Source organism: Juglans microcarpa x Juglans regia, chromosome 5S, assembly GCF_004785595.1.
Source record: "Juglans microcarpa x Juglans regia isolate MS1-56 chromosome 5S, Jm3101_v1.0, whole genome shotgun sequence".
Taxonomy (NCBI): Eukaryota; Viridiplantae; Streptophyta; class Magnoliopsida; order Fagales; family Juglandaceae; genus Juglans; species Juglans microcarpa x Juglans regia.
This window is the reverse complement of record NC_054603.1, coordinates 5801842-5946020: the sequence shown is the minus strand read 5'-3', so window position 1 is coordinate 5946020 and position 144179 is coordinate 5801842. Positions and strand designations below refer to the sequence as shown.

General features: G+C 35.2%; 8 protein-coding genes across 27 annotated transcripts in view; 4 read left to right on the top strand and 4 right to left on the bottom strand.

Moving 5' to 3' along the window:
• LOC121267739 overlaps positions 1 to 3848 on the bottom strand; it is an 8743-nt gene extending 4895 nt beyond the window's left edge. Inside the window, exons 1-2 of one of the 3 annotated variants that reach the window (XM_041171765.1) lie at positions 3667 to 3848; positions 1 to 1881 (exon numbers count right to left, since the gene is read on the bottom strand). The exon at positions 1 to 1881 is cut by the window's left edge and continues 1250 nt beyond it. In XM_041171765.1, the coding sequence (XP_041027699.1) occupies positions 1 to 1759 (1759 nt within the window). In that variant the 5' untranslated portion in view covers positions 1760 to 1881; positions 3667 to 3848. Of the gene's footprint in view, positions 2003 to 3666 lie in introns of all 3 variants that reach the window. The other 2 variants (XM_041171764.1, XM_041171763.1) reach the window with 2 other exon arrangements.
• Positions 3849 to 23213: 19365 nt separating this feature from the next.
• On the top strand, positions 23214 to 42770 carry LOC121268473 (protein CHROMATIN REMODELING 4-like). Of its 9 annotated transcripts, none has more exons than XM_041172774.1 (12): positions 23214 to 23638; positions 24457 to 24769; positions 25037 to 25069; positions 25754 to 25855; positions 25988 to 26743; positions 27534 to 27638; positions 27771 to 30548; positions 36000 to 36157; positions 38224 to 38338; positions 39244 to 39329; positions 39708 to 40368; positions 40503 to 42770. In XM_041172774.1, exons 2-12 carry the CDS (start codon positions 24551 to 24553, stop codon positions 42564 to 42566), a joined length of 7077 nt encoding a protein of 2358 aa, XP_041028708.1. In that variant the 5' UTR covers positions 23214 to 23638; positions 24457 to 24550; the 3' UTR covers positions 42567 to 42770. The 9 variants fall into 9 exon arrangements, with proteins under 9 accessions (XP_041028708.1, XP_041028710.1, XP_041028705.1 ...); XM_041172776.1 differs by having other exon boundaries at positions 23214 to 23838; positions 27546 to 27638; XM_041172771.1 differs by having other exon boundaries at positions 23214 to 23838.
• Positions 42771 to 56847: 14077 nt separating this feature from the next.
• Positions 56848 to 62682, top strand: LOC121267820 (protein FAR-RED IMPAIRED RESPONSE 1-like). 9 transcript variants are annotated; one of them, XM_041171892.1, is made up of 11 exons: positions 56849 to 57036; positions 58125 to 58211; positions 58504 to 60830; positions 60934 to 60990; positions 61077 to 61145; positions 61271 to 61339; positions 61504 to 61572; positions 61669 to 61737; positions 61954 to 62022; positions 62103 to 62208; positions 62506 to 62682. In XM_041171892.1, exons 3-10 carry the CDS (start codon positions 58557 to 58559, stop codon positions 62178 to 62180), a joined length of 2754 nt encoding a protein of 917 aa, XP_041027826.1. In that variant the 5' UTR covers positions 56849 to 57036; positions 58125 to 58211; positions 58504 to 58556; the 3' UTR covers positions 62181 to 62208; positions 62506 to 62682. The 9 variants fall into 9 exon arrangements, with proteins under 9 accessions (XP_041027831.1, XP_041027833.1, XP_041027826.1 ...); XM_041171895.1 differs by having other exon boundaries at positions 58485 to 60830; XM_041171897.1 differs by lacking the exon at positions 58125 to 58211 and having other exon boundaries at positions 56848 to 57036; positions 61960 to 62022.
• A 2273-nt stretch (positions 62683 to 64955) lies between these two features.
• On the top strand, positions 64956 to 73193 carry LOC121267734 (bifunctional purine biosynthesis protein PurH). Its single transcript, XM_041171758.1, has 12 exons — positions 64956 to 65211; positions 65345 to 65468; positions 65967 to 66042; positions 66700 to 66796; positions 67705 to 67807; positions 67945 to 68078; positions 68793 to 68979; positions 71042 to 71196; positions 71297 to 71506; positions 71902 to 72249; positions 72333 to 72459; positions 72817 to 73193. Exons 1-12 carry the CDS (start codon positions 65086 to 65088, stop codon positions 72966 to 72968), a joined length of 1839 nt encoding a protein of 612 aa, XP_041027692.1. The 5' UTR covers positions 64956 to 65085; the 3' UTR covers positions 72969 to 73193.
• A 227-nt stretch (positions 73194 to 73420) lies between these two features.
• Positions 73421 to 76724, bottom strand: LOC121267733 (50S ribosomal protein L7/L12-like). The gene is given in 3 exon segments (XM_041171757.1): positions 73421 to 73699; positions 73702 to 74326; positions 76552 to 76724. Coding segments are annotated over 2 exon segments (627 nt in total). The 5' UTR covers positions 74249 to 74326; positions 76552 to 76724; the 3' UTR covers positions 73421 to 73619.
• Positions 76725 to 83595: 6871 nt separating this feature from the next.
• Positions 83596 to 86887, top strand: LOC121266865 (protein RGF1 INDUCIBLE TRANSCRIPTION FACTOR 1-like). Of its 2 annotated transcripts, XM_041170707.1 has the most exons (4): positions 83598 to 84167; positions 85553 to 85627; positions 85773 to 85913; positions 86254 to 86886. In XM_041170707.1, exons 1-4 carry the CDS (start codon positions 83937 to 83939, stop codon positions 86593 to 86595), a joined length of 789 nt encoding a protein of 262 aa, XP_041026641.1. In that variant the 5' UTR covers positions 83598 to 83936; the 3' UTR covers positions 86596 to 86886. The 2 variants fall into 2 exon arrangements, with proteins under 2 accessions (XP_041026642.1, XP_041026641.1); XM_041170708.1 differs by lacking the exon at positions 85553 to 85627 and having other exon boundaries at positions 83596 to 84167; positions 86254 to 86887.
• Positions 86888 to 124752: 37865 nt separating this feature from the next.
• On the bottom strand, positions 124753 to 126820 carry LOC121268090 (cysteine synthase-like). Its single transcript, XM_041172216.1, has 4 exons — positions 126625 to 126820; positions 125703 to 125764; positions 125466 to 125550; positions 124753 to 124838 (listed from the first exon to the last, which is right to left on the bottom strand). Exons 1-4 carry the CDS (start codon positions 126734 to 126736, stop codon positions 124753 to 124755), a joined length of 345 nt encoding a protein of 114 aa, XP_041028150.1. The 5' UTR covers positions 126737 to 126820.
• A 10289-nt stretch (positions 126821 to 137109) lies between these two features.
• LOC121266716 (cysteine synthase-like) lies at positions 137110 to 139166 on the bottom strand. The gene is made up of 4 exons (XM_041170516.1): positions 138978 to 139166; positions 138063 to 138124; positions 137827 to 137913; positions 137110 to 137209 (listed from the first exon to the last, which is right to left on the bottom strand). Exons 1-4 carry the CDS (start codon positions 139087 to 139089, stop codon positions 137120 to 137122), a joined length of 351 nt encoding a protein of 116 aa, XP_041026450.1. The 5' UTR covers positions 139090 to 139166; the 3' UTR covers positions 137110 to 137119.
• Positions 139167 to 144179: the final 5013 nt, after the last annotated feature.

Here is a 144179-nt window from a genome sequence, read left to right as displayed (position 1 = left end):
GCATTTTATTCTGTATGTGTTCCTGGAGCCTTTTATTACTTCTCACAGACACCAGGGGTGATCCTGTATCCACTGCTGAGCTAGTAACCAATACCTCTTCCCTAGAAGTATAATTCGGAATAGAACAATCACTTGGATGAGAAGAAACAGCATACTCATGGTCAAATGTTTGATCTTTATTTGGCTCATTTACTTTTTGGAGCAAGATGTCCCTATTCATTTTCACCTCCTTTGATGATGCTTCCTTTGCCAGAAATTGGATGTTCTCAGGTTCATTTAGCTTCTGGGCTGAGCTATCTCTTCTCAATTTCATCTCTTTTACGGATACTTCGGGATCTTGTGCATGAAAGCCACTATACTGCTGCTCAGTCAAGCCTCCCTGCAGAGTCAGATGGCCATGGACGGGTATTGGAGCTAAATTCTCTCCAGCTGCAGCATAGTTAGAATGGTCAGAACCGTAACCATACTGCAATGAGACAGACAAGGGAACAGCAGTCTTGTCATCTTTCTTGGGGAAGCTCTCCAAAGGTTGGAAAGGAGATAATAAATGATGTCCAGCTTCGCCATGATGATTCCTCTGTCCCGTATAAGGATATGAATTGGACTCATAAGCACTAGACGAGCTTGGTGGCAGCGGTTGAAAAGATTGACCAGTCAATGAAGGTGTATCAACTGCCAAAGGTGCATTGCTGGCAGTGCCTAGTTCTGCTGCAGCACAACCACTCTCCCCTTCCACATTTAGGCTGAGTAACTCATCCAATTTGTTTCCTGAAGAACTACCCAAAGCAATTGAATTCTTTCTTGAACCTAGGTCCATACCATTCACAGCAACTACATACTGAATCTCAGAATCACCCTCAGAGCTTCCGAGACCAAACTGAGCATCCTCCAAATCACCATTAGAAAACAGGAACATTCTAGGTTTCTGTGATCCCCCGTCTTGCAGTATATTACATTCCTCCATCATGTTTTGCAGATCCTCATCAGATGATACAGACACCAGTGCATCAAGATCCTCACCAGGAAGCTGATATTTAACTGAATTAGTTTGGTTGTAAATAGTCAACATTTTCTGTACAAGATCCTGCCAAGAAATATCCTTCCTAATCTGGATAATACGTGTTTCACCACCAACATATCTAAGTTTGCCATCGCTGGGACGAGGCAAAATCTTACCACCAAAGCTGCAGCGGAACTTCACCTTTGTTGATGAACTATCAGGAACCCCTGAAGAGACATAAACTTGAGATCCTTGACTGATGTCATCCCTGGACGAGGTTCGGGGCACTGACCGCAATGAATCATAGTAAACTTTGTCCTCATGCGTGGAAGGTCCCTTTCTCTCAAAATCCTGAACGAGAGCCTTTTCTACAGAGTTAAGTTTTGCGATATCAGACCCACTTTCTGAACCCGTGTTGCTAACTCCCAGCACACCTTTCTGCTCCATATACCCAGTTGCAGTGCGAGGCTCACCATAAGCACTTGGAACAAATTGCTGTTTAGGATTCACCCTTTCCCGCATAAATTCAAGAGCAAACTCCTCACCAGTTTGAATGGAGAAATTCATTACAGGTCTTGCTTCCACTGACATATTGTAATCTGGAGGTCGCAAATTGGTGTTGATATTACTTGAAGGATCCTGGAAAAATCTTTGATTTGCAGACCCAAGTCCATCATTTCTAGTTTCATCATTGTTGTATTGAATATGTTCATAGTTTTTATGTTGGTCCACCATACCCCTTCCAAGATTTCTCTCCATTTCCAACTTCAGGAGGATATACACCCAACACAAGATGCCATGAATATCAGCACAAACTAAAGCGAACTTGCAGAGACCCCTCTTTAAATGGAGATAAGAACTTCAGATACCCAACCAGGAACCTGAGAGTAGACAAGCTTTCAGCAACTGTCACTCAGACACAGAACTCTCCTAGACTAAGCAATCTCTAAGACACAATTCTCCCAGGCAAAGCAACTTTAAGACAAATTAGCAATATTTTATCTGATAAGGAAAAGCTTATAGCATTTTAGTCATAAACAATAAATAAAAAGGCTGACCAGATTTTAGAGGCAAAAAACAATTCAATTTCATGCTGTCTCTTGATAATCTATGTCTATAAACAAAAACAAAAAAACTAAATACAAGAACTTTTGTATAGATAAAAGGCTTCTGATAATAGGCTAAATACAAGAACCATGACACTTAACACAATAAGCTCAAAGTCTAGGAGAATTAGGCTGCATATTCAAACCCACGTACATCTAAAATAAAACAAATTAAGTAGTTTGTCACTAAACTTAGAACAAGGTTAACTCCTTGTAAACAACAATAACCATCTTAGGCTCATTCCAATGATGTGAGATTTCAATTACCCCAAGCCCCAGATAATGGCAAAACCAAAGCTTAAAAGTATCATTTCCTTCTCTCTCTTTTTTCCTTCATTTTCTCAGCAATCAAACAGCTGACAAAGCACAAGCCCAGGGCCAATGGCCCATCTAAATTCAGTAATTAAAAAACAATGAAAATTAGTTTATCCTAGAATATAACTACAGATGATTTAAACCCTTGGAATAATTTTATGGCTGTGCAAACCAAAGAGAATGATGACCTTGGATTGCACCAAGTCCAAAACCAAGTGGATTCGGTTAGCATATTTTTAGTCTTACTGTACAAGTATGTTACAGGAGTACATCCTAGAGCTCTAATTAAATCATAAAAGAAACAAACACGCCTACGCACTTTTTTATTTGGTGATTTGGAACTTCACCAAGGCAGGGCCCTCCAAACTCATTCCTGAGGTGCAAACCTCGGATTCATGACCCCACCCGCCATAATCGTATATCAGGTAATCCATGGAACTCCTAATACGCAATTGAACCCAGGACATCTGACTCTGCACCACATCCTAAGCCCTCCCTTTGACCATCAGGCTGCACCCCCATAGGAACACACAATTGTAACTCACGATTAATGGATTAATGGTGCTAACAAGTTGACCATTCACCGACAAATAAGCACAACAAATAGACCCAAAGAATGACTAGAACCGGTATTGGCTAAGAAGATGTAGAGGAATAATGCTAGACTAAATGCCATTAATACACGATTATCTGAAATCGGTTCAGAATTAACCGAATTGGTACGTCACTGAGAAGTAAGCAGTATAGCCGAAGAATCGACTATAACTGAAAAATTTGTAAAGTGAACCGCACTCCGGTAAACTACCTGGAGAGAATATGCTACAGACAAGTGATTTATTGTTATGGAGGAGTGAATAAACGTTACTTACGAGTAATCACGCACCATGCAGACCCAGAAAACACCATTTAATAAGGAATTGGCCTCGAAAGTTTTAATCTTAAGGTTCCCAAAGCCCTGATTAGCACCAAATAAAAAGCTAACAAACAGACCCAAGTTCCAAAATTCCAAAGCCACAAAAATTACACCTAAATCTCCCTCATGTCAAACACCCACTAGAACACATTCAAAATCAAGTCCAAATTTAACATCAAATCCAAATCACCGAAGCAAAACGCAATCACAACAAAACAAAAACAGAATAAAACAAAAAAAAAAGGAAAAGAAAAGGTTAAATTTGTGAGAGATCGAACACAAATTGCGTCAGTAGTATACAGGGATCAGAAACTCAAAAGTCGTATATTCACCTGAGAAACAAAACGATCAACTAAACGAAAAGCACTGAAATAGATACTCTGAGCTTTGCTTGCCAATCACACTAATCAGGTCGGCTCGAGCAATTTTCACGTCTCTCTCTTACAGAGCTCGAGCCTCAAAGACTCTCTCTCTCTCTCTCTCTGTCTCCTCTCAATTCTTCATTTCTTAAACGACTTTATTTGGAATATTTTGGATTAGTCTAAAAAATTCTCCCTCTCACTCACTAATTTTACGACTTTTTTGGTAACGGTAATAATGTGTTCCTGTTTTTTCACCTTTCTTTTTCTCTGTTTTATCTGCAAAACGTCGGTATTTCCGAATTTTTATGAAATACCACGCGCTTTTACCAGCGCGTTTAAGATATTGCCCAATTGGTGGGTGTGCTCTCTTGACTGGTAGGTGGGAATGAGGTGGGTGAGGGCCCCAGTAGACGGCAGTGCTTGCGTATTTGGGATGATACTATACGGCTCTTCTCATTCTCCTTATCATGCACTCTTGCTTAATCATCGCTCATCACATGGATCAAACCTGCTTTTTTTTTTTTTTTTGAGTTAAGAGTATATTTGGGAATCAAAATCTTTTCATTTCAATGAAAATAATTTTTTATTTTATATATTTAATTGGCATTCAAATTATTTAGGGTACGTTTGGTTATTAAATATCTCTCAACTCATCTAAACTTATCATTATAACTTTTTAAAATTTTAACACAAAATATAATAAACAATTCAACTTTTTCAAATCTCAAAATAATAATAATATTAAAAAATAATATTCTAACAATATTTTATCATCTCAACTCAACTCACTTCAACATCCAAACGCAACCTTATAATCCAAAATATCCCAAATCATCGTGTCGTGTCGCTATTTTTTCTTCTAATTTGATAATTATTCAAAATTAAAATTTGCTTATAATTTAAATGATGATTATCAAGTTCTAAATAATCAATCTTCACGAATGTAGATATGTTATTAAGATAATCAATGAGATGGGTAAGTCAAGATTAGGAGAGGTAGGATGGTGTGCTTAGAGTTACCAAAAGGAGAGAAAGGAAGGTCGAGCAAAATTGCAAGGCAGTGAGGGTGGATGTATTCCATAGGATAAAAAGTTGGCAAGAGGCAAGAAAATTGCATCGGCAAAGCAAATGCAAGACCATAAGGTGGAATGGCGTCATTGACAACTTATCAAAGGTAAATAATGGGTCAATCTACAAAGATCAACAAGACGCGAGGAGAAAAAAATCCTCTTGATAAAAAGCCTTTAAAAAGTTATAGAATTGTTAGATACTAATTTGATTCGGTCTTTAATTCTCAAAATCATAACATTCTAACATTCTTCTGAATCCAACGTGTCTACGACGACTCACTCTATCGACACTGAGATCCAGTAGTAGCCTGTGAAGGGAGAAAGTCTCTTGGATTGGGCTAAAAGTAAGACCCAAGTTAGAACCCAGATGCAAGGTCTAGGCTGGGTCGAGCTGGAGGCAAGGCCCGTATTAGAGCTCAGGTACAAAATATGGACTGGGTCAAATAGTAGCGTCTGTGTCAAAACCTGGGTATAAGACCTAGGTAAGGTCATTCTTATGTCAGGAAATAAGATAGAACATGCAAAAGAGGCTTACGAAGGAAGGAATATAGCATTCAATGCCGGACGAGAAAACATGTTGCAGATCACACCAAGCATTAATGAGATGGAAAGAGCCCAAGATAGAAAATACACCGCATTCAATGCAGCTTAAAGCCCGAACAACACTCAGTAACATTAAGCACTTCAAGGCTTGGCGAACTGACATCACAAAGATAGCTCGACGAATAGACAGTGTGAATATGTGATCTCTTACTATGCAACACTCCACTGCCGTGGAGACCAGGTCGGCAAGTATAAATAAACACTGCATGCATGACACAAGTAAGTAACCTAATACTCTCATCTTCAATATAACTTATCTTCATCCTCAATACCATACTGACTTAAACATCGAAAAATCAATGGACCATGAGGTCTCCTTTGTTACTGTGCAGGTGATCGCACGAGCTCTGTCCGAGCGGAATTGCCTAGGTCCGCGAAACACGACATCAACAGTGGCGCCGGCTGTGGGATCTTTGTTATCCCATAACTAGCGTGTGCTTCGTATGCCGGCAACTACCTGCTCTTAGCATTCGCAGCGTGAAACAGCACAGTTCGAAGCGATGGAAGTAAGGCTCAATGAACAAACTGAAGCAATACAAAAACTCTTGGAGGATTTGGAGACACTTCGACAAGAAAATGCTGCCTTACGAAGGGGTGATGTAGAACCAGAAGCAGATCGACAGAGTCATCACTCTGAGGCCCATCCTGATCCCAATACAACTGTTGTAGATAAGAACGACGTAGGGTCAACATGCATATCCAGATAGAAGTAGCTAAACAGATGGGTCAGCCCTCCACGATAGATCAACTTCTCACCAATGCTGAACTACCATACAGTGCTGAGATTATGGCAGTACCTATACCTCCAAAATTCAAAATTCCTAGGATGGAAGCATATGATGGATTAAAAGACCTGTTGGAACACCTGTAGACTTTTAAGGCACATATGACCCTTCATGGTTTCCTCAATGAGGTAGCATGCAGAGCTTTTCCCCTTACTCTGAAAGGGGAGGCACGATCATGGTTTGGTTCCTTACGGCCTGGAATCGTGGGCAACTTCAACGAGCTGGCACGTCTCTTTTTAACACAGTTCATGGCCAGCCGAACAAGAAGGAGACCAACGGCTTATCTTCTGACCATTAAACAAAGGGATGATGAAAGTCTCAAGTCATACCTATTCCGGTTTAATAAAGAACGAATGATGGCAGGTGACCAAGACGAAAAAATCACCCTGGCTGCACTATTAGGAGGGGTCTGGCCTCGTAACCCTTTCATGATGGAAATTGCTCGGAAAATCCCGACTACTCTAAGGGAGTTTATGGACTGCGCAGACGGTTTCATAAACGTGGAAAATACACTCCAAGCACTAATTGCCCCCAGGAAGAATGACTTGGAGAATAGGTCTGACAGGGAAAATCTAATCCTCATATACATTCTAACCTAACTGTGGAAGTTTAGGAAGACCCAAATTTACAAAAAGAGCAAAGACAGGGTTCATCACGCCCCAGATATTGTTCCTTTCATAAGAGTGGCGGACATAATACGGAAGATTGCTATACGAGGAAAAAAGGTGGAAGACCTAGGAGTTCGAGCTGATCATTATGAAAACGAGAGGAACAGACCACAACGTGACTACCATCCCTACTCTTAGAGAGACCGAAATTGGAGCCTTGTTCGGAGAAACCAAAGTCCTACTCGCAGGAATCACAACCCAATTCATAGGGATCAAGACTTTGCTCGAAGAAATGGTACCCGAAAGAAGTTAAAGTCCTATCAAGAGCAATAAAAGCCTTGATAGAAGAAGAACCACAAATCCACGCGGAGAGAGTCTGCATCAAAGAAACTTGGATAGAGAATAATCTCTGAGAGGTGAAATTAGCACCATAGTTGGAGGATACACTAGAGGGGGGACAACCTCCTTGGCACGGAAGGCCTATGCAAGGAAGGCTAGATATGAAGATGTATTCTCCACATACAAACCATCCCTTAACAACAGGGACCAGACCAGGGAATATCTTATAACTTTCAGTGAAAAAGATGGAGAAGGATTGTCACGCCCCCATGATGACGCTCTGGTAGTAACGGCACAAATTGTTAACTATCAGACCAGAAGAGTATTGATTGACAACGGCAGTTCTGCTGACATCTTCTTATGGGAAGCATTCACTAAAATGAGGATCGCTTCTGATCAATTGCAACCTGCACCTACGCCCCTTAAAGGCTTCACAGGGGATACAATCCAGCCGATTGGAGCAATCACTTTATCCGTATTAGCTGGAACTGCCCCCAAAATGACGTCTCTTATGATAGATTTCCTCGTGGTGAAAGCCTCATCCTCATATAATGCAATTCTTGGACGTCCATCCTTAAATCAGATGAAGTCTATAACCTCCACGTATCATCTAAAGGTAAAATTCTCGACTGCATCGGGAGTAGGTGAAATACGTGGCTTACAACGGACTGGAAGAGATTGTTATATCCGAGAAATGAAGTCTAAAATGACAGTTGTACAAGCTCTTGAGGAAGACCATGAGAGAACGGTCTTACCCCCACCTCCAGCACTGACAACACTAGATAGAGAAGTGAGAGACGAAGAGGCATTGAGGCAAGCAGAGCCCAACGAGCCATTAGTTTTGATACCAGTGGATCCCGAGAAACCAGAATGAACTGTGCGAATGGGATCTAAGATGCCTATCAAACTGTGCCAGTCCATGAGGCAACTACTCATTGAACATCGAGATGTGTTCACTTTGAGTCATGAAGAAATGCTTGGCATCGACGCATCAGTAATTAAGCACCGTCTTAGTGTAAATCTTGAGGCAAAAAAGATCAAGCAAAAGAGTCGCAGCTTCAGTATAGAGAAGTATGCAACCATCGCCGAGGAAGTAGATCACCTTTTGGCTACGGGGTTCATTCGAGAAGTTCATTATTCCGAATGGCTTTCCAACGTCGTATTGGTAAAAAATGCAAGTGGAAAAGTGGAGAATGTGAGTAAATTTCACCGATCTGAACAAAGCCTATCCTAAAACAGCTTCCCCCTCCCAAGGATAGACTTAATAGTGGACTCAACGGATGGTCACACCCTACTTAGTTTTATGGATGCATACTCTAGTTACAATCAAATCAGGATAAGCTCCAATGATTAGAAAAAAATTGCATTTATCACATATCGAGGCCTCTACTGCTATAGAGTAATGTCATTTGGTCTAAAAAATGCAGGAGCAATGTACCAACAATTGGTCAACCGAATGTTCAAAAATCAAATTAGGTGAAACATGGAAGTCTATGTATATGACCTTTTGGTTAAAAGTAAGAAATTGGAACAGCATCTTGATGATCTCCAAGAAGCTTTTGTGGCATTTAGAAAATATAAAATGAAGCTCAACCCACGTAAATGTGTTTTCGGAGTTGAGTCAGGGAAATTCTTAGGATTCATGGTCTTTGAGCGTGGAATCGAGGCTAATCCCGAAAAAGTCAAGGCAATTGTGGTTATGCCGCCCCCTCAAACAATTAATGAGATTCAAAGACTCGCGGGAAGAATAGCTGCCTTGAGTCGATTCATTGCAAAATCAATCGACCAGTGCCTTCCTTTCTTCAAAGTCTTGCAAAAGGCGCAAGAGTGGGATGAACAGTGCAGAAAGGCCTTCGGCGAGTTAAAAGAATACTTGGCTCATCCACTTTTGTTCAGTCAAACCACACCAGGGGAAGATTTGACTACCTACCTGGCAGTATCACTCAATGCAGTGTCCGCCGTATTGACTCGAAAAAAAAGAAGGAATTCAACGGCCCGTTTATTATGTAAGCAGAGCCTTTAGAGGTGCAGAGATCAGATATCCCCGAATGAAAATGCTAGCATTCGTATTAGTAATCATCGTCAGACGATTAAGGCCTTATTTTCAAGCTCACCCAATAAAAGTGCAAATTGTTGTCCCACTGAGAAAAATATTATAAAAACCTGATACATCTGGTCTATTGACTAACTGGGCTGTCAAATTAAGCGAGTTTAAGATTGAGTACCTTCCAAGTACCGCAATTAAGGGCCAGGTACTGACGGATTTTATAGTTTAATTCTCAAACTTTTCAAAGGAGATAGTCATTATGCCCTAGGGCAAGCGTTGGCAGATTTACGTCGATGGCTCATCCTGCCGGACCAGAGAAGGAGTGGGGGTGCATATAATAACTGACTCAGGAGAAAAGCTTGACTACACACTCAAGCTTGGGTTCAAGGTCACCAATAATCGAAATACAAGTCAGTCCCTAGATTGGACTTGTTGATCTTCAAGGGGTACAAGCCCGGTCCCTAGATCGGCCACGAAGTATTAGCATAGGATCAGAGCCATGAGCTCTACCCTGATAACAGTTTTTCAGAATGCAAGTCCCGATGACTTGTCGAGCTTCGTGCGAGGTTGCTGTCTGCGATACATTGGCTATGGAGCAAGGCCATTGGGCTCTGCCTACCTACAAGAGCCAGTCAGAATACAAGCCAGTCCCTAGATTGGACTTGCCGGCCTTCACAGGGTACAAACCAGTCCTTTGGCTGGCCGCAAAGGAAGCATAAGAAAGGATAGCAAAAATGGAATGCAGCAAGGAGAATGCATAAATCCTATAAAGAGTTTAAATCGAACAAGTCTGGTCCCTAGATCGGCCACAAAGTATTAGCACAGGACCAAAGTCATGAGCTCTGCCCTGATAACAGATATTCAGAATGCAAGTCCCAATGAATTGTCAAGTTTCATGCAAAATTGTTGTCTGTGATACATTGGCGAGGGAACAATGTCATATGCAAGAAAAGTGCAGCTCGGTAAAGCACCATGTGCATGGACTCTTCATAGCTCGGACTCAAGAGCCAGTCGAAATATAAGCCAGTCCCTAGATTGAACTTGCCAGCCTTCGGGGGGTACGATTCCGGTCCCTAGATCGGCTGCGAAAGAAGCAAGAGGGAAGATGGAAAAAAGTGAATACAACACGGAATCTTACAAACATGTATATAAAAGTGTAATAAAGTCATTTTATTGTCTGAACATGATTTCAAAGAACCAAAGAACAACACAGAATCTTACAAACAAGATTACAAGAGGAATATTACATCATCAAAGATTACAAGGAACATAAAGAAAAGTCTCGTCCAGACGAAAGTAGAATGATCAAGCGGTGCAGTATCAAGGGATGCCTAGTGGAGCCCATTTTGTCCAGGCAGAAACAAGAGGATCGATAGTATGGTTTCTCCCTTAAGAAGGTGGGCGCCTAGTAGATCCGGGTTCGTTTGAGCAAAAATAGAGCATTGAGCAGTGCAGTACCATCCCCACGCAGCACCGAGCAGGACGCTCAACATTGTTGTATCTTCCTCCTCAGGAAGAGGGGATTTCAGTGGAACCCCACCCAAATTCAAAGGAGGGCAAACTGGGTTTGGGGTCAATTGAGGTGCACGACGTGGAGAATAGATAGATGTTGAAATGACAAATGAAATCAACTCCAAAGATTTGATTTCCACCTTGAATTGTCTGCTTCTGCCCTCCTCAGTCTCCACCATCATGCCACTGCCATGTTCTTGGTCTGCCTAGAACTCACACACAGTGAGTTCAATAGCTTCTGGAGTCGACCCCCTTAAGCAAAGGGGCAAGAACAAGCGAGGCACTATAAGCAAAAGGGCAAGAACAAGAAGTATGGGCGATTTATTTCCTTTTTGATATTCAAACCGCCATAACCAATGACAGCCTGAGCACCATAAAAGAAGTTGTCGCCCTTTATGATGTAAAGTATAAGAGAATAAAGGCACGAGAATTGGGAAGTCACCAAACCCAGAAATAATGGATAAAGGGTAGAATATGATGAATTCCTCAAAAAAGAAAAGCCCTCTTTTATAGGCAAGAATGGCGTTTGGCATCCCAGGGCACCATAACTCTTGAGATCTCCCTGAGGGGCCACGTGTCTCCAAGACCTCCCCGATTATCCACGTGTCACTCATGGGAAATCGTAGTCCCTTAAGATTCAAAAAACGTAGAAATGGCAACCGACGTGCTACACTAAGTTCGTGGATAAGTTAATGACAGAGTTAAATGCATGACTAATAGGGAATTAATAGCCGGAATAGTTGCACTGACGAAATTAAGTAGCATTCAAAACAAACAGGGATTGAAAGGACGTCAATAAAGAAAGCCTCAGGACCAACGTGGAATCAGTAGAAGATCAAAACACTCACGTGCATAAAAAGTACATGAATGATCAGCATACATTCAAACAAATATGAGATTTGACAAGAATCTTGCTCGGCATCCATCATTCTAAAAGAGTCTTACACAATGAACATCCTTCTAAAAGAGTCTTGCTTGGCATCCATCAATCTAAAAGATTCTAACTCGGTAAAGGGGTGCCGCTTGGTAAATATTCAGTAAAATGGTGCCACTCGGTAAACTCTCAGTAAAAGGGTGCCACTCGGTAAACCCTCAGTAAAGGGGTGTCTCTCGGTAACTCAGTAAACTCTCAGTAAATGTGTGCCACTTGGTAAACACTCAATGAAAGGTGCCACTCGATAAACACTTAGTAAAGGGGTGACAGTCAGTAAACTTCTAGCAAAGGAACTCAGTTCAGATTTTGGTTTCTGCCCATAACAAATCAAAACGCACAGGTTCAACAATGGAAAACCAACGAATGTAACAGGTAGAAAAAGCATAAAAGAATAAAGAATAAAAGGTTTCAATCAGCCAAGTTCGAACAAACCAAAGTACATTCATTTGTATAAAAATTATCAAAATTACATCAAAGACCGTTGCAGGTCTGGAAATAAAAAATAAATGGGGGACAACTAAAGGCTAAGGAAGAGCATCGCGGAAGGCTAGAGGCATGTCATCTACACCCCATGTCAACATTTCGCCATAAGCAAACTTATTCGAAGAGATTTCTCGAAGATTTAGAGTATGAAGATTGATCTTGGAATTCTCAATTAGCACCTCCCGGAGACGTTCGAGACCTTCCCTATACCTATAAATTCAGGCTTTATCGCGCAGGGCGGGAGCTTTTTTGAGTTGGGATTCAATAAGGTCCTCGCGGAGACAAGCTGCATTTAGAGAAGACTCTAGATTCGAAACCTTGAGTTGGAGTCGCCAAGCAGAAGCCCTTATCTTATCTCCTTAATTGGCGATCCCCATTACTTGTGGAACATTCGGCAGTGAACTTCAATAGCGCGCCTTTTTTCATTCACCAATGTCTTGATGGCTTCTTTACATTGCTTCAACACTTCCTGGAGGGGCTCTAACTCACACTCAAGCCTCTGCACTTCGACTTGGGCACTTTCCCTTTCAATAAAAAGAAGCTCAGAGTGGACTTGGAGATCCTCAATCTCTTTCTGGGTAGATTCCAACTCTTGGACCTTAGAAGCAATCTCCGTATTGCTTTCCTCAATCTCCAGGTCCTTCAACCAAATCTCCTTATCTTTAAGCTCGATTTCCAGAGCCATTATTTCAACCTTATGCTCCATTGACTTCATCTTCCGCTCCATCACCTCAATCTCATTCCGTTGAGCACGAGTTTTTTGATGACGGGTCTCGTTGTCGTCCCTTAAAGAATTATTCTCCATGGTTAAATCGTGGAGGTCATTGCTCATTTTCATCCCTTGCAGGTGCATAAGATTGTTTAACGCCTTCTGAGCTCTAAACTCCTCTTCAAGAGCCTCATGCTCTTTGGAAACCATCTCAGCGAGTTGGTCTGCGACCTGAAAGAACATGAAAAGATAAACTTTATAGGCAAAAAGCAAAAAGTGAAAGTCAATTTTCAAAGAGGAAACTATTATATTAGCAAACAGGGGCCTGAACTTTCGGGCCTGCGCTTCAAAAGATTCCGTCCATGCCTTCTTAAAACAGGCTCGAGCACCTATGAATTTCCTTTCCTAGAAGAGAAAGAAGGCTCTACGCGTACCAACTGGGGGTGTAAATTTAAACCAGGAAACCGAAAAATCGGTAGAATTACGCAAACTGGTTGGAATCGGTCCAGTTCCGGTTCTAGGATTTCTGAGACCGGACTGAACCGAACTAGACCGGTTGGGGAAAAAATAAAAATTAATATTTTATATATACGTTTTATACAAAATTAATATTATACAAAATATTTTATATATATAAGTTTTATATATAATATATATAATTATATATCATATATAAATTATTTCATAGTATAATTTATAAAATAAAAGTTTAATCTTAAAGATGAAAATTTAATTGATCTTATGCTTTAAACATAAAATATATAGACTAAATTATATTATATATAGTCTAATACATTATATAACTATACTAATATATAAGTTTATAACTAATACTAATATATAACTATACTAATAGTATAATATTAATACTATTATATAGTCTAATATATTATATAGCTATATTAATATATAAGTTTATAACTAATACTAATAGTATAATATACAATGTAGTTATACTTATACTAATATATAACTAATACTAATTACTATAACTAAATCACTATATTCTATTAAATATATTACAGATTTTGTAATAGGAACAAAATTTTAGAACAGATTTTTTGAAGCAGTTTTTTTTTTATTAATAGATTTTTATTTTTTAATGACAAACTTACATTTTAAAAAACTTAAAAATCGGACCAGACCGGAAATCGGTAAAACCGGAGATACCGGTTTATGAGGATAACCGGTGCGTAATCGGTTTTTCGGTCCTAAATTTTTTCCAAAACCGGACCGGACCGGTTACACCGATAATACCAACAACATAATAGCTTTAGCAGGCATGGGAGGCAGACTAGATTCCTCCTCGCGTTGAAGGGAACTTCAACTTGGGGAGCCTGAGGGAAGACAGATGGAGAGCTTGGTCATTCCTCTACCTGAGCCGAACTCTCGCCCTAAGTAGCCCCAAAACGGGGAGGACCGTTTCCAGATAAAAGGGAAGTGGATGGAGAACTGTCCTCCACCAGAGTAACGTCTTCATGAACCAGAGGAGTAGTCTCGGCTTAAGGGATTATGTCTGGAGTCGATTCCGACATTGATGAGGAGACCGAAACATCAGAAGGAGTTGGTTCCATAACTTCCTTGTAATATGGTTCTGCAATCTCTAGAGGAGTTGGCTCCTTGTCTCCAATAAGTGTAACCTCCATAGCCATTCCCAAGGGCGAAGTTGGAGGTGTAATGAAAATTGTCGAGATGGGGACCGTAGGAAAAATGGGGGAGTTAGAATTGAGAGCTCCGAAGGCGAAATAGGGGAGTTAGTTAAGCACTTGCCGAATGAAGCTTCAACCTCGACAAGTCTTTCCTCAAAAGGAGTTGGCGACTTGCGTTGTGAAACCCCCTCTGACTAAGAACCTCCTCAAATGAAGGGAAAGCTCCCGTCGCTGGAACAGAATCTCGAGATGCTGGGCAATCAAATGCCGAGGAAAAGATAAAGGCAATGGCAATGTTAGCCTCATCTCCCTTAGCGTGGCCTTAAAAAGAAGGCAAAATTTTATTATCTTTTGTTTAATGAATGCAGCAAAAAGGAGGAGAGGTCTTAGAAATCTCAAGAAATTACCTCTTAGTGGGTTATTTGCTGGGACTCGATGAGAACTGCTCTCAGGAGCGGCTTTGTGAGAACTGGTCTTTGGAGCCGTTTGGTGGGAACTCCACTTCTCTTTACAAGGAACTCTTAGTGGAGGGGAACGTGAAGGTTTCGTAGGGCACCCTGGGTAGACGCAGATTGAACAGGCACATAAACACCTTCTTCTATGTGAAGCCTCTTTTCGTGATTACCTTTAGGCGGAGAAGCCACGTAGCGCTTCTCCCTTGGAGGAGAGGGGGGAACCATTAAGAACTCCTGACCTATCACATGCGAGCGATTGGGAAGTACAATGTAACGGTAAATGTTTTCATCGCTTAGCAACGAATCAGACTGAACAAGGGTTGGATAAGCTTCTGCCCAGGACATTACAAAAGCAATCATGAATTCTTCTCTCTCCGATAACTTGATGGAGAGGGATTTGGAAGTTGAAACCTTACCCCAGACAGATCGGACAGGAAACTCCTTATAACGCTCTTCTTCCGGAAACTCCCAATCCAGGCCTCTTATAAAAAAGAATCGTCGGTGCCAATATTTTATTGAAGAATAACGCCTCTCTAGAGTAGTGAACCATTTCTCAGAGGATTGGGACTGGAAACTACAAATGTTCCCAGTAAGCTGGTTGATGCGGTACACCGACAGAAACTCCCGAGCGGTTAGATCTGGTAATCTTCTGAACCACCCAGAACGATTCGAAAGGCAACACAACTAGCCATTATGAAACACCAAACATTGGGGTTAAGTTGCACCGGGGCTAGTTGTAGGAAATCTAAGATATCACACACCGGATAGTAGAACGTCAAGCATAGTCCATTGGCAAACATATAGGGATAGAGAGTCACCTTTGTCGCTAGGCCATCCGCATCCACCATCGGAATACGAGAATTAGGGATTTCAAGAATGGTCTCAGGAGGGATAGGGTACTATCTGTAAAATGTACGAAAGTCATTGCCAGTCATGACCGACGTCCACCGCTTCCCAACAAAATAGCTGAAGTGGGGATCGTTCTCACCTCGTTTGGTCATGGTGAAAGTAGGCGGAAAGTTTAGAATATTTTTTGAATTTCAGGGAAACGAAGAATGAGGGCGAGACGAAAATGGCAAAGAGGAAAGAAAGGAAGAAATGAGGGGGAAGAAATGAATAAAAACAGAACGATGGAACGGCTAGGGGTATGAAACGGTGGCACGAAGCACGAAGGGATACATTCGCCATAGAAAAATAGAATGACATTTACGTGCCACACGTGTGCGTGAAACGAACCAATCCCGAGCAACGTTGAAGTTCACACCAAGGAGCAACTTCAATTAATGAAGACAGAGTTAATGATTATTCATTAATGACAGAGATCGGTTCGCATCCCATTAGATATGGGAAGAAAGAACGGATAAGTACACACAAACTCGTTCACCTTCCATGCTCTCGCCCAGGTTAGAAATCTTCATAGGGACTCGCCCACCAAAAAATACTTCTTATAATTTCTAGCCTACAATGTGCTAAAAATTCGCAGAGTACTATGAAGGGAGAAAATCCCTTGGATGGGCTAAAGGCAAGGCCCAGGTTAGAACCCAGATACAAGGTCTAGGCTAGGAGCTGGAGGCAAGGCCCGTATTAGAGCCCAGGTACAAAATATGGATTGGATCAAACAGTAGCGTCTGGGTCAAAACTTGGGTATAAGACCCGGGTCGGGTCATGCTTACATTAGGAAATAAGACAATAAATGCAGGAGAGGCTTACGAAGGAAGGAATATAGCATTCAATGCCAGACGAGAAAACATGCGGCGGATCACACCCAATATTAATGAGATGGAAAGGGCTCAAGACAGAAAATATGTTGCATTCAATGCAGCCCAAAGCTCGAACACCACTCAGTAACACTAAGCACTTCATAACTCAGCGAACTCATAGCACAAGATAGCTCAGCGAATAGACAGTGTGAATATATGATCTCCTACTATGCAACACTCCACTACTGTGGAAACTAGGTCGGCAAGTATAAATAAACACTACATGCAGCACGCAGGGAAGTAAACTAACACTCTCATCTTCAATATAACTCATCTTCATCCTCAACACCATACTGACTTAAGCATCGGAGAATCAACCAACCCCGAGATCCACCTTGTTACTGTGCAGGTAATCGCACGAGCTCTGTCCGAGCAGAATTGCCCGGGTTTGCTAAACATGACATCAACATAGCCATTTCTCTTTTGACGGCTTCACTCATAGGTCGCTCCTTCATCGACTTGAACTCTTGACGTGGTCTTTGTTTTGATACCAATTATTAATGACCCAACCATTGATCCAAAAATCCTAAGATTATTTGATACTAATTTTGTTAAGTCTTTAACCCTCGGGAGTATACCACCTCTGTATAAAAATTTCTCATTTTGAGATTAAAAAAAAATCTCCTATTAAAGATCTCCATGTTGTTATGGAAACTGTACATTTTTTAGATTTACGTGCTTCTTCATCTTCAACGCCCATCATACTCTCTCTCTCTCTCTCTCTGCGTGTTGCAAGGTTTGAAAAATCGAAATTCAGTAATAACCAATTCAATGAATCAGGCGATTCACGACAATTTTGAATAAGTTATTTCGATGTTAATAAAAAGTATTTAAAATAATATATAATGCAATTCAATTGTTTTATATCATGTACAAAAAAGTATATTATATATATTCATTGACTAGTTTTAATAAACATATGATATGAATCTAAATAGTGTTGATAAATATGTAATTTATGTATGTAAACTCAATTGTCCACATTTGTTTTGCCTTGTATACAAAGAAGATAAAGATCATTAAGTTATAAAATACATAACAAATATAGTATTTTATATACAATCACAAATTTAATGTAAAATACTCATTTATCTCATAATTGTTTTGTTCAAATAAAGAAAATAAAGAACTACATGTTTATCTTTAAATTATTTTGTGATTCTTACTGAATAGAACGATGAAAAAATTTATATATTTTTAGTTCTATCATATTTTTGTACAATAAATTAAAAAAAAAACTCAGTTGTTAGAAAATATAAAAATAAATACAGTTTTAAATCGGTTAGAATCAGTTTAAATCAGTATAAAATCTGCTAGAATTGGCCTGAATCGATCGATTAAAGTGATTCGATGAACAATTAAAAAACTAACTAAAATTAATTCGATTTCTTACTAATTCAATTCAATCGGTTCAATTTTGATTGAATTGAATCATTTTTTCGAACCTCAATGTGTTGTGTTGTTTAGAAAAGAGAAAAAAAAAACACAAGATCTTTTGATAGATTTGATGTTACGTTGTTTTAATGTGATTTTATAACAGGTTAGTTCTACTAAGATAAATCTGCTCTAAAAAACCGGCTAAAGAGAAGCTCCGCACATATTGTTGCTCATTTTTATGAAATTAGTCAGCGCATACACACGACAGATCTCAAGCTAACTGCACTCATTGTTGCTCACAATCTCTTCTACAACACTTCAGTCATCAACCATCGAAGCAACATCTTCAATCATAGATTGGTATAGTTTTTGCATCAAACTATCATCGATGGACATGGACTCTCTTATCAGAGCTAAATATAATAGTAGCCAAGGAAACACTCAAGCATTTCAACAAACAGACAGTGGGCAATGTGAAGAAATAGAGCTAATGAAAAATTTCAATCCAACGACAGTGTCTTACAACAAATTCAACAAAGGGAAACAAGCAAGTTTTGCGAGTAAACAAAATGAAATCAATGAAATCACACTGAGAGGCCAGCAAAATCTTTCAAGTGGTCATTTCAAGACTATCTCTGCCACTAAACCAGAATTGCTGTATTTCTTTCGTCTCCATCAAATTCCCAGAAGCTAGGCTAAAACTCCATTTGAATAGCTCCTACAAGCTCCCAAACACTGTTCAGCTATAATGACCCAAGCTCATTTAATTTTCCACCAAGAAGAGTAAATATATTCATTGTTGAGCCAACAACTGAATCTAGCAACCTTACCTCATTCTGCAACTAGATCTAAATTCTTTCTTCTAGTCCAGATGCACAAGTAGTAAAAGGAATAAAGTCATCGATGTAGAGCTCTCAAGATATCACATCACTGATCGAGGCAGCTAGAAAACACACTCCATGGAAGTCTCAATGGAGACAGATTTATTTGGCAATGCAAGGTTATAAGACAACATAAAAAATACAGAACTGGACTCCATCAGGCCTATCAAGGTGAGCCCATTATTAATTCTTTATCCCCAATTGAGACAAAGCCTCTGTTTATGGACCCTCAGGATTTTCATACTAATAGGCCCATTATCACATGTCCAACCCTATCTCATCTGTACCCATCTAGAAAAAGGGCTAAAATCATCCACAAGCCCATACAAACCTTAGCTGGCCCAAAGCAACATGCAACATAATTCTTAGTTGAGTGTAGCCCTTTACTGGTCCAGGATAGCAATTCATCTGAGTCACTTACTCTAGGAAGTTCATCTGTATTGCTTGCTCCAAGCCCACCACCTTTTAACATCACAAAATGGACTCAACCTCAGTTGACCATCCAACTGCTCAAAGAATCAAGTCCTCGGCGTGAGATCAGTCCTATGCAAGTAGAGCAAACAAAAGCACCAACTGAACCCATAAAAGCATCACAAAGCACTTCAAGTGAAATCAACTCTAGTTTGATTCCAACGACACATATTACACAAATGCATCAACCGCCTCAAGAAATTCTTCCTTCTAAGAGGTAAAAGGATGTAAAGCTTCTTGAAGCTCCAGAAAGGAAATCCCAACGTCTTATAAAAAGTGGAGTAAAAAGAGTACAATGAATGTACAACTAAAGAGCCACAATCAGAGGAATCATCACTGGCTCTTACTCTCTTGAAAATGCATTCAAACACAATGAGCAAGGAAAAGAAATCAAAAGGGAAAGCAAAATTAAATCCCTATAGTAGGCCACCTTTATACTCCCAATGCAAGTCCAAATCAGCTAGTGAAACAAGTTTTAGAATGCCTTCATCAGCCAAATGAAGACACTATCATAGAATTGTAGGGGTCTAGCCCAACCCAAAGCAATTAGAAACTTAAGGGCTAATATTAGGAAGTATAAACCGAATGTAGTCTTTTTGTCAGAAACCTTGGTGACAGATGATCACACCATATCTATTGTAAATAGCATATGTTTCTACTATTTTGTTAATTATCTAGCTGTTTGTAAAAAAAGGAGCCTGTTACTTTTATGGCGACCGGGTGTAAAAATAGAACCTGCTCATATAAATATTAATGCTATCTCAGTTTTAGTCTATTATGATCATTTACACCAATCATAGTTAATTACTTATGTTTATGCATAGGCTTAATGGAATAACAAAGCTAACTTTTGGATTCACTTGGACTCGTTATATCAAGCTTTCTCGAGGTCCTGTGTATGTATGGGAGATTTCAACGACCTCATTTATTAGTCTGAAAAATTTGGAGGACGACCTATCTTTTATAACCTGAATAAGGGTCTCAAGGCCCTTATGGATATGAATGACCTAATCGACATTGGTTACATGGGTCCAAAATTCACATGGAATAATAACAAACATGGGAAATTGCTCATAAGAGAAACATTAGACCGAGTCATAGCAAAGAAGAAGAATGGAACCCTCCACCCTTAAACTATTAAAGCTTCTCTTTTAATGTAGCAGGGCGTGATCAATTCTCAATAGCATCAACGATATGAACGAACCACAGGGGAGACATACTAGCAATAAAAACAAAAAAGCTACAAACCGCAATGCCTTTAGTTGTAGAAGCTAAAGTAGCGCTGTTAGCTTCCAATATGACCAATTCTCAAAATCTAGCGATAATAGAAAGGGATGCCCAATTGGTTTTACAGCCATTGAGAGCCAAGACTCCATTCCTTTCTGGACCGTTTCTGCTATCATTGAGAACATTTAACGTATCTTTTATCATCAACAAGGATGAAAATTTGCTAAAATCCATCGATCTCAAAATCGATGTGCGCACTTAGTTGCGGAATGGACAACTACCAATCAAGTTCTTGGAAGCTTACCTTTAGATAAAATCTCTAGTTGCTTCTTGTATATTGATAGTGAAAATGATCCACCTTAAACTCTTACATTTTCTTTATTTTTATGTAAAAATGCTTGATTAGAAAATAAATAAATAAATAAAAAAAATAGTTCTACACATATAAATGAGCAAAGGGGAGATGAATATACCGAACTTAAAGGCCCAACGATGACCAAAAAAAAAAATCTTGAAATTTGACATATCACGTCACCACTCCCTCTTATAAAATTAAATTAAATTAAAAAAATATCTAATCTATAAATAAATTATAAAATGCTGCTATATAAGTTGACTTGATTTAATGACAAATCATACAAAAAGTCACGATGATTCTTTACTTTATTTTTTTTATATAATTTTATTATAGATTTAGCATTTTAAAAAAAAAACGCGGATTATTTAAATTTCAACCATTTGTCTTCATTGATTAACTTTAGGTTATTTTTCTATACAAGCAATACAACAAATAAAAAAGCTAAGATGATGCCTTCAATATTGATAAAAACATCACAATAGCTATTATTATTAGACGGTGTCACTATTGTCTTCCTTCGAACTTAAATAAATCACATTGGATGCCAATCCAATGATCACTTCCCGAAGTCCATGGAATCCATATTATGCCTCCAATTTAATATGGATTGCATGCTTTGATGACCTTAATGGTACTGTTTAGATTCATTCAAGTATGCTTACATTCATTCAAATTAGAAAAAAAAACTACATTAAACAGATAATTCATTAAAAGATAAATAATATTTGTAGTTTTAAGATGTACAAATCTCGCGCACTCGTTTTGAAAAAAAGGACAAATTTGAGATCTATATGAAAATATTATTTTTTAATAGTAGATGCTAATTTTTTCAAATTAGGGAGTGCATAGAATTTACATACCTTAAAATTGCGTTTAACATTACTTTCATTAACAGCACGTTGGCTCATTTCCTTCTCAATTCTATTTTTACTATTAGAATCTTCAAATATTTATTCTGAACTTTAAAATTTTGAGAAAAAATAGATATGAGGTGAGTTTTATAGTATTTATTATTGGGCAGATTTGGGGCTTAGATAAGACACAAAATTCTTATCTGATCTCATCTCATCTCATCCCATTTTATTCCTAAATATAAAAATTTTCAAACCAATTATTACAATTTTTTCAAACTAATAATTATAACTTTTTCAAATTTTCAAGTAAAAAATAAAAAACAATTCTAACTTTTTCAAATCTCCAAACAAAAATAATATTATAAAACTATATTATTACAATATTTAATTTTATAATATTTTTTATTCAACTTTTTATCTCTCATTTTCTAAAACCCAAAAAATATTCAACTCAAACTATATCACTACTATTCACAAAATTCTCATCCTATTTCACTTTCTAAACAAGCCCTTAGTCATGAGAGTTTTTCGTATAAATGTTGTAATACGTAGGTCTATCCTTATCTTATTGATCCTTTTTAATCTAATCCAAACCATTTTTTGAGCATAAATACAAAAAAATTATATAAACTGCCAAAAGGATTAAATAATGACAATTGGATATATGATCGTGTGGCTATAAGACTATAGGTTTGAATTCCAAAATTTCAAGAGAGATTTGGTGGTTTCATCGATTTGGGTTAAATGATGACCACAGTTACATAAATAAAGAAAAATGATATTTACAGTTTTAGAATGAACAACTCTCACATATTCTTTTTTTAAAAAAATGAGTAAATTTGCAACTCAAACTTTTATCAAATGGAGAATGCAGGAAGTGCATACTACAAGACTACACATAATAACATTATACATAAATAAATATCCATTACCCATAATAAGCCTCTCAAATTTCCAAGTGTTGGTAACCTCAATCAGAAAGTGTGCATGTGTATATAAAAACCCCATTAAATGAAAAGCAGTACGCTTTAGCCCTTCACTGACGCCTTGCATTGCTCTTTCTATATCTGTTTCACTTGGCAAGATCTAATGCAACTTTCCTAAAAAGCATACAGATGTACGTATTTAGTCATTTTTAGTCAGTCCTGCATTCCTCATACTCAGTAACAGTGTCTCTAATCATGCATGTTAATCTATTTCCAGCTTTTATTGAAGAATAGAAAAAAGAAGGGCCTCAACGCTAACTATGGCCACAATGCAGAGTCGCCCAGCTGGGATTTTTTTGTCAGCAGTGACTGTGAATGGGTAAGCCATCGAAATGGAAATTAAACAATGTCTGATAAATGAAAGAAAAGGGGAGAGAGAGAGAGCTAAAGAAGGCTGCAGATGAAAAAGTTTAATAGAAAATAAAATGCAGCACTCCCAGCAAATATGATGGCGGCTATTATGAGAAAAGAAAGAAAGAAGGAAAGCGAGAGCGGAGGATACTCTCTCTCTTTCCCTCTGTGGTAGTATAAGGAGACATGGGGAAGAGAGAAAAGCAGACAAAAGAGAGAATGAGGAAAAGGAAAAGGAAAACGGGGATGATGGGGCTAGGCAGCAAGAAGAGAGAGAGAGAAGGGGGGAGCAAGAGAGAGTCTCCGTTGTGCCACGTGGCGAGGTATGAGTGGTTGAGTGCTTTGGGCTTCAACAACATACAGCAACGCCATCAACATCAACAACACCAACACACAGACTCTATCTCTCTCTCTCTCTCTCTCTCCCCCTCTGCTGCCATGTCAGAGCGTAACCCCGTCCTACGACCCGGCGATTCCGTATTTGTATGCTTCTCTCCCTCAAATAAAACTCTCTCTCTCTCTCTCTATTCGTTTATCTTCTGTTCACTCTCTTTCTTTCTTTCTCGTATTTCTCATCTATCTCCGAGTATCTATACCCTAACCTATTTCCTTCTCCTTCTCGCGCTGTCTCTCAACCTGAGACTGTCTTCTCTATATCATTCTTTGATCCATTCATTTGATAGGTAAGCTTCTGAATTCATATGGGTACTTTGATTTTATGTATTATTTGTTCATTTCTTGGTCGGACCTATTGTGGCTATATGTTTGTTTTGTGCAATTTCAGTTGACCCATGTCTGCATTCATGCTCATTTTGGTGTGAATTTTGATTGATTTTTGAGATATTGGGTTTATGGGTTGTGATTTTTGGTGCAAAAGTTGGTGTCTTGGGACTGGTAAATTGGGTTTTGTCATAGGTTGTGTAATTAGTGGTTACTCAAATGGGCTTCTGGGTTTAATATGAGTTGAATGTGTGTGCATGCTAAAGTTGATGTGATTGGATTGTTTAATTTCAGCATTATCATTTCTTTTGGTGTGTATGTAGGCATTTGACGAAGTATGTTTTGAACTAAATGGTTAACTTGATTCAACAATTGGATTTGTTGTACCTTTTGCTTTTTTTTTTGTTTTTTTTTTTTAGGGGGGGGGGGGGGGGGTTTAACTCTGATCCTCTTGTTTAGTTATTGTGCATTTTCTTTTCTGTGTTTCCATGTTTGTTACTTGTTTATCTTGATCTTTCTGCCTTTTGCTTCTAAATCTGCATAATTAAATACAGGAACATAACATCTTGGTCTTGCAGCAGAATGCTGTCCAGAAGCTTTGACCTTTCAACCATATAAGCAACTAAAAATGTACTTCTGTAACATTTGACCGCCATGTACAATCTGGGTTGAGAGATGAAGGAAAACGGTTCATCGAATAGTAAAATGATCAACAGAAACTGGGTCTTGAAGCGCAAACGGAGAAAACTCCCTTGTGGTCCAGTTATATCCAATGGTAAAGAAGTTAGTTCTGTGGCATCAGAAACTCCAAAGAATACTTCTTCGGCCAAACGCAGGCTGAAGAGTGAAACTAAATCTGAGCGTTTTTCTTCCAAGAAGAAAGGGAATGATGGGGTGAGCTTTTGCGCTTTTTGCATTTCCTCTCTTGTTTATTTCTGGTCACTGTCATCAAATTTTTATTTGTGGCAGCAGCTTATTAATCTAGCTATGAAAAAGCTGGGTGATTGATTGCTTTTGTCAATCATTCTTGTGAATATTTTCAAGATTTTACTCCTTTTTCTCCGTTGATCATGTATTGAAAAGCTTTTCTCTTACAAACATTTGAGTTCAATTGCTGGAAGTCCTACACTAAATCACTTGTAATGAATTTTAACATGACAGCGTGTACCCCTTTCTCCTGAATCGAAGCACTTGGTAAGAACCGCTGTTCTTGGAGTTACTTGATCATTGTGTGATGACATCTTTCTTAGGTGGATTGTTGTATAGTTCCAGTGTACTGGAACACCCTTTTTCATCTTAATAAGATTTTTATCTCACTTATCAAAACAAATTTAAGTGATGGCTTTAATATTTTTATGTGGAGTCCTTTCTTTGTTTATTACTCCTTTGAAAGTCTTAAATTCGTCTCTCCTGATAAAATTTATGTTTAATTTTTACTGTGAATTAAAACTATTCAGCTTGTTTCCTCTAATTGAAAACAAGGTTCCATGCTGTTAAGATTTTGATTTGATTCCAAGGTTTGTATTTGTATATGTTAAGTTTTTTGGGGGAAGGGGTGATCGACTGAAAGAAGAGAAATCAACACGTCACAATTCTAATGTTTTTGATAACAGAGATGGAGGCAAACGTGTTAACCTCACCTTGAAAAAAAAATTTAGTTTAGTTCACTACTATTCACTCTCTTTAGTCATTCTTTTATGTAATTTGAGCAAGTTTTATTATTATTGTAACCAGATGAGACAATTCAATACCATCTGAGATAATATCCTTTTTAATGGTAACTTCTTTTGCTTTCTTGTTCCCGTGAAATATTGGCAGTTTTTAAGCATTCACTAACTAGTTCCTGCTTTTTCTATACTTAATTTATTTGTCTTCCAGTATTACTTTGAATGCGTGATCTGTGATCTTGGCGGTAACTTGTTATGTTGTGATAGTTGTCCCCGGACCTATCATCTCGAGTGCCTTAATCCTCCTCTGAAGGTATATTTCATCAGCTTTGAGCTAGACTTGTGTGCTATCCAATTTATTAATATTTTATTTTTAGTCAGAGATGCCAAAACTCAGTAATTGTCTTTCACTAGTTTGTTTACATAATTATTTTTTTGTATGAAGCGCATACCAATGGGGAAGTGGCAATGCCCTAACTGCTGTCAGAAAGGTGATCCGTTAAAACCAATGAGCCAACTTGATACCATTTCAAAACGGGCAAGAACAAAGATAGTCACTGGAAAATCAAAAATTGGAATTCAGTCATCTGACATGGACAAAGTATCACGGATTTTTGGAAGCTCTATTATTGCAAAGAAAAGGTCCTCCAGCAAAGGAAAATCTGTCAAATTCCTTGAACAGAAACCCGTCCCTTCCCAAATAGATGTATCCTGTAGCACCAAGCCTAGTCATCAATCCCTTGCACTGCTTGAAGATAATTCATTCTGTGTGAGTGTTGATGATGAGAAGAAATCTAATATATCTCCCGCAGACTCTCCTGCAGACAGGAAATCAAACTCTCCTGCTGAGGAAATTTCATCCCATTCTGAAGTTAAAAATTCAGAGACAGCTAATGAAGCTCCTGAGGGGAAGCCTGCTTCACTTAGAAACAATGTATCTACTGGGAAAACACTTGTTCTTGCAATCAGTGCTGCCACCATGGAACATAGAAAAAGGAAACAGAAAGTCAATGATGATAACAGCCAAAAGAAGCATAGGACCAATGAAGGAAAGTTTAGAGTTAGTACTTCTAAGAAACGTGGATCCAAAGCAAATAGTAAGTCACATAAGAAGCGCAAGTCTATTCACCGTGGGGTTTCCACCGCTTTGTCAAAGGAGGATATAGGAATGACAATTTTAGATGTGCAGAGAAAAGATGAGGTATCATTATTTTATCTGCCTGTGTATGTTCTTTGTTTATCTATGCCTTTTCATCATATGCGTGTATAAATCACCTCAAAACTTGAAAGCATGGAGAATAAAAATGGTAGTCACTGAATGCTATATTAACATGCCAAATATGATATGCTGCAGAACCTTAGCATCATGTTGCACTTCTTACCCCCCATCAATCTAATCTCTGATATCTGAGATTCTCTTGGTGGTTATCATACAAATATGAACCATTTGTTTGTTTTGCTTTGTTTCTTTACCTACTTACCTGATGTTTATTACTTATAAGTGCATCAAGTAAAAAATACTTATGATTAATCCTGATTCCTCTGTCTCTAAAGGCGGTTTGTGTGTGAACGGGCACTCAACAAGTACTGCTTAGTAATAAATTATGGCACAATAGCTTAAGATTTTGTTGACAGAATTGATCATTTCTTGATTCACTATGTTGGACCTTTTTAGTAATTTTTGTAATTTCTATTAAATAGATTCTCATATTCTGCTTAACAATAAGAATGTACCATAAAACTGTCATTTTTTTGCACTTCGATTACCATTTACTTGTTTCCTGTGTATCCAATATTTTATATCAATGTGATACTGTTTAACTTTTGCCATATACACACATTACATTTTCTTGCTGTGTTCGCCGAAACTCACCCGTTTCGACAATTTGTAATTTGTGATAGAGGTCATTATCACTTTTACTAGTGTTTTTATTATCATCATTGTTGTTTTTGTTTTGAGTGTGATAGTAAATAAATTCGATTTGATGCAGAAACTTCTGCAGGAAGCAACAAGCCTGTCACATGAGTTGAATAAAGCAGATAACATGGATGAAGCAGTAATCTGTGGAGAAGGCATCCCTGTTGAACCTCTGCAGGTAAATGAATCCTTCAGCACACAATTTGTTATATTGCTTGTTTTAATGTCTTAAATATGGACTTCATGCTGTGTGCAGTTTAAATGTGAACTTCATGATGTATTTTTGAATTTCATATACATCTATGTGCAGGTTGATCGGATTCTTGGGTGTCGAATTCAAGGTGATTACGTGGCCTCTTCACGCCACTTACCTGTGTCTGTTACTGTTGACCTACGTTCTGATGACTTACTAATTTCAGAAAATCAAAACATACTATCAGAAGAAAACTCAGCTTGTGATACTGATATAGATGTTGTGGCTGGTGAAAATCTTAATGAGGGTTGTCAGAATATTGTTAAGACTTGTGATAGGGAAGAAAGCATGGTGAATGAAATGAAAGTCGATAAAATGCATGTATACAGAAGATCTGCATCCAGAGAATGCAAAAGAGGAAACACCATGGTTTGTTTACATGAAGAAATCAAGGAGTCAGATTCGAGTACCGTAAATGGCAAAGATCAAGATGAATCTGCTACAATTACAGAAGATTTGGAAAAAACAAATGAAAAGTTGGTTACAGAGAAGAATACTAATGTTAGTTTGAGAGATCATGGTAACAATGAAGTTCCAAAAATATGGGAAACACATGTCTCTAATGGAACCAAAGATGACAAAGAATCAGATTTAGGAATGGAAATGAGAACCTCTGCAGACAAGAAAAATCACAAGGCCACCCCGGCTGAATCTGCTTGTGTTGACAGAGAGACAGTGTTGTATGAGTTTTTAATTAAGTGGGTAGGTAAGTCTCATATTCATAATAGCTGGATTTCTGAATCTCAGCTAAAAGTTCTGGCAAAGAGAAAGCTAGAAAATTACAAGGCAAAATATGGGACAGCTGTAATAAACATCTGTGAAGAGCAGTGGAAGCAGCCCCAGCGGGTGATTGCTCGCCGTAATCTCAAAGATAGGAGAGCTGAAGCTTTTGTAAAATGGACAGGTCTCCCTTATGATGAATGCACTTGGGAAAAATTAGATGAATCTGTTCTTCAAAATTCTTTGCACCTGATTGATCTTTTTAATCAATTTGAATGCCAAACATTGGAGAAAGACTCTTCCAAGGATGCCTTAACAAGGAAGGGTGACTGTCAGCAAAATGAGATAGTAACTCTCACAGAGCAACCTAAGGAACTAAAAGGAGGTTCATTATTTCCCCATCAGCTTGAAGCTCTTAATTGGTTGCGTAAATGCTGGCATAAATCCAAGAATGTGATACTTGCTGATGAAATGGGTCTTGGAAAAACAGTTTCTGCATGTGCTTTTCTCTCATCTCTGTATTTTGAGTTTAAAGCTACTCTGCCCTGTCTAGTGTTGGTTCCACTTTCCACAATGCCTAACTGGCTGGCTGAGTTTTCATTATGGGCTCCGAACTTGAATGTTGTGGAGTATCATGGTTGTGCAAAAGCAAGATCCATGATTCGCCAATATGAGTGGCATGCCAGTGATCCAAGTGACTTGAATAAGAAAACAGCGGCCTATAAATTTAATGTTCTTTTAACTACATATGAAATGGTACTTGCTGATTCCTCTCATTTGCGTGGAGTTCCTTGGGAAGTTCTTGTGGTTGATGAAGGTCACCGCCTGAAAAATTCTGGAAGTAAGCTTTTTAGCTTGCTCAATTCGTTCTCCTTTCAACATCGTGTACTGTTGACTGGTACACCTCTTCAAAACAATATCGGTGAGATGTATAACTTGCTTAACTTCTTGCAGCCAGCTTCATTTCCTTCACTCTCTTCATTTGAAGAGAAGTTTAATGATCTTACAACTGCTGAAAAAGTGGAAGAATTGAAGAAACTTGTTGCTCCGCATATGCTTCGAAGACTTAAAAAGGATGCAATGCAAAATATTCCCCCTAAGACTGAAAGAATGGTTCCTGTAGAGTTGTCATCCATCCAAGCAGAATACTATCGTGCAATGCTAACAAAGAACTATCAAATATTGCGGAATATTGGGAAGGGGGTTGTCCAGCAATCAATGCTAAATATTGTGATGCAGTTAAGAAAAGTTTGCAATCACCCATATCTCATACCTGGTACTGAACCTGATTCTGGATCGGTAGAATTCCTTCATGAAATGCGGATAAAAGCCTCCGCCAAGTTGACTTTGTTGCATTCTATGCTTAAGATTCTATACAAGGAAGGTCATAGAATCCTTATTTTCTCACAGATGACCAAGCTTCTTGATATCCTTGAAGATTATATGAATATAGAATTTGGGCCTAAAACATATGAGAGAGTGGATGGCTCTGTCTCAGTGGCTGATCGACAAACAGCAATTGCACGCTTTAACCAAGACAAAAGTCGCTTTGTCTTCTTGTTATCAACACGGTCTTGTGGTCTTGGGATCAATTTGGCAACTGCTGACACTGTCATTATATATGATTCTGATTTCAATCCGCATGCTGATATCCAAGCTATGAATCGTGCACATCGAATTGGACAGTCAAATAGACTTTTGGTATATCGACTTGTAGTTCGTGCTAGTGTTGAAGAGCGGATCTTGCAGCTTGCAAAGAAGAAACTGATGCTTGATCAGCTTTTTGTGAATAAGTCTGGATCACAGCAAGAAGTGGAAGATATTTTGAAATGGGGAACAGAAGAACTTTTTAACGATTCTCCTAGTACAAATTTGAAAGATACAGGTGAATGTAGTATTAACAAAGACGAGGCAGTAGTGGATACAGACAATAAGCATAGGAAGAGAGCTGGTAGTCTAGGGGATGTGTACCAGGACAAATGTACAGATAGCAGCAGCAGGATCATGTGGGATGAAAATGCTATTTTGAAACTGCTTGACCGTTCAAATCTTCAGTCTGGATCAAGTGATAATGCTGAAGGGGATTTGGAAAGTGATGTGCTTGGCTCAGTGAAGGTAAACATTTAATCTTTCTTTTCTTTTTTTGTTTTTTGTTTTATTCTTTTTCGGGGGTGGGGGGTGGAGAGGTAAACAGTTAAATCTCACATCCGGAAAATTGCTACCTTTTTTTGTAATGTTGAAAGCAAAAGTCTTTCAACAGCTTTCAAAAAAAGCTTTTGTCACTAATTAAAAAAAATGTTGAAAGCTTCTGTCAGTTGTGTTTCATTGAGACAAAAACTATATGAATTTTGTGGTGTAATGCATTTATTTTCTGAAAGACATTGTGGAGATATATTTGCATTGCCCACACACTACCCCCCCCCCCCCCCCCCCCCCCCCCCCCCGCGCGGGGAACTGCCCACTGATGGGACTCGTTTTGCTTTCTTAGAATGCTGCTTCTCCTAAGTGTAGGGACATTTATTTAAATTCTTTTCATTGTAGTTGTTTATGCTTTGCGATTGCTTGGAGATTAACATTCTTTTTTTTCCTTTATATTTTTTAATTTTTAGAGGAAGTTGTTTCTATGTGCATATTGACAAGCAATGTGCTGAATTTGATATCCTTCTTACTGTTAATTATAATCTTAACATGTAAGAGAAGTGATGAATATGTGGAGCATTTATTACTTCATTGAGGTGGCTAGGGCTAGGGACGAAGCTATAAATCTAAAATTTAGGGGGGGGGGGGGGGAAGGCACATGTAAAAATTTGTATAAAAAATATGACATAACTCCATATATATAATTAAAAAAATACATGTTGTCTAAAGTACAAGTTTGAATGCTTAAAAAAAGTAAAATATAATCAGTTATGCTTGGGGGTGAATTCAGTCCAGTCCGGTCGGTCCATAGGGGTTTTTTGGGAACGGACCCATTAGGTCCAGGATTTTCCCACCTTGGACCGGACCGGTCCCTTTCGGTCCGGCCTAGTACCAAATGGGCCAATCTTAATATCCTGTGCTTCTCGGCCCAATAGTGAAAATTCTAGTTAGTTTTCGGCCCACTAACATTATATCCAATTTTAAGCCAAAAAATACCAAAAAAGAACTTGAAAGGAAAATAAAAATAATCATAAAAGGAAAATTGTCTATATAAATAAATTTGAATAAAAGGTTTTACTAAAAAAAAAATAAAAAATTGTCTATATCCATCCAAACAACTTATACAAGGTTATCAATCATAGTAATAAAATTTAAAAAAAGAATAAATCTTCTCATCAACCACTGTGCCAAACCTCACACCTTACACCCTACAGGTGAACTAGGTTCACTAACAAGTGAACCGGTTCTACCCTAAACGGCCCTAACTCCCCCCATCTCAGTCCCATGACCTTTCTTCTGTAGTTCCCCCTCCCTTCACCCAAAATCTTCATGCCCCCTCAATCCTGCGACGGTGTGAGTCCAGACCGTGGTAATGATCCCGGGATGGTGTTGTGAAGTCGAGAAAACATGGTGAATAAGAGAAACAGAGAAATGACGAAAGGAAGAGGACGGATCTCGGCGTGGGTTTACCGGAATGGCGGAAGGTGGCTGATCGGTGTTCTCTGTGACTGTCCAAGCACTTTCCTATGGCGATTGATGGTGGGTGGTGTCAGTTTTTCATTTCTTCTGCTTCTGAAATCAATGCCGCTGTTGCTGCATAGTGGTGGTGTGAATGGGAGAAACTAAGAGGTGTTTCACGGTGCTATTGAGGTGATTCCCTATGGTGGTGCACGATGGAGGAGGGCTAAGACCGGTGCAAGAAAACTTACTCTGTTTTGACTTCCTAAAATAGAGGCTCTCGGGTTGCACGTGGCGACAGTGCAATGGTTTTGGCAATGGCTCTGTCTCTCTCTCTCTGTCTCTGTCTCTGTCTCTCTCTCTCTCTCTCTGTGTCGGCCCTTTTCCTCAGCAGCCCCAGATGGTGGGGTGAGATTGACGGAGGGGAGAACGCAGGGGAGGGGCAAAAATTTCAAATGCAAAATGTGAGAGGCAAACACGTGTTTTGAAGAGCAAGACATGTTAGAAAGTGTGCGGTGTGCTATGAACAGTAGGCAGATGTATAGCAAATCTCTTAAAAAAATAGAGATAAAGAAATTTAAAAAAATCCCTAATCAGTAATCATCCAAATTTCAAACTACGAATAAAAAAAGAAAAAATAAATAAAGGCACCTAGCTATAAGTTATAACACAAACTCCAAGTCTCCAACTCCAAATCCACAACTCCAACTCCAAGAGTCCAAATAAAAGAAAAAAAATAGTAAAAAAACCCAAAAAAGTAAAGTAAATGATACAAAATTATTACAATTTACAATCCATGCATCTAGCCTTCTAGCCATAACCCACCTACTAATAAAGTGATATAACAAATTATAAATGACTGAGTTACAAGTGATTTTGAACCAACAGGGGGCATGGAACACAGCATGATCTCCTCCCCATTTCTCCTCGAATAGGTTAGACCATAGATAATAGATTTTTGTCCACAGCTAGGACCTTCCACTTCTGACAAACTTTACAAGAGCAAATTCCCACGTTCAATAATTCAAGCTGTGAATCAATAAGAAAAAGAAAAAGGCAGCAAACAAGGGGGAAACCTTTAACATCTTAACATTTTTCAGATAAGGAATACATACCAGATGGAAAAGTTGGTGGAAATGAAACTTAAATCATGCTTCCAACAAATGTGGAATATCGACAGTTAATTTGAAGTGCCAACAAAAATAGATCATCATTAATGAAAAATAAAAAGATATAAGCAGAGAAAAATAACACTGAAAAATAAGAGCAATAGCTGTCCAGCAAAAATTATAACAAAATTACAAAACAAATCAATGAGACCAATGCATAAATATGGGATTCAGAGAAAATCTTACAAATTCAATAATGATTGAATAATGATATTCACACAAATAGAATTCCCCAATGAGAAAAAGTTAAAAAGTCCCTAGAAAATCAATAGAATAATTTTATTTCACAGGACATCCAAACGTCCAAAGAATTGCCTACATATTATGAATTTACGACAATAAAAGTGATCTAGACAACAAGTTGAACCAGTCTTGTCTTATATACCACTGCTGATACAAAGAAAATAAAGACAAAATAAGGTATTTGTATTTGGGTTACACGCTATTGTAAAATCGACATAACCTAAGAATATAAAACTCACAAAAGAAAACCTTACAAACCATCAAAGACATAAGAATCTGAAGAATCAACTGTACCTTAGGGGAAGGGGATGGAGACTCGGAGAGGGCCGGGCAGGGGCTGTGACGGAGGGGCTGGAGACTCGGAGAGGGGATGCGACGAATTGGCTGGAGAGGGGAGGGGATGCGAGTTTGCGGCGGAGGGGCTGCTAGGGTTTTCGTGAGAAGAGAAGAGAAAGTCTGAAAGTGAGAAGTGAAAATGGGAATCGAGATTCGGGCGCGGGGGGCGGGGGGGGGGGGGGGTTGAAAAGGCACCGTTTGGATTGAAAATAATCCTAAACGGCACCGTTTCAAGTTTTCAACTTTCAACAGATGGGTTATAACTTATTTTAAACGGCACCGATTCTTGAGTGAGTAAGAGGCACTCTTGTGCTTCTTTTATCTTTTTGGCACATAAATTAATAAAAAAATTATTTAAATTAGTAAAATTAAAATTAAGAAAACTATTTAATGTGGATTATTTAATTAACTTATTAAAAAAATAATTAATTATAATTATATTTATGATGTTAATTGCTAATTTGTTACTAACTTAGAGTATGTCAATATATTATGATAATTGTCAATATATTAAACTTTTTTGTTTTTACATTTTGTATATGATTAATAAATAATTGTCATTGACCATAGGTATTTTACATTTTATATTTAGTTGCAACTTATGTAGTTTACAAAAAATTTAGGAACTTTAATTAGATCATAGATGTAGATTTTTTTTTTTTTTGATAAGTAGATCATAGATGTAGATGTTAGTAATTAGTTAATGGTGAATTGGTGGTAGGTTAGTTAATTGCTATTCATATCATACATTAGTTAATTACATTAATATTTGTAATTGCTTTATACTCACTTGCAAGTTGCAACTTAGGAATTTTACAAAAAATTTTATATTGTAAATAGTGATAGGTTAGATGAAAATTACATAATTAATTATACAATTATTATATAAATAATATATAAAAAATATATTTAATATTTACCTATAAAAAAATATAAAATATATTTAATATATTTATTTTCCTATTCGGTCGGTTCGGTCCGGTCTCGGGGTGGGGTTTTCCCCACCCCGAGACCGGACCGAAAACCAAAATTTCTATATTCCATGGATTGAGACCTATCTATCTTAGTCTCGGTCCGATCGGTTTTTCTGGTCCAGACCGACCACCTTACAGCCCTGGTTAGGCTAATTGGACTCGTCGCTCTTTCATTAAATAAAATTAATCAATTATGGCATCCATGCTAAATCTTTCAGCAACCTCTTTCTCAATATAGACTACCAAATAATCTCTAAGAAAGTCATCCTCTATTTTGTTTCGAAGCTTTGTTTTAACGATGTTCATAGCCAAAAAAGCCCGCTCAGTAGTTGCCGTTGAAACTGGAAGTGTCAAGACAAGTTGAATCAATCTATCAACCAGATAATAATCCCTGGCCTTTTGAGTAGTATTCAATACCTGACATAAATTAGAAATTGTGGACAAGTCTTGTAGATCTGGATGATAAGGCACATCATGCTTGTAATGTTGCACAATGTGATTTGCTTTATCGAATTTGGGGCAAGGCAACTGACAATCAAATTTGAGGGGGCCAACTTTTATCGAGTTTTTAACTTACCTAATAATCCCATAATTTGTTTTTCGAAATTTTTGGGGGGCGGCCCCCGGCCCCCTCCTACATTCGTGCTTGCTAGGCTAGGGCAATATGGGATGATATATTCAGGCAGGATTGGACTTGCATGAGTAATGCTTGGGACAATGGATCTCCTTGCCAGCTGGAGAGGTCTTCAGGGTAATCCCCGAGTCGCAACAGTTTGGAAGATGGTTCCATCTAATGTGATGGATTTGGATGGAGCGAAATGACCAGAGTTTTGAAGATAGGGAATACTCTTTAGAAGAACTCAGAAGATTTCTTTACGATACTTTATTCTTATGGGTTGTATACTTCCTATGTACACGGGCTATGCCTATTCATTCATATCAATAATATTTATCTCTTACTTGTAAAAAAATAAAATAAAATAAAATAAAAAAACTTTATTCTTATGGGCATCTTTTATTGATTTCAATGGAGCTAGTTTTTATGATTTTCTTATTTCCATTTCTAGCACCTAATGCTTAATTGGGTGTTTTCTCTTTTATGCTTTCTGTGTACTTGGGCTATGTCTATTAATCAGATTCAATAACATTTTATTTGCCTATAAAAAAATTGTAATGTTACTTGTTTCAATAAAATTTTATTTTACTTATAAAAAAATTGTAATGTTTCTGATTGTTCTTTTAATCAGGCACTTGAATGGAATGATGAACCTACAGAAGAACAAGGGGGAGCTGAATCTCCTCCCATTCTTACTGATGATATCTGTGCTCAAAATCCTGAAAGGAAAGAGGATAATGCGGTGATTGGTACGGAAGAAAATGAATGGGATAGACTTTTACGTGTGAGGTAAGGAGTTTCTTCTTGTCACCAGTTAGTTCCAGAGTTTGCATCACTAAATAACTGCTAATATTTGAAACAAGTGTCGACATGAAGAATAGCATGCCTATGGAGCTAGATTTTTAACTTGATAAATTCTAGAGAGTGAGAGAGAGAATGATTTAAACACAGTACAAGAGGGAAATTTAAAAAAAATGTAATGGCAGTTCCTTTTCATAACTTGCTCTGACAATTCTTTTTCTCTTTCAATGAAAATGTTCTAAGACAAAGAGAGATCTATGGCAGAATTAAAAACGTTATTTTTTAGGACTCTTTGTACTTGGGCCATTGCTGTGGACTTTAATGGCATGGATTTTCATGATTTCTTAGTTTCTAATGCCCCTTCATAAATAGGGCATTTTTGACTTTGTAATTGACAGTTGATTGGATGAATAAATACTTATTTTACTTATAAAAAAAAAAAAGTTCTAATACCACTCCATATACCCACTAAGGGTATGTAGGACCTACTCCGGCCAAATCCATCTCACTCCTATATAAGAATGGAGCCCAGATCCATACCACTCCTATACACTAATTATGATAGCATTGGCAGATCCAATTATGACTTTATAGTCATGCTTTAATAAATATATATCTACAAAAGGGCAGCAGGTTAGGTTTTGGGCATATCAATTTATAGCTACAATGGGCAATTGATTGTGTTTGGGATAGTCCAAAATTGCCTCGAACTTGTCACCTGTTTAAATGTTCAAGCTTTTTAAAACCCTCTTGAACATTATTAATATCAAGAGTCAATTAAAATTCATAATATTTGACCTATCTGGAAAATATTTTTTTTGGTTGTGTATCTAGAAAATTAAAAACAAGAAACATCTGAAGTTTATCATATGACATTTGATATGCCTGGGGTTGGGGGTAAGATGAGAAAGAAAGTAAGAAAGTAAGAAAATGCTGGGTAAAGGTTATTGAAGACCTAGGATCTTCTTAATTTTCATCCTAGAAATATGTTAGTTATTGAACTATGTAATTGGATTGGGTTCCAAGTCTAAATGCCTAAAACCTAAACATGTCAAAATTGTATCAATTTTAAAATTTAAGCCCAAACTTGTGTCAAACACATGTAAACTTTCCCAAACACATCTTATTAGAGTTCAGTCAGGTCTTGAAACCTGCTAAACCCATCCCACTGCCATCCTTATATATATAAACATACAAATAAACGTCTTGATCAATTTGGGAGCTTTGGATGCGCTGCTGCTAACAAACCGAGCCAAACTGAGTAGAATGTTTAGGCTTGGCTAGTGCAATTCGGCCAGTGTTCAAGCTCTTGACTTTTCTTTCAAGCGTGGCCGAGACCGTAAATGAGCCAGCTTCATTTTGGTTTTGCTGACCCTAGTTAGGTGATATTGTGCTGAAAGCATTAGACAAGTCCATTCCACACATGTATATGGGCTGAATTTGACAAATCTGTGACTCAAGTTTATTAGCAGTTGTCTTCTTTTGCATTCTAGCGTGGATATTTCGAATTGATATAAATATCATTACTCATTTCACATCCAGCATATGCACATGTTATTACTTGCATTAACCAAGCAAGCATGAACTGAATTAACTTAGTTGAGCCCGAGTTATGTATTGATTTGTGTGCAGCCAGCATATGAGGTCCTACAATTGTAATTGACTTTAATTGATGAGAGCTAGACCACATTTGATCTCGGATCTGAACAAAACAAATGAACATGCCCACTTGTAAGAAGAAAATGAAAAGCTGATCATCTGAAACTAAATTTTGTTTATAAGTAATCAGAAACTTTTTTGTAGAAGATTTACCTTTTTGTAAAAAAACGTAAAAAGAAAAAGTAATAGTAGAAAGAAATCAAAGCAGAGGATGTTTCATAGCTGGTTACTCTATGAACTGGAAAAGTTTCTCAACGTGAAGAGTGCACCATTGATTTCTAATTCATCTACTACTCGGCTTCTATTCTTGGAGAGCGTTGATATTTGCAAATAGGGACTAAAAGTTTTGGAACTGTTATATAGAATCTCCTTATATGTTTTTATGTACTTTGTAGATGGGAGAAGTATCAAGTGGAGGAGGAAGCAGCTCTTGGTCGAGGGAAGCGCCTGCGGAAAGCTGTTTCTTATAGGGAAGCATATACTCCACACCCAAGTGGAACAATGAGTGAGGTATTTTGATGTGCTGTCTGCTTCTAAGCATGAAAGTTTCCCAATTCTCCTAAATATTTCAAATTGTCGGTGATATTCTTAATGAAGATGTGACTAGAATTAGAAAGGTTGTTTTCGGTATTGATACATGCGAACTCCTTGCGATAAGTTGTTCTTACCTTATTATTGGAAGAGACTATCTAGTCTATAGACAAAGATATTCCAACAGTTGCTCAATCTTTATCTACGATAATCCCATTTAACAAGTTGGAATCTATAATCCCATTTCTTCTTCCTAGATATGTGTTACATCTTGTGTACTTGGGCTATGCCTATTCCTATTAATACAATCGTTTACTTATAAATATATATATATATATATCCTAGCATCTTTATGAGCAATTGTGCTTTTCACACTATTGCCTATTCCTTAAAAGAACTAAAACCTAGGATTGAGGATACCTGTCAAATCTACAAAAGAAGGAATAGTCTGTCAAGAGCAGGAGAGCAGGCTAGCACATGCGTAATGTCGAGCTTGATTAACCCATATATCTGAATCACATCGCTCACATGTACAGCAGCAAAAGAAGTAACTTATTTGCATATAACTCTTTTTAAAGCCATTTCCAATGATGAATCTGTGGGAGTCATATCTTTCCTCCAGACCTCCACTTGCTTTGTTTTGGTTGGCCTCCCATTTGAATTGGATCATCTTTTCTGTAGTTTTTCATTCCGAATCAGGCCATCTGAAGAATGGTGCAGAGTAATTTCTGTCTCAGATTAAAACATCTGAACCATCCGGGTGCTAATTGTGTGTTTTCTCATTGATTTTATGAGAACTAAAAATATCCCCATTCTTGCACCAGCAGCAAAGTTGCTTCTCTTTCTTGCTTATGTACAGTGCTATTATTGTATGTTTGTTAAAGCAGAGTGGTGGTGAAGAGGAACGAGAGCCAGAACCAGAACCCGAGCGGGAATATACGCCAGCAGGACGTGCTCTAAAAGCAAAGTTGTATGTTCAAATTCTTTTCTACTGTGATTTGATTTTTGTTAAGAAGCCCAAAAGTGAGAGTTTTGATTTGAATAAAAATGGCTAAATGATTTACTTCAAGCAGTTTATTACATGATATTTTCAAAAGGGAATAAAATCTCAATCAATTTGATAGGCAAAAGTGGAGAATGGCAGGCGGGAAAGAAGCTTATTCTTTTCTCATTATGAAATTGTTAGAACAACTTGGCAATGAGTATATTAAAAATGGTTTTTTATATTTGTGGTGTGGATTGCATTTTTTTCTTTGCCCTTAGCTAGATCAGTCAAGTGTATTTATGGAATTTTAATATTTTGCCATCATGGATTATGCAATTTACTATCTATTTTTCATTGAGACAGTGCTAAACTCCGTGCCAGACAAAAGGAACGGCTTGCTCAGAGGAATGCATTTCAGGAGTCTTGTCCTGGTGAGGGAATGCCTGGACCTAATTCGGTCCCTCAATGCCCTTCCACTGATCCCAAAGAAGGGGAGGAGACCAAATTACATCAAACTATCAGAGAGAATATTTCAGTAATTGACTTAGAGGATGACAAATTAGTTCAGCCAGTAGTTAGTCCAAAGAATAAGGCTGACTCGCCTTTAAGGCTGGGCAGAATATCAAAGTACAAAATGAGTAGTCATCTGGATTTTCCTGTTAATCCACTTGGTCACCCATCTCCTGACATTTTCCTTCCAAGTCATCATCTTCAAAGCACGAACTACACAAGCTCAGTGCTAACCAGTAACTTGTTACCAGTTCTTGGACTTTGTGCTCCCCATACTAATCAGGCAGAGTTGTTGTATCAGAGCTTGTCAAGATCAAATGGCAGACAAAGTAAGCTGGGAACTGGACCGGAGTTTCCATTCAGTCTAGCTCCTTGCTCCAGGACTTCAATTGAGACAGATGTAAAAAATCAGGACTCTACCTTAGACAAAGCAGAGAAACCAGATGCATCTGCAGAAGGCTTGCAACAGCGTTTTAAAACCAGCATCCTGGATAACTGTCCCTTATATTTTCCAGTACTCTCTCTCTCTCTCTCCCTCTCTATATATATATATATATATGTATGTATATACCCTGTTCAGGGTTTGTGAACACTGTCTAGTAATTCACATTATATTTGCATGTTAACCGCCATGCCTTCTCTTTGCAGTGTCCTCCAGCTGTCCAAGGAAAAGCTTCTGAACGTTTAGAAAGTTCTGGTCCTACTTTCTCTAATTTTCAAGAAAAGATGGCATTGCCGAGCTTGCCATTTAATGAAAAAATGCGGTCTAGATTCCCACTTTCAGCAAAGACCATGCCGAGTCCACATCTTGACTACTTACCTAGCTTATCATTAGGTAACAGACCTGAAGCTGTTAATGGCTTTATGCAGGACCTCCCAACAATACCATTGCTGCCCAACTTAAAATTGCCGGCACAGGATGCAGTGAGATATCATCAGCAGGAGGAGGCACCGCCCAAATTGGATCTGGGAAAGAGGCCAACCACATTTTCCTCGTTTCCTGAAAACCATAGGAAGGTGCTTGAAAGCATAATGATGAGGACAGGGTCGGGATCAAGCAACATTTTTGGAAAGAAATCAAAAATAGAAAGCTGGTCTGAAGATGAACTCGATTTTTTGTGGATTGGTGTTCGTAGACATGGGCGGAGAAATTGGGAGTCTGTGCTTAGAGACCCCAGGTTAAAATTTTCCAGGTATAAAACGTCAGAAGATTTGTCAGCAAGGTGGGAGGAGGAACAACTCAAGCTCTTCGATGGGTCAACTTTTTCAGTGCCAACATCAACCAAACCAACAAAGTCTACCAAATCCTCAATGTTTCCTGGCATCTCTGATGGAATGATGGCTCGGGCCTTGCAAGGTAGTAGACTTGCTACACCCCCTAAGTTTCAGACCCATCTGACAGACATGAAATTGGGTTTTGGTGATCTTGCATCCAGTGTGCCACATCTTGAAACATCTGATCGATTTGGTTTGCAAAATGACCAATTTGTACCTATACCAACTTGGAATCTTGACAAGCATTGGATAAACCTTCCTGGGGAGTCTTCTTCTGGACCTTTTGAACGGTCAGGAACTTCTTCTTTAAATGTACCCATTGACAAGCCGTTTCTGCTCAATTCATATGGAGCCAGTTGTCTGGGTTCTTTAGGCTTGAATTCCTCGAGCAGCCTTGATGTTCAGAGAAAAGATGAAGAACGGTGTCCCGATAAGTATGGGAAGTTGCCTAGTCTCTTAGATAAATCGCTAAATGTTTTGCATGATTCCCATCACAATTTAGGAGGTGGCGAATCTGTTGATACAGTATTGCTGCCTGATCCCAGTAAAAGGCTGAATGTTTCACATTTGAAGGGCGAAGAAGCAGCTGGAAGTAGTTCTTCAAAGGACAAGCTACCCCATTGGCTGCGAGAAGCTGTGAGTGTACCTGCAAAACCTCCAGATCCCGACCTGCCCCCCACTGTATCAGCAATTGCACATTCCGTTCGATTGCTATACGGAGAAGAGAAGCCAGCCATCCCCCCATTTGTGATTCCGGGTCCACCTCCTTCCATACCAAAGGATCCAAGGTGGAGTCTAAAGAAGAAAAGGAAATGGAGGTCACATTTGTTTAGGCGGGTCCCACCAGACATTGCTGGAAGGAGTCAGGATTTCCAAAGAAACCTTCATGATGAAAATGCTGCTTCAAGCTTAATTCAATTGGCTCCACCGTTTTCACTACATCCACAATCTACCATGGGAACTGCAGGGTTTCCACAGATCGAATCAGATCTGAACTTGCCTGCTCTCAATTTAAACATGATGAACCCATCATCCTCTTCCACACATTTACACCAACGGAGGAGAAAAGACATGGGATTGTCCCCGTCTCCTGAAGTGCTTCAGCTGGTAGCATCATGCGTTGCTCCGGGCCCACATTTGTCATCTGCTTCTGGCATGACAAGCTCAAGCTTCGTTGAAAGCAAGCTTGAAGTGTCAAAATCTGTTGACCTAGTTGGATTCCCGGACCCAAAACATGCATTTTCAAAAAAGAAGGCTGAGCAGAGCGTACCTTTTAACGTATGGGGCTCAACTCCAGGGGATAAAGTAGACCATACCGAAAGTGGAGATTCTAGCAAAACTCAATCAGACCCCCCTGGGACCGAACAGCCTGATGTCAAGGATGTATCATCTGAGGGCACTGTCTCAGATCATCCTGTGAGTGACCACGAATCATAGAGCTATAATATGAGACTGAAAAACTGAACATAGCTGTTCTTTCATGCTGCCGAAGTTTCAGGCTCTTCAGCGATGTGCTCAAATTTTTGTAGGCATGATGAAATGAGTGATGAACTATCAAATATAGGTTCATTAGGAATTCTAATGTAAATGTTTATGTAAGAAGAAAATGAAATATAGTGCTGCTTGATTGGTATTGCTTAATCCATTGCCTTGGTCCAATCCACGAGCCATCTTTTGTCCTTGTAATGTCTGACCATTATCTGCTTTAGGATTGTCGGATCCTCGTTTAAACAGAGCTGGTGCCACCGAGCCGGACCTAGAAAAATTCCTTTCGATCGGTTGTAAAACAAGATATTGAAATGCGTACTCCGGGTGCTGAATACGGCTGCAGTAAAGCGCAAACAAGTTCTGGGTCCCTGAAAAGCAAATTTCTTCGATGGTTGGCAGAGAAAAAATTGTCAAATAGAAACGTTATCTATCTTTTGTGAGCAATTTTTTTTGTTAGTCCTGTGCATGGTACGGGATTCCGTTAGTACCGCTAATTTGTCTAGGGACAAAAGACATCAACAATTATTTTTCTCTTTGTTGTCTCTCTTGTTACAATTTGTAATCCCTTGAATACAGGAAATTCTTGTAAAATTTTACCAAGAGAAATTCTATTTGCAGTTCCTACTTGGGGACTGTATGTGTAGACCTTTTATTAAATGAGAAAAAACATCATTTTAGGAGGGATATTTTTGTAATTTTAAAGATAAAATTGTCTAAGCTTACATTGCAGTTCTTAAATGGAGACTGTATTTAACATTGCTCTTTTAAATTCTACCCTCTTTCATGATAAATAAAAGGTGAGCCTAATCGTTCTCATTAACCCATTATTTAAAAACAACACACAAATAACTGAGGTGGCGGTAGGCTTTATGGGGTGGGTTAGTGATCTTCGCTCTAGCAATCATTCATCCTTGTATAGGGGTTTGGGAGTGAGGAGATCAAGAAATGATGAAACAAAGAAGTTTTAAAAGGAATAGAGAATGTATAGCGTGTATTCGATAAAATGCCTCAAAAACAGCACAAGCTTTCATTTCCATTTTTCTGTATTTGTACTCCACTCTGCAAAACCTTTTCTCAACATATTTATACAAACTTTAGAAAGAGAAAACAAATCACAATACTTTGATCACACGGTTCACATCATCCATTTGGTTATGCAAGAATATTCTAGAGCTAGGACAGATGTAATGTTATGATTTGTGTTTGCAGGACTCTTTTCTAGAAGCTTCAAATCTTGGTATCTCCTCTAGTTGTTGCACCATCTTCTGTGAGCTTACATTACAGTTCTCAAATGGAGACTGTACGTAACATTGCTCTTTTAAATCCTACCCTCTCTTTCATGATAAATAAAAGGTGAGGCCTAATCCTTCTCATTAACCCATTATTTAAAAACAACACACAAATAACTGAGGTGGCGGTAGGCTTTATGGGGTGGGTTAGTGATCTTCGCTTTAGCAATCATTCATCCTTGTATAGGGGTTTGGGAGTGAGGAGATCAAGAAATGATGAAACAAAGAAGTTTTAAAAGGAATAGAGAATGTACAGCGTGTATTCGATAAAATGCCTTAAAAACAGCACAAGCTTTCATTTCCATTTTTCTGTATTTGTACTCCACTCTGCAAAACCTTTTCTCAACATATTTATACAAACTTTAGAAAGAGAAAACAAATCACAATACTTTGATCACACGGTTCACATCATCCATTTGGTTATGCAAGAATATTCTAGAGCTAGGACAGATGTAATGCTATGATTTGTGTTTGCATGACTCTTTTCTAGAAGCTTCAAATTTTGGTATCTCTTATAGTTGTTGCACCATCTTCTGTGAGCATTCTTTTGGCATAACTTCTACTTGAGGAATGGCTGCCTTAATAGCCCCCATGAGTCAAGCGGCACCGAAAAGATGGTGAGGCTTGATCGAAGTAAATTAAAGCAAGCAGTAGAGAGAGGCTTTGTAAATATGTCAGCGAGTTGATCTTTGCTTAACACAAATGAAACTCTAAGAGCTTTTGCAGCCACATGATCTCGCACAAAATGATAGTTAAGTTCAACATGTTTGGTACGAGAATGTAAAATAGGGTTTACAGATAAGTAAGTTGCAGTAAAATTATCACACCAAAGTGTAGGTGGATCAAGCAAAAAAATACCAAGTTCACCAAGTAATGATTGTAACCAAAGTAATTCACATGTGGTGTTAGCAACTGCCTTGTACTCAACTTTAGTGGAAGATCTAGCAATCGTGGGTTGCTTCTTAGACCCTCAAGAGACAAGATGTGATCCAAAATAAACACAGAATCCGCCAGTGGATTTGCGATCATCAGTGCAACCAGCCCAGTCAACATCAAAGAAGACAGACAGAGAGAAAGAAGAAGAAATAGAAAAATGAAGATCAAAGTGCGAAATGAGCTGCAAGTACCATAGAATACGCTTAACAGCTTGCCAATGAGGAATTCGAGGACAATGCATAATTGACAATCTTTATTGACAACAAAGGATATGTCTGGTCGTGTAAAATCAAGATATTGCAAACTCCCGACAATGCTATGGTAAAGTTGAGGATCCTCAAACGAGGAACCATCCAAAGCAGTGAGCTTGGCAGATGATGACATGAGAGTGGAAACTAACTTAGAGTTATGCATGTTAGTGCGTTTAAGTAAATCATATATGTATTTAGACTGAGACATGAACAAACCATGAGAGTTTCTATGAATTTCAATCCCTAAAAAGTAGTGTAACGAGCCTAAATCCTTAACTAGAAATGAAACACGAAGAGCAGCAAGAAAATCATATATAAATGAAGGACTAGAACTGGTAACTATAATGTCGTATACATAGATCAAAATATTGATAGAATCAGTGGATTTACAAAAAATAAACAGAGATGAATCAGACTTAGAAGCATGAAAACCAAGGGACAAAAGTTTATTGCTTAATTTAGAGAACCAAGCTCGAGGGGCTTGTTTAAGGCCATAGATCAATTTACGCAACTTACAGACATGTGTAGGGTAATCGGGATTTGCAAACCCTGGTGGCTGATGCATGTAGACATCCTCCTCCAAGTCATCGTGTAGGAAAGTATTCTGAACGTCCAACTGATGTAGCGGCCAACCAGAGGAGACAACAATGGAAAGAAGGAGTCGAATTTTAACAAGTTTAACAATGAGGCCATAGGTTTTAGTGAAATCAACTCCAGCTTGCTGATGAAACCCTTTGGCGACAAGGTGGGCCTTGTGACGCTCAAGGGAACCATCAACACACCGCTTGGTCTAGAGGACCCACTTGGACTTGAGAATGTTAAGTTTAGAGGAGTATGGAATCAAATCCCAGATCTAGTTATGGAGAAGGTCTTTGAATTCGAAAGCCGTGGCAGCTCTCCATTTGAGATATTTGGAAGCCTTAGTGAAAGAAATGGATTCTTTTGGTATGGAGGATGAAATTGAAGTAGTACAATGGAGAGATGGTTTTGGTGGTGGCCAAGGGACAGTTCCATCAGAGCGGAAAAGAAGACGATGGATATTGTGTTTGAAACATGTAACCATAGGATGGATGGGAGGTTGTTGAGGTTGTAGAGAGGAGATGGATGAAAGGGTGGGTTGCGGCGCAAGAGGGTTATCGTGTGAGGAAGATGATCTAGCAAAAGAGGTTATTTGAGTTGGGTTGGGTGAGGAATGTTGCTGTAGTTGGGCCGAATTTGTGGATGCGTGAGATAAAGTGGGTTGGAGTGCGGAGAGAAGCCCAGGAGAAGAATTTGCGGGAGTAGGGTCCAGACGAAAGATGGAGGTGGGATTTAAGGGAGAGTTAGAGTGCGGAAGTAAGGGAAAAGGCCCATGGGCTTGTGGTTTTAAAGGAGCCGGGTTAGTGGATTGAGAGGATAAGACTATAGAGAATGGGAAAACAGTTTCTTGAAATTGTACATCATGTGAGACACAAGTCCATTCCATAGGAAGATGAAGACAAAGGTACCCGTTATGATTTGGGCTATAGCCCATGAAGACACATGGTTTAGGCTGAAAATCCAACTTGTGACGATTGAATGGTCGCAAATTGGGCCAACATTGGCATCTAAAGGTATGAAGAAATTTGTAATCTGGAGGATGAAGAAAAAATGTTTGAAAATGGGACTTGTGATTAAGAACTGGTGTAGGCATTCAGTTTTAAGAAAGACGGAAGTCAAAAAGGCCTCGGCCCAATATTTTTGTGGGACAAAAGCATGGGCTAAGAGAGAAAGCCCCGTCTCCATAATATGTAGATGTCGTCGTTCAATGGTGTCATTTTGGGCATGTGAGTAAGGACATGTCACACGGTGATTAATACCAATGGATTGAAAAATTTTATAGAGTGGTCGAAATTCCCTACCCCAGTCGGTTTGAACCGAAGCAACATTGAAAGAGAAAAAATTATGAACAAATTTTAGAAATGCATAATAGAAACATCTGATTTGGATTGAAGGGGAAACAACCAAATATACTTAGAAAAATCATCAACTATAGATAAGTAAAAACGACAATCATTGAAGGAAAGCACAGGCGCCGGTCCCTAAACATCAAGAAATAAAAGATTAAAAAGCTTGCTTGACTGAGATGAAGAAAAGGGATGAGGTAGAGAGTGGGACTTTGCTTGAGGACATGTAGAGCAAGGAGAAATGTAGCCACTGTTTGTTACAGGAAGCTGAAATTTATTGATTGTAAAGGTAGTGGTGCGAGTATTTGGATGACCAAGGCAGAAGTGCCAAATTTGTATGGATGTATGTTCATTGATCAAAGCTTGAGGTGAAGACCTAGAAACCACAGGAGTCGGCACAACTGAAACATCAGTTGACAATTCATAAAACTCATTCCTAATGTTGCCCCGAATAAGAGTTGCCCGAGTGTGCAAATCCTTCACAAAGAAAAAATTGGAGTGAAATTCAAAGAAAACGAAATTATCAATACATAACTGACTGACAGAAAGTAAATTGCGAGTAATGGAAGGAACATGAAGGAGTTTATGAAGAACAGATTTGCTAGGGGGAGAGTGCAATTGTGCAGATCCAATGTTTTGTATAGGGAGAGTTGATCTATCTCCAATACTAACTTGGTCGGATCCCTGATAAGAAGCATAATCCAAATTAAAATTTACAAAATTAGTGATGAAATAGTTTGTTGTATCTGTGTCCGGGAACCAAGCAATGAAATTAGAACCAATGGATGGCACATGTGTGTATTGAGTCGCGAGAGAAAGAGGTGTTGGGGCTTGATAAGCCTGATTAAATCTATGATAGCAAGCATAGCAAGCTATGGTCGTGTGACCAGGTTTTTGACAAACCTGGCACACTAGTCGACTAGCTAGCTGATTGGAAAATTAAAGGAGCCTCCTCTGCTAGCTCCACGACCTCGTCTGCCACGATAGAAAGTGTCCTTGCCTCTGCCCGAAGGAGGACTTGGAATGGCTTGCCGAGTAGTAGTATGTGCTGCAAGTTGGCTACCTAAAAGAAGAGTGTTAGTTTAATGTGCAAGTCTAGACTCATGATTTAGGAGATAACTAAACAATTGTGGTGTTGAAAGAGAGTTGGGCCGAGTGGTTATAGAAGTGACTAGGGATTCATAGTCATTGCCAAGGCCATCAAGTAAGTAAATGATGAATTCAGAGGATGAAAGGGGTTGGCCAACAACTCCAAGAGTCGCAACGAGGGAGGTGGCTTTATGGAAATATTCGGTGATTGAGTCAGACCCATTCTTCAAGGTAGCTAATTGGAATTGTGTTTGCATGATATGGGTAGAGCTTTGAGTGGAAAATAGACTTTGTAGGGTGGCCCAAACCTCATGAGAGGTGGAGCAATTCAGAACCTTAGCAAGGACAGTATTGGAGAGGGAGGCATTTATAGCTTAGATAAAAAGCTTATCTTGCAGGACCCAGTGAGTGTAATCGGGATTCGGTGGGAGGAGGCATTTTAATAGAGCCATCGACAAAGCCAAACAACCAGTGACCTTTAAGAAATGGTACGATCTGTGTTTTCCTCAAGAGGTAATTGTCAATTGTGAGTTTAATAGTGATGAAATATGTAGAAGAATTGATGATAGTTCGGTTGATGGTGGGTGGGTGAGAAGAAGTGGAAATTTCTGAAGATTTTGGGTTGGCCATAGTATTTTGTGGTGAGGAAGATGGATGTTAGTCTTGTAGTAGCTCTGGTACCATGATGAAACAAAGGAGTTTTAAAAGGAATAGAGAATGCACACCGGGGTATTTAATAAAATACCTCAAAACAGCACAAGCTTTCATTTCTATTTTTCTGTATTTGTACTCCACTCTGCACAACATTTTCTCAACATATTTATACAGACTTTAGAAAGAGAAAAAAAATCACAATACTTTAATCACACGGTTCACATCATCCATTCAGTTATGCAAGAATATTCTAGAGCTAGGACAAATGTAATGCTATGATTTGTGCTTGCAAGATTATTTTCTAGAAGTTTCAAATTCTGGTATCTCCTCTGATTGTTGCATATCTTCTGTGAGCATTCTTTTGGCGTAACTTCTACTTGAGGAATGGTTGCCTTAATAAGAAGAAGCTGGCAATTACAGGTCTTCTTTCGTGGGTGGGCTATTCTGGCGATGCTATCTTTGTATGTAACATGTTGGTATCAAGCTATGTAAGGGTGGTTTTCACATTGGGATGGGTGTGTGTGCATGTTGTAAAGCTCTTCCAATCTATTTAATTCGTTAGATTTTAAAATATTGGGCAAACATAAATCTAACGAATTAAATAGATTGGAAGAGTCTTATGTATATAGTCTTACTATAGAAAAAGCTGGCATACTCTATGATTTAAATCTATATAGTCTTATCATTTTCTAATATTAAATATGTGAGTATATGAATTTTTTAAATAATATTAACTAAATGTCACTTTTTATGAATCCTAATCCAAAATTGATCATCTATTGTGTTATAAATTTCTTGCTCATTACTATTATCATGGTATTGTTAGCTGTAAAAAGTTACACATCTATCCCAATGGGTCAACGCCCAAACGCAACAAATGGGAAATTCAGTTCCACATATTTCTCGGGATTTGAAATATCGATTGTTTAAATTTTATTTTTTAATATCTATCCCGTACAATTAATATTTGAAATTATTTTTCCTTTTTATTTTTTTTCAGAAGAAAAGCTGTCTCACTGCAAAAATATTTGCCTGTCACGATATTTACGGAATTTGTCTACCATAATAAATAAATATATATATATATATATCTACGATTCTACAGTACTTTCCAATAATTTTCTTGGGGATGGTCTCTCCCGCTTGTACTTGCACATGGCTGATGGCTGTCAACTTTCCAAACATCTCTCTCTCTCCACTTGCAAACATGTCACGAGGAGCAATTGCTGAAAAGCATCTCCCATTCTCTGAGGCCAGCATTTGAACGGGACACATGTATTTGATTCCCCTTTTTAACTCATGATTTCACTAGCTAGCATGCACGAGCTGAAACATGGCGTTCTTACCATTTTTAGAGCCTAGTAGCTTTCACCAGATGGCTATCTTTTTGTTCTGATCCTATTCTGTCCAATTGTATCCATGACCTGAACATTAGTGATCATTGTCGAACATCTGAACTACCCAAAACATGAAAATAAAAAACTCAACCAAAACTACAAGGAAGAAGAAATAGAAAGGCTTCTAAAACGTCATCCTTTATGAATTTATATGTAAATATATATATATTAACCTTTCGAACCAACGAAAAGAAGGAAAAGAAATCCATAAAAAACAACAGAAGAAAAGCATGCAAAACAGGTAACTTTTAATTAATTAATTAGCTGGTACTGGGCAGCACTAGTCTTGGACAAGGGGTACTTGTTCTTGGGTTGACCACAAACCTCGAAGAGAAGGAGCAAAAGCGATGGTAATCTTCATCCAAAAAGCAGCTCCCACTCCCGCTGGTGTCAAAGTTAAGAGAATAGCTCAATGGATCGTACCGGCACTGAAATGAACTCAGACGTCTCGTGGAACGTAGACTTCTGCGCCTATGTCTCCTTAGTTTCCTTACCAGTTTGGTAAGGCAGTAACAATGCGACGGCGGCGAGACATCGCTGCTAGCTTGGCAAGTAGTTGGCACCGCGGCGTTGTTGGTGGAGGCGGTGGCGCAGCCGGTTTCGCTTCCACTTTTTGCGGCGGCATTGCTCTTTGGCCACCAAAGGAGCCACATTATTTGTGTCAGATGTATGCTGGTGTAAGTAATTTCTCAAAAGGAGTGGGACAATTTGCGAGTGTGTTTCGAGTTTCTTTGAGGGTACTTTTATAGGAAAGGAGAAGTACTCTTATTTAAACACTTTTTCATTAACTAGATTTTTAATTCAAATGAAGTAGTCTTATGGATTAAAAGATGTATACAAAAAATATATAATATATGAGAAGTGCTATGATCATAAAGAGATATCACAAAAATAAACTCACAAACTGACATGATTTTATATGATACGTTAGATTTAATTTACAATAAAAGTAGTTTTACAATCTAACGTATCAGATTAAACCACGTCAATTTGTGAATTTACTTTTATGAAATTTCTTTGTGACTAAAACATGTTGCACTACATCTCAAGCCTATTGAGATCCTTTTAAAATGAGTAATGATATTTACAATCTTAAAGTGTGCAAGTGTTAGGCAATCACTTTGAAAAATAATGGGATCTACGATTAAAAAAATAATTTTTTTCATATGGATTCTATTTTTGTTTACTTTTTTAAAGAGATTACGCGGCACTTACGCACTTCACGATTGAAAATACATTTCTTTATAATGTACCCTGCTTTCATTATTTTTGTACTAATACTCTAGCATATTTCCCTAATAGAATGCTTGCTTAGAAAAACAAACGAACAACAAATTAAAGATTTAATGGGTAAAAAAGTTACATGCAAATAATGCCCTCTGCATGTGGATAGATAGCCGGGGGTATAACATTCTAAGTGGAATATTGTTTGGATTTTAACCTTTGACATGTTTATTTGCGTAAGGATTAAATTTTGAGAATATGAGATTTATCATATGCTCAATCTCCAATACGTGAAATTACCATTTATTTTAAAAATTTAAACTGATGAAAAGATGTAGATTTAATCATTTATATATGTCTTAACATTGATTCCTTCATGTCTGGGCCCGATTCTACCTCAATGAGTGAGCCTAACGCGTGAAATATTTAATTAAATGTGATAAAATGAGAGTTAGGCCGATTCAAATTCAAGATATCTATTCTGGTACATGTATTTCACATGATATTCTAAGTTAATGCACGGCTCCCAAATTGAAACCAAGCGTCGACCCCCTTGACCTTGGATAAGGTGCATTGCATGGACTTAGTTGTAATAAGATGCAAAGATCTCCCTCCTTTGAAAAAACAGAAAGAAAATTCATCAAGCGCAAGTGCATAAAATGTTTGGTTGATTTTTTTTATATATAATTTAAAAAAAATTAAATAATTAATTCAAATATTAGTTTATAATCAATCTTTTATTAACTATTACATATAGCCTATAGTATAGACACCGGAATAAACAGTACTGAAATCTCAGAGTTATAGATTTCGGGCCATGACTTGGATGCCCAATAAGTATAGGCCTAGGATTAGGGTTGTAATCGAGCTGAGCCGAGCCATTCTTTGGCTTTGCTAAGCTCGGCTCGACTCAAAATATTCGAGCTCAATTGTTTATTTTTTAAATAAAATTTAATAATTAATAAATTGATAAAGAATATTAAATTTAATATTAAATTTGTACAAGTAACAAGTAGAACCTCTATTGAATTATAAGATTTTAAAAATTCATATATAATTAATATCTAACTAGTTGATATTAATTTATCTATAATAACAATATATTATATGCCACAAAAATTATTAATATATACACATAATATGATAACATATATCTATTTCATATATGGTTCCCACATACTAGTATATGAAATTATTAAATCTTATCGACTAATTATTGTACAAATTATAAAATATAACTATGAAGTATATTCAATATATAGATATAAGTAATTAGGTTACATATTATATATTTAATTACAAAAGTGTTATGCTTATATTATTAGCTAATACATATATATATATATATACATAAGTGTATGTATATATTTATCAATATATGAATGAGTTTTAATTGAGTCGAGTTTTATCGGGTATGTGTCATTTACTAATTGAGCGGGTATCTCCTTTCGCGAATGAGTTTTTTTTCACGAGTCAAGTTCGATTCAAGTTTAACCGGGCCAGTATCGAGCTGGCTATCGAACAAACTAGTTCATTTACAGTCCTACTTGGATGAAAACGATGAAAGCCGGTGGACTTATCCCAGGCATGGGAAGAAAATATTGATATTATTCTATTTTTTATGAGAAATTATAGTTGCAGTCGTGAGTGTACAAGCGCCGCACAATCAGTTTGAAAAAAAATGAATGAATACGGGATCCACATGAAAAAAAAAATTAATTTTTTAATAGTGGACTTCACTCTTCTTCAAAGCGACTGCACGATGCTTGTACACTTCACGATTGTATGTAGCATTGTTCATCTTTTATATATATAGATTTTCTGCATTGAAAACCGTAACAAAAAAATATTAAATGATTTTTTTAAAAAAAATTAATGGAATGCATGAAACTTTAAAAATATTATCCCTTAATATTACATGAACATACAAAAATAATTGTTAGACATGAATGAAAATATGTTGATAATTCAAGATTCACTGAGGGGAAATTTTATATATTAATCTATCTAAGATAAATAATATTTAAAGTTCTAAGATGTGAAAGTCTCACATACTTCATTTGAAGATGATGGATAAATATGAGACACCACATGAAATGGTGGACCCACTTTTTTCAAGGGAGTAAGCAAAACTTGCTAATCCAAAAACTGAATCTAGCATTATTCTTTTATCTCAACTAATCTATGGAATTATAATTAAGTTATGAGAACATATCTAAATAGTCTATTAAATGGTATAGTTAGTTTGTTTTATATATTGGATGGATGCATATTAATTATATGATTCCAATCATTGACTATTATTTTCAATATATAGTACATGATCAGATCAACTAAGCAATATATATATATATATATATATATATATAAACTTCAGAGAATCTCGTTATTCTTTATTTATAAAAATAATAATTAATACACAATTAATTTCCAAAGAGTTTATATCGTTGATTTCTGATTTATTTTATATATAGTTTCTCTTTCTTCTTGACAGAAAGAAAATGAAAAAACAAAACGCATATACTTCAATTTTTAGAACGTGAGTACTCGTGATGAGGATTAATCATGCAGATATATATATATATAATCTTTATTTTTATTTTTCTGGAGGTGGTGCTGAGGATATGATCCATACATATCGAGGAAACAAAAAAGTTGCAGGCCAGGATTGAAGGAGACAGAAATGGCATGCAGGTCAATCCTGTGTGGGAGACAATTAAAGATACGTTTACTGAGCTATCACGTGGTGGCCAGAGCTATCTATGTTCTGCAGAAGAAAAAAGAGAAACTGTTGCAAGGTCGTATAGCACATGCAATGCATGGTTGAAGGGGAGCTAGCTACCTCTGTGATCTGCATGCATGTATCAGTGATTCAGAGAAGACCTCTGGGGTGTGTGTGTGGGTGTGTGTAAATGCAAGCCTGCAAGCAAGGTACATTCACTTGCAGACATGAAATCAGTCGTTTACTTTTATTCCTTTTTCAGATCATGTCGTATTGCTATATTTTTAGGTCATTAGTCTCGACTCTTCACCCATATATTTTTGTGTCAAACTGTAACCATGATATAGATCTACTTTACAATAACATTTACCGAAGAATCCTCACTGAACAAGTAAATGTTTTTTTTCAAACATTTTTTAAAAAAAAAAATTCATATCGGTGAAAATTTTCAATGAATTCTCAGTGGCTTAAGCATTATTTTAAAAATAATTTTACAAACTAACGTATTACATCAAGTCATATCATTTTGTAAATTTTTCTTTTTTATATAATCATTTTGTGGCAAATATTTCTCCACTTGTGATCGTTAATGCATGGAATACATGAGGGTTCTGAAAAATGCACACTGGAGCGTCCTATCCATACCCATAGTTTTAGCACTTTTTTAACCTTTGTCGGAATTTTTTTTTTTGGGTCAGGTCAATTTGATATTGGGGACTTGATGTTGGCATACTGTTATTTTTGTTGTCGGTTTACTGGTTTGACTGTTCAGCATCAGTACACCCTCTGATTAATCAAGACAAGATTTTAATTGATAAGGTAGGACATACGTACTATAAGGTAGGACGTATGTAGTTACCTTAGGAATTCAATTGTCTAAGTATATTGGTCGTAGCAATCATATCATCATCATTTTTCTTTCTGTACTCAATATGAAATAATACAATTTCTACGGCTTAAAATTTTAGAAAAATTTTAATGCCTTCTCTAGACTATTTCCGAAAGAAAATGTTCTCGTTATAAACAGATTTCATAGAAGTAAATTTATAAATTTATGCAACTTCATATAATAATATTTTTATAAAATCACGTCAATTTATAAATTTATTTTTATAAATTTTCTTTGTAATCTCCACACTTCTCTATTTCAATTACGACTCTTTAAAATCATTATAAAGATTCAACGAACAATTCTATATGTTACAACTTTTATGAATTCTATTAAAAACACTGTAACCATCGTTATCTCAACCTATATGTAAATAAATAAAAACCATTGAATTCTTTTTTAAATTGGAAAAAAAACAATTTCCAGTAACATTAATTCTAGAGAAGAAATATCAATCCACAATTTCCATTAGGGGTGAAAATCGATGGGATCGGCATGGTTTCGGTGCCAAACTGACGCCGCACTGAAGTCATTGAGTGATACTCAAAACCGGTCGATTAGGGGAGAGAAAATCGATAATGTCGGTCTCGACGTGCATCGGTTCGATTCTTCAGTCTGTCATTGGCGTCTTTGTGACGGAGGAGGGAAGTCGCGTTGTCGTCTGCCATGAGTCTAGGAAGAAGAGTTGCAGAGGAGAAAACAGAGGAGTGAGGAAGAAGAAGATGGGAAAGAAGAAGAAATGGGGGGTGTTTATTAATCCCATTTTGAAACGGCGCCGTTCTATTTTTTTTTTTCTTCCAAACCCTAAAATGAGGTCGTTTTTGGTATAAAAAAATTTTAAAAAAAATTAAAAAAAAAACCGATGTTGGCCGATTCAGTAGTTTATCCCTGGTTCAAAAAGGCGTTGAATCAGTCGACGTTAGTTTTGATAAAATACTATCGCCCGCCGATCAGTTTCCTGCCGGTTTCCATCCTTTCCTTGATTCAGCGGCCAGTCTGAGTCGAGCCGGCCTGTTTCGGCAATTTTTGTACAACCCTAATTTCCATTATATGAATGTATCCCAAATTACCACTCTATTATGGTATGGTATATGGGTGATAATATATAATACGATTCGAAAATTTAACACGAACATTATACGAAATTAGCGGGTTTGAATTTGATATTAATGGATTCGGGTCAAAATCGGTTAACCCGTTAAGACACGATTTATAAACGATCAACCTGTTTTGATCCGTTTAAATTTTATTTCAAAATCATAATTTTATTATTGTTAAATTGTAATATTGGTATTTCTCAGTATATTTATGTTTTTATTGTTGGGATTGTAAATATGGACTTATAATCATATTTTTTATTGTAAGATTTGTAATATTGGTTTTATTATATATTAAAATTTGAAAAATATTAATATTTTTTGTTATTAGGTAGTCTTATTTTTTTGAAGATATCGTGGCTACTAACAAATATATGTTTTAATTTTTATATGAAATTATGCTAATCAGGTTAAATGATTTATGCATGTTAATTCAACTCATTTACATGAAATGCGTTTAAATGAGTAGTATTGTGTTGTTTTATTTCTAATTAATTATTAAACGAGTTAAAACAGGTGACATGACACGACCTGTTAAATAAAATGAGTTGGATTATAATTTGAAAGTTTGACACAATTAACTTATAAATCATGTAATTGAATGTTAATGATTTACAACACAGTCCGAAAACACAAATGACTGCCCATAATCTGATATTTTTCCGACCCCGAGATAAACTGGGCTCGATCTTCGGGCTATGGTTCGGGTTTCAAGTTTTCAACAAAAGAAGGAGCCACGTGGAGACCGGGGGGCGAGTATAGGCGAGTAAGGTAGATGCAGAATGCGAGTACGTGTATGGTTTCCGAAGCCCTAAGATTGAAATCGAAGAACAAAAACTTGGTTACTCGCCATCTCCCAAAACTTCCAGCTCTCCCTCCCAATCAGTACGATCAGATGATTCAGATTGCTCGCTGAAAATTCCTCTTTTATCCTCCTAATACACCCGTAATTCTCTCATTCCCTCTCTTAACTCTTCTCAAATTTTTTAGTTCTAATTATAGAGATATTTTTTTGCAAGAAAACAAAATTTCATGCACACTTTTCTCTTCTGTTGTTACTTGTTAGCTCTGCCTCTATTCTGAAGTGACTGTAATTTTTGTTATAGATACCGTTCTGAGTCTTTCTTTTCTTATATGTTTTTGGTTAATTAGTTCTGAGAAGGGGGGATTTTTCCTTTTCTGGGCATTCCTCTTCAATTGTCATCTTCTTTTGGCAATTACATGTTGCTTTGTGTGTTCTTATTTGAGGAAGTTATCATTTCTCGATTATTGTCTGAGAAGTGGGTATTTGGCATTTTAATTATCTGGATATTCTTAGTTGTCTGCTAATTTTCACTAGTAGTCTTGGTATTGAACTTTATGGAAGTAAATGGAATCTCCATTGTTGTGTTTACTGCCAAAGTTACTTGTTTTACATGGTGTTAGAAATTTATATACAATATGGTATTCTTTTTTGACGAGGGCTATTGGGTATTCATTCTTTCCTTCTTGGAGTGCAGATTTTTTTAGTTTAAATTATATCATTTTCCTTACTGTTTTATATCTTCTCCCTGTAATATCCTTACCGTTGAGGATTCTCCTCTCTTTGTCGGAGTTCTTTGATTTTTGTAACTTAAGGCCCCGTTTGGATTGAGAAGTGATCTTAATTCATCCCATCTCATCATTACAACTTTTCCAAATTTCTACATAAAATATAATAAACAATTCAAATTTTTTCAAATTTCAAAACAATAATAATATTAAAAAATAATATTCTAACAATATTTTATTCAATTCATCTAAAACCATCTCATATCATCTCATCTCTCAATCCAAAGGGGGCCTAAATTATAGCATTTTCTTTACCTCCCCCTCCCCCCCTCTCTCTGTAGTATCCTTAACGTGTACTAGGGCTTACATCCTTTCTGATATTATAATACAATGTTTTACTTAATTATTTATAAAAGTAGTTTCCTTTTTGGTTTATTCTTTTAGGCAATAAATATCTTTGATTTTCAGATATATTCAGATTTTTGGTGGATCTTTTTGGTGCAGTGACCTCATTGTAGTGCTGTGATGCATATTTAGATGTCGTTGTTTGTGATAAAATTTGATACTTCGAAGTTCAAGTATTTTTATCAGGTTAGCACATCTGGTGCTGATTCTCTCCCTCTCTGGCTGGCTCTTTATATTTCCTAATTGATTGTGAAAAAATTATTTTTCATTCTTTACCCATATTTAGTTAATATTTTAATGGTGCTAGAAAAAAGAGATTCCTACTTTATATGATAGTTCTCATATTTGATTGTTTACATGTAAATTGTATTTACCTATAAAAAAAAAACATGTAAATTGTATTTGGGATTTTTAGGTCCCTTTGGTTTGCTCTCTAATGTACTTCTAACAGGTACACAGTTTCTTCTCTGCTTCTCAGGCACATATTTGAATGGTTGATTTCCAAAAGAAACTAGGAATAAACATTTCTCAATGGGGATAGATCTTGAGCAGCCTTCGGGAGAATTACACAAGGAAGACAATAGGCCTAACGTGAATGTTAGTATGGTAGATGGTAGAAATGAAGGCTATGACAGAGATTGTTCAATCACTCCTAATGTTGCTGGAAATGATAAGGAAAATACAGGACCAAATGTAAATGGAAGAATATCAGATAGTAGAAAGAAGGGGCATGCTGGAGAGGGAATAAACTCGGATTCTTTCAAAATTTTAGAGCCTCATGATGCAATGGAATTTGAATCAAAGGAGGAAGCTTTTTCATTCTATAAAGACTATGCGAAGTCTGTGGGATTTGCTGCTATAATAAAGGCCAGCCGTCGATCCAGGATATCTGGAAAATTTATTGATGCAAAGTTTGCATGTACTAGATATGGAAGCAAGCGAGAACGTAAAACAGACGAAAGTGTGGAACCTGTTTTAAATGTGGACAGCACAATAAGCGTTCCTGGGAAAAGAAGACGAGGTAGGATTAATCTATCTTGGACAAAAACAGATTGCAAGGCCTGCATGCATGTTAAGAGAAGGCAAGATGGTAGATGGATTATATGCAGTATCATAAAGGAGCATAACCATGAAATTTTCCCAGACCAAGCCTATTACTTTCGGGGTCATAGGAATTTAGATCTAGATTGTGGTAATGTTGATGCATTGCATGCTATCCGGGCGAGAACAAAAAAGATGTATGTTACAAAGTCGAGAGAATCTGGTGGCTATAAGAAAATTGACAAGCAGAAAGGTGGCGTCACCAAGCAATTAGATAGCGGAAAGCATTTGGCTTTAGAAGAAGGAGATGCCAAACTTATGCTCGACCATTTCATGAATATGCAAGATGAGAATCCTAACTTTTTTTATGCAATAGATCTAAATGAAGAGCAGCGTCTAAGAAATGTTTTTTGGGTTGATGCCAAAAGCAGGCTTGATTATGGCAGTTTTGGTGATGTAGTCTTTTTTGACACCACACATATTAAGAATGAGAATAAATTGCCGCTGGCTCCCTTTATTGGTGTGAATCATCATTTTCAGTTTCTATTGCTTGGATCTGCATTATTGTCTGAAGAAACTAAATCAACATATGTTTGGTTAATGCATGTTTGGCTTAGATCAATGGGTGGACATGCTCCTAGAGTGATACTGACTGACCAAGACAAAGCTCTGAAAGAAGCTATTGCAGAGGTCTTTCCTGATACTCGTCATTGTTATTGTTTATGGCACATACTTAACAAAATTCATGAGAAGCTCAGTTATGTAATTAGGCAACATGAGAATTTTATGTCTAAATTTAACAAATGCATTTTTAAGTCCTGGACTAACGAACAGTTTGAAAGGAGATGGGAAAAAATGGTTGAGAGATTCAATTTAAGAAATGACATATGGTTCCGGCAACTGTATGAAGATCGTCAACAGTGGGTACCTACATATATGAAGGACGTTTTTTTGGCTGGGATGTCTACAGCCCAACGTTTGGAAAGTATAAACTTTTTCTTTGACAAATACATGCCAAGGAAAACTACATTGAAGGAGTTCTTAGAACAGTATAAAGCAATTCTAAGAGAGAAGTGTGAAGAGGAAGCAAAAGCAGATTTTGAAACTTGGCATAAACAGCCAGGGTTGAAATCTCCATCGCCTTTTGGAAAACAGTTGGCAACTTTGTACACACATGCGATATTTAAGAAGTTCCAAAATGAGGTTTTGGGAGTAGTTGCTTGTCATCCAAGAAAAGAAAGTGAAGATGGAGCAACCAAAACTTTTAGGGTTCAAGATTTTGAAGAGAATCAAGATTTTATTGTGGTGTGGAATGAAATAACTTCAGATGTTTCTTGTTTATGCCACTTGTTTGAATTCAACGGTTTCCTTTGTAGGCATATAATGATTGTTCTGCAAATGTCTGGTGTACACAGAATTCCATCTCAGTATATATTGAAACGCTGGACAAAGGATGCGAAGAATAGAGAAACAACGGGAGAAGGTTCAGCTATTGTTGAGTCTAGAGTTCAACGCTACAATGACCTATGTCGACGGGCCTTTAAGTTGGGTGATGAAGGGTCTTTATCTCAAGAGAGTTACAATATTGCATTGAATGCACTAGAAGAAGCTTTGAGAAAGTGTGAGTGTGTAAATAACTCAATTCAGAGTGAAACAGTACCAAGCCCACAATCAACCCAAGGTCCTCAATGCCTTGGAGAGGTGAACCGAGGTAACATGACTAGCAAGACAAATAAAAAAAATAGTGCATCTAAAAAACGACAGGTTAGTTATACTTTTGATAGTTATCATGCTAACATTGCAACCTTATTCTGAAATTTGGTCAAATGGTTATTTTTGTTTGAGTAGAAAGTTTCTGTAATTTCAGGAACATTCAGAGCCACAGGTCATATCAATTGGGGCCCATGACAGCTGGCAACAAATGGTTAGTAACGCTGTCTATAAAGAAATGTAGATTCTGCTATAATATTCCAGAAGAACATCTTGATGTGGGTTCCATACTTGTTGTAGGGACACTCAAATATACAAGCACCAGCCCTTGATTGTTCTTATGAATCACAAGAGAGCATGCAAGGGATGGTATGGTGTGGTTTAATAGCTAGGCATTATGCATGGAGTAGGAATATGTTGTTTTTCAAGGCTTATACTTCTCATTTGAATGTGACTTATCATATGGAGTTTTTTTTCCTATATATTTATTGTAGGAACAATTCACCTCAAGGGCTGCAGCACTTGAGGGCTATTTTGGTACTCAGCAAATCATGCAAGGAATGGTAATATTTCCTCTTCTTCTTTATTTTTGTTTATTTTTTTGTATTTACCTTATTATAACCATTGAAATATGGAGTTCCAATCATGGAACCATTAGAAGTATTACCAACAATATAACTTATATGCTTGTGAATAACTTGTTTTTACCTATCTTTCCTTTTGGTAGGGACAATTAAACCCTGTAGGCCCAAGCCGTGATGACTATTATAGCAATCAACATAACATGCAAGGGCTGGTAAACAATATTTTGACTAATCAATTTGTTGGATATTGTTTTTTCTGTCGGTAGATAAAATATCTAAATCGGGATCTTATTTATTTATTTATTTAGGGACAACTGAACTCAATTGCACCTATCCATGATGCCCATTACCTAACACAACACAGGTTGCAAGGGATGGTATGCCATTTGATGATGCTTTGCTAAGAGTTGTAGTTTTGGAGGGTGATGTATAGGTCAAGGAAGTTACATCGAATATGAAAGAGACAGAATATACCCTGAGAAGTTGGGGATCCTTGGATTAGTAGTATTGTTTGATTATTAAAACCTTGCAACTTATTAAAAAGGAGATTTCTACAGTATGGTCAAGTAATGATACTCTTTGCATGCTGGTAGGGGCAGTTGCATTTCAGACCACCGACTACTACAACTTGTTTTGACGTGCAGGATGGTTTGCAAGATATGGTACTTACACAATCACTATCAGTTCGGATTTCAAGCCTTTTGGTTTGCATGGATTACTCACGATGCAGTTTTTTTTCCAGGACCAGTCGAATGTGGGACCCACACAACTGCATGGCATGGCACCAAAACACGTTTATCCAAAACACTTCTCTCAATAGTTGCTTGATCATTGGCTTTCTGGCAAAGGTGGGTTGCATATTACTTGTTAAATGTCTTCTCTGCTGAAATCATATCCATACCTAAATAATCTCATCTTGGCTTTCAATCGGGAAAACAACCTCACGTCCATATTTTTTGCGTTGTGTGTGGATAACCAATACCATGCACCTGCTATCACTGAATGTTGTTAATCCCAAAGTTGTATATTTTGCTGTGGCAATAGTTTTTCCTAATACAAACAGATTTTTTCATAGATTTATTCTATAATATAGTTTTATGTCTTGTAGTCTTAAAATTTGTCAAACTTTTAATGATATCTCACAGGTGGAGACGAATTATCTCTTTGTAGAGTATCGATCAACTTGGTGGAACAAACTTTTTTCTTTTTGGCTGGCATTTGACTTGGGTAGTTATAATTCCAGGTCTCTTTTGTAATTAGAGATGGACGGTTGTTAACTATTTCTCTGCATCAATACAATATAAAGCCTGAGAAATTCTGATATCTGGATCTTCCTTCTGCAGCAGGAGCTATTTTGTTTTGAGAAATGATATTTACGGTCTTAAGAGTATGCAAGTCCCGTTCACTTCTTTTGAAAAAATTAATTTTTTAATGGTGGGCTCCACTCTTTTTTAAAAGGAGTACGCGGGGCTTGCACACACCCTAAGATCGTATATAGCTAGCATTACTCGTTTTGTTTTTCCCACCATTTACCCCATCCTTTTGTATCATGTCCTTGCTTTATTTTCTTACCTTATAGTGCTTTCATTTTTCTCATATTCACTGCATAGACTCTAATCATTGTTTGTTTGTAACTAATCAATGAAAGTTTTTGCAATGCCAGCAATATTCAATGTTTATTAATGAATATTGGATTCTGCTAAGTTGGGTAGCTTCCAAACTATAAATTATTCTGGTTTTAAAAAGTTGAACTAGAGCTAGAAATACCTTAAAATCTTAATAAATTCATAGTGGACACGGAGTCTGGTGTGTCTGAGATGATGATCGAAGGACAAGAGGATAATATAACTCATTTCCCTCTTTTCTTTTCTTTTTCACCTGTTCAGACGCGAAAACGTGACCAAATGAGGCACCAAATGAATTGGGTCACAGTGTCAGCAAATTACTCTTGCATTAAACCTACTTTTTCAACAGTTTCCGATGGATGGTTACATACTTTAATACGTATTTTCGTTAAAATTGATGGTAATTTTTTCACGAGTAGGTAAGTGGCACGTGTATTTCACCATTAGATTGGATACTCCAAAAAAGAGAGTCGCCGAGGGTGTATTACACCCGACATATTCTCCCGAGAAGGCTAAATGACTACTCTTCTTCTTTTTCACACATTTTTTTATACACTATAACATTTTTTTAAAAAAAAAATTACAACATTATTAAAAACACTTCTTTAATTATTAAGTAAAAATAAATAAATTAAAAATTAAAAAATAAGTCGGGACCCACTGTCGGGAGAATTTATCAGGGCTTATAGCATTTTGGAAAAAAAAAAAAAAAAAAACATATCTTCTACATATAAGTAAGAATATACATTTTTTATATATCAACACTATAGCATGTAAAAGTAAACGAAGACTTGCATTTTATCCCTTAAATCATCATTTTTTTTTTTTTTTTTGCAATAGAATTATTAAACTTTGTAAAGTTTAGTAACTAAATTTGCATAAAAGGATCATTTTTATTTTTATATTAAATGGATAAATTACAAGTTGTGTTTTTTTATAAGAGAAATGAGAATATGAAAACTTAGGACATACTTGATAAGTGGAAATTCTTTTGTAATTTAAGAATTATTGAAATTTTTTGTTATGTGTATTCTATATTGAGTCTTGTGAAAATAGGTTCACAGAATGCCTCATTTCTTAGGATAAAAAAAAAATCTTGAAGTATGTTTTGTATTAAGGTTCATGAAAAGTTGTTTAATAAATTTTTATGAGAGCTTTTTGTTTGGGTTTTTATGAAAGTTTTGGTTTTTGTGAATTTCTTTTCACAAAAATCTAAATAAATGATCGTATGGTTTTTTAATTAATAATTTCTTTTGTGTTTAAAATATGTTTGACTGAATTGACTATTCTTTTTTTAAAAAGAAAATATTTGAAATCTTCAAAAACTAAATATACCCTTAATTTTTGACAATGTTCGAAAAAATATTCGACTCACTCACCTCAAATTGAATTGGTTAGAAACCAAACTGATTTTAGTGAGTTTCTTGAATCTTTCATTAAATCGTTTCAATGGATTGATTCTAGTCGATTTCAAATTGATTTGAAACTATATTTATTTTTATATTTTCTAACAACTAAATTTTTTTAAAAAAATTTATTATAAAAAAATATGATAGAACTAAATATATATTAATTTTTTCATCATTCTATTCAATAAGAATTGGAGAATAAATGAAAGATAAACATGTATACGAAGCAAAAAAATGTGAACAATTGAGTTTACATATATAAATTATATATTAATCGACACTATTTAGATTCATATCAAATTTCATTGAAATTAATCAATAAATTTATATTTTATATTTTTTTTTGTACTTGAAATAAAACGGTTCAATTGCATTATAGGTTTTTTTTTTTTTTTTTTTAAGCGAATTGCATTATAGTTAATTGTTAATACTTTTTATTAACATTAAAAAAACTGTATCAATTTGTCATAAATCGTTCTATTCGAGTGATTGATTGATTGATTTTTCGAGTTATCTCGTGAAAAAAAATTATAAATGTCATGGAAATAATAAAAGGGTTGACTCAGAAGGAGAAGTTGACAGTAAAGTGGTAACCTTGAAGCGAATAATATATATATGTAGCCGTCTTCGCATGAGCAGGGAACAACCTAGGTAGAAGACACATTTACAGACGACAGTCGGTGTTCAAGATATGTTTGGGCTTGCAGTTTCACCTCCAACTTCCACTTCCACCCCCACCTCAGCCGACACCGCTCTCGCTCGCGTACCGTGCGCCGCTCTTCTGAGAACTAAAGCCGCCTTTTCTTGCTCTTTATCGGTAACTTCTTGTCACTCCCTGAAGCGCTCCTAAATTGCTTTCCATATCTATTCGAACGATGTTTGGTCAATTGGTTTCTCTCTCTCTGTTTTTTTTAATGCCTTGAAATTTCACTGTCTTTTTGTCCTCTCAGTCGTCCTTCGGGTGCGTTCGCCTTCACTCCTGCCCGCTGAGTCTGAGCTGTGGTCCAATCAGAGCCATGTCTGAGATTGATACTCTCTCGGTGCCAAACAGTGCTTCTCAGTCCTCTGTTTCTGGTATTCTTTCAAGGCTCTCTTTGATTTTTTTTTTCCGTTACTTTTTTCGGGTAGCATCAAAAAATTATATTTTTTCCGTAAAATAGAGAGCTTTTTGCAGTATACTTTTCATTTCACCAATGTGAACATTGTTGTAAAAATGGAATTCATCATCTGGGGATTTTGAGTTTATTTTCGATACGTTGGGACGAAAGATTGTTGGGTGGGTGATGTTCTAACCGTTAAACTTGTGATGTTGGGTGGATGAGTTTTGGTTTTTCTTCAACTTTCATTTTCTTTTGCACACTGGCGGATGAATATCTATTAAAAATATTTTTTTGATACGTAAAATAAAATTTTATTAGAATAAGTAATTAAGCATAGCCAAGTACACAGGAAACACGAGATAACACCTATTTACAAGCTATCACCTCTATAAAAATAAACATAACTGTTTTTTTCTTTGGATAATTGAATAATGTTATTTTGGTTTGCGTTATCGTTTTTGGCTTGATACAGTTAACAAGCAAGCACTAATATCATTGTCAGACAAGAAGGATCTTACTTTTCTTGGATCTGGGCTTCAAAAACTGGGGTAAATTTCTCAGACCTATTATCTCTCTGTCCTGTTCTGAGGCTCTTGTACTTGTACTTTCTTGGAATCAGTGGGTGCCGTCTAGTCTATTAACTCAGTTGTTAAAGACTGATTTTTGAAAGCCCTTGTTATGATAAGTCTTCGTTTTTGGTTTATAGTCTTCGAATTGAACCTAGCATTTTCAATATTCAAATGGCCATTTCCCTGTTTGGTGTTTTTGATATGATACTGCACTCATTTTACATTGATCTCTTCAAATTATCTGTCCTCTAAGTTTAAGTTTGAGGACAGATAATATCCGCACAATATCCGCGTTGAAGAATTTTTTTCTCTACACTCTATTGTGTTGGTTTTCCACTATTATATTACATGGGGATAATGTTCAGGATTTCTTGTCTTTAATATACTGCTCTTAGAATGTATTTAGGAGCTCTTATGTATACTTCCTGTGTACAAGGGCTATGCTTATTTCATTCATATATATAATTTCTATCTTTTACTGATCAAAAAAAAAAAAAAAGATTTGAATTCTAGAAGCCCTTGTTATGATTTTTCATTCATCTTTATATATAAGCCAGTCAGTTTCATGAAACCTCATTTGATTGAATTTTCAAACTGGTTGGTCACTCTCGTGATTGCCTCTCTTGTGAACCATAGTTACACAATTGTTTCAACTGGGGGAACAGCATCAGCTTTGGAAAGTTCTGGCCTATCTGTTACTAAAGTGGAACAGCTTACCTGTTTTCCGGAAATGGTGAGTATCCGGAGTAGCTTAAGTTGCTTTTCAATTGTCTAATTAGCCTTTGTACTGGTGTCACTCATAATTTGTTGTTTAGAATATGATTATTAACTCAGGAAAAAGCTTTGTATACTGTATGGTATGAAGCTTTTGAACTCTCTTTTGGACCTAACCCAGGAATTTCACTGTTTTTCTGAAACACCCCATTCATGTCAGGGTCCTAGGGATAGGATGCTATATATTGTTCATACCCTAAAGAACTTGCCAATGGTGATCTAGAGTTGATATTCTAGCATTTTTCCTCATTTTTCTTAGAGGCTCATGCATTCAGATTCTCTACATGAGTTTAATGTTATTTTTATTACCTATCAAAAAAATCATACTGTAAAGAACAAATAATTATGTGAATATTTTAACAGCTTCCAACTCTTCTAGGAAAAAGTTGGCAGCATGTTGTAAGAAAAAGGTGCCCTAAATGTTTGGGTTTATCTCTGAAAATAGGGTGTCAGATCTGATTGGTCAAGAGAAATCCTTAACAAGATCATTAGTTTTTCTTGGATTTCTTTGACTATTCCTATTAGAACATTGATTGAGCCTTGTTAAATTCTACGCCTTCAACTGCTTTTCTAACACCTTTTAAAGCCCATAAAATAGACCTACGGAAACAATAAAAAAAGCACAGTTAAGAAAATTCCCATTTTTAATCGGCTGCACGAGGTGCTTCCTTTTACAACTACAGGTTGAGGCTGAATTAATTTTCGTATGCTTGGTAATGTAGCCTCTGGTTTGATTTATAAGCATGCCTCTAATTTTGATAGTTGGTGCAAGTTTGCCAGTGTTGGTTGGTCTCCTGCGGTTGGTTGTTGTCTTGCCATTGCTCCACCATTGATTTTAAAGTTGATTCTTCAGAATTTCTTTTACAGCTTGATGGCCGTGTAAAAACTCTGCACCCTAACATACATGGGGGTATTCTTGCTAGAAGAGATCAAAAGCATCATATGGAAGCTCTCAATAAACATGGAATTGGTTAGTTTAGATGTGAAATCCTTCACATCACCTTCACCTCTCTCTCTCTCTCTCTCTCTCTCTCTCTCTCTCTGTGCCTAATCTTGTTTTGTATGAATTTGCTAGATAGTTGCTTGACTAAGATAGTTCTTCTACAGGTATGTTTGATGTTGTAGTAGTGAATCTGTATCCCTTCTATGATAAAGTAACTTCAACTGGAGGAATTGAGTTTGATGACGGAATTGAGAATATTGATATTGGTGGTCCTGCAATGATCAGAGCTGCTGCAAAGGTTGATTGACTATGTTATTGGCAAAATAATTTTGTGGATTATATATGGTTTCTCTGTGGACTTGGCTACGCTCTGGTTTTTTGCGTACTCCGTGACACAAACCTAATACTTTTACACACTTCTTAACTATGTAACTAGTGGCCCTTTTATCTCCCAAAGGGATAAGTTAACAAAGTTAAGGCTATTCAATGGGCTAAATTTGAAGCTGGAATATTGGCTGTGGAAAAGTTCATACAGGTTTTAAATTCATGAGCAGCACCAAGTGTGACTTTGCAAACCTAGCTTCTTTTAGATGCTGCATTTGCTTAGCTTCTAAAACATCAAAATTGCACGTGCAATGCAGCTAACTGTTCACGAATCAATTAGGCAGTAGTGTCATTCAACACGTAATTAGAATAGGGAGATTTGACCGGGTAAATAATCTTAAAGAATTGGTCAGAAATATATATGTTTAAGTTCCCTAAACTTTTCCTTTTGGCCATGTTGCATATGCTTTTTTCTTTTCTCTTTGTTTTGTGTGTGTGTGTGGGGGGGGGGGGGGGGGGGGGGGGGGGGGGGGGTGGCTAACTGCTTTCAGCCAAAGGCCCATTGCTGCTTTTGAATCATAATGTCAAATGCAACATAAATGTGATTGTTTAGTACACATCATCCTTTTAACTTATCTGCCCAAATTCTAATATAGTTATTTGTTATCCATGTACTGTTGTTAAACAGAATCATAAGGATGTCTTGGTGGTTGTAGATCCACAAGATTATCCTCAGCTCCTAGAATTTCTAGGAGGAGATGGGAATGATCAACACTTCCGTAGACAGCTTGCTTGGAAGGCATTTCAACATGTTGCTTCTTATGATTCTGCAGTTTCTGAGTGGCTTTGGAAGCAAACTGCAGGAGGTTCTTCAGGTATGTAAACCTTTTTTTTATTGGTAAATAAATTTTTATTGATCATAAGAATAGGCAAAAGCCCAGGTATATGGGACATATACAAGAGTGTCGCCTTAGCATGCTAGTTCAGCGATACAAGAAATTCATGGAAACTCATTCCATTGAAATCAATTACAACCGACCAATGAAGAAAAAGTATTGAAAAACAATTTCCTAAGCTCTTCCATTGATAGTGATCTTCGAAGCTTCTATCATTCCTTTCCCTCCAAATGCACGACCATAAGCATATTGAGACTATCTTCCATATTGCTGCAATATGAGAGCTACCCAGAAGGCCTCTCCAAGAAGCTAAGAGATCGATCACCCTTCTCGGCACCACCCAACTTAGTCCCACCCAACTGAAGTAGTTGTTCCATAATGTCGTGGCAATCTCACGATGAAGTAATAATTGATCAACTAACTCCCCACTCTTTTTGAACATACAACACCACTCCATGACAATGAATCAACATTTCCTTAAGCTGTCGAGTGTGAGTATCTTCCCCAATGAAGTTGTCCATACAAAGGAGGGTGCCTTTGAGGGTGCCCTTGTCTTCCAAATACTCTTCCATAGGAATGGGTTGGTTGTATGTGTGTGCATGGCTTGATAGGAGCGGATGGTCAACTTCCCTTTCATAGAGTGACGCCAGAAAATCTTTTCATCAACTTCCCTCATGTGAGTAAAATATATGAGATCATAAACTTCGATATTGTGTCGACTTCCCAATCATGTGCATTTATTTAAAAAGCAACATTCCATTGAAAAGTACCATTTGATGTAACCAGCAGGTCCGCAATCGAGGCTTCTTTCATTCTAGTATGCAAACCTTATTACTCAAACTACCAAAAGTTGGCATTTTGCACTCTACCTTATCAAGTATGATGACATCCACATTGGCTATAGCATGTGGCTGTTGACCACAAGGTCGGAGGTTCGAGCCTCCTAGCGGGATCTGTTTTCGATTAAGAAAAAGTATGATGACATCCACAACATCATTTTCGCAAATATTTGCTACCTGGTTCTTAACAAGGAAGTGTCAGTGAATAGTAATAGCACTCGTTACCTGTGGAAACTGTCAGTCATAGCATTTTCCCAATGCCCATAACCCTTTGAAGAAATTTCCTACTGCATATTGTAGATGCCATCCCTCATTTCCAAGACATCGTGTTTTTTAAGCCTAGTAATATGATTTTGGTTTACCTGTTTTGGTTCATGAACCAGAAGTTCCACTTGTCCCTCTTGGGCTGTCACTCTATCTTGGACAGCATCTGTTCTGTTGACATTTGTTGGTTGGAACTAAAGAATCCTTTGTCACCAATATTTTGGGCCTCACATCCAAAGGGCAAAGTGATGACTTTGCATGTGTAAGATAAGACTAATTTATTCCTCACATGGTTTTGACTTGTCTAGTTGGTGACGATATGTGTATACTAGCCACATGGTTCAAAGAAGTGTGCCACCTACCCAAAATTCAAGCCCAAGTGAGTAATAAAGTTGAATCTAACCTTTCTGATGTGGACAAGGTGAAGAGGAGGAAGGGGAAGCACCAAGCCATGGGCCCCTTTCAAAAATCTGGAAGTGCTCTAAATTACAGTTGACTTTTGTCATTTTCTAGTGGCGGTCCCCAAGCTTGTGCTAATTATTATAGAAGACACCACCATATGATAGAAGATCACTTCTTTTTAATCCATCATAATGAAGCTAAAAGCAAACTAAGACTAATGAAAGTTGTATACACTCCATAGCTTTGTTTTACTATTGCTGTTGCTGTTGTTGTTTATGTTGTATTATGTTCAGTCTTTGACTTAAATATTCTCCTGAGTCACAATTTGACATAGCAAAGGTAGAAAGGGGTTATTCCGAAATTATCTGACTGTTTATATAACAGTATCATTTAAAACAAACAAGTATCAGTATTTTTTAAAAATAATTTCGAAGAATGAAGATTCACAAATGCAGAATGTAGAAATTATTGTATTGCGTTTACAAAGGGCCTCCCACTTGGGTGCATAGACTGATGGGTTCTTATTTGTTTTCAAGATAAATTTCCTCCCAGCTTAACAGTGCCTCTTGAGCGCAAAAGTATTCTTCGTTATGGTGAAAATCCTCATCAACATGCTGCGTTTTATGTGGACAAGAGACTTGCAGAGGTTAATACTGGTGGCATTGCAACTGCTATTCAACACCATGGGAAGGTGAGAAGTACAAGTTACTATGCACATCTAGTGATTATAAACAAATATTATATGATATAATAAATATGCAACTGCTTTCTGATTTTCATTTGTTGGGCAGTCGATGTCATACAATAACTACCTAGACGCTGATGCAGCTTGGAATTGCGTGTCAGAGTTTAGAAACCCTACCTGTGTAATTGTAAAGCATACAAATCCATGTGGAGTAGCTTCACGTGATAATATACTTGAAGCATACAGGCTTGCTGTTAAAGCAGATCCAGTGAGTGCTTTCGGTGGCATTGTAGCCTTCAATGTAGAAGTAGATGAGGTAAGCTGCTTTTTTGTAAGTTTTTGTCTAGCATAGAAACTTGTACGAGTTGAGCCTCATTTCGTTATGCACTTCTTGGGAGCTTCCATTTACATTGAAGTTCATTGAGGCATGGAGTATCGATGATGATATGTAACCACAAAGCAAGCCGTAACATTATATCATTTTTCTTCTCATATAATAACTTCAAAGCCTCATTATTACTAGCTTTGTTGGCTTAGCATGTGCTTTCATCACGTGACTCAAAACCTGGAACTAAGTCATATTTTCTTCACTAAAATGATTGAATCACTGATCCATACATTAAGATTTGACTTTTAGATTTCTGATGCAACTATGGAAGGGGAATCAAATAGATGTTCAATTCCTTTCTCCATTTCTTTTTCTGCCTGTAGGCTCTTGCTAAGGAAATCCGGGAGTTTAGGAGCCCCACAGATGGTGAGACTCGGATGTTTTACGAGATTGTAGTTGCGCCCAAGTATTCAGAAAAGGGGCTTGAGATTCTTCGTGGAAAGTCTAAGACCCTAAGGATCCTGGAAGCAAGTAAAAATGAGAAAGGAAAGTTTTCACTCAGACAAGTTGGTGGTGGATGGTTAGCCCAGGATTCTGATGACTTGACCCCGCAGGATATCCAATTTAAAGTGGTTTCTGAGAAGGCTCCGCAAGAAAGCGAACTTCGGGATGCAGAGTTTGCATGGTTATGTGTCAAGCATGTCAAAAGTAATGCCATTGTAATAGCAAAGGTTGGTAATTTTCTGACTACTTAGATCATGCATGAATGTATCTAACCGATACTTTCTTCTGATCCTTGTTATTGTTTGGGCAGAATAATTGCATGTTGGGCATGGGAAGTGGCCAGCCAAACCGTCTAGAGAGTTTGAGGATAGCATTGAAGAAAGCCGGAGATGAGGTCAAAGGGGCAGCTTTGGCTAGTGATGCCTTCTTTCCATTTGGTATTTACCACCTTAGGCAGTAACTGCTCTTGAAAGTTATTGACAATAGTGCATATGTGAAAAGAGTTTTGAGATAATGTCCAGGGCGAATGAATATTAGGATGGGGAATATTAATGATGAACTCATATTTCTGCAGTAGTGAAATCATCGGGGCTTTTTTCTTCTATATAACTGGGGTTAGGGAAACTTGACCCCAAGATGTCCCACACTGTCTCGTACACGGGACGGGTGGTGGTGCCCCTAGGTCAAAGGGCTTTTGGCCTGCGAAATAATTCCTTGCTAGTAATTGTTTAGTGATTGTTAGGTATTTATATCCTTTTTTTTTTTAATGTGGATTCTGCTTGTTCTGTAAACAGCCTGGAAAGATGCGGTGGAAGAAGCATGTGAGAGTGGGGTCAGTGTTATTGCAGAGCCTGGTGGGAGCATCAGAGATGGGGATGCAATAGACTGCTGTAAAAAGTATGGTGTTTCACTTCTCTTCACCAATGTGAGGCACTTCAGGCATTGATGATTGCCAGCATCTCTCTCTTGCCTTTTTCAGCTCCCTATTTGTTTCCATCATGATTGAAAGTTCTTGTTACCCTAAACCATGAGTAGGTGCTCTGTTCTGGGGAAGGCCCTGGAGTCGCATTAGATTAATGGAAGCCAATTGTTATGAAATCTATAGCAGCGTATTTCATCGCATCAGTTTTGAGATTGGACAGTCTGCATATTCCAGTGTTTTTTGGTTAAATCTGCATCATGACTTTCTCTCTCTCTCTCTCACACACACACAGACGCAAGATATTGGTGACTACAGTAATATGACGTGGTCGTCTAGTGAACTGTTTGCCATGGCAGCCACCAAATCAAGCCCATCACAAATATATATGTATGTGTAGACTTTCAAGAAGGGTTTTGGATCTCAAAGAAATGACCTCGAATAGGGCCGATAATTGTAAAATCAATGGACATAACACCTAGAGGAAAAAAACGCAATATATTGATAAGACTGAATATATCCTGACATACAAAAGATTTCCAAATCCTTTCATCCATACGCCAGGATTTCAAACACTTTTCTACCTCAGAATTTGCATGGCAAAAGTATATCTTTAGTGCCAACAAAAAGGACGTGGCTTGGAAAGCAGGGAGTCACGAATTTTGTATCAGTTTCTTTTCATTCCATGATAACCTTGGCCCCAAGAGCTTGCATCTTCTCAATTATTTGCTCACCTTCTTCTTTCGATACTCCCTTTTAAAAACTGATGGGGTCTTCTCTACCAAGTCTTTTGCTTCCTTGAGACCCAAATCAGTAAAACTCCTAACCTCCTTGATTATCTTGATCTTTGAAGCTGCTTCATAGGACTCAAGTTTTAATTCAAAAACAGTCTTTTCTGGTTTCTTCTCCTCCTTGGCTGCTGTAGGTGCCTTTGCTGCAAATCCAGCCAATCCCGCAGCTCCTGGTTTCATGACCCCAACTGTTGGTGGGTCCTTCATTCCCATTTTTTTCATCATAATGGCTCCCAGCTGGCAAGCTTCAGCCAATGTGAGTCCTGAGACTTCATCTACAAGCCTAAATACACGCTCAGTTGGAGGACTACGATGCTCTGTGGGATCAAAAGTAGCTGGATCATAATCAGTTGGGAGCCTTTTCTGATCAATCTCCACTTCTTCCCCCTCTTCCTCCTCCCTTGCAGCTTGACTAAATCTTTGAATGAACGTATTGATGTTAATAGGATTTAGTGCCACCACAGCTTTTCTGGATAATCCCATTGGTAAATTATGCCTTCTTAAAATGAAGCTCATTTTCACGTTTCTATTCTATTAATGGAAAATCAACCTTTAAGCTTTGAGCTTTCACTGGACGACTGACGACAGTATGGCCTGAAATCCACCAAACAAACAAACAAATAAAGGGATTGTTAAATCATATACATTTGCTTCAATCATGTTTTATATAACAAAAAAATAAGATGTTTTACGAATATAAATAATATATTTATAAAGATAAAATAGATACAAAAATAAGCTTAAAATAATAACAAGAAGAATACATTATAGCTCTAAACCTTCTGAACAGGAGCTTCGAGAGGGGGGAAAAGAGATGGAATAAGTGTGCCCTATGTTAGAATCCTTGAAATTTTGGAATTACAATCTCGACTCATACAAAGAAACATGATAATATGGGATTGCATGAAGCATATCATTTCATCTAAAACTCAACAGCAATAGTTTCAACGCCTTTTCCAACGAAAAGCGATCGCCCAAACAAACAAACAAATAAAGGGATTGTTAAATCATATACATTTGCTTCAATCATGTTTTATATAACAAAAAAATACGATGTTTTACGAATATAAATAATATATTTATAAAGATAAAATAGATACAAAAATAAGCTTAAAATAATAACAAGAAGAATACATTATAGCTCTAAACCTTCTGAACAGGAGCTTCGAGAGGGGGGAAAAGAGATGGAATAAGTGTGCCCTATGTTAGAATCCTTGAAATTTTGGAATTACAATCTTGACTCATACAAAGAAACATGATAATATGGGATTGCATGAAGCATATCATTTCATCTAAAACTCAACAGCAATAGTTTCAACGCCTTTTCCAACGAAAAGCAATCAGCAATCTTGAAGAAACTGAAATTCACTTTTCTGTAATATTTCTTTAGGAGGAATACATTAAGCCTACAAAGGAGCGAATGGCCGTATTCACAAAAGCACAAAACCACGCATACAAAAGAATGCAAGAGATAAGATTTTAGCTTCAGAGAAGACAGCTCTAATCCAATAAAAGTATGATTATTTCTCCCGCTCCAAATTAACCATAGGGCCCTGCTACATCCACCGAGAAACCCCACCGAAGGTTTCTACCGACAGTGCAAATTTTTTATTTTTTTGCCAAACATTTTTCAATCCCCCTTAAACATTTTTTTAAAAAAAATCACAAACTCATTAAAAAGCCCTTCCTTGACCATTAAGTTTGAAAAAAAAAAAAAAAACAACAATCAGTACAAATCCTCGATGGGATTTGTAGGTGGGAATATCATTTCCCTTAACCATATAAAGCAAAGAGGGAATACATTCCAGGAGGGACTATTCCTATCTTGCGAACTAACCTTTCCAACGAAAGAACCTCATCAACCATCTTTAGTGGTGTATTTTCTCCCAAAACACTATAATTCAAAATAAAAGCGCTCAAAAAAGGACCATCTGGTACTTAGAGCAAAGCACACTCTTTTCTATTGATTCATCTACCCACTGCACCATCAACATTCCTCAAGGAAGTTCTTCCGGGATGCATGTATGGTTATGTTCTTTCTACCACTCAATGGCTAAAATTTGAAGATGGGAGGTGATGTGCCTTTCACCTAAAGCGAATGCTCTCTTCCACTGCACGTGTGTATAAGTTTGCAATGAAAAGAAAGGCAGGTATAAATTTCAGCAATCTAAAAATTACCAAACTACAGCGACGAGTCTATGCAAATTTGCCCAGCAGATTCAAGTTCCCACAACAAGAAGTTAGCTAGTACATTTTAGCTGCTCAGGAAAGAAAAAGACTAACTTAAAAACTAAGTGTCAAAAGAATTCCCATGACCTTGCTTACTAAAGAAAAAAAAAGGAAAATGAAGGACATGAGATTACAGACTGAAAAAACCTCAAACCGAGTGTTCCATCATATGTAACCTGAAAGACTCAAACTACTTCTTGAGGCTCTTTTCATTGCTTTATCACATTTTCTCGGTAGCCAAACAAACAAAGCATTGAGGAAATCAATAAAGAAGATAGCTTTCCCAGTTCCCGATACAGATGCATTACAGTAGAAGTGAACTAAATCACAAGCAAATCAACAATTAAAAAACTGAAAAAATAACACGGGTGTCACATTTATAGCTGCGAGGAAATGATAGAAAAGGGGTAAAAAAAAACAACGAGGAGATGAAGCCAAGCTCTAAAACCCAACACTGATAAAAAGAACAAAGTTGTAAAATACAAAGTGCACGCAAACATCCCAAATATTTTGGTCCAAGATCTCTTCCAACCACAAAGAAAGCACAAATCAAGCAAAAGATAATAAATACCCGAAGGGCAGCTTCGTACCTAATCCCCGACCCTAAATTGAGGGTGAAGACGACAAAAATGGCGCCGTCGAGGATGGACGGTCGGACGGCTGTTGTGTGTTCAGTTTTGAGGGCTCGATTCTGTGTATCCCTTAAAACGACGACGCCTATCGAGGATATTTCTACTCATGTTTGCGCCACATCGGTCGCTTGAACGACAGTGCCTTTTAACTATGGAACGGAAATGATTGAGAATAATAGGAAATGCCGCTAAATAAAAGAAATAAAACTTTTAAATTTTTAATGGCAACTATTTTAATTTAGAAAGAAAAATTAGTCTTAAAATTTGAATCAAATCTTATTATTTAAATGATATAAATTTATATATTGACTTAAAAATAAAATAATTCATTTAAAAAATTATATACACAACATTTTTCACAATTTATTACGCAATTATATTTTAAAATGTGAGACATTTTTATAAAATAACATTAATTTATAATTTATAAAAATGCGTTAATGTATTTGTATCATTTAAAAACATGATTGTTAAAAGAGTTGTATTTATATTATTACTCTTTTAATTACCATCGTTTCACTATCTTCTCGTATGACATTTAATGAATGATAAATAATTTTTTAATAATTTAATGTCCAATTAGAAGATGATGGAAAACAAATTAATGAATATATCTTATAATAAAAGTTCATAATTGATATAGCTAGACGTTATATGACAACAAATAGAGTTTTTTAATTGAGTAATTCTATGTATCAATCATTATTAATTTTTACACCATACACTTATATTTTTTTTTTTCATAAGGTGTGAAAGTTTTTTTCATAGAGTGTGAGGTGTGGGATAGTGGCTGATGAGAATAATTTTTCTTTTTAATTTGACATACTACAAGAAATTATTTCAATTTATAAATTTTATTTTTGTAAGATCTTTTTATAATAGATATTTCTTTAATATTTATAATAAAGATGAATTTTTATTATATGTTGGATGAGATCACATAGCTATCAAATTTTAAAATAAAAATAAATTTTTTATACTAATTAATGTACAGATTTTCGCATCAAGTATGAATTTAATCTGTTCATAAATAAACTCTCAAATAGAACTATTATTTCTCAATACAAGTAGATAAGTATTTATGAAACTATTTGGAAAACCTCTTGTGTGTTTTCCTCTATTGGAATATAGTTCTGCAAAAGCTTTGATTTTGAGAATTAGGTCATCTCAAAAACCTTCATCGTTGTAAGTGAGGATAAACCAATTACTTATTGGAAAAATAATAATAATAATAATCAGAATCACCTGGAGGCTATGTCATTGATAGGCCAAGATGGGCTACCTTAGCTCAAGTCCATATCAGGCCGAAATATTTGGGCTGTGGGTTGAACTGGCAGAAGCCCATATAATTACTTAGACCATGCAATGAATTAGCACTCGCGCTAGCAAAATAGAAAAATGATATTTATAATTTTAAAGTGTGTAAAATTTACGCACTCTCAATTGGTAAACATGAGCCCTACATAAAAATATTATTTTTTTAATGATGATGTGGATCATAAGTTTATCAACTTTTTTCAAAAGAAGTTCCAAGACTATATATAGCATTACTCAAATAAACAAAGATCATCCGTAAGCTTACTATTTTTACTTTTCCTCCATTCTCATAAACCCTTGCTTTATATTTCCAATTACTAATAATCTAAAATATCATTTCTTGCATTCTAATCTTATACTCTTGTATTTGATGACGTGTTTTGCACATCTGGGCCTAGTTCCAACAATCCAGATTAGGATTGAGATCCTACTACATGCGACACAAATACAAAGGCAAGCTCGGGGGTGGTCCGAGGGGCCTCTGATGCCAAAGTCAGTTTTCTTCATTCTTGGTGAATTTTTTTGAATTAGAGTGAAGAGAGATTATTAGTACATGGGCTCATGCTTTTATACGAGGTATTAGAGAACATTTTGTATCATGTGTAAATAGTAAGCATCATGCCCATAGTTTTAAAGCCACGGTATTTAATGCAATATAGTTTTTGAGGTAGCGTCATTAATGCGGCGTGACTCCTCGGGTGGCGATTGTAGGTTGTCGGCACGGTCATTTCTCGTTCCTTTTGTCAGGGAATGGAAGGTTGTTTGTGATTCCCGCTCACGTGCCGGTGTAGATCTTTAAATACTAAGTGTTGAAAGGTCCCATTTGTCCCCTTCGATCTGTTTCCTGAGCGAGGATACCCCAACTTTTCTCATACTACTCCTGGACTAAATTCTCTTGGGGGATCTTGGACCTGCACATGGGACTGAGATTAGCCTCAACATCTCGGTCGAGCCCGGTCTAGAGGGGAGCGAAAATATTCCCTCCAACCCCCATTATAAATAATGAGATCTATTGCATATAAACGTTTTGGGTGAGGTTACTTTTCCTTTTTCTTTTTTTACACATATTAATGGATATTCATATTATCCATGAAATAAAAAAGTATTTATTTATAGGTCTTTAATCTTTTATCTTGATCGAGACCAAGTGTAAAAGAAGTCAATATGGATCGAGGGTCTAGACACGATGCGAAGACAATGTGAAAGAAAATTAGAGATCTTAGATATTCAGGCCTAAACAAAAATATCGTATGTACGTATAGCTTGAGAAAGAGTCTAATGTTTCGTTTGGTTATTGAATTCAACTGAGTTCTGCTGAGTTCAATCTAATTTTAAATTGAATCTAATATTCAAATACCAAACTCTCAAATTATGAAACTCATCACAACTCATAATCTTCTTACACATGGGACTCACAATCTTTTTTAACTTAAAATATCTTTATACATGGAATCCACAACTTTTTTCAATTTCTCATAAAAAGTACTAAACTCATCTTAATATCTAAACGCACTTTAAACTCAGTTTAGATAGGTCCCACATAATTCTCTTTACTACTCAACTCACTACTATTTATAAAGAATTCAACTCAACTGAGCTCAGTTCAATATCTAAACGGAGCTTATTAGGGTTTGTATTGTTCTTTCTATAGTTAAGTTTTGCATATAACTTTTGTTTCGAGACTGCATGATGTTGTTACTGAACATGAGATATAATTAATGCATCGTTAATTTAATAAACATTAGTTAGACATTAAAACAGTCTAGCTTAATTGGGTCAATTTAATAAACAAACCGAGCTCATAAATTCTCTATTCTGTCACGATCGTATAGTACTACTGAAGGGACGTTATATATTAAGCATGAATTAGTTTTAAAATCGTCTGAAAATCTTTAAAATGAATGTTTTAAAAAATCTTTTTATTCTATTAACTTATATATATAATTTCTTTACTTCAAAATTATTTAAAAACTTTTCTTAGAGAATATTTTGGAAAGCTAATTCACGTGGAACTCCCTCTAATCGTACGTGCATGAGTACAAATATAAATATATATTTTTATATAATCATATTCCATTTGTTGCATTGTTTGATGATCTTGTAATTGGCAATAAAACAAATCAATTAGACATGCTAGCAGCTACCGTACGTTATATCTGAAAAACATTTGAATAATACTCTCTCTTATGCGCTCGGAAACCAACATCATCAACAAATAAACAACGTCCAAACATATGAAAAATGGATAATGATATTCATACAAATTGTTTTTTTTTTATATGTTATTTTATAAAATGTCATTCATTTAAAATAAAATTATAAAAATAATTATACGTGTATTTGTTTTTTAAGATAATATAAATTGCGTTGCCGAGTTCAAGAGATCATCATATCGTAATCATAAAGGGTGAAATGTGTTGTTGGGTGTTACAAAATAACAAAGGTTGAATGGTAGACAACAATGTTGTCCCATATAAAAACTAAAGCTTAAGACCTCGCACCTCCCAAAATTGGTAGACAACACATGACGACTACAATTAGATATTTTGATTCATCCAATACATATATACAATATATTTATTTATTTTAGTAATTCGATGGATTCAAAACATTAAAAAAGATAGACCATATATATATAATATATATATATATAGAGTAATATTATACACCACACTCTCATTCTATTTTGATCATACTAATTAAGTAGTATATGGCACATTAATCACCATTAAATGATAAAGAAACATTCAATAAATGATTATTTAATGGTGATAAATGTGACACATCATACTTAGTGGGATGGTAGTATGGTGTATAAAATTTTTCATATATATTTACTCTATTATAATAAGTGGTTATCTAACTGTAAATAATAACTTTTGTTATTTTTCTGTTAATTTTTCTTTTTTTCTATTAAGTCTTGTTTTATCAAAAGACTTTTAAAATTCTTGATCATATGATGTGTAGCTCCCTTGTAGAATTTAATGAAAGATTCTGTTTTACCAAAATGTCATTAGGATACTTGACCATTTGACGTATAGTTCTCTTGTAGAATTTAATGAAGGATAATGTTTTATCAAAAGACCCTCAATTGCCCTACGGTGTACATGAATTGACGTATCTTTTTCATATCCTTTTTGTTATGAAAATGTACTCATTTTCTTTTCTTTTTTGTTTCAATTCTTTTTAAATAAGAAATTAATAATATTTTATTATTATATTAGATTTTTTTTTAATCTTATTTTTTACCTTTCTTTAACCTTGTATTTTATTTTTTCAGACAAATAAACTATTGACTTTTTTATTTTTTTTATTTAAATCATTATGTCAGGTGCACTCTGGTATTAACTCACCCGAGATTGTTCCCTAATATATCATATATATATATATATATATATATATATATATATATATATATATATATATATATATATATACACACTTAGCCTGAAATAATCTAAAAAACAAAAACTAAAAAACAGGACAGAGGAGTATGCATACCAACCAATTACAATGTTGTCTAAACGAGGTAGTGCTGCTTTAAAAATTGTCTAGCTGTTTTTCTTGAGAATAATTAATATAAAAAATTGTAATATTTTTATATTTTTCTTTATAAATATAATAAGTCACACACTTGAAACTTGTAATAAAATAACTCTTTTATCCGCATAATTTATAAACGACGTATTAATTGTGCTAATGACATGAGACATATTGAGATTATTTGCTTTGCATAAGAGGAAATATCGAACAAGCAAATGATCAACGCCATCAAGACAAATGATTCACATTTTCACTCCGGATCTCCATAATTTATTTGATTTAAAATGTGTAATTATTTGACCGAAATTATAAGAAAAATATTCTTATTTATCTTAATTTATATTTTCAATAAAATGGATGGTGTGTTTTTAATTAATTAAATTTTTATATAATTAGTAAAATAAAACTTATTTAGAATATATCCCATCAATAAACATAATTGATCAAGATAGATAATAAATTAAAGATGAAAGGCAATGTCATTGAAATTGGACTGATTATGGTGCGTTTGGGTAGTAAGGTACTCTCAGATATTCTGTAAATAGTAGTGAAAATGTAATGAAAAAATAATAATAAAATATTAAATAGTAATAAAAAGTAGATAAAAAGTAATAATAAATAATAATAAAGTATTATGAGAATACCTGAAAAAACTAATTTATAATATTTCTCATGATTATACATTAAATCAACAAATTTGATCAATAAATAAATTATACAACCATCTTCTAATCAACAAAAATATGTTATGGGATTGAAGAAGTTGACACCCTCACCGAGTTTATCACTTGTTAATTCATAATTTGTAAACTAAACGATAAATTTTTCTCATCAGTTACTATTCACCACTCCACACTTATACCTTATGAAAAATATTCTCACATCATATGAAAAAATCATATGTGTGGGATATAAGAATAAATAGTGGCTGATGCATAATAAATCTCAAACTAAATATCACCACTAATAAAAATTAGTTTTATAAACTAGTTTAGGCATTAGACTTTGTTAAGCTAAATAGTAAATCCACGGGAGGCTAAAATATATATTTTTAGGTTATTTAACTATTAAAAAATAACACATGTAATTAATAAAAAAAAGTTTGTAGAAACTCATATTTCTAAATAAAGATATAGATTCAAAACTTATTTCTCTAATGAATTAAATCGGAGATTTTAGTCTCCCACGACAACGCTATAAATAATAAATGGGTGGATGTACTCAAATTTCAATTAAGGAGTCAAGGACACGAAAATAGATAGGCACTAGCTTGCTATTGATATATTTTCGAATTTTTTGATTAAATTAAAAGGTCAAATTCTCATTTCGTTATTTCTTTAAATAATATAATTAGGAGGTAATGTTAAAGAATAATGTTCATTTTGGTACCGAGGAAATGATGAATACTAATTGTTAAGAAAAATATTTTAGTAAAAAACATATCATAAAAGTAAATTTATAAATTAACGTAATATAATATGTTAAATTATAAAATTATTTTTATTATAAAAGAAATTTAATATAAATTATCTCAATTTATAAATAATAAAATAATATTTACAGTTATAGAGTGCCTAAGGCTGCATTTGAATGTTGAACTGAGTTGAGTTGAATTGAATTGAGATGATAAAATATTATTAGAATATTATTTTTTAATATTATTATTATTTTGAAATTTAAAAAAGTTGAATTGTTTATTATATTTTATATTAAAATTTGATAAAATTGTAATGATGAGTTAAGAAAGCAAACCAAGCCTAAGTATTATATATTTTTTTGAAAAAAAAAATAAATATAAAGTCGCATGAAAAATTTTATTTTTAATAATAAACTTTACATTTAAAAAAAAATTGTACAACGCTTAAATAACTCGCTATTATATTTAACATTAATCACTATAAATTTATTTGAATGAAATTATGATAAATAATAACTTTCTCAATTGCCAATCCAACTGAATTACATATCACCACTTTGATTGGATTGGAATATGGAGGACAGAAGTACTGAAATACAGAGTGAGGGCTATATTGGTCAAAAGGAATAGATAAGGTTGGATACTCAAGGCAGTAAAAAAAAAAAACAAAATTGAAAACGGAGAGAGAGAGAGAGAGAGAATCATTAAGCAGAAAAGTGAAATGGTAGTACGCAGAGAAAAGTACAGATTGGTGGGCTGTCTTCCCGCCATTAACACCATTCCCCATTCTCCACCACACCTCACCACCCACTCTCTCTCTCTCTCGCTCTCTCTAGACGTTGTGTCTGTAAACGACAGGAAATCTGGAACCTCCTCGGCTATAAAAATAGGAGTAATAGAGAACTTTTTCGAGTGTTGCAAGGTTTCTACAAAAGCGCTCGAGAGAGAGAGAGAGAGAAAAAAAAAGAAGTCTAAAAAATATTACAGCCGGAGGCCTGGTCCTTCCACTGGGCTTTTACACGCTCGTTGAATCCTTGCAGACACCGAGAGAGATGGTGAGAGAGAGATGGTAAGAGAGCCATACTCTTCAGATATGGAAGTTGGGATGAACATGATGAACAACGACATGAATATGAAGCCTGCATGGCTTGAGGGTTTGATGGCTGAAACATTCTTCGGCGCCTGTGGGGCCCACGATAATCTCAGGAAGAACGAGAAGAACGTCTTTTGCTTGCACTGTTGCCTTAGTATTTGCCCCCACTGCTTCCCTTCTCACCGCTCCCACCCTCTCCTACAGGTACATCATGTACAGTACCCGTGATTTAGTACTCCACCTAGTTATGTGCGCGATCTTCGATTTCCTTTGCAAAAATCATTTAATTTTCACCCATGCGATTGTGTTCAGGTCTTTTGGAACCATGCTTGTTCTATTTTTTTTTTTTTTCTGCAGCTTCAAATGTTTTCTCGGTTCCGTCTGTCTCAATTCTTTGGTGGGTACTTGGGAAATCTCACGAGTTTTTGTTTTTATTTTTTGCTTCAGTTCTATTGTTCTTGAATTCTTTTCAAATGTAATTCAAGTGCAATTTTCTACTGGGTATCCAAAATCTTTGTGGTTTTCTTACCTCAACTTTTGTTCTTGGTATGTGGTAATTTTATTAGCGAATTTGCAGAATTTTCCTATGATATCTCATTTTTCAAGAACTTTCCCCATGTTTTAGTATTTATTTCACATAATACTCCAAGAATTCTCTTCTCGTTATGGTTCTCCATGCGAAGATTTCAAAATCCTTATCCTAAAATCTTGCAAAACGTTTCAGTTCTGAATAGAGAACAAAAGAGAAAAAAACTCACTCTTTCGGCATTTCAATTCATTTGAATTTTAGCAGTTTTCCAAATTTTCTGAACTTCTACTGCCCAATAATCTTTCTTTAAGGAACGTCCCAAAAGTCTTCCGGAATTTGACCAAATTTCCGTTCTTTTGTTCACATACCAAATTGGATTCTATCGACATACTGTTTGAGAGCCCCTAAAATTAATTATTGAATGTTTTTTTTATTTTAGTTTAATATAACTTGTTCTTATCATATTTTTGAATCCATCCAAACCAAGATCGTCTTACTTATGTGGTCAGGTCTTGCTTAATTTATTGCATTTTCCATGTAGAAGGTTCTTTATAAATGGTTCACAATGTCTTCCCTGATCCCACTTTTTGGATTTGGTTTCTTTCCCATTTATGGAAGATTTCTTATTTGTTCATTATTTCCCTGCAAAGGTCGCTCATGAGCTGTTGCTTTCATCGAAAGCGAAAGTTTGACCCAATTTTTCACATTTCCTGTTCATGTTTGTCATTTTCCTGAAGAAATCCCTTCCATAACTAATTCTCAACTCGATCGATCGGTTCATTCATTTTTCCTTGCTAGCCCAACCTTTTCACCTAAAGTTCAAATTACCCACAGAATGCTGTAGTTCTTCTTCTATTTAATAAATGTCTATCTATTTATATTCATATAAACAAATAAGTTTTTTGGTGCTTTTTTGCCTAAGATAATTTCGTATTTAATACAGGAAAAATCATTGATCTTTTATAGGTGTCATATATTTACATCACAATAATGGTGACTAAATTAGCTGCTGTAATTAAGATGGTCCTCTATTGTGGTTATATTATTATCCCCGTGACAGGTGAGACGATATGTTTACCACGATGTCGTTCGATTGGGTGATCTGGAAAAGCTCATTGACTGCTCATATATTCAGGTTTTTAGTATAATATTTCATAAGAAAAGTTACTGTAATAAAAATGTCAGAATTTAGTATACATACATCCAACAACGAAATCCTATTAGCTTTACTTGTTCTGTGCATTACAATTAAGTGATGATGTGATTCCCTCGTTTGGCAGCCCTACACTATAAACAGTGCCAAAGTGATATTCTTGAATCAGAGGCCACAGTCTAGGTCTTTCAAGGGCTCTGCCAACATATGCTGGACTTGTGACAGGATTCTCCAAGAGCCATTCCACTTCTGTTCACTCTCATGCAAGGTCCATTTCGGTTCCCCCCCCCCCCCTCACTTACCTGTTTGCCCATTTGAAGTACTGCTTTAATATTCTGATTGATGATCAAGCTTTCAAGAAGACGTAGTCAAGGATATTTGCAACTTGAGCAAATTAAACAACTTTGTTTTGCCCAACTTGCTAAATTTGCAAAATCATGGAAGAATGGCATTTGGGGTTTGTAAGAAAAGTTCTCATATGACCGGTTTGTTTTTGTTAAAAATGTATATTCTCTTCTCACTTTGGAAGTGCACATGAAATGATAGCTTTCGATCGTTAGCTTATATATAGTCCATAAACCTAAAAATGAAAAAAAAAAAAAATGCAGGTTGATAACATGGTGTGCCAAGGAGAAGATCTATCCAGCATTCTGTACAGGTTTGATGAATCCGATTTTGCAATTTCCCAGTTCGAGGGATTACAGATGGATGGCTCGGAGATGATAATTGATGACGATGATGGCCAAATTACCACAAGCTCCATCCTAGAGGATCCAGAACTACAATACAGAGGTTCATCATGCTCCAATGAGGCCACTAGCAATTCCTTAATTTCAAGCGAACCCGAGCTGGTGAAGAAGAAGAATAAAGGACGGGGCTTGCTCCCCGGGATTGTTCTCTCTCTCAGCAGCAGGAGAAAGGGAGCTCCTCAGAGGGCTCCTCTTTCTTAAGATTTGAAAACTCAAGAAATAGAGATCTGAATTTTATTATTACATATAATTTATATGTTATTAGGTAACATTAAGGCTGGTCATGCTTAATCTGTCTTCTGAAGCAAGTACTCGTCTGTAATTGAGTGCTATTTTTGCATTTTTCTTCTTTTTAACTGGAAGGTGCGTATATATGACATGACCTCTGGTGGGTGAAGATTTTCTGCATTTCAAGGCTGGCTATCCTCTCAACTCCACCAATTTTGTATCGATCATGTAATGGAACTTGCTGGTATAATATATATGCACGTTATCTTGCATAAAAACCTTTTCATGCTGTGTCGGGTCCTGTCCTTTTCTTAATTAGTAGTCATTCTTCCTTGTTAGAACACTAATAGAATACAATGGCTATCATGTTTTATGACTTTGTGGTGATCATAGTTTGCATATCAATATATAGGTCCTAATTATTTCCAAGTTAATGAAAAGTATATATATAGTTGTATGGACTTTGTAAACTTTTTTTTTTAATTTTTTAATGGGAAATAGATTTCATTCATTCATGATAGTGAAGTTACAGTTGTGACTTATACATACAGAAAAAAATCTAGATTACAAATCAACTCACGGTTGGGGCTTCACCAATATACAAATTCCTTTGTTATTAGTATGGTCTTAATTTCTATAACTCTCTACAAACAAACCGTCTGAGAGACCACACTCTGCCTAAAGTAGAGATTTCAAATCCCACCTTCTATTGGAGGATATGACGTTCACTCTATTGACAAAATATCCAAAAGACTATTTCCTTTTTATTATCAACCTAAAACAAAGGGATTATGGTGGTGTGTGAGGGACATGTGCCACCCTGGAAGTACAGTCGATAGTCGAGTCTGAAGAAACCAATGGTCTTGGTCCCAGAATTTCGGCGCGTAGCGATGGTAGAGCTTCCCTTGCGGTTGCGCGTGGATGTCATGTACTCACTTTAGATCGTGAATGTGGCTCATACGCCGCTCATTTCGACGAGATTCTTCTCCCGTAAATAGGATCAGCGCTTAGAAATCTTGCGGTGAAGTGCGTGATGGTCACCAGGCTCCAGAAAATAATAGATCGGCAATTCGCCCTACTTTAAAAGAAAAACACACAAAAATAACAAAAAAATATAAAAGAAAAAACTAGAGACCAAGAGGGAGGAGTGAGGAGGGGGGTTGGGGTTGGTCTAGGTTTTCTAGGGGAGTTGAGAAAAGGGAGAGAGCAAGAGGTGCGCTCAGTTGGAGTAAAAACCTACCTATAGCTTGGACTTGTAACTATTGAACCATATTGATCATCCTTTATGTTTTTCTCTATACTACATATTTATTTATTTTTTTTTTCATATAAGTTTTTTGAATATAAATCACGGTCAATGGTGTCCATGTACGTACTCTCATAGCATTATAGTACTTGTGTTTGAAGATCCAATAGTTTTGATCCTATATATCATTTGCAAGATAAATGAACTAGAATGTTAATAACGTACCTAATTAACATGGTTATGCTCTTGTGGAAAAATATATAAAACTAGTCATATTCTCAAAAGAAAAATTAATTTCTCAAAATCTTCAGTTCCCAAGTAGGGGTGATGAATGTAGCACATTGATCTTATGGGCTATGATATTTTTTAAAGAGAAGTGATAAATTTTATAATAAGTAATTTTATAATTTAATATAATAAATCAAATTACGTTAATTTATAAATTTATTTTGATGTAATTTATTTGTAAAATGGGATTATGTTTGGTTTGAGAGAAAATATTTGTAGTCATTGGGAGGGGTGAGAGTTTACTGGAAAGCTAAGTTAAGGTTCTATTTGAATACAGAAACATTCTTAATCTATCTTATTTTATTATTATAATTTTTTTAAATTTTTATATAAAATATAATAAATAATTTAACTTTTTTAAATATTAAAAATAATATTTTATTCACCTTATCTAAAATTAACTTATGTTATCCCATCCCATCCCCTAAGAAATTAGCTAATTCGGGCAAAAAACAGTTTCATTTTCTGTTTGCCATACTTAGAAATTGCTTCAACTTTAACCCATATAATCAAAAATGTCTTGGCATATATGCACAGCCATGCACGCACACCTTTTACACTACAAGAAGAAGTTAATAATATTTATTAATATATATATATATATTGGAAGCGTGCTGCACTGTACATACGTACGTGCAGACCGGTCATGGCGCCGATGCGAGAGATGCGTACATAGGATAACCCCAACACGCTGCAGTACTAGCTGGCCGTAATCCTGCGGCAGGACAAACGCCAAAATGACTTCCAGACAAAGAAGTGTCAGCTCGCCCACTGATACATATCACGGTATCACCCGGTCTCTACACATCAGCTTAATTGCTCATCCGTACTGCTCTTCGGCAGACCAGTTTTTGTTTTTCCTTTTGGTTGGCTCGCTTTGTTTTTGAGACTTTCCATGCTTCGTCACTGCTTTAACGACTCATTTAACGTCGGCCATATATATGGAAGAAAATTACCAGGCCTGTATATATATGGCTGCTGCATGCTGTAGTACTGCAGGCAGGAGATCATCATCTTCATCATGGTGGCTGAACGAACTAGGGCTTAAATATGCCGACCAAAAGAAGATTCCTTCATTTCTGAATAATTTATTTTTAAATATTCGCAATTGTTACATATATTCCAAAACCAAGAGCAAACAGCGCTACCAAACATACAGTCTGGTTGGATTTTGACTAGTGCATGCATGAACCAAGTTTTGATAAGATTCCACTCATGACAGATGGTTGTCCAGTAAACCTCTAATATTTGGCAGAAAGTTGGCATCTATTTGATTTATACGGGTTGTTTGGAAAAATATTTATTTTATCTCATTTTTAAATATTATTTAAATATAAATATTTTTTTTAATTTTAAATATTTAATTTTTTTATCTAATCATTACTTAATCATTATAATTTTTTTAAATAATTGAACAAACATTTAACTTTTTAAATAATAGAACAAATATTATATTAAAAAATTATATTATAATAATATTTTAATTTTATAATATTTCTATTCAATTTTTTTTCTTTCCTTTTCCAAAACTCAATAAAATATTAGAACTCAAATTATTTTACTACAATTTACAAATTATCTCATTACAGATTTTTTATCTCATCTCATTTTTCAAACATTCCGGATTTCTCTTTTTTTTTTTTTTTTTTTTATTTGTTTTCTAGAATGATGCATAGTATGGAAAAAAAATAGATGTATGAAGTGGACTGAATAATATTTATAGACACCAAAGTGAATTATTCAGAAAATATTAAATGCTCAATAAATAACATGATAGATTTACGAATTAAGTATATCCATACGTACTTTGGTGATTTTTTCATTATATATAGAGTCTTATTTCAATTGCATCTTATTATTTTCATTTATTTTAATTAACAATTAAAACTAACTGGAAGTGAATATAAATGTCAAAAAGTTATAAGTTGTAGTGCGCGCAAATTGACAATTGGGTAATTGAGATGCAATTTAAAAAAGGGTTGATATATATATATATATATATATATATATAGTTGGAGGATGTAAAAAATATATTTACTATCTTTATTGTCAAAAAATTACTTATTTGTGATCAATTATTTTTAGCGAAAATGATTATTTCTTACCAAAATGAGTATATTTTTGTCGTAAATAGTTACTATCGTTACAAATAATCAGTCACAAATGGGATTGATTGCGTTTTTCTATAAAACCAAAAAAATGGGACCAAAATTGAAAAAATCGGAAATTTCGATTTTCATGGTGAATTAGTTTGATATTAGTTCTTAAACTTCTAAAATCGATATATACCGATTAAGTTCTAAAACATGTCTAAAATCACACCGAACAAGACCGAGACATCCTTATAAAAATCCGTTTAGAATCCAAATCCAATAGCAAATTGTGGTGATCAATTACTGACCAAGACTACTGTTAGGAAACTTTCCCAAAACTATAATGGCCATTTCATGGTATGATTAATTTGCTGCTGGCTGTTGCCCCGGATCCTCCATTCCTAACTATTTCATGGATGCCATTGATTTTTACAAATGTCACAAATTAAATTCAATAACTCAGCAATCTTATATGGGGTAATAAAGTAATGAATAATATTGAGATCACTGCAAGTGCAAGATTATATAAGGTTGCCATCAAATGTTCCAGTTGGGTATCTAGATTTCGTTGCTTCTCATTCATTATTTATTTTTTTGATAATCTCATTCATTCTTGCATACATGAAGATTGAAACAAGGCAGTAAATTAGGTGAAAGCCAGTGTCTTTTCATCATTAACTATGCCAAGGAAAAACAACATGCAGAGATCGAGAGCCACTTGCATGCATGTCAATATACATGCATACATTTATATATATATATATATATTGATGTATGGAGTCAAGTGGTTCACATGTTCCTGTCACATTCTATTCTGCTTCCATGGATGCAGGTACAAGAGTCTGCCAACCTTGGATTGCTCGGGGAAGTTACACGTGTCTAAACGCCATGCAGGGCATAGTTGGTTTTCTACTTTTGTTATATAACAACCAATATATATAATCTATTGTTTGTTTCATAAATAACCTAAAATGCCATCGTATTGACTGAGGTGTTTTTATTTTTATTTTTTTGGGGTTTGAAAAAAGTGGTTTTTCTTCTTTGTTTTCGAGCTTTCCAATCAACTCGATGAAAGGGTTCGATGCTTAAAATCAAGCATGACTACTAAAAGGGTAGTGCTACCATACTAAAATTAAGTATGATTACTCAAGTAGTTCATTTGGCGTGTTTCTTAATCTAAATTGTAATTAATTTTTTTTTAAAAATATTTGTTAAGCATCTTTAAATATTTTTAACAAATAAAAAATATCAATATACTAATAATTATTATTTTTTAATTATTAAGTAAATTTTTTGTTTTAAAATAAATAAAATATATGAACGGTTAAATTAAAGAGAAAAATTAAAGCAACATGGTTTAACGTTGAGTTGTCAATATATAGTCGTTATAAATATATATATATATAATCTATTTATAAAATTTATTTTTACCAATTCAGCACATTGTTGATAAGTAAATTTTTCACATCAATTATAATAAAAAAATTAGTTTTTTAATCTTTTTAAAATTATAATAGATTCTAATATAAATAATATAGTAACACACCAATTTAATTTAAACGTAGCAAAGCTCATATACAAGAAATACTCTATAATTTAAGGTAGTATATCCTATCACATCAATTTAGAAATTTAATATTTTTCTAAGGTCTCGTTTATTTTAATATATAAGATTAGATAAGATGAAATTAGTTAAGATAAAAGTTAAAAATTAAAAAAAATATTGTTAATATATATTTTTAATATTATTTTTATTTTAAAAATTTAAAATTGAAGTTATTTATTATATTTTATATAAAAAATTTTAAAAAATTATAATAATTAAATAAAATGAAATGTTTGATAAAAATTGAAATGAAAATTTAATAAACAAAGAAGCAAGGAAACACACCCATGGGCTTATGTCATGGGCACCCATGAAGCACTTTACAGATGGGACTTTAATAGTAATAAATAAATAAATAAATTTAGATAAAAACAAAACAAAGTTGTTGTCTAGTCAACTTTCAGAAAGAAGAGAGAGAGAGTACTGTGTGTTTCGAGTTTCAAGGTCGAACAAGTTCGAGGAATCTCGAAACAGAGGCTCCTATAATGACATAGTGCTCTGTGATTGATGTGATTAGGATCGTTGTTTGGTCATGTATGACCTTATGATGTTGTCACTTGAAAAATAAAAATAAAAATTAAAAGGCCAATCAGCCATGAGACTCGTGAGTGTCTTTGGAATTTGAAAATAATAAATATGAACATGCATACCAAATTTACTACTACGTTGCATAATGTAACTTAGCTAGTCAAAGGAACAGTTACTTCCCTGCAACATGATTGAGTTTGGACCGAATGAAGTAGTAATATTAATTCAGATTAAGGTACCGAGATCGATGTATGCAAACTGACTCGAAAAATGATTTATTTATTATGAGAATGGTTTTTATTTTAAGCAATCAAATATATGATTCAAATAATCATTTAGATAAAGAAAATCGAGATACATGAAAATGGAGTGAAATTTCTTAACAAACATCTAATTACAAAAAACACAACGCAAAAAAAAAAAAAAAAAAAAAAAAAAAAAAAAAAAATTTAGGAGTAAATATTTCATCCCCACCCATATTCTGCAAATAGGGTACTGTCTTAAATGATGACACTGTTAAAGGTGGTGAAAACTGAAGGTCATTGTGATTTGTTGTCTTGGGATGTTTTCTGAATCGAAAACATAGTAGAAAAATCAGTATCAGATGGACTAAACTGTGATAGGCCAAGTTTCTTTATGCAAACCTATAATGGTGCGTGGAGACTAAGCGCAGGTGATTGTGAGATAGAATGAGGCAAATATGGAAGATTTTGAGATAGAGAATTTACTGGTGCAACGCGTATAGCCAACAAACGCATTATGGCACGACAGTGTATGACGGTCATGCGTAGAACAAGCCTTGCGTGAGTGTCATGCACAACATTTTTTGCCACGGATGGAGAGTTGTGTGGTGTGACACATGTTGATAGTTGGTCGTTGGAGTACGGTAAATCTGATTAAAATCGAACCGATGAAAATGAGAGATAAAAATTACAAGCATAAAAGCATATACACATATCGGATTTTGAAAAAGTAAAGAAAAGTGTGTGAAAATATTAAAAAATGATGAGTAACTTTTCTAAAGAAAATGCGGAGTATCTCTTCCTAGAAACAAAGCCACGGAACTATTATTATGAGAATGGTCTTATTTTATTAAAAAAAAAAATATCGTTTTTAAGATAATGCTGAAAAATGGCCTTTATTTTTAGCTCATTTTCCAGTTTCAGATAATGCTGAAAAAAAAAAAAAAAACTGGATAAGGTTATAATTATACATCTGAAGGCACAAGGAAATTCGAACCCGCGGAGACTTGAACGATCAAACGTCCAGTAACATTTTCTTACCAGCTGGAACTTTGCTAGAAAAGAGACCTATAATCGACCTTGGACATGGCCTAAAAATTGTACCCAGGTCCAGAAACGACCTGCTGTCGGGAAATAATTCCTTCGGTGGCCCTCAAGTGATGCCACTTCCCCATGTCCTGGCAGCTTTTACAATGGTCTGGTCTATATGGATCTGCAATACTAGTCTATATATATATATATATATATATGAATGTTTCCTCTAGCAGTTTCAAAGCATAGGTAATTTATAAGTAATTTAAAGGCAAAATCTTCAGATGATTCTGTGGATGTGGTTGATTTTCTTTGAAAAACTATGCTTATATATATATATGTATCAGTAGTACTGTATGCTTCAGACCAAATAAATAAAGAGTTGTAAAAAATGGCTGGATGTAAGAATTGATTAACCCTAATCCTCGCATGAATCTGTCACTTTCGGATTCATGACAGAAGAAAGATGTTGGCACGAGACAATTGATTAGGTAGCATGTCATGTAATTGGAGTTTAGAAACCCAGCCAAAACAGGGATTGATGAGCGTTTAAGGTAGATTCTGTTCAGCAAATTAACAGGGAAAAGACAAGAAAGAGGAAAGCTTATTCAATCACGTAATGATTGAAATATATGTTGTGTGCAAAAGCAATAACAAAAAGCAGTAATCCCACTCCCTGCAATTTGAGATGGGAGTTGGAACTTGGGAGACATGCATGCATCATGCATCTAAGAAATCGAGAGAGAGAGAGAGAGAGTGTGAGAGAGACAGAGAGGCTTTTGTCTATTCGCCTTGGACATCAGACATGATCCCTATCACACATGCAGCCAGGCTTTTCCTCCAACTTGGAGCAGCTGGATTGGCCCTAGCTACCACCTCTCTCTCTCGGCGGCTTACTGTACCACCTCTTCCTGACCTTTCTTTCTCTTTGTCACCATCATAATTTCTCTTTTTGCATGTTTAGTCACTCTCTCGGTTTGGTCCTCATTTTAACACAAGAATAAAATTACTTTATCTCTTCACTTTTTACTGTTTTATTTGACCGTTTTTCAAAATTTTTTTTATTTAATAATTAAAGAAGTGATTTTAAATATATTAATATTTTTTTTTATTTTTTAAAAATATTTAAAAATTTAAAAAAAAAAAAACCACTGAACGATAGTAGCCCCACTCTTACCACAATGTTCTTTGCACAAAAGATGGGTGCTCATCTAAATTCAAATTCTGTCCCACTTCCTCTCTGTCCCAAAAAAAGGGCTTCCCCCAGCTCCATTGCATTATCTAAAGATGAAAAATTCTTTCATTTACTACTCATAACTCACACTTTATAAAAAATACTTTAACATTCTGTAAAATAAAAAGTTATAGATATAATATGTGAAAGTAAATAGTAACTGATGCATAGAATTTCTTTTTGAAGATACCACCAATTAAAAAAAAAAAGTATAATCTATTCGGAATCATTGATAATTTATACCAAAAACTATTACAATTGTAATTTTGCATTCAAATTATTACCTCCATTTAGTTTATTTTATATTAACAATATAATTGATAATGAAACGACTTAAGATTTTACTGTATTGCCTTCTGCGCTTACTAAAAAAATACTGCCCTCCAACCTGTAGCTGAAAATTTGAGCCTTTGGCTCTGATTATCAAAAGAATTAGCCGAAAGTTACTTGAGGAAACAAGTTCAAAGAGCAATCACACAAGCTTTGAATTAGCAGGAATATGCACAGTACAGTTTCCGGCCTGTTTTCTTAGGATTACTGGTTTATCGATCTTTCTTGCGCTAGTCATACTGTATATACTTACGGTCTTACCTCCACATGACCAACATCGAAATGATGCTACAGAAAAAGTAATAGTATGAGTAAGGCTGCATTTATACGTTGAGATTAGTTGAATTGAATTCTTTATAAATAATAATAAGTTAAGTAATAAAAAGAGTTATATGAGATCTATCTAAACTGAGTTTAAAATATAATTATATGTTAAACTAAATTTAATACTTTTATGAAAAATTAAAAAATATTGTGAATCTCACGTATAAAGATGTTTTAAATTAAAAAAATTATGGATCTCACGTGTAAGAAAGGTTTGAGTTGGAATGAGTTTAGTAATTTAAAATTACGTTTGGATGTTGAACTAAGTTGAGTTGAGATGATAAAATATTGTTAGAATATTATTTATTATTATTATTATTATTTTAAAATTTGAAAAAGTTGAATTATTTATTATATTTTGTGTTAAAATTTAAAAAAATTATAATGATAGATTGAAATGAATTGAGAGAAATTTAAATTTTAAAAATTGAATATTTAGATATTAGATTTGATTTAAAATTATTCTAAAGTTGAATTTGAAAATCAAACTCACTCTAACTGATTCTGACAAAGATAAAATGATGAATAGAAAGAAAGAAATAAAGAAATGAAAGAAAAGATCAGAGAGGAAATGATTGTTCTGAGGGAGCTAGAGATCAAGATCAGAGAAACCATTTTGTTCAAATATTCCTGAGTGAGTAATGGAAGACAATCAGACATGGGTGGCCATTTGTCACACTTTCTTTTTTCCTCCAACAGGCTGACGAAGGATCAGGAGGTGGAAAATGGACCCTATTTCAGATTATCCAGACCTTTATCATTGTCCTAATCCTTTGACCCAACTGTCTTTAGCTTCTGTGCTTCTATCCTGATTCCTGCTCCTTTGACCCTATACACTGCTGCTGCTCCTAGCAGGCTACATAGCCCTGTTGGCATCTTTTAACTTTCACACTCTGGTTGGAGTAATGATAGCAACAATGATATTGGGGGGATTTGCAGTAATGACCTTATGTTTTCGCACAATACTATTTGTTTCCAACTTTCATTCTGTTTTTTTAAATTATAACCAAATCTATATTTATATTATTTAGTACTTTTCTTATAAAAATATAAAATATATACACATACATGCACACGTATAACGGTATAAGCACACCCCCGTAAAGTTTTATTTATCCTTTGGTAAAAATTTGAAAGCCAAAAAGTAATGCAGCGTTGTTTGAATATTGAGATGATCTCATCTCATCGTACCTCATTTTAACATTTAAATATATTACTAATTTTTCAAATATTTTTAAATTTTAAATTTTTACTAGTTTTTCATTTAATCATTAACTAATCATTATAACTTTTTAAAACTTTTAAATAAAACACTAAAAACAATTCAATTTTTTTTAATATAAAAAAAAATTATATTAAAAAAATTTATATTCTAACAATATTTTTAACTTCTTAATATTTATATTTTTTTCTTTCTCATTTTTCAAAATCCTATAAAATATCTTAACTTAAATAATTTCACTATTATTCATAATTTTTTCATCTTATCTCATCATCCCAACTATTCTTTATGGATTATACTTGCTGAAAAACAGGTGGCTATCCCTTACCACGTCAATTAATTTTAAGATTCTTCTTACACTTCACTGTATCCTAAGCATTTACCAAGCACGACTTATCAACTTCAAGCATAAGGTCACAAGGATTCAAAGTAAATACTTTTCCAGTCCCAATTAGAACCTACTCTATATGTAATTTTATTTTTCTAAATTATAAAAAAGATCAGACATTTCTTCGTTATCTTCATGAATTTCCAATTGGGTTTTTAATTTTTATATTAGGGACATGAGTTCTAAATTCTCAAGGGGTTTCCACTTCTGAAGAAAAGCAAGAGTGTTGCAAAAGAAAACCAACACCACATTTTGGTAACCACCAGTGTTAGTGTTGGGATTAACTGGCTAACGGTAGTTAATTTGAAATATAATAGCAAAAACAAACAAAAGAAAATTTGACAATCACACAAAGAACATCAAGATTTACGTGATTTGACTTAGAACAAGCCTATGTCCATTAGCGGAGCCGGTTTCAAGGAATTCACAATCACAAAATGGAGTATAAGAGAGGTATCATGAATCACTTTTCAATCTCAAAAGTCCTAATACATTCAATGAGCTATCAAAATCTCACGAAAAGAGTTCTCTCTCTTTTCTCTTTGTTCTAACCGCTCAAAGTCACAATACAATGAAAAAATAACATGTATTTATATTGTACGGCGTGAAAAACCCTAATTACGAATATTCACTCGAGCGGTGTCTCGAGCGAAAAACCTGCCTGGCTTTCACTTGAACAGAGTAAGTGTCGAGCGAACAATTTGCCTGAAGTTAGCTCGAGTGGACAATCGAGCGAACAATCTGTTTTGGGTTCGCTTGAGCAGACTATCGAGCCAAAGTTTGTTCGAGCCAAGGTCGAGCCAAAATCGAGCCAAAATTTGTTCAAGCCAAGATCGAGCTAGGATCGAGCCAAAGTTTGTTCCAGAAAAAGTCGAGCTAGGATCGAGCCACAATTGAGCCAAGTCTTCGAAATGACTTTTTCAATAGGAATCAAGCCACACTTAGCAGTTAGGATTTGGACAAGTGTGCGCTTTTGAATTGGAAAAGCCTGAAAGGTGGATTAATGCTATCAAACTCGAGATTGAGAATGCATGGTTCTTGGCAGATCATTAAAGTTTGCTAAAACACACAAATTTGATCACCTAATTAATGTTATGGGATTTCAAGTCTACAGAAGAAAAAGTAGTAGAAACTCATGTCGTGTGAAGAAATTTACAGGACATAAGTTGCAATATGCACCAGCATGAGGAACCCTCATCTTAGAACAACGTTCACCTTGCTCTGCACCAGCACGGCTGCATGCTCTCTTACATCAATCCACTTTCCACCATTAAAGAAAAGATTTTTGAGGTTATTAGTCATCTTCACCAGAAACATATATAAATACGTACGATCAAAAGGAAATATGTGCAAACTCCTACCATATGAAATACCTGCAAGTACTCGTTAATTTACTTATCTGTGAGTGATCGTTCCATGGACTGATAGGCAGTCCTAATCCTATAGCAATTGGGCCCAAGAATATTTTGGACTTCACATTGCCCCACGTTTGTGGTGGAAATATTGCTAAGCCCAACTCAAATGGGCAAGCTCGCGCACATCACCACTTAAAAACCAATGTCCAAGTACATAAAGATCAGGGAGATAGCGAAGGAGAATGCAATGAGATGCTCTCCAACCACTAGATATCTCTAGCGCACATCACCCCTTATATTTATCTAAAATATTTTTTTAGTTTGTCTATATACTTTCTTGATTTTATTGAACTTGTGTAAACCACATCAGGGAGAGAGAATGAGAATGCAAGTCAACAGGTGTTTTATATTTCGAATATCACAATATCAAAATTGATATATTGCATTTATTTTTATCTTCGAATATTAAATAAAAATTTATTTGTAAGGTTTGATTGTCAATATTGAGCAATATCACCTACTTTTCACTATCTTAATTGTCACACTTAAAATGAATCCAATTTTTAATAATTTTACTGTGCTATATATCAATGTTGGCAAATTAGAATACAAGATATAAAGCACCTTATAATCTAAAGACAAAAAGTGCATTTAACCATATCAAAACTCCTTTAGGGTTTTCAGACTGAAACCCTAACAAAAATTAGGGGTTCAGATTGAACCCCTAAATAAATTCGTTGAACTTGCTTATATGATGGGTTTCTATCCCTAATTTATTTTATAAGAAACCTTAAATTAGGGGCTCATGATGAAACCCCTAACCTAATTTTATTTGGATTTCAAAATTAAAGCCCCAAAATTACTTGGAGTTTCAATTTTGAAACCACAGTGTGACCAACCTATTTTGGAGTTTCAAAAATGAAACTCCAAGTAATTTTGGGGTTTCAATTCAAAACTAAAACCACAATCGATTTTGATTTATATGATTTTAATTGTTACATGATTTTTGCATCATTCAGGCATTTGTGAGTTTGTGATTCCATGGATAGTGGGAAGTTTGAATACTAGAACTAGTGTTAGCTCCCTTACTCCTACTCCTACAACAACTCTAATCCTACACCCATGGGCTCACCAAAGAAAAAACATGTTTCCATTGTATGGTAACATTTCACCAAGTTAGAGGATGGTGACTCCAATGACCCACAAGCCAAGTGTAACCATTGTGGTAAGGTATATGGATGTCACTACAACAATATGGTACATCCCAATTTAAAGTGTGTTTAGAAGAACAATGCAAGAAATGTCCAATAAGATATTTTTTAGTTGAAAATAGTCGATCTAGATTGAAGATTGGACTTAAAAAGATGGTAGATAGGAGTAGTGATGGAACGTTGAAAGGGTTTACCAAGTAGAGAAATGTTACACAACATCTGCACACCACATACCAACATCTGATTTTTCATTTTTGTTATTCTATATAAACATACATATTTATACATCAATATGCGTGTGTTTAAATAGAAGGAAAAATGCCAAATCACATATTGGAATATTGTGTGAAGATAATGTGTAGAATTTTTCTTACCGAATATGATTCGGAGGGTTTTAGGAGTCATTTAGCTCGTATGGTTGTAACAGAGGAGCTATCATTTTGGTTTGTAGAGGGTGAAGGGTTCCAAGCATATTCTAACTTCTTGGTATTTAGGTACATTCATTCTCGCCACACAATAATGAATAATATTATTAAATTATATGGTGTACATAAAACTTTATTGAGAAACCAATTGAAGGGACAAATAATTTGTCTCACCACTGATATATGAACATCGGTCTAAAACTTAAATTGTCTTCGATTGCCCATTTTATAGATTGTGATTGGCAATTAAACAAAAAGATTCTTAAATTTTGTTTAATTGATTATCACAAAGGCATTGGAAGCCGCAATAAAGGAGTGAGATTTGGAGTCGGCTGTGACAATAACGGTTGACAATATCTCATCTAACAATACCGCACTTGAATATATTAAGAATAAGGTTAGAGAGGACAACAAGTCAATATTGAATTGTGAGAATTTACATGTTCGATGTGCTGCATATATACCTAATGTTATTGTGACCAACAATTTAAAAGATGCTCAAGAGTCAGTTGCAAGAATTAGAAGTGCGGTGAGGTTTGTGAAATCTTTAATGGCTAGGTTTAAGAAATTCAAGGCGTTTGTTTGTGCTGTCGGTATTGAATGTAAAAAGATGTTGTGTATTGATGTTCCTACAATATGGAACTCAACATTCTTAATGTTAGAGACAATTCAACAGTATAGAAACGCCCTTGACCTCATGGGTGACAAGGACATACAATATGTTTACCACTTTGAGGATGATGGGAGTTCGGGGCGGCCCACCGATTATGATTGAGATAATGTGCAAGTTTTTGGAGATTTTTTTTTGCTTTTCTATGAGGTGACATGTATCACTTTTTTTTGTCTTTGTACGTTACTCCAATGAATACCGTTACCAAGTTTGTCAGGTAAAGAATAATTAATTGAAATGTGTGACAATGCTGATCCTACTTTGTGGATTATGGCTATGAGCATGAAGCGTAAGTATGGGAAGTATTGAGGAGATTTGAACAGGTTCAACATTTTCTTATATGTGCCTATGGATTTTGACCCGCGGTACAAAATTGATGCCATGGCATTTGGCTTGGAAAGCGCTAACAGGAAGGCATGGGTGGATCAAATTGTGGCAAGAGTTAAGGACACACTCAGTAGATTGTATGATGAGTTTGCCGCATTCAAGAGTGTTAATATTCCATTACCTACACCTACCACATCACCTTCTCCCGAAGTCAAGATGCCAAAAAAACATAGGTGGGGTGAGAGGTATGGCAAGAACCTTGAGCTTTGGAAGACTTAAGATGGCCAATTGGATGTGGATAGATACTTGTTAGCAGAGATACACCCATATGTGACACAATTTGATATCTTAGCTTGGTGGAAGGTCAATGGCATCAAATATCCCATCCATGGAGAGATAGCCCATAGTATTTTGATCATCTCTATTTCTATTGTAGCCACAGAGTATGCCTTTAGCATCGGGGGTGCATATTGGTGAATAGCCTAGAAGCGATAATCACTTTTAATTGATTATTTTGTTTTTTGCTTATAATTGATCTTGTTTTATTTATTTGAAAAATTTAATTTCAAATTGAATTGTTGTAGGGACAACTTCGGGAAAGGAGGCTATATCTCAGTCTACATCGGCCGTAAGTTGACTTTGTTCCACCATTGCCATTGATTTGTTAATATTGTCTCTTAATTATTTGTAATTTTTTATATATGTATATAATGTCAATAATTCATAATTTCATATTCTCATTTTTTTTTCCAGATTTTATGCCATGTCACATGCCACTTACTTGGAGTAACCATCTCATCTTGCTACAAGCCTTGAAGCCTATGTTCATGTTGTTACTTTCGTTTTACTTTTTTTTTTTAAAGATGTGTTTCGATTCTTGAAACATTGTTATTCATATTCTCATTTTTTTCCTTTTTCTGGTTTTGTAATCTCACTTGCCACTTGGAGTAACCATCTCAATAATCTCATCTTGCTCCAACGAGTCAACTACATGCTTATGTTTATAATATGTTCATGTTGTTACAACTTTTGTATCTTTGTTTGCTTTTTTAAAGATGTATTTCATTCAAATTTGTAATATTTTTATATTAATTTGTAATTTTTTTAGATTAATATGTAATATTCTATAGTACTTGTAATAACTAAGAATTATTAGTTACAACGTGAAGTACTTGGAACTTAGTTAGTTTATTAGATATCATTTAATTTTATGTTATTTTATGTTTTATGTATTTAGTTGTTTTCTAAATTATTTTTGTTTAAATTAGGCAAAGAAAAAATGTATTATGGGATCAAAACGGCCCATAAATAGGTTCTAGGCCCTTTTTGGCCCAGGATCAAGTTCTGACCCATTGAGCCCTGATGAAGGGCTAGATGGACAAGGGGACAAATCTGCCCCTAGCAGTTAGATGAGAGGCCCTGCCCATTGGGACTAGCTTGGGGGCCAAAACCTTTACATCCTCGTCCAAGGGGTGCAGAGGCGGGATAGGGGGACGCCTTACCCGAGTGGTGCGGGCAGAACCCCTACCTCCACCTAGCTATGAGCATCCTCCTCAGAAAGTATGTCACCTTCGTCTTGCTCCTTATGCTCTCAAGTAAGCTCCTTATGCGTGGTTTGCCAAATTCAGTTCTGCGAACTACTGATGCGGGTATTATTATCATCCTTCTATATGTTGACAACATGATTATCAGTAGGAATGATATTTCTAGGATACAAAATCTTCAAATCTTTCTGTGTCAGAATTTCGAGATGAAGGACTTTGGCGGATTCAACTATTTTCTTGGACTTAATGTTACTTCTAGCACATATGGTTATTACCTCTGAATCTAAATATGCTTCTGATTAGCTTTCTTGAGATGGTTTGACCTCTTAAGACCAATGTCAAGCTTTTTGCCATTGATGGTGAGACTTTTTCTCTGATGCTACTCTCTATAGACAGATGGTCAGTAGTCTTATTTATCTTACCGACACACAATAAGATATTTATTATACTGTACCTTTGGTTAGCCAGTGTATGAGTGTTTCTTGATCTACCTACTATGTGACTGTTCTTTTTATCTTGCATTACATCAAGGGAACTATAATACCCAAGCCCATTAAACCCAAATCCTAGCCCAGGCCTAGGCCCGTTGACATTTTTTTTTCTTCCCTCTTGTCTTTCCCCCAACCCTGATGACTCCATTCCCTTGTTTCATGTAGCCTTAACTTAGCGCCACTCTCCTCCACGACACCACCCTCTGCACGTCCTCCTTCTCTTTGTAACCAATAACCCCAACTCCCTCCTTATCTCATCTTGCCCAACTCTTTCTCAAATACAGTCTTGCAATTCACTTCCTCTCCATGCGATTTTATGATGTGTTGTAAGCCTCCATGTCTGATTTCTAGAGCTTGGGCATCGACGAGTTCCATTGCCTGAGCAACACTGATCGTCCCTTCCTCGCAGACTTTCTCTTGTAGTCCTCTATTTCAGATCGGAGCCCTCACCAATTTCTTGCTGAGCCTATCACCATTGCTGCCCAAGACCTAGGGCTGAAAACTGAACCGCAGGTTCGGTTTTGGTTCAAAACTGAGACTGACTGACCGGTTAGTTTTATACCTAAAAACTGGCCGAAACCAACTGGTGTAAAGGGGGAGAAACTGGCCGGACCGATTCCGACCCGTTACCGGTCAATTTGGTAGGTTTGACTAGTTTGGGTCATTTTTCTTGTACCCTTTTTTGGGCCTTTGTTCTTGCCCAATTCAGCTTTTTTTGGGCTTTTTGTTTTTCTCAATTCATTATCTAAGATCTTTTTAAGCTTCTTTTGAGTTTATTTCAAATTCAAATTTGCTGAATTTTTAAAACCCATTTTAAATAGTCAATTTCATTTTAATTTTAATGTCATTTTGTAATTTTCTACTATTACTAACTATATTAGTTACTACTTTTTACATAATTAAAAAAAAAATAACTTCACTAGATGTTTATTACATAATACAAGTTACAAAAAAAAGACAAAATGTCTTAAGTATAGCAAAATACAACTAAAAAACATAACATAAATAAATCAAAACAAATTGTCTTAAACATAGCAACATTGCCAAAAAAAAAAAAAAAAAAGATAATTTACAACAAATTGAGAGTGATCTTCATATTTTCTGCTTCAACCTTCAATCTTCAATAGTTTTCACGTTTGATTGTGCGCCCAACTCTATATATAAATATTAACAATAAGAATAAAACATCAAATGTTAGTGAATTTGAATTATAAAAAATACTAAAATCAAATTACAATGAAAATAAAGAAAACATTACTCGATTCTACTATGAAGCTCTCTACATTATCCATAACCTCTCGGATATCAATGGTTATTGACGGATGCCTTAACTAATTTTGAATAGAAATAAGTACCCCAATGGTTATTGGAGCCAACGAACTCCGAAAAGGATCAAGCAAACGACCTCCCGTACTAAATGCTAACTCGGACGCAACTGTGGAAACATGCATGACCAATAAGTCTCGTGCAATCTTCACGAGTATAAGATAGATAGGCTCATTAATTTTCCACCAAGTTAACAAGTCAAACGATGAGCTGAGTGCCTCACAACCATCTGATAAATATTGATCCACTTCTGTTTTAGCAGTTGTAGATCCCATGGCAGAAGATGCTTTATACCACTCGTAGAACCATTTGGTCTCATGTTTGCCATCACCATCATTCATGGTTCTAGATGTCGAAGGGGGTTCATGTTCTTGGGTACTTGTAGTGGAACCGAATGTAGCATTATACTCCGCATACAAATATGCTAATACATGTCTCACACTGGACACCAACTCCTTAGCACGAAACTCATCATGAACTTTTTTCAGGTGGAAAGTAAGAAGCCTAACTTTCTTCGTGGATCAAGCATAAGTGCAATTAACATGAACAAGTTCATCATGTCTAATGACCCCCAATACTTATCATATTTTGTTCTTATATTTATGATCATATTCCTCAAACAACTATTAGTATTCTCGCTCAACATAATCAACTTATTTTGGAAATCACAAATCCCTAGAAACTAGTGTTGGCTGTCACATATAAAGACACAGAAAATCTATTAGTGACATCATAAAACATTTCCAAAAACTTAACAAACACCAGCACTGTCTCCCACTGCCTAGCTTTAGGAGGCCCCACGTGCTTTGGCCTAGAGCCATCATCAAAGTAAGAGAGGAAATTATAATCCCCACTCTCCATTAACCTGAAAACCTTCTCAAACTTCTTAGCTGCCTCTAACATCATATAGGTTGAGTTCCACCATGTCCGTATATCAAGGCACATCATTTTCTTACAATCAATTTTTTCTTTTTCTGCATGTCTCTTAAACTTGTCTAATCTTACGGAGAATGAATGCACATATCTAACTGCATTTCTAACTATTGTGATGGTGTCATTGTACTCGTTTAAACCCTTATTTACAATAAGATTCAATATATGAGCACAAAATCTCATGTGCATATACTTACCCCAACAGATTTCCATCCAAAAACTGTTTCAAGTTCTGTACCGATGTCCATGTATTGGTCATCAACGAAATCTTCATGCCACCATCTCAAAACACTTTTTTAAGTTTCCCATTTTCTAATTTACACAATTTCATACAATCTTTTGCAACTGTGACATGACATGACACTTTTAACCGATGTTCAAGAGACCAACACACTTTTCTAAATCCCTATCCTTCAACAACTCTAAATGGCATCTCATCGATAATTATCATCTTTATAATCACCAACCTTACATCATCTTCACTATATTTGTGGATTACAAGACTTCTTAATATACTGCATAAATGTTGCCTAATGAGACAACCCCCTTATCAGGTGTTGCCTCACCTGTTAATGTTTCCTGATACCTATCCAAAGGCACACATTTATGAGGATTTTTAGGACATGAAAATAAATTGTTTTGTATTGTTGAAGTTTCGTTCCTCTTTGAGTGACAAGCGTACGTCTTATCACAATAATTACATTTTGCCTTCGAATCATCTACAGAACAACTTTCCACCTTCGTAAAATGGTCTCATACAATCGATGGATCATTCCCTTTCCGTTTCTTAGGTAATGGACAAGTACTACTAGTAGGAGCACTAGAGAGTTTTGATATTTGAGACTCTCTCAAATAATCTCTCAAGTTAATGGTTGGTTCATTTGAATTAACATCAATAATCTCCCAAGTTAATGGTTGGTTCATTTGAGTCAACATCAATCTGAGTCGATAAAGAATCTATCTAATTTATAAAATAAAACATAAATGTTACAAACTTACATGTGTGTTATAGTTATACATAGTGTATACACCGTATAACACAAATTATAATTACACAGCAGCTAGTTTGTAACGTGGCAAATATCACAAGTCTAACACTCTAATCTAGGTTTTAGTTCACTCATATTTCCTCAATTTATATCAAACTATTTTTACAACACAATTAGAATATCGTAAATTAACAATAATAATTTTTTTCATGCAAAATAAGTAATCATACACAAGATAACAAGAATATCATAAACAACAATAATAATATTTGCTCCTGCCTCCAATAATTAGTCATACACAAATAATTCACACTTCCCATATTTTTTATAAATCTCGAACAGAGAGAGAGAGAGAGGACAACAATTTGATAAATTTGATCAAATCCACCAACAATCACAAGTTCGCAAGGATCGGAAAAGCAACAAAGATATCTAGAATTTAAATGATAAAATTATGAATCAACCTTGCAAAAAAAAAAAAAAAAAGGTCACCTGCCACCAGACGCTGACGGAGAGATAGAGGAGAGGGGAAGAGATGAAAGTGCTTGCAGTCGCCGCTCGGTCACAAGATGCCGGATGGACTAGGGAGGAACTACGAGTCTGAGAGAGGATAGAGGCATTGGTCCTGATACGGCAGCTGTGGGGCGTGGGGTTTTGTCGGCGACTGACATTGAATGGGAGGCTGAGAGAGTCTGAGAATAAGAAGGCACTATGGAGACTTGTTCAGCAGAAGAAGAAGAAGGGGCAATAATCCGATTTTTAACCCTAGCCTAGAAACGACGCCGTTTCGTTAGACCAAACGACATCATTTCTTCTATTTTTTTTTCATATGGTTTAAAATAAAAAAAAAATGCCAAACAATATATATAATATTATATTGGTCAGTTCGGCTGTTTGAACCAAGATCAAACTGGGACCGAATCGACTGACGTCGTTTTTGCTTATTTTCTCCTACCGGCTGACCGGTTCTTCACCAGTTTCGGCTAGTTCCTGAATCTGGTGGCCAGTCTCCATCTGCGACGGTTGGTCCGACTATTTCCTGTACACCCCTACCAAGACGTCGTCGGTGTCAGCGTCGTAGCAGGTCCCTTCTCCACACCACTTTTAGAGATTTGCGATGACGGTAAGTTCATCTTCTCATCTCTCTCTCTGTCTTTGTCTTTGTTACTCTCTCTAAATTTCATAGATCTCTCACTGCCATAATGCCATCTCTAACCCTCGGATCCTCACTCACGCAGACATAAATTTTTTTTGTGTTCTTTTTTGTTTGTTGATTTGAATATGACCAATTACCTATTGAGTAAACTTGGTTCTAACAACATTGCCATGTGCCACAGGGAATTGAAACTAATTTTAGTTAGCATCCTCTGGCCAATTACTTTGCCAAATCAATTGCACGAAATTTTGTAAGATAATTTGATCATTAGTATTATAATTGTACTGTTAATTGCGAGATTCATATATCGATATTGATTGGAAGGTTACACGGTCTCTATTGGTGTGTCAGAAGTTGTAGTGTGGATAGTGTGTGGGTTGATAGTGTGCTTGTGTGAGATGATGCATGTGGATTGGTTGCTATAGATGTGATTGAACTTACAATTCTTGGGGTCCAAGTTATTTGAATGTGTGGTTGTTTGGGGTTGAGTGATGGATGTTTTGGATGGTGTGATTTGATTGATAAGTTGGTTTGCGAGTCTTTGGTCATGGGACATGTCAAGATTAAGCTGGTTGGCTTAAAAGAGTAGTTGTTTCACTTGATGTGGGTGGGATGATTAGTGGAGTAAATTGGTGGAGGTTGAACTTAATATTACTGTAGTAAGCATGGGATAAAAGGTTATGCATATATGAGAAAAACGAACTAATTTTCAGGAGGTACTGAAATTCTTTGTATGTTGGTATTAAATTATGTTTGCTAAATCAATAGTTTGGGTTATGAATTTTAGTTAGTAAGGTTAGTCTTGTATTTGTTTGGTGTTAGTTGATAAAGTTAGTTTTATGTTGTTTGGTTAATAACACTTTAGTGAATAATTTTTTGGTTAGATTGTGGTATTACTAGAACTCGAGTTCAAGACTTAGATAACTCTCTGCAAGAATCAGGTAAGCAGAATTCTTATACTAGATTTTGAATAAAATAAAATAAATTGAGGTTGATTTTGGAAAATGTGCATGTATTGTCATGAAAAGAAATTTGAAACAACTTCAGTTATTTGTTCTGTTACTCATGAAATCTGTATAAAAGAGAAAAATATTTCTTGTCATGACTATTGTAGACATGAGCAAAATTTTGACATTTTATTTCTGAACTGTGCAAAAAGACCGAATATAAAATCTGAAAATTTATGCATCTTATGTGAAGATGTCCTGAATCTATTTTGATTATGTGAAGATGCTCTGAATTTGTTTTGATTAAGTGATGATGATATGAATATGTTCAGTATTCTATTTTGATATGATATGGAATCTAAAAAACCTTTGATATGACATTCTGATTTTATTTATGGTTATGATCCGATGATTCTGATTATGTTTATGCTCTACTCTGACCTTACCACGGGTGAACTATGGTTTTTGTTATGGTGTGGTACCAACATTTCTGTTCATCTCTGAATATGGCCTTACCACAGGATATAATAGTGGCCTTTGGCCCTGTCACGAGACATAATAATGACTTATGACCCTATCATAGGACATAATAGTGACATTGGCTCTGTCACAAGATATAATAGTGACCTCTCTGCCTTGACACGAGATATAATAGTAACCTCTGGCCCTGTCACTTGACATAATGACCTCTAGCCCTATCGCAGGATACAATAGTGGCCTCTAGCCTCGCCACGGGATATAATAATGGTTTTTGTTTTGAGTACATCATTTGGGTGATGAATTGTGATATGGTTTACTTGGTTAATCACAGACATGCATAACCCTGCCACGGGGGTTGAATATGTTCTGCTTGGGTGATGCTCTGATATGATATGATATGATAAGATGATGATATTCAATTATGCCATGCTAAAGGATTGTAGAATGTGAACTTTTTAAACCGTTGCTCTGATATTCTGATAATATGTTTTGGATCTGCATTTTGAAACAAAATGTTTTGTTATGCATTCTAAAGTCTGTGAAAATGCTCATGTTTAGATATTAGTATATATTCTCAACTTACTGAATTGTTGATAACTCACTCATTATCTTCATAATATTTGATGGTTCAACTGAGGAATAGGAATAGTGATTGTGAGCAAGACTAGTCGAGGAAAGGAAGTTGAGTACCTAAGGGTACTATTGATGAATATAAGAGTTTATCTGGTAGATTGGTTTTCAATTTATTATGGATTATTGAGATTTATGTAATTAATAGTTCAAATTTGTCGGGGTTACTAGAGATTGTGGAAATGTAGATTTACGTTTATTGGATTTATCGCATTAATGACTTTGTAGAGGAATTTATGCATTAAGTTGAAACATATGAATTTATACTTTCGTGTTTTGGAGCTTTTGGAAATGATGTTTGTATTTGAGAGGCATGATTTTTGGTGACAGGTAGTAACCCTTCGACCCACCCAGGTATGGGGCATTACAGGAACTGTGTTTCATGGGCTCTTCATTTTCCCTCACACTCATCTCTTGAGCTTCGAGCTTATGATGATGTTGATTGGGATGGAGATCTACAACCAGTTATTACTTTTTACTAGAGGCTTGCTTCTCTGATTTCTTGTCATAGTAAGAAATAGTCTATTGTTACTCGCTCTAATACAGAATCTGAGTATCGTGCTCTTGCTGACACTACATCAGATCTTTTAGGGTTATGTTGGCTTTTGATAGATATGAGTACTCCTCAAATGACTTGTTCTCCCATTTATTGTGACGATAGAAGAGTCATAGAGATTGCTTATAATGATGTTTCCATAAGCATATCAAACATATCAAGATTGATTGTTACTTCATTAGGGATCATCTTCACCAAGGCACCTTACTTCTTTGCTCAATCTCCTTTGAAGACCAACTTGTTAACATTTTCACGAAATCTCATCCACCCAGTTGAATTCTTGATCTTGTTTCCAAACTAAAGTTGGTTCTATCATCTAGAGCTTAAGGGGGATGTTGATGTATACTAATTTGATTATAATACTACATTGATTAGGAGATCTTGTATTTATTTACTTCCTTATGTCACTTGGACCTTGCCATCTTATTGTACATAACACTAATTAATTTAATCATAGAAGCTTGTTTCAAATTCTATTTCACTTATTCTCTTCAGTTATGTTAGGCAGTTTAACAACTATTATATTATTCTATTGTTGTGTGTGGATGATATGCTTATTACAAGGCCTAGTATCGAGGAGATAATAAATCTGAAGAAATAGTTGTCAAGATAGTTTGCAATTAAGGATTTGGAAGCTGCAGAGCAAATCCTTGGCACGAGAATTATCAAAGATTGAGACAAAGGCACTAAGACTTTCACAAGCGAAGTATGTTAAAAGAGTGCTTAAGCGGTTCAATATGAATAAAGGCAAATCAGTGGACACACCTTTGGGAAGTCATTCCTAACTTTGCATGGATCAGTCACCAAAATCAAAGAAGCATGATTATATGAGTAAGTTACCCTATGCCTCAACTCTTGGTTTTCTAATGTATGTTATGGTCTGTATGAGACCAGACATTATCTATGCAGTGGGAGTTGTGAGTAGGTATATGAGTAATCCAAGAAAGCAACATTGGGAGGCAGTAAAATGGATTCTGAGTTACTTGAGGGGTGCTTGATATACGTGTCTTTGCTTTACTGGATCTGGTTTGAACTTCAGGATTATGTTGACGTTGATTTAGTCAGTGATATTGATAGCCAGAAGAGTACTACAAAGTTTTGTATACACTTTGGATTGTACTGTTGTGTGAAGCCAAGTATGTTGCTATATCTAAAACCTCAAAGGAGATGATTTGGTTACAAAGTTTTTTGGAAGAATTGGATAAGAAGAACAGGAAAGGCACTCTTTATAGTAATAGTTAGAGTGTCATACTCTTTGCCAAGAACCCAATATCTCATTTTAGTACCAAACATATTCAGATTACATATCATTTTATTCAATCTCATCTTGATGATGACCAGTTGATATTTTCGAAGACTTGTGGGAGCAATAACCCTGTAGATACATTGACTAAGGGTGTTACAATTGAGAAACTGAAGTTATGCGCAACCTCAGTTGGCCTTCTAGCCAGAGGACAGGAGCAATGAATGGCAATGATGGAGATTTTAGTTTTTCAGCCAGGTGGTTGATACTTGTAGTTGTACCAGTCTCCAAGTGAGATAATTGTTGAGCTTGTTTGTGTGGTGCCTTTTCTCTTTGTGTGCAGTCTGATGTGATGACTTATCCCGACAAGAATTCGTTGCAGTTTTTTGGTCAATTTTCAATGAATCTTGGGCCATGGAATACATGTTTGGTTCGACCATACCCATTAATTAGGGCTTGCCATAAATTGTATTAAACCCTTGTACGAACACACAAAATATTTGATCAAAATAAAATTATCTATAGTTTCATGGACGTGTAGGCACGTTGCCAAATCAGGTAAATGTTGTGTTTGTGTATGATTGATTTTATTTTTTGTTTTACTTTTTCTCTTATTGTTCCTAACAGAAGAAGAGGAAGAGGAGGAAGAAGAAGACGAAGATGAAGACGAAGAGGGAATAGAAATAGAAATAGAAAGAAGAGGAAGAGAAAGAAGAAGATGAATATGAGAAGAGGAAAAGAGAAGAAGAAGAAAACAAGGAAGAAGAGGAATAGAGTGAAAAGGGCGAAGAGAATAAGGAATAGGTAAAGGAGTGAGTTGTGGATAGAATAAGAGAAAAAGAAAATGAAAAAAAGATTAACAATAAATATGTTGTATAAAAAAATGGGGGAAAATGGATATATGAATCAAAAGTATTAAATGCTCTAACCAGTTACCTTTAAAAGCAATGTGCAATTGCCAGTCCTTACGGGTCAATAAAAGGCTATAGTAGTTTTGACCTCCTAAGCCATGGCCATGTCTATTTAAAAATATGTACAATATTTCTATAAAAATTTGTAGATAAAATATCTTAATCATAGTATTATATTCTACATGAGCGATAATACAATAAATACATAGGCACTAGTGAGAGGAATAATTCTACTTACCATCACACACACCACACATATTTAATTTATTTTTTATTTTTCCCTTAGCAAGTATGTAGTTATTGATTAGTTTAGCATAAAGAAATTAAAAAAATCAAAACATGTGTGGTGTGTGTTCTGGCAATCTCCACTCGAAGTATTCTTTCTTGACGTTGGAGACAACCCATCCATTGGTATTACATCACAACCTCCAACGCATTGTACACTCATATGTATGAGAACTAAAAACTAGACCATGATAATTCTTAGTTGTATCATCTAAGATGAGTCAACATTATGTGAATTCGATATGTTGGGCAAGTGGTGTTAAATTCATTATACTACAGTAGTAGATTTTTAAGTAAATTCATAGTTTTAAATATTATTAATGGTGGTGTCGTTGATTTTGAAACTATGTATGTTATTTATTATGGTGGTGGAATTTATTTTTATATTGAGTATTATTTGTGTGAATTCGATATGCTGTGGAAGTGGTGTTGGATTCATTACACTTCAATAGTAGATTTTTAAGTAAATTCTTAATTTTAAATATTATTAGTAGTGGTGGCATTTATTTTGAAACTATGTATATTATTTATTGCGGTGGTGGAGTTTTATTTTTATATTAAGTATTATTTGTGGTGTGGTGATCCATGGATCCATGGTGGTTAATTTTGTTGTTTTGAATATTGTTCATGGTTGTGTATTTTTTGTGGATTTGTCAATTTTTTTCTATTTTTGTATCATGTTTTGACTGGTATACATTGTTAATTTGAGTAATGAGAAGATTTGACTAAAAAACTTGAGTAGGTTTGATCCCATGATTAGAATATTATTAAAACATAATATAAATAAATCTTTACTTCTATTGCACTAAAAGAAGATCTTAAAAGTGGTTGTTCCATGCTTTCAGCAAAGATAGGCTTTTATGGATGAGTAATGTGCAATAATTACCTATTTACCAGTGAGAGCCATTATAAGAGTTGGTGAGAAAACGTAAATAATATGAAAAACAACTAGTTTGATCTATAAAAAACAATCAAAGAATATTAATAAAATATAGCGTAATAAAGAATTATATCACCGAAAGATATTCAATGAGACAATTTTAGACTTTTGACAATCTCTACTCCAAGTATTCTTTTTACGACAGTGAAGAAGCCACAAAAAAAGTAGCATAGTCTGTATGACATAAATATATAAAGAATATACTAAAGCATAGCGTAATAAAGAATCTCATACCTTGATTGCACCGAAAGATCTTCAACAAATTTGGCAATCTTCAGTCTAAGTATTCTTTCTCGATGTTAGAGAAACAACTAAATTAATTGCCCGCCCCAGAAGTATTTTACATCCCAACCTCTAATTCATTGTACACTCATATTGTATAGGGACTAAAAACTGGATCATGCTAATTCTTAGTTGTATCATCCAAGATAAGTCATCATTATTTAAATTCGAAATGCTGGACATGTGGTGTTGGATTCGTTGTACTTCAATAATAGAGTTTTAAGTAAATTCATAGCTTTAGATATTATTAGAGGTGGTCACGTTGATTTTGAAACTATGAATATTATTTGTTATGGCGGTGGAGTTGTATTTTGATATTGAGTATTATTTGTTGTGTGGTGATGTCATGGATCCATGATGGTGTTATTTTGAATATTGTTCATGGTTGTGGATTTTAGGTGTTAGTTTTGTCTATTTTTTTTTATCATTTGTATCATGTTCTGATTGGTGTACATTGTTAATTTGGGCAATGAGAAAATTTGACTAGAGAAGTGGAACATATTTGATCCCAAGATTAGAATATTATTAATGTATAATTGAATAAATAAATAGATACCTCTATTGCACCAAAAGAAGATATTAAAAGCGGATGTTCCACCCTTACAGCAAAGATAGGCTTTCTACATGAGTGATAATGCAATAATTACTTGGGTAACAGGGAGAGTCATCATATGAGCTGAGTGAGAAAGGAAACATTTTGAAAACAACTAGCATGATATATATGGTACCAATATATATTATTAAAATATAGCATAATTAAGAATCATTGCACCGAAAGATCTTCAACGAGACAGTTTTAGACCTTTGACAATCTCCACTCTAAGTATTACTTTTCGACGATGAAGAAGCTATTAAAAAAACTAGCATAGTCTATATGACATTAACATAACTTGATTGCACTGAAAGATCTTCAATGAGAATTTCACACTTTTGGCAATCTCCACTCTAAGTATTCTTCTCTAATACAAACGTTGCAGAACCCACCAAATCCATAGCCCGCACCATAAGTATTACATCACAACCTCTAATTCATAGTACACTCATATTGAGTCACCTCTAATTCTTAGTGGTATCATCCAAGATGAGTGAACTCTATGTGAATTTGATATGCTGGGCATGTGGTGTTAAGGTTCGTTATACTTCAGCAGTGGAGGTTTGATTAAATTCGTATAAATATTATTTGTGGGGGTGCATTGATTTTAAAACTACGAATAATTTATTGTTGTGGTGGGGGAGTAGTGTATTTTGATATTGAGTATTATTTGTGGCGTGGTGATCCCATGGATCCTGGTGGTTCACTTGGTTATTTTGGATATTGTTCATGGTTACAAATTTTTAGTGTTAGTCTTGTCTTCTCCTTTTTTTAAAAAAAAAAAAAAAAAAAATCTTTTGTATCATGTTTTGACTGGTGTACATTGTTAATTTGAGAAATAAGAAGCTTTGACTAAAAAAGTGAAACATGTTTGATCCCAAAATTAGAATATTATTAAAGCATAATGAAATAAAAAAAAATCTATATACCTCTGTTGCACCAAAAGAAGATCTTAAAAGTGGTTATTCGATCCTTCAACAAAGATAGACTTTCTACAAGAGCGATAATGCAATAATTACCTATAGATCACAAAGAGCCATCATAAGAGCTAAGTGAGAAAGTAAATTATAAGAAAAAAACTAAAATAGTTTATATGACACCAATATAAGAATATAAAATAAATACTAATAGAATATTATTAAAATATAGCATAATAAAGAATCACATGCCTTAATTATACTGAAAGATCTTCAATGAGACAATTTTAGACTTTTGGCAATCTCCACTCCAAGGATTCTTTTCCCACAGTGAATAAGCCACTAAAAAAACTTGCATAGTTTATATATGATATTAATATAACAATATTATTAAAACATAGCGTAATAAAGAATTTTATACCTTGATTGCATTGAAAGATTTTCAACGAAAGAGTTTTATACATTTGGCAATCTCTAATATATATGAGGCATCATCCAAGATGAGTCAACACAATGTGAATTCGATATGCTGAGCATGTGGTGTTAGGTTCGTTATATTTCAGTAGTAGATGTTTAAGTAAATTCGTATAAATATAAATAGTGGTAGTGGCGTTGATTTTGAAACTACGAATAATTTGTTCTTGTGGTAGGGGAGTATTGTATTTCGATATTGAGTATTATTTGTTGTATGGTGATCCCATGGATCCATGTTGGTTCACTTGGTTATTTTTAATATTGTTCATGGTTGCGGATCTTTTGTGTTAGTTTTGTCTCTTTTTTTTTTTTTTTAATATTTCGTATCATGTTTTGACTTGTGTACATTGTTAATTTGAGGAATGAGAAGATTTGACTAAAAAAGTAAAACACATTTGATCCCAAGATTAAAATATTATTAAAGCATAATGAAATAAAAAAATCTATAAACCTCTATTGCAGCAAAAGAAGATCTTAAAAGTGATTGTTCCATTATTTCAACAAAGACAGACTTTTCACAAGAGCAATAATGTAATAATTACCTAAGTAGCACTGGGAGCCATCATAAGAGCTAAGTGAAAAAGTAAATTATGTGAAAACAACTAAAATGATTTATATGACACCGATATAAGAATATAAAAAAAATATCAATAGAATATTATTAAAATATAGCGTAATGAAGAATCACATACCTTAATTACATTGAAAGTTCTTCAATGAGACAGTTTTAGACTTTTGGCAATCTCCACTCCTAGGATTCTTTTCCAATGGTGAATAAGCCACTAAAAAAACTTGCATAGTCTATATATGACATTAATATAACAATAATATTAAAACGTAGCGTAATAAAGAATTTCAGACCTTGATTGTACTAAAAAATATTCAACGAGAGTGTGACAATCTGCACTCTAATTATTCTTTCTCGACGTTGGAGAATCCACTAAATCGATAGCCCTCCCCATAAGTATTCCATCACAACATCTAATTCATTCTACACTTATATTGTAGGAGATAAAACTAGATTATGCTAATTCTTAGTTGTATAATCCAAGATGAGTCAACACTATGAGAACTTGATATGCTGGGCATGTGTTGTTAAGTTCATTATACTTTAGCAGTATAGATTTAAGTAAATTTGTATAAATATTATTAGTGGAGGTGGCGTTGATTTTGAAACTACGAATAATTTATTATTGTGGTGTGGGAGTAGTGTATTTTGATATTCAGTATTATTTGTTGTGTGGTGATCCATGTGGTGGTTCACTTGTTTATTTTGAATATTGTTCATGGTTACGGATTTTTGGTGTTAGTTTTGTCTATTTTTTTTAATCTTTTGCATAATGTTTTGACTGGTGTACATTTTTAATTTTAGGAATGAGAAGATTTGACTAAAAAAGTGAAACGTTTGATCCCAAGACTAAAATATTATTATTAAAGCATAATGAAATAAAAAAATCTATATACCTCTATTGCACCAAAAGAAGATCTTAAAAGTGGTTGTTCTATCTTTTCAATAAAGATAGACTTTCTACAAGGGCGATAATGCAATAATTACCTATGTTCCACTAAGAGCCATCATAAGAGCTAAGTGAGAAAGTAAATAAGAAAACAACGAAAATAGTTTATATGACACCAATATAAAAAAAAAAATACCAATAGAATATTATTAAAATATAACGTAATAAAGAATCACATACCTTAATTACACTGAAAGATCTTCAATGAGATAGTTTCACACATTTGGCAATCTTCAAGGTTTCTTTTACGACGGTGAGTAAGCAACTTAAAAAACTTGCATAGTTTATATATGACATTAATATAACAATATTATTAAAACATAGTGTAATAAAGAATTTCATACTTTGATTGTACTGGAAGATCTTCAACGCGAGAGTTTCACATATTTGGCAATCTCCACTCTAAGTATTCTTTCTCAACGTTGGAGAACCCATTAAATGCATAGCCCTCCCCATAAATATTACATCACTACCTCTAATTCATTCTATACTCATATTGTATGAGCTAAAACTAGACTATGCTAGTTCTTAGTGGCATCATCCAAGATGAGTGAGTCAACACTATGTGTATTCGATATGTTGTACATGTGGTGTTAGGTTCTTTATACTTCAGTAGTAAAGGTTTAAGTAAATTCCTATAAATATTATTAGTGGTGTTAGCGTTAATTTTGAAACTACGAATAATTTGTTGTTGTGGTGGGGGAGTTGTGTATTTTGATATTGAGTATTATTTGTGGTGATCCTATGGATCCATGGTGGTTCACTTGGTTATTTTGAATATTGTTCATGGTTGTGAATTTTTGTTGTTAGTTTGGTCTTTTTTATTTATTTTTTCATGTTTGAATCATGTTTTGACTGTTGTACATTGTTAATTTGAGGAATGAGAAGATTTGACTAAAAAATTACAACACGTTTGATCCAGATATTAGAATATTTATTAAAGCATAATGAAATAAAAAAAAAATCTATATACCTTTATTGTACCAAAATAAGATCTTAAAAGTTGTTGCTCCATCCTTAACAAATATAGACTTTCTACAAGAGTAATAATGCAATAATTACCTATGTACCACTGAGAGACATCATAAGAGCTAAGTGAGAAAGTAAACTATAAGAAAACAACTAAAACGGTTTATATGACACCAATAAAAGAATATAAAAAAAACCAATAGAATATTATTAAAATGTAGAATAGTAAAGAATCACATGCCTTAATTACACTAAAAAATCTTCAATGAGACAGTTTTAGACTTTTGGCAATCTTCACTCCATTTTTTCAAAGTGAATAAGCCACTAAAAAGACTTGCATAGTCTATATATGAAATTAATATAACAATATTATTAAAACATAGCGTAATAAAGAATTTCCTATCTTGATTGTACTGAAAGATCTTCAATGAGAGAGTTTCACACATTTGACAATCTCCACTCTAAGTATTCTTTCCCAACGTTGGAGAACCCAATAAATCCATAGCCCTTCCCATAACTATTACATCACAACCTCTAATTCATTTTACACTCATATTGTATGAGATAAAACAAGAATGTGCTATTTCTTAGTGGTATCATCCAAGATTTTTCAACACTATGTGAATTCGATATGCTAGGCATGTGGCGTTAGGTTCGTTATACTTCAATAGTAGAGGGTTAAGTAAATTCGTATAAATATTATTAGTAGTGGTGGCATTGATTTTGAAATTACGAACAATTTGTTGTGGTGGGGGAGTAGTGTATTTTGATATTGAATATTATTTGTGGTATGGTGATCCCATGGATCAATAGTGGTTCACTTGGTTAATTTGAATATTATTCATGGTTGAGGATTTTTGGTGTTAAGTTTTGTCAATTTTTTTTTAATCTTTTGTATCATGTTTTGATTGATGTACATTGTTAATTTGAGCAATAAGAAGATTTGACTAAAAAAGTGAAGCACGTTTGGTACCAATATTAGACTATTATTAACGCACAATGAAATAAAAAAATATATATACCTCTATTGTACCAAAAATAGATCTTAAAAGTTGTTGCTCCATCCTTTCAACAAATATAGACTTTCTACAAGAGCGATAATGCAATAATTACCTATGTACCACTGAGAGCTATCATAAGAGCTAAGTGAGAAAGTAAACTATAAGAAAACAACTAAAATGGTTTATATGACACCAATAGAAGAGTATAAAAAAAATACCAATAGAATATTATTAAAATATAGCGTAACAAAGAATCACATACCTTAATTACACTGATCTTCAATGAGACAATTTTAGACTTTTGGCAATCTCCACTCCAAAGATTCTTTTCCAACGATGAATAAGGCACTAAAAAAACTTACATAGTCTATATATGAAATTGATATAACAATATTATTAAAACATAGCGTAATAAAAAATTTCCTATCTCGATTGTACTGAAGATCTTCAATGAGAGAGTTTTACACATTTGGCAATCTTCACTCTAGGTATTCTTTCCCAACATTGGAGAACCTACTAAATCCATAGCCCTCCCCATAACTATTACATCACAACCTCTAATTCATTCTACACTCATATTGTTTGAGGTAAAACTAGACTATACGAATTCTTAGTAGTATCATCCAAAATGAATCAACACTACGTGAATTCGATATGCTGGGCATGTGGCGTTAGGTTCGTTATACTTCAATGGTAGAGGTTTAAGTAAATTCGTATAAATATTATTAGTGGTGGTGACATTGATTTTGAAACTACGAACAATTTGTTGTGGTGCGGGGGAGTAGTGTATTTTGATATTGAGTATTATTTGTGGTGTGGTGATCCAATGGATCCATGGTGGTTTTGGATTTTTTTTTTAATATTTTGTACCATGTTTTGATTGGTGTACATTATTAATTTGAGCAATGAGAAGATTTGACTAAAAAGGTGAAGCACGTTTGGTGCCAAGATTAGAATATTATTAACGCATAATGAAATAAAAAAATCTATATAACTCTATTGTACCAAAAGAAGATCTTAAAAGTTGTTGCTCCATCCTTTCAACAAATATAGATTTTCTACAAGAGCGATAATGCAATAATTATCTATGTACTACTAAGAGCCATCATAAGAGCTAAGTGAGAAAGCAAACTATAAAAAAACAACTAAACTGGTTTATATGACACCAATAGAAGAATATAAAAAAAAACCAATAGAATATTATTAAAATATAGCATAACAAAGTATCACATACCTTAATTATACTGAAGGATATTCAATGAGACAATTTTAGACTTTTAGCAATCTCCACTGCAAGGATTCTTTTCCGACAGTGTGAATAAGCCACTAAAAGAACTTGTATAGTCTATATATGACATTAATATAACAATATTATTAAAATATAGAGTAATAAAGAATTTCATACCTTGATTGCACTGAAAGATCTTCACGAGAGTTTCACACATTTGGCAAACTCCACTTTTAAGTATTCTTTCTCGACGTTGGAGAACCCATTAAATCCACAGCCCTCCCAATAAGTATTACATCACAACTTCTAATTCATTGTACACTCATATTGTATGTGGTAAAAACTAGACTATGCTAATTATTTGTTGTGTCATCCAAGAGGAGTCAATGTTATGTGAATTGGATATGTTGGGCATGTGATGTTGGATTTATTATACTTCAGTAGTAGGTTTAAGTAAATTTGTGATTACAAGTTTTATTAGTGGTGGTGGCATTGGTTTTGAAACTATGAATATTTTGTTGTTGTGATGGGGGAGTTGTGTATTTTATTATTTAGTATTATTTGTGGTGTGGTGATGCCACAGATCCATGGTGGTTCACTTTGTTGTTTTGAATATTATTTGTGAATGTGGACTTTTGATGTTGATTTTGTACTTTTTTTATTATCATTGTATCACTTTTTGATGGTTGTATATTGCTAATTTGAGCAACGTGAAGATTTGACTAAAAAAGTGGAACACGTTTGATCTCAAGATTAGAATATTATTAAAGCATAATGAAATAAATAAATCTATACCTATTTTGCACGAAAAGAAGATCTTAGAAGTGGTTGTTCCGCCCTTTTCAACAATGATAAACTTTTTTACATGAATGATAATGCAATAACTACATATGTACTACTGAGAGCTATCATAAGAGCTGAATGAGAAAGTAAATTATAAGAAAACAACTAGCATGGTTTATATGACATTAATATAAGAGTATAAACAAACGAGCAATATATCATTAAAATATAGCGTAATAAAATCACATACCTTGATTACACCGAAATATCTTCAATGAGATAGTTTTAGAATTTTGACAATCTCCACTTCAAGGATCATTTTCCAACTGTGAAGAAGCCATTAAAAAACCTAGCATAGTCTATATGACATCAATATAAGAATATTATTAAAACATAGTGTAATAAAGAATCTCATACTTGATTGCACTAAAAGATTTTCAACGAGAGAGTTTCACACATTCACAACCTCTAATTCATTGTACACTCATATTGTATGAGGTAAAAAACTAGACCATACTAATCCTTAGTTGTATCATCCAATATGAGTCAACATTATGTGAGTTCGATATGTTGGGCATGTAGTGTTGGATTCATTATACTTCAATAGTAGAGTTTTAAGTAAATTCATAGCTTTAAATATTATTAGTGGGGTTGGCGTTGATCTTGAAACTATGAATATTTTGTTCTTGTGGTGGTGCAATGGTGTATTTTGATATTTAGTATTATTTGTGGTGTGGTGATCCCATGGATCCATGGTGGTGGACTTTATTGTTTTGAATATTATTCATCGTTATAGATTTTTAGTGTTGGTTTTGTCTATTCTTTCTATAATTTTGTATCATATTTTGACTGGTATACATTATTAATTTGATCTATGGGAAGATTTGATTAAAAAAAGGGAACACGTTTGATACCAAGATTAGAATATTATAAAGCATAATAGAATAAATAAATCTATATACCTCTATTGCACCAAAAGAAGATCTTAAAAGTGGTTGTTCCACCCTTTTAGCAATTAAAGGCTATCACCAAAAAAAAAAAGGAGAAATAGAAGAAAAAGGAGAGGAAGAGAAAGATTATGAAGGTGAAGACAAAGAGGGTGAGGAAGAAGATGAAAATGAATAAGTGGAAGACAAAGACGAAGGAGAAGAAGAAGAGAAAGAGGAGAGAAGTGGAAGGAGAACAAGAAAATGATGAAGAGGAGGAATAAAGAGAAGAATGAGGAGGTGAGGAATCGAGCCCTAGGGATATGTTCTATAAAAAAATGGAGGGTGGGGTCATATTTATCAAAAGTATTAAATGTTTCAAGTTGTAACTTTTAAAAGCAATGTGAAATTCTCAATCATTGCGGGTCAATAAAAGCCTATAACAATTTTGACCTCCCAAGTCTATTTAAAAATATATACCATATTTATATAAAAGTTATTCTACATGAGCGATAATGTAATAAATACCTAAATACCACTGAAAGCTATCATAAGAGCTGAGTAAGAATATAAAGAATATGAATACAACTAACATAGTCTATATGACACAAATATAAGAATATAGAAAAAAAGATCTATCAATATAAGATATTATTAAAACATAGCGTAATAAAGAATTTCATACCTTAATAGCACCAATCTTAACCGAGACAGTTTTAGACTTTTGGCAATCCCTACTCCAAATATTCTTTTCCGACGATAAAGAACCCGCTAAAACAACTAGCATATTCTATATGATATTAGCATAAGAATATTATTAAACATAACATAATAAAGAATATTATACATTGATTGCACTAAAAGGATCTTTAACGAGAGAATTTCACACTTTTGACCCATAAGGATTACATTACAACATCCAATTAATTGTACGCTCAAATTTTGTGAGGATTAAAAAACTAACCCTACTATACCATGCACTTAGTTGCATGATCCAAGTGGAGTCAACATTATATGAATTCGATATAATAGACAGGTGGGGTTGAAAGTCACCTTAAATTCATATGGAGAGAATAAAGCTTTAGTAAATTTGTATTTGATGCTGGTCAAGTGGTGCTGGATTCACTATACTTAAGTAGTAGAGTTCTGAGTAGATTTGTGTGTTTAAATATTATTTGTGATGTTGGTGTTGATTTTGAAGGTATGAATGTTTAATTGTTGTGGTGGTGGGGTTGCCACAGTATTATACTTTGATTGGCTTTGAGTATTGTTTGTGGTAGTCATACCATGGATCCATGGTGGTGGTCTTTATTGTTTTGAATATTGTTTATGGTTGTAGGTTTGTGGTGTTTGTTTTATCTATGCTTTATATCATATTTCAATTGATGTACATTGCTAATTTGAGTGACCATAAGATTTGACTAAAAAAATAACACGATTGTTAAATACCAATATTAGGATATTATTAAAGTATAATAGAATAAATAAATTCATACCTCTATTGCACCAACATAAAATCCTCGGTTGGAGCATCCTTTTTGCAAAGAAAGTCGCTAACCAACCATTTTCTACAAGAATAAAGTAAAAAAAAAAAAAAAAAAACTTCATTTTTCAAAAATAGCAAAGGAAATGAAGAAACTATAACATATATAATACGACCGCAAAGCATAGCACGCCCTATGTTGCTCCAAACTCTTCATTCTTGGTTGGAATGAGCATCTAGTAAATTCCACTAAATGGAGTTCCATCCTAAGTAATGCTTTCACAGACAAAAAGTACTTGTATACGATATTTGTTTTTTTACTGAATAGTCATATACAATATTTATTATACAAGAAAGGGTTTCTAGCATAATTTCAAAATAGAGATGAATTTCAACAAGTTTATAAGGATTTATCCCATCTTAACGTTAATGTCTGCTGGCTGCGTAAACTACTCTTAATTCGAACATCTGGCCTCGTCGATGTTATGTTGAATACTTGGAAATTATTTTTGCACCAACAAGCAGCATGAGTTTAATTTACACCAAACAAAGAAAATGAATAACATCAAAAATATCAAGCAGAAAGGTTACTAGAAAACAAAATGAACGGCGTATATACCCTCCTCTTCTTCATCATATATAGTTAATCTCCTTACCTCCATGGGGTTGGGTCTCTTCAATACACTCTTTGGAGGTACCACCAATGTCCTTGCAGCACAACCTTTTTCTTTGCACAACCCTTAAAACGGCTACGATGTCTATGCTTTTTTTCTACATTTTCTGCAAATTGAAAGAAAAAAAACCCAATATACAGAATCAGTGAGACTGCAACTCAAGACTTAAGTGAAATCAAAATCGTTCATAGAGATTAGTATATACGGTTTTGAGATACTACCCTCTTGTATCTTGCTTCTTGCACGAACCTTCCCTTCAAGAATTGAAAATCCCAAGTTGGTTCCCAAAGAAGACGCAATTTTTTATTCGATCAGATATTTTCGGTAACACCTCAATCATAACTCATGTTTTCTACCTCACGCCTGATGGAGTCAAAGAGTGGGGAAGATAGATAGTGCTCTCCGCAGGAAAAACCACCTGCATCGCAAACAAAATGGACTCACATCAATATATGCAGACAGGAAAAGTTCTAAGCCATCTAAGCACACTCAAAAATCTATGTCTAGGCATAGCAACAGCAAAGCATAAATGACCCGAATGCGAAAAATGGATTAGTTTTAGTCCTGACAAACAGAAAACATATAGCCCTTTTCCCCATTTATAGTTCTTTCTTGTAACTAGGTGTTCTCATTGTATAACTTCTATGTACCTGTGTTATGCCTTTTTCCTATAAAAAAAAAAAAAAACATATAGCCTTCTCCTAGGGTCCAAACTGAGGTAAAGTGACCTAAACACCATGTACACACTCAACCATAGACATGAATTAAGTACGATCCATGTTGGCTAAACAAGTCTCAGATATTGATCCTCCTTGGAATGACATTGAAGTAATAGGACAAGCAGTTACCAAATTGTTGTGAATTCTTTTTTTAATTCCTTTTTAAAAGATTATGTTATTACTTCAAATTGGACTGGAGTCATTTGAAAGCCTCATTTGAAAGTCCCCTTCAAGCACTAAATCAATATAGGCACACTATCATAATACGGAGAACGAAGAACAGAAGGGGTTGTAATTGTATAGTAATTTGAAGAAGGAAATTAGACCTACAACAATGAGCTTTCCAGCATTTTCGGGCCTCTTTGCCAAATTTATTGCAGCAGCTGCCACCGCACCAGACGAAATCCCCACCTGCCAAAAAACAATTGCCCCATGTTCAGCACAGAAGTGGATGCTCATCAGATAACTGCAACAAAAGGACTCACAATAGTACTCGTTAACAAAATTGGACTGTAATAAATTCTTAGAGAACCATTAAATCTTATCATTATTAATTACCATACCAACAAGCCTTTTTTCAACGCAAGCTGCTTAGCAGTTTCAATAGCTTCCTCACTTGATATACCTGAAAAGTCACCCAAATATCAGGAGTCAGATAGGAGATTCACATCTGCATTTGTAGCTGACAAGAACTTGCAATGTTTCGCTTTTGAATCTTCTAAAACTGTCATAATGCAGGTGTCTGCTATTTTGTTTGGATGGCAATATCAGTTATCTAATATATCCTGTCCAAGTCTTGTTTAACAGAGACACTTAATAAAAAGAAAAAAAAAAGGTATTGTTTAATACAGACAGAATAACAAATATAAACAAGGTCTTCCAGATGTTTTTCTATTTTTGATAATTTCAAGATTGGCAGATAAACATTTTTTGGACCTGAACAAAATACAAATCTCGATTTGCACTTTCATGGAATAGACTTCAGAAAGCAGCCAAAAAGAATCAAGTGTGTACCTTACATTAAACCATTTAATATTATAAAGAAATTGGAGATGCAAGGCAAGCTTCATAGAGCTGATTCACACCCAAATGATATGCCTCTTCAAAAGCACTAGTTAAATGATCTTTTTAATGCATGGGATTAAAATGAAATAAACTTGGAAACAGGCAATCCTCTTAAGACTGGGAAATACTAAAAAACACTCTTAGATTAACTCCTCATCATCCTTTTTATGTAGTCTGGTCCTCTTGCCTTTCATATCAAAATCCACTCACCCGTAATGATTACATTATTTATTGACAGTAACCGTAAGGAGATGAATGGATTAGACCATTGTACTTACATTTCCTACAACTGATAGGTTCTGACTGTGCTGGTATTTTACTATTTTCCATGAAAAATATAACATAATCATGAAACTTAGCACCAAGAACATCATATTACACGCCAAATCAAATTGGATGCTAATAAAATGGTTTCCAGACTCACTTGAATAACTCCATCAAGCACATTGACATCCAGAACAGTAGGGATAATACCAGCACCGATTCCTTGGATCAAATGCATGCCTTTAACATGAACATGTATGCAGAGCATAGACTATAGTTAGAGAACTGTCATTTGAGAATAAATCCAAACCAAATAAGTTATATAGCATTACTAAATTCCAGATATGAAGCTGCAACTAATGAAGAAATTAATGGCAGCCAAGTTCTACAAGAGATTTGACTACTCATAAATGCACAACTTCTATCCCAATAAAAGAAATCTCAAAACAAAAACTGATATTAATTTAACTATAAATGGAAAATCTTCATTCTGGTTTTAAAAATTGGATAAATTTTGAGTTTACGAGAATTTGTGATTGAAGTGCTCTCTGAAAGCATGACTTAATAGTCTTATCCGTGATTGAGCTTAGTGGTGCTGGCTCTCAGAAAAACAGGTACACTTGTTAAATTCCCAAAATCACACTATTCTGAACTGATTTCTGCAATATGTGCTACCGACACCCTGATCCTTAGTCATCCAAAAATACATATAATTTAGGTTTAACTTTTAAAAATACTTTTGACCACACTCTCTCCTGTTATATTAATAAGAAGTGGAATTTGTACCAGTGAATCTCAAAGGAAATCAAAACGCATATGCTACAAATAAATATGGGTTTAAAACTCAAAAGGGAGTCAGGAACAGCTCTAGAATATTGCAAAGGAACAAGAAAGCCCAAAACACAAACATCAGAAAGAAAAATAAAAAGAAAAATAAAAAGAAAACCCAACCTGTGAAACGGATTTGCCGTGGGAATAAGGGAGGAGACCTGGGGAGTGAGTCTTCTCGTAATGGAACTTGTACTGCCCCTATGGGTTCTTGAAGTACGTCTTCAACCCCTAAGCTTGCTCATTTTTCATGGATGAAGACAACGTCATGGTCGTGGACGTCGTCGCCGCCGATGCCGATGTCAACACCTCGTTTTCGTAGCCGTTGTTCCCTTTATGCATCATCATCTCGATTCTTTCCGTCTCTCCGCTTATCTCTCCTAGTCTAAAATCTTTCACGCTCTGACATTTTCGTAGCACTCTCTCTCTCTCTCTCTCTCTGATTCTATTAATTCTTATCTTACGAGTCGGTGTATTTCTTTCTCCCTACAGAGACGAGATTTTAAATTTTGGAGTTTATTTATAAGAGTATACTGATGCAACGGCTGAATAGATATGAAATGAGAAATCCAATCGCTGTTCTCTATTGCTCTATAGTTAACTTTTAAATTTTATAGCCGTTAGCTTTCAGCAATATTGGTAAAATAGGGAGAGAAATGCGAACGGTATTCGTTTAAGTTTATAATTTTCTTGCCGTTAATATGCTGGGATTAAGCATCTGAGTGTGTGGCAAAAATTGCGAACTTGGAAAGAAAAACAGTTATCCCAATGAGTTAAAAGGAGATTCTACTCAAAGCTGTTGTTTTGTTTATCCCTACTAATGCTATGAGCTTTTGTAAGTTATCTGTTTGTTTATGTAAGGAGCTAGAGGGATGATGGCACAATTTTGGTAGGGTAGAAAAGAAAATGAAAGGAAAATCCATTGGTCGGTTGGATGAAGATGTGTGATTCTAAGTTCAATGGTGAGTTGGGATTCAAGGATTTAAAGATGTTTAATATGACCCTATTAGCAAAACAAGGATGGAGAATCTTACAAGAAGAGGAAACATTGTTACACAGATTGTATAGTCCAAATACTTTCCAAACTCAGATTTTTTTTTTTTATTCAAAACTGGAGTACAATCCTTCTTATGCTTGGAGGGAATATGGGAAGCTAAACACTACCTACACAAAGGATGTCAATGGCGAGTTGGAAATGACAAGTAGATTAATATATGGAAATATTATTAAATCTCAGGCCAAATCTTGACAGCATGACTTAACTTAGTAGAAGAGGAGGTGAGGCATGATACTGTTGACTCTCTCATAGATAACAGCACAAAGTGGTGGAATGTAAAAAAGATTAGAGCTCTACTTAATCCAAATATAGCTTTTGATATTCTAAAGATCATAATCTGCCATGATGGTAGTGAAGATTGAAGGATATGGGGTCAGGAGAAAGATGGGAGGTTTTGTGTGAAGAGTGCTTTTAAATTGCTTACAAAGAAAGTAGAAGAGATTGCAGTGGAGAGTTCTTTTCATAATCAACAGATCTCTTTGTGGAAAGTTTTTGTGCAAGTTGAAAGTTCCCCCCGAGGTGAAGATTTTTGCATTGAGTGCCTGTAAAAACTGTCTACCTACTCAATCAAACTTGTTAAAGAAACATGTTGATGTTGATCTTACATGTTGTTTTTGTAAAGAGGAGCAGGATGATCTATCACATGCTCTTGTGTAACTGTTAAAGACATCTAGAAGAAATATTTGCCAAAATTGCAGGAAAATGAAGAACAACTTCTGTTCTTAGATCTAATGTTGATGCTAAAAGAGACGGGGACAATAGAAGATTTAGCTTTGTTCTTTTTTATTGCTTGGGGTTTTTGGTTTAGGAGAAATAAGATGGTCTATGAGAAAATTCATGTTGATCCTAAACAGATAATAGCTCATGCACTATCTTTGGAGAAATATCACAAGAAGCTTGTGTCAAAGTCAAACCCAGTCCTCAAGACTCAATGTAGTTGGAAACCTCCTCCCTCCTGGTTTCTTTAAATTGAATGTTGATGGAGCCATATTTTTCAATCAACATAAGGTAGGGGTAGGGGTGATCCTAAGAGATGAGGAATGTAAGATTATCTTGGTTGTCAATAAAGTTGAGCAAAAAGTTGCTGAACCAGAAGCAATCGAACTATTAGCCATGTTTAGAGGTCTCCAGTTTTGCATACACAGGGGTATATCTCAAATCATTCTTGATAGTTATTGTTTGGTGATGATTAAGGAGCTCCAAGAAGCGACAGCAGGTTCCTACTCAATTTTGCAAAGATTCCCCAAAGTTGAATCATCTGCTCTTTGCAGATGATAGTTTGTTATTTTGTAGGGTTACTTTGCAAGCTAATCTCAATATCCAACATCTCCTAGAGGTTTATGAACAAGCTTCTGGACAAAAAGTGAACAAAGCAAAAACTGCCATGGTCTTTAGTAAAAATGTGGATCCTGCTCAGCAAACTGAATTATTATCTTTTTGGGGGGTCCAGCAGGTTCAACATTATGAGAAATATCTTGGTTTGCCACCAATGTTTGGGAAGAATAAGAAACAGGCTTTTGCTGATATTAAATCTAAAGTTTGGCAGAAACTCAAAGGTTGGAAAGAGAAGCTTCTGTCTCAAGGGGCCAAGGAAATTCTTATAAAAGTTGTTGCCCTAGCTATTTCCTCTTTCTCTATGAGTTGTTTTAAGTTGCCTGCTAGTTTGTGCAGTGAACTCGAGAATATGATGGCCAAATTCTGGTGGGGTAAAAAAAAGGAAGAAAATAAAATAAGGTGGGTGAGTTGGAAAAAAATGAGTGCTGCTAAAATACAAGGAGGGCTTGGTTTTAAATATTTATAAACTTTTAATCTTGCCTTACTTGCTAAGCAAGGGTGGCATATTATGAATGGAGCAGGTTCCCTGTTGCACTAGATGTACAAGTCTAAATACTTTCCTTCATGTGATTTCAAGGATGCCAACCTTGTTCCTAACCCTTCCTTTGCTTGGAGAGGTATTTGGGAAGCAAGAGCCTATCTGATGAGAGGCTGCAAGTGGAGAGTAGGGGATGGTAAGTCCATTAATATCTGGTCTGATTCATGGTTGCCCAATCAGGACTCGATTCCTAGGTCTTTATTTTCTTTGAGTAGTGAGGAAGTTGAAACTGTGGACTCTCTTATTGATGATTCTACTCATTGGTGGAAGATGGATTTTGTTAGATGGTTGCTGCCTCCAAAAGAAGCTTTTGAGGTTTTACAGATTAAGTTGGGGCCTTATCCTCCAGAGGATAAACTAATTTGGAATTATGAGCAAAATGGACTGTTTTCAGTGAAAAGTGCTTATAAGTTCTTTTATTCGTTGAAATTTAGTAGTAATGAAGGAGAAAGTTCCAATGCTCAATCTTATAAGTCCCTATGGAAGAAACTATGGAAATTACAGATTCCAAACAAAGTGAAAGTGTTTGCTTGGAGGGCTCTCAAAGATGGGCTACCCACATTACATAATCTGAAAAAAGGAAGGTGGTATCAGAAGATGTATGCAAGTTCTGTCAGATCAGTTTTGAGGATACAAGTCATGCACTTGTTTTCTGCCCCCAGTTGAAGAATTATTGGAAGCAACAGTTCAATTTTCTAGATCTTGATGGAGATCAAAAGGATGTTTTTCTGGTCTCTCAGATGATTTTACAGTCTGGTATCTCTAGCAGGTTAGAAAAATTTTTCCTTATGGCTTGGGCCTTTTGGCATAGAAGGAACATGCTTTTATACGAAGGAGTAGTTCAAAGTCCTACTATCTCTATGGAACATGCTTTACTTCTCTATAGAGAACATGATGAATCCCATAATTCCTCTGCTCAGGCACTGGATATGATTTATAAGTGGTACCCTCCTTTAGCTGCAGTTTTAAAACTAAACACTGATGGGGCTGTTTTTGCAGACTTAGCTTCTTCAGGTATCGGGGTGATTTTAAGGGATTACCAAGGAAAAGTACTACTGTCAGCAAGTGGTAGAGAGAATTTTGTGCAGGACCTTATTGAAATCGAGTTACTTGCCATTTTGAGGGGTTTGCAGCTATGTATTCCAATGGGTATACTAGAGTTAATTGTGGAATCTGATTCTCTACTAAGTGTTCAAGCAATACAAAGTATGAAGGATCCTATGTCAATGCAGGGCAATCTGATTTATGCTATTAAGGATCTAATGAAATCCCTTCCTAAGGTCTCAGTGCAACATGCTAACCGATTATCAAGCTGCTGATGGCTTGGCCAAGTATGCACGGTTCCAAGATTCTTTAGCAGTTTGGGGGGAACAAATACCCGATCCTATTGCTCTAATTGTTGAGGCTGAAATGATGTAGTTGTGTTATGCTTTCTGTTACATAGTCAATGAACGTTTTAGCTATGTAATTTGCTTTCCAGTTAAGCTGATGAATACAGTTATGATTTCCATAAATAAATAAATAAAAGAGTAAAGTCTTAAGTTAGTAAGTAGTAACTATCAACATCATAAATATAATTATAGTAAACTATTTTTTTAATGAGTTAGTTACATTATCCACATTAATAATTCACTTAATTTTAATTTAGTAATTTAAATATTTTTTTATTAATTTATATATAGTTAATGAATATCAAATAATTTCATTGTGTACATAGATTATTCATACTTGCTTGCAACTTAGGCATCAGATAATTTTATATATGGTTATTTATGTATGATTTATTATTAATTGATAACATATATTATTTTATATTTTATATAATCAATGATAATATATTATTCATACTTGCTTCCAGTGAATGTTATGCACGTGGAGGCACTTTCTGTTACATTTGAGATTATAGGTAGACAGAAGGGGGGATTGGTAAGTTTTGAAAGTAAGTGGATCCACTTTGATGCAATTATTAGTTTCGGGGGCAAATTATGAATTGAGTAAAAATTCAAGGGGACAAAGTGTAATTAACCCAAAATGTTCACTGGCAAAGGTTGTCAATTAATTTTAGCCCATTTTGTGACTCAAGGAATCAGATAGAAAGTTTACTCGATAGTTGTGTTATAACGCCCGATCTTGAAGGTCTAGAGAGTTAACTCTTGTCAACTGATAATCACTTCAACAGTGCTAATATACTTTCCAAATCCAAATATATACTTCCAAAAGCTCCAAATCAAACATAACTACCTCTAATTTAATTAACCACACATATTCATATATCATATCCTTAATACAATAAACCAGATAAAATAGATCAACTGCCCCTCATATCTCAACTAAAAACAAATGAAATGAAATAGAGTTTACATAAGTCTCCATAAACCATCTAGACATATTGAAGTCCATCTACTAAATAAATAAATTACCCAACCGCAATAGTATCCTGAGATACTCAACTACTATCCTCTGCTAATCTTGTCCACGCACTTTATTACTGATCATTAGCTAAACTATCAAAGTCATCTGAAATATTGTGAAGATAAATGGGTGAATTATCAACAACTCAGTAAGCAGAGAACATATACTAGTATGTAAACATAAGTATTTACAAAATTCAAAATGTAAAACAAAACATTTACTGTCAGAAGACAAAATCAACATATGTTACAAAATATCAGAACGAATCTTTTAGGAAACATTCTTATTCCAAAAAAAGAATCATTTGGCATATCAAAATCTAAAACATCATCTTTATATTATATTAGAGTATTACATTGGGACATGTACCATATTTAACCTCTATCGTAGAGTTATAAACCATCATTATACCCGTAGCAGGGTCGTATACCATATTTAAACTCCATGGTAGGGTTATAAACCATCATTATACCCGTGGCGGGGCCGTATGTCACTATTATATCTGTGGTGGGACCGTATACTACTATTATACTCATGGCAGGACCGTATACCACTATTATACCCGTGGCAGAGCCGTATACTATTTTTAATATCTGTGGTAGGATTATAAACCACCATTATATCCGTGGTGGGGTTGTATACCACTATTATACTCGTGGCAGGATCTTAACGGAAATGGAACAGAAACAACATCGGAATCAGATTATAATCAGATACAGAATCAGAAAATTTATGCCAAGGTTTTTAGATGACGCATTTTATCAGAACAAAATATTGAATAGCTTTCGATCATTTCACATATTCAAAATAACAGAATCAAAGCATTTTCCTTTAATCAAAACATACTTTTTAGATTTTATATTCGCTCTTTTTGTAAAATTTAGAAACAGAATGTAACAAAATAAGCTCATGTCTACATCAGTCATAACAGAAAATATTTAATTCTCATACAGATTTCATGCGTATGCAGAATACATATCTGAAGTTGTTTTCAGGTTTCTTTTCAAAACAAACATGCATATTTTCAAACTCAACTTTCTGTTATTTTCTTTTATACAAAGTTTAGTATAAAAACTCCACTTGCCTGCACTTTTTATCTTCTCTGAAGTTTTTCACAACAGTGCCGAACGAAATCAATCGTCGTCACCTATAAGATAGACATATAACTTACTTAAATCTCTAATTAAACACGCGTTTTGGTATTTAAACCTAAAATACTAATAACCTATTTTTATTAAAAAAAAATCTAAAATTCTCATAATTCTAAAATATCATCACTTCACAATTTCATTGATATCCACTAAATATTCACTTAACCTAATTCCAACTCAATCAAATGTCTATTTAAAAATCAAACCCAAATCCACACAACATACTATTGGTGTTTTGTAACAATTACAAACCGACTCAATATCTGACCAAAATCCACCTGAAACAATTAAAACAATCTGTCATGACTTCCAACAAAAGGGCAAAGATGTAATTAACAAAAAAAAACTTAGGATCTTTCTTTAGGAGCTATACACTTGATACCGAGGGCATTTAGGCAATTATGTAATATAAGTGTAGAACCCAATGACTAAAACTTGGAGAAAATAAACTTCAGATCAGGAACTACATCTGGTGAAGGAGGGATCGTGCGAGATACTCACCGAGAGAGCAGCTATGAAGTGGCAACGAGGTGGCTGCGGCTGCGGCAGTGCACTGTGGAAGTGAGAGAGAAAGTGATGAGAGAGAGAGAGAGAGATTGTGGTAGTTATAGACTGGGGTGGAAGCTTGTCCTCCGAAGGTGGAGGTTTGTCCTCCGGTGTCTTCTGTTGGCAATGGCGTCGTGGCCTCAATAGTGCTTAAACAGTTGTGGTGGTTCAGATGGCCGTTCGGAATGGCTGTGGATGGCTTTGGGATGCTTTGTTTTTGTGTGGTGAAACAAAGGAGGAGTGTTGGGGGGTACAGGTCGTGAGTGGAGGCTTGCGGGTTGGTGTTGGGCGGTGCTTGGGTGGCATGGGTCTAAGGTGGTGTAAGGTAGAGGCAGCGGTGCAATTGGGCCTGAGTTTGGGCGTGGGCGACGGCTGAACAGAGGGATTCAAGTGGTTTTTCGACATGCTTGGCTCTCGGTGATGGTGGTTTGCGGGTTTGGTTGTTTCCATGGCGAAAAAGAGGGCTACGGTTGCAACCTGGACATGGGCTGAGCAGGTGTTGCGGCATGGTCTTCATGAAGTTGGGGAGCAATCGTGGCTGTATTGGACAAGGGAGCATGCAACATTGAGTTGGTTGTGTGTGGAGGCATGGGAATGAGACTTGCCGACAGAGGTGGTGGTGCGTGCAGTGTAATAGGGTCTAGAGGAAGAAGATGAAAGCTTGCCGTGTGATTCTGTGGTTGGGAGGAAGGGAAAGTGTGCATGAACGTGTATAAATATGGTGCTGCAGTGAACCCTAGTGGGAGGATAACATGCATGGTGTGGAGACACGCCTAGATTCCGGACTTGGTTCATGGGCTTGGGTTTTGGGTTGCTTTAGAAATATTTGGGCTCACGTTTTGGGCGGTGTAAAGACTTAATAAATGGGTTGGGCAAATTAGTGTAATCCAAATAATCTCTGTGTTAACCGTATTTTCATGAGTTGAGTATTAACCAACACTAATTGGCCTTGACTCACTTCTAAAAAATCCACTTGTCCCATGAATTTCTCGGGTCAATTCTCACTTGGTCCATTAAAAGATTTTAACCTAATTTTTAAACTCAATAAAATCCATATTCTGCCAAAATAAACTTTGGGCTTGTAACCTACTCTAAAATTAATCATTAAAACTTAAATGGGCTTTTCATACATATTAACCCAAAAGAAAAATTTTATAGCATTCATGCTTGGCTTGGGCTTGGTGCTGGGTCTAGGTGTTACACGTGCAACATGTTACTCAAGTGAAGCTTAAGTAGAGAGTTTTCGCTCGACATGTCGCTTGAGCGAACGTCAGACATAAAGTTTGTTCGAATGAATAATGCGATAATTGAAAATTTATGGCTTCCGTTGTGTAACATTTATATATATATTTGTTATGAACAGTATGACTGATTTTGAGTATTGTAATTTTGCCCCACAATGTACTTTGACATTCCTCAAGAGAATAAAATTCTATGTACCTCCATAGACGTATGCAAATAGCCGAACCAAGTAAAACTTTTGTGCAATGTAGAATTGATTTCTTGTTTTAATTTGTTTTTCTGTCATCGTTTTTCACAAGAACTACTTACAGCTATTCATGACATTGATATTCATTTTGGATTTTGGGAGAACCGTATAACGTTGCTTTAATGGAGCCTTAATTTTCATGGCTAGGATATTTTTAGAATAAGGAAGAGAAACAGATTGAAAAGAACCCCAAGATTGAACATAGCATAAGAAGAAATTTACTTTTTTATTATTTAACCATCATATCAATAAGATATATAAAAGAATTATGTCCTCAAGTAAGAGATAAATAGATCCATAAAGTGAATTCTACATAATTTATTTATCAATCTGAAATATTTATATGAGCAATAATAAATATTGTAAGTCCACTTTATGTATTTATTTCTCTTCTGCTTAAAGATATATTTTTCCTATTTGACCCAAAATTGTATTATCACACTCAATAAGACATGCAAGATTATTAGAATCAAGGTATAATTAGGCTTCATGATGATGGTATATTTCTGCGTGCATGTGCAGTCTTGTTCATGGAGTTGACCTGAAGGTGGCAGAAACCATATGGAGTTCCATCCTAAGCAATGCTTTCACAGACAAAAAGTACTTGTATACGATATTTGTCTTTTTACTGAATAGTTATATACAATATTTATTATACAAGAAAGGGTTTCTAGCATAATTTCAAAATAAAGATGAACTTCAACAAGTTTATAAGGATTTATCCCATCTTAACGTTAATGTCTGTTGACTGCATAAACTACTCTTAATTCGAACGTCAGGCCTTGTCGATGTTATGTTGAATACTTGGGAATTATTTTTGCACCAACAAGCAGCATGAGTTTAATTTACACCAAACAAAGAAAATGAATAATATCGAAAATCATCAAGCAGAAGGGTTACTAGAAAACAAAATGAACGCTTAGATACCCTCCTCTTCTTCATCACATATAGTTAATCACCTTACCTCCATGGGGTTGGGTCTCTTCAATACACTCTTTGGAGGTACCACCAATGTCCTTGCAGCACAACCTTTTTCTTCGCACAACCCTTAAAACGGCTACGATGTCTACGCTTTTTTTTGTACATTTTCTGCAAATTGAAAGAAAAAAACCCAATATACAAAATCAGTGAGACTGCAACTCAAGAATTAAGTGAAATCAAAATCGTTCAAAGAGATTAGTATATGCAGTTTTGAGATACTACCCTCTTTTATCTTGCTTCAAGAATCGGAAATCCCAACTTGTTTTCCAAAGAAGACGCAATTTTTTATTCGATCAGATATTTTCTATAACACCTCAGTCATAACTCATGTTTTCTACCTCACGCCTGATGGAGTCAAAGAATGGGGAAGACAGATAACGCTCTCCGCAGCTAGGAAAAACCACCTGCATCACAAACAAAATGGACTCAGATCAGTATATGCAGACAGGAAAAGTTCTAAGCCATCTAAGCACACCCAAAAATCTCATTCTAGGCATAGCAACAACAAAGCATAAATGACCCGAATGCGAAAGATGGATCAGTTTTAGTCCTGACAAACAGAAAACATATAGCCCTTTTCCCCATTTATAGTTCTTTCTTGTAACTAGGTGTTCTCATTGTATAACTTCTGTGTACCTGGGTTTATGCCTTTTTGCAATAAAAAAAACATATAGCCTTTTCCTAGGGTCCAAACTGAGGTAAAGTGACCCGAACACCATGCACATACTCAACCATAGACATGAATTAAGTACGATCCAGGTTGGCTAAACAAGTCTCAGATATTGATCCTCCTTGGAATGACATTGAAGTAATAGGACAATGCAGTTACCAAATGTTGTGAATTCTTTTTTTAATTCCTTTTTTAAAAGATTATGTTATTACTTCAAATTGGACCGGAGTCATTTGAAAGTACACCCACTTCAAGCACTAAATCAATATAGGCACACTATCATAATATGGAGAACGAAGAACAGAAGGGGTTGTAATTGTATAGCAATTTGAAGCAGGAAATTAGACCTACAACAATGAGCTTTCCAGCATTTTCTGGCCTCTTTGCCAACTTTATTGCAGCAGCAGCTACCGTTGCACCAGATGAAATCCCCACCAGCTGAAAAACAATTCCCCCACGTTCAGCACAGAAGTGGATGCTCATAAGATAACTGCAACAAAAGGACTCACAATAGTACTCCTTAACAAAATTGGACTGTAATAAATTCTTAGAGAACCATTAAAGCTGATCATTATTAATTACCATACCAACAAGCCTTCTTTCAACGCAAGCTGCTTAGCAGTTTCAATAGCTTTCTCACTGGATATACCTGAAAAGTCACCCAAATATTAGGAGTCAGATGGAGATTCACATCTGCATTTGTAGCTGACAAGAACTTGCAATGTTTCGCTTTTGAATCTCCTAAAACTGTAATAATGCAGGTGTCTGCTATTTTGTTTGGATGGCAATATCTGATATATATCCCGTCCAATTCTTGTTTAACAGAGAAACTTAATAAAAAGAAAAAAAAAGGTATTGTTTAATAGAGACAGAATAACAAATATAAACAAGGTCTTCCAGATGTTTTTCTATTTTCGATAATTTCAAGATTGGCAGATAAACATTTTTTGGACCTGAACAAAATACAAATCTCGATTTGCTCTTTCGAGGAATAGACTTCAGAAAGCAACCAAAAAGAATCAAGTGTGTACCTTACATTAAACCGCTTAGTATTATAAAGAAATTGGAGACGCAAGGCAAGCTTCATAGAGCTGATTCACACCCAAATGATATGCCTCTTCAAAAGCACTAGTTAAATGATCTTTTTAATGCATGGGATTAAAATGATATAAACTTGGAAACAGGCAATCTTCTTAAGACTGGGAAATACCAAAAAACACTCTTAGATTAACTCCTCATCATCCTTTTTATGTAGTCTGGTCCTCTTGCCTTTCATATCAAAATCCACTCACCCATAATGATTACATTATTTATTGATAATAATCGTAAGGAGATGAATGGATTAGACCATTGTACTTGCATTTCCTACAAATGATAGGTTCTGACTGTGCTGGTATTTTACTATTTTCCATGAAAAATATAACACAATCATGAAAATTAGCACCAAGAACATCATATTACACGCCAAATCAAATTGGATGCTAATAAAATGGTTTCCAGACTCACTTGAATAACTTCATCAAGCACATTGACATCTAGAACAATAGGGATAATACCAGCACCGATTCCTTGGATCAAATGCATGCCTTTAACATGAACATGTATGCAGAGCATAGACTATAGTTAGAGAACTGTCATTTGAGAATAAATCCAAACCAAATAAGTTATATAGCATTACTAAATTCCAGATATGAAGCTGAAACTAATGAACAAATTAATGGCAGCCAAGTTCTACTAGAGATTTGACCACTCATAAATGCACAACTTTTATCCCAATAAAAGAAATCTCAAAACAAAAACTGATATTAATTTAACTATAAATGGAAAATCTTCATTCTGGTTTTAAAAATTGGATAAATTTTGAGTTTACGAGAATTTGTGATTGAAGTGCTCTCTGAAAGCATGACTTAATAGTCTTATCCGTGATTGAGCTTAGTGGTGCTAGCTCTCAGAAAAACAGGTACTCTTGTTAAATTCCCAAAATCACACTATTCTGATCTGATTTCTGCAATATGTGCTACTGACACCCTGATCCTCAGTCATCCAAAAATACATATAATTTAGGTTTAACTTTTAAAAATACTTTTGACCACACTCTCTCCTGTTATATTAATAATAAGTGGAATTTGTAACAGTGAATCTCAAAGGAAATCAAAACGCATATGCTACAAATAGATATGGGTTTAAAACTCAAAAGGGAGTCAGGAACAGCTCTAGACTATTGCAAAGGAACAAGAAAGCCCAAAACAACAAACATCAAAAAGAAAAATAAAAATAAAACTCAACCTCTGAAACGGATTTGCCATGGGAATAAGGGAGGAGACTTGGGGAGTGAGTCTTCTCGTAATGGAACTTGTACCGCCCCTATGGGTTCTTGAAGTACGTCTTCAACCCCTGAGCTTGCTCATTTTTCATGGATGAAGACAACGTCATGGTCGTGGACGTCGTCGCCGCCGATGCAGATGTCAACACTTCGTTTTCGTAACCGTTGTTCCCGTTATGCATCATCATCTCGATTCTTTTCGTCTCACCGCTCATCTCTCCTAGTCTAAAACTTTCACGCTCTGACATTTTCATAGCTCTCTCTATCTCTCTCTCTCTCTCTGATTCTATTAATTCTTATCTTCCGAGTCGGAGTATTTCTTTCTCCCTACAGAGACGAGATTTTAAATTTTGGAGTATATTTATAAGAGTATATTGATACAACGGCTGAATAGACATGAAATGAGAAATCCAATAGCTGTCCCCTATAGCTCTATAGTTAAATTTTAAATTTTATAGCCGTTAGCTTTCGGCAATATTGGTAAAATAGGGAGTGAAATGCGAACGGTATTCATTTTAAGTTTATAATTTTCTTGCCGTTAATATTCTGGGATTAAGTATATGAGTGTGGCAAAAATTGCAAACTTGGAAAGAAAAACAGTTATCCCAAAGAGTTAAAGAAGATTCTATTCAAAGCTGTTGTTTTGTCTATCCCTATTAATGCCATGAGCTGTTTTAAGTTCTATTGTTTATGTAAGGAGTTGAGGGGATGATTGCACAATTTTGGTGGGGTAAAAAAGAAAATGAAAGTAAAATTTAATGTGTCAGTTGGAGGAAGATGTGTGATTCTAAGTTCTATGGTGGGTTGGGATTCAAGGATTTAAAGATGTTTAATATGGCCCTATTGGCAAAACAAATTAGATGAAGAATTTTACAAGGGGAGGATACACTGTTACACAGGTTGTATAAGTCCAAATACTTTTCAAACTCAATTTTTTTTTTTTTTTTTACTCAAAACTGGGATCCAATCATTCTTATGCTTGGAGGGGAATATGAGAAGCTAAACACTACCTACACAAAAGTGTCAATGGCAAGTTGGAAATGACAAGTAGATTAATATATGGAAAGATTATTGGATCTCAGGTCATAAATCTTGACAACAAGTATTCAACTTAGTAGAAGAGGAGGTGAGGCATGTAAATGTTGACTCTCTCATAATAACACAAAGTGGTGGAATGTACAAAAGATCATAGCTCTATTCAATCCAAATATAGCTTCTGCTATTCTAAAAATCATAATCTACCTTGATGGTAGTGAAGATCGAAGGAAATGGGGTCAGGAGAAAGTTGGGAGGTTTAGTGTGAAGAGTGCTTATAAATTGCTTACAAAGAAAGTAGAAGAGAGTGTAGTGGAGAGTTAACAGATTTCTCTATGGAAAGTTTTGTAGAAGTTGAAAGTTCCCCACAAGGATGGTTTTATTTAGCAACAAGGGTGGTTTTATTTACTTGTTAGCTCCAACTCCTGAATTGTGCACTCTAGTTCGAAGTCATAGGACTCAGATTCTCTATATTCTTGATATTAGCCTTGTCATTATGTACTTGGAAATAGTTCCTGGTTGTTTGATTCTAGAATCTGGGACTGGAAGTGGATCTTTAACTACATCACTTGCAAAGGCCATTGCTCCTACAGGGCATGTCTACACATTTGATTTTCATGAATAAAGGGCTGACTCAGTCAGGTATAATAAATGAATATTGTGACTTGATTCTCACTAATTGGTTCGTAATGGTGATTATTTTTATCAGTTTTTTAACCTATTGATTGTTACATGAGATTTGTGTTTGTTTCTCTCAAAAGTGTTGGTGAGGGTCAATTAGAATGATTTAATAGGAAGAAATTATTTTTATAAGGAATCAAATGAGATAACTTTTCCGTTAGTTTTTATCAATGAGAATGATAATTTGGAGAAAATAGATATCATTTCTCTAAATACTATTATTTTCTACTTGTCAAAAAAAAAACAATGTTCTTTTCTATTTATCAGAGAAAAAAATATTATTAAGTTATTTATTTTCTCTACTATGCCTTAAATTATTAAGTGAAATCAATAATTTTTATAAAATATATATTATTTTTTACAAATAATCATTTCATAAAATTAGTCAAACGTGCTTTGCACGTTACTTTTACCTAGTATGTATATATATATGGGTGCGGGTACTATGCCACCCCAACTTGACCGTTGGGCTTACCGCCCAACGTAAAAATAAAAAATAAAAATAAAATAAAAATAAAAAATCACATCTTTTTAATACATTTAAATATTTCAAAAAAATAAAAAAAAATATACTAATACACTTAAAAGCACTTTCTTAATCACTAAGTAAAAAAAAAAAAGAAAAAAAAAATTTTTGACTACCACTAACACTGAAAAGAGGTGAGAAGCCATCACTAATTGAACTCCATAGAGTCCATACCCACTGCCCAGCATTAACTATATATGAAGTGTGAACCAAACCGTTATCAATTAATTGTGAGAACAGTGTTAAAAATGTTCCCCGGCAAAGGTTGTCAATTAATTTTGACCCATTTTGTGACTCGGGGTAGATAGAAAGTTTACTCGATATTCGTGCAACATGTTACTCGAGTGAAGCTTAAGTAGAGAGTTCTTACTCGACTTGTCGTTTGAGCGAACGTCAGACATAAAGTTTGTTCGAACGAATAATGCAATAATTGAAAATTTACGGCTTCCATTGTGTAACATTTATATATATATTTGTTATGAACAGTATGATTGATTTCGAGTATTGTAATTTTGCCCCACAATGTACTTTGACATTCCTCAAGAGAATAAAATTCTATGTACCTCCATATACGTATGCAAATAGCCGAACTAATTAAAACTTTTGTGCAATGTAGAATTGATTTCTTGTTTTAATTTGTTTTTCTGTCATCGTTTTTCACAAGAACTACTTACAGCTATTCATGACATTGATATTCATTTTGGATTTTGGGAGAACCCTATAACGTTGCTTTAATGGAGCCTTAATTTTCATGGCTAGGATATTTTTAGAATAAGGAAGAGAAACAGATTGAAAAGAACCCCAAGATTGAACATAGCATAAGAAGAAATTTACTTTTTTTATTATTTAACCATCATATCAATAAGATATATAAAAGAATTATGTCCTCAAGTAAGAGATAAATAGATCCATAAAGTGAATTCTACATAATTTATTTATCAATCTGAAATATTTATATGAGCAATAATAAATATTGTAAGTCCACTTTATGTATTTATTTCTCTCATGCTTAAAGATATATTTTTCCTATTTGACCCAAAATTGTATTATCACACTCAATAAGACATGCAAGATTATTAGAATCAAGGTATAATTAGGCTTCATGATGATGGTATATTTCTGCGTGCATGTGCAGTCTTGTTCATGGAGTTGACCTGAAGGTGGCAGAAACCATATGGGCTTGGGGTTTGCCAAGAGACAAGAAGCATGTGCCCCCAGCCAGATGGTACAGAGGCCGAACGATGATGACTGGTGAGTCCATATATATTCGCAATATGCCGGATGCTTGAATAACGCACGCTAGCTATAGCTAAATTGAATATTGGCTTCATGCACGGCATGGGGGACCCGACCCCGCCCTTTGCTCGCTCGCGCGCAATTGTATGGCTGTTCCTAATTCAGGCATTGGTCATGCGGTTAGTTTTGTAGGAGACAAAGCCCCCAATGCTTAGGGTACGAGTCAAGAAATATACACTTGGAAAAATGATTTGTGAAGTTTTAGGGCGTCCAACTTCCGTGCAGTCCTTTTGATAAAAGTGGATCTCAGCATAAAAAAATTATAAAAGAATTTATTTTTGTTCATTATTTTTTAAAATGACTTCACGAAACTTATATAATACGTTTTAAACTTATATCTAACATTACTCATACCCTTATGTTTGACAGATGGATGGCTTTAGCTAGCCATGAACCGCCCAACCTACAATAAATGCAACCTAGCTTGAGAATGAGTTTAGGGCACATTCACATCTCTCTTTTTCTTTTTCTTTTTTTCTTGTTTTGTCTTTGGAAAATGTTTTATCTCCCGCTGGGGTTTAGTAGTGTATTTTTATGTGTTTTTTTAAGTTTTTTTTATATAAATTTTTTTAATAATTTTAAATATTTTAAAAAAAATAAAAAATATCATAATATTATTAAAAAATATTTTCTTAATCATGAAATAAAATAAAAAAATATTTTTATGATTTTTTATTTTACTTCGTGATTAAGAAAGTATTTTTTAATGATTTTTTTTTACTTTCTGATTAACAAAGTATATTTTTAATGATATTCTAAATTTATTTTATTTTTTTTAAATATTAAAAAATCTATATAAAAAATAACTTAAAAAAAAACAAATGTAAAACAATTCTACACTCC

Coding starts and splice junctions, on each gene's coding strand:
- LOC121267734 (XM_041171758.1), top strand. CDS start 65,086: ATGTTTGGGCTTGCAGTTTCACCTCCAACTTCCACTTCCACCCCCACC. Junction 68,079..68,792: donor TGATCAGAGCTGCTGCAAAG/GTTGATTGACTA, acceptor GTTGTTAAACAG/AATCATAAGGATGTCTTGGT. Junction 68,980..71,041: donor AACTGCAGGAGGTTCTTCAG/GTATGTAAACCT, acceptor TTTGTTTTCAAG/ATAAATTTCCTCCCAGCTTA.
- LOC121268473 (XM_041172774.1), top strand. CDS start 24,551: ATGAAGGAAAACGGTTCATCGAATAGTAAAATGATCAACAGAAACTGG. Junction 25,856..25,987: donor GCCTTAATCCTCCTCTGAAG/GTATATTTCATC, acceptor TTTTGTATGAAG/CGCATACCAATGGGGAAGTG. Junction 26,744..27,533: donor ATGTGCAGAGAAAAGATGAG/GTATCATTATTT, acceptor GATTTGATGCAG/AAACTTCTGCAGGAAGCAAC.
- LOC121268090 (XM_041172216.1), bottom strand. CDS start 126,736: ATGCTCTGCATACATGTTCATGTTAAAGGCATGCATTTGATCCAAGGA. Junction 125,765..126,624: donor TGATGGAGTTATTCAAGTGA/GTCTGGAAACCA, acceptor GTGACTTTTCAG/GTATATCAAGTGAGGAAGCT. Junction 125,551..125,702: donor CGTTGAAAAAAGGCTTGTTG/GTATGGTAATTA, acceptor GTTTTTTGGCAG/GTGGGGATTTCGTCTGGTGC.
- LOC121266716 (XM_041170516.1), bottom strand. CDS start 139,089: ATGCTCTGCATACATGTTCATGTTAAAGGCATGCATTTGATCCAAGGA. Junction 138,125..138,977: donor TGATGAAGTTATTCAAGTGA/GTCTGGAAACCA, acceptor GTGACTTTTCAG/GTATATCCAGTGAGAAAGCT. Junction 137,210..137,826: donor ATGCTGGAAAGCTCATTGTT/GTAGGTCTAATT, acceptor TTTGTGATGCAG/GTGGTTTTTCCTAGCTGCGG.
- LOC121267820 (XM_041171891.1), top strand. CDS start 58,557: ATGGGGATAGATCTTGAGCAGCCTTCGGGAGAATTACACAAGGAAGAC. Junction 60,991..61,076: donor ATGACAGCTGGCAACAAATG/GTTAGTAACGCT, acceptor TACTTGTTGTAG/GGACACTCAAATATACAAGC. Junction 61,573..61,668: donor AACATAACATGCAAGGGCTG/GTAAACAATATT, acceptor TTATTTATTTAG/GGACAACTGAACTCAATTGC.
- LOC121266865 (XM_041170707.1), top strand. CDS start 83,937: ATGGTAAGAGAGCCATACTCTTCAGATATGGAAGTTGGGATGAACATG. Junction 84,168..85,552: donor GCTCCCACCCTCTCCTACAG/GTACATCATGTA, acceptor TCCCCGTGACAG/GTGAGACGATATGTTTACCA. Junction 85,914..86,253: donor TCTGTTCACTCTCATGCAAG/GTCCATTTCGGT, acceptor AAAAAAATGCAG/GTTGATAACATGGTGTGCCA.